The 144,179-nt window shown below is 38.7% G+C and overlaps 4 protein-coding genes and 2 long non-coding RNA genes across 13 annotated transcripts in view; 1 reads left to right on the forward strand and 5 right to left on the reverse strand.

Moving 5' to 3' along the window:
• Positions 1-12,372: 12,372 nt before the first annotated feature.
• Positions 12,373-61,753, reverse strand: zgc:113232 (uncharacterized protein LOC541546 homolog). Of its 5 annotated transcripts, none has more exons than XM_055163479.1 (18): positions 61,677-61,753; positions 61,291-61,344; positions 58,204-58,257; positions 57,820-57,873; positions 57,381-57,434; positions 56,979-57,023; positions 35,707-35,760; positions 34,778-34,831; positions 25,068-25,121; positions 23,500-23,571; positions 22,840-22,875; positions 22,483-22,527; positions 22,340-22,372; positions 21,432-21,578; positions 19,366-19,542; positions 18,240-18,330; positions 18,087-18,164; positions 12,373-13,420 (listed from the first exon to the last, which is right to left on the reverse strand). In XM_055163479.1, the coding sequence occupies exons 2-18, from the start codon at positions 61,330-61,332 to the stop codon at positions 13,215-13,217; spliced, it is 1,296 nt and encodes a 431-aa protein (XP_055019454.1). In that variant the 5' UTR covers positions 61,333-61,344; positions 61,677-61,753; the 3' UTR covers positions 12,373-13,214. The 5 variants fall into 5 exon arrangements, with proteins under 5 accessions (XP_055019454.1, XP_055019453.1, XP_055019455.1 ...); XM_055163478.1 differs by having other exon boundaries at positions 61,618-61,751; XM_055163480.1 differs by having other exon boundaries at positions 61,291-61,343; positions 61,621-61,750.
• A 2,333-nt stretch (positions 61,754-64,086) lies between these two features.
• LOC129411751 (uncharacterized) lies at positions 64,087-65,022 on the reverse strand. The gene is made up of 3 exons (XR_008633435.1): positions 64,888-65,022; positions 64,225-64,278; positions 64,087-64,141 (listed from the first exon to the last, which is right to left on the reverse strand). It is a non-coding gene; the product is annotated as an uncharacterized LOC129411751 (long non-coding RNA).
• Positions 65,023-82,743: 17,721 nt separating this feature from the next.
• LOC129411873 (uncharacterized) lies at positions 82,744-84,094 on the reverse strand. 2 transcript variants are annotated; one of them, XR_008633477.1, is made up of 3 exons: positions 83,877-84,094; positions 83,528-83,642; positions 82,744-83,158 (listed from the first exon to the last, which is right to left on the reverse strand). It is a non-coding gene; the product is annotated as an uncharacterized LOC129411873 (long non-coding RNA). The 2 variants fall into 2 exon arrangements; XR_008633478.1 differs by lacking the exon at positions 82,744-83,158 and adding an exon at positions 83,329-83,381.
• Positions 84,095-88,218: 4,124 nt separating this feature from the next.
• On the reverse strand, positions 88,219-95,058 carry snrnp48 (small nuclear ribonucleoprotein 48 (U11/U12)). Of its 3 annotated transcripts, none has more exons than XM_055163793.1 (8): positions 94,778-95,058; positions 94,235-94,345; positions 93,099-93,159; positions 92,609-92,689; positions 91,741-91,926; positions 90,371-90,492; positions 89,512-89,912; positions 88,219-88,446 (listed from the first exon to the last, which is right to left on the reverse strand). In XM_055163793.1, the coding sequence occupies exons 1-8, from the start codon at positions 94,934-94,936 to the stop codon at positions 88,350-88,352; spliced, it is 1,218 nt and encodes a 405-aa protein (XP_055019768.1). In that variant the 5' UTR covers positions 94,937-95,058; the 3' UTR covers positions 88,219-88,349. The 3 variants fall into 3 exon arrangements, with proteins under 3 accessions (XP_055019768.1, XP_055019769.1, XP_055019767.1); XM_055163794.1 differs by having other exon boundaries at positions 88,220-88,446; positions 93,099-93,153; positions 94,235-94,348; XM_055163792.1 differs by having other exon boundaries at positions 88,221-88,446; positions 94,235-94,348.
• A 1,903-nt stretch (positions 95,059-96,961) lies between these two features.
• On the reverse strand, positions 96,962-112,115 carry sri (sorcin). Its single transcript, XM_020940711.2, has 8 exons — positions 111,854-112,115; positions 108,588-108,632; positions 108,440-108,509; positions 104,721-104,764; positions 104,086-104,233; positions 102,449-102,562; positions 97,784-97,842; positions 96,962-97,695 (listed from the first exon to the last, which is right to left on the reverse strand). Exons 1-8 carry the CDS (start codon positions 111,899-111,901, stop codon positions 97,669-97,671), a joined length of 555 nt encoding a protein of 184 aa, XP_020796370.1. The 5' UTR covers positions 111,902-112,115; the 3' UTR covers positions 96,962-97,668.
• Positions 112,116-134,989: 22,874 nt separating this feature from the next.
• The window catches only part of LOC110168007 (uncharacterized), an 11,480-nt gene continuing 2,290 nt past the window's right edge, over positions 134,990-144,179 (forward strand). The window contains exons 1-6 of the mRNA XM_020933421.2: positions 134,990-135,115; positions 135,974-136,112; positions 136,883-136,972; positions 137,350-137,448; positions 139,911-139,974; positions 141,338-141,542. Of these exons, the coding sequence (XP_020789080.2) occupies positions 135,979-136,112; positions 136,883-136,972; positions 137,350-137,448; positions 139,911-139,974; positions 141,338-141,542 (592 nt within the window). The 5' untranslated portion in view covers positions 134,990-135,115; positions 135,974-135,978. The remainder of the gene's footprint in view (positions 135,116-135,973; positions 136,113-136,882; positions 136,973-137,349; positions 137,449-139,910; positions 139,975-141,337; positions 141,543-144,179) is intronic.

Consider the following 144,179-nt stretch of genomic DNA (forward strand, 5'->3'; position numbering starts at 1 on the left):
AGTTACTGCTCGGACACTGCCGTCTCGTGCGCCGCGTGTGGACCGTGTTTTCTCGCGTAAACCTCCTCCTGTGCGCCTCTAAACCAGAACTAACACCAGGACTAAACCAGGACTAATCCAGGACTAAACCAGGACTAAACCAGGACTGAACCAGGTTTAAACTAGGACTAAACCACGACTAAACCAGAACTAAAGACCTGATCTAGACCTGGTCTAGACCTGGTCTAAACCAGGTCTAAACCAGGTCTAAAATCAGGAGTAAACCAGGACTAAACCAAGTCTAAACAACATGACACCTAACAGTAGGTTGACATAATTTAAGGTGATCTCATATAAATAATAATTTCTCTATCAATAATATTTTTTAATATGGTTCATGAAAGGCTTATCTTGTTACTGTCTTTTAACAGACAAAACCTCTTGTATTAAGATATCGTGGTCTTTGTTTCTCTACAGCAAACAGTTGCTTATTCATGGAGACTTGGGCTCAGACAATTTGAAGACAACAAACAAGAATTTTCAGGATGTGGTTGCTACATTCATGTCGTTTAAAAAAAACATGACAATATCAAGTAATCCAAAGTAATCAGATTATGTTACTCACTTTAAGTAATTTAATGGATTACGTTACAAACTACATTTTGGGATGTGTAATCTGTAATCTGTAGGGGATTACATTTTAAAAGTAACCTTCCCAACACTGTATATATATATAAAATTTCAGCATAAAATAAATAAACCAGGACTAATCTTGGCCTCGAGAGATAGAGACCGAGTCCCGACACTCAGTCCTGGTTCAGTTCTGGTTTAGTCCTGTTTTAGACCTGCCTTAGACCTGCTTTAGTCCTATGACATATCATGTTAAGAGGCAGAATAACAATAAATGTTGCCTAAATAAACCCAGTTTAAAATCCACAAGAGCCAAACCTAAGTTTTTTTTAAATAATTCAAGATTTACAGTGAATTTTTACATCACTAAATATATCGGCAATAATATCGGCTATCGGCAGCTCCAACTCCTATTATATCGGTTTCATGTCAGCCACAACAAAATCCATATCGGTTGGGCTCTAATCTGAAGTATTGCACCATATTGCACAAATAATAATAACACAGTTTTGACTTGGATCTAAACTAGAAGTGCAGAGTTAGATCTTTGAACACTTAAGAGTCTCAAAGTGGCTGGTTTTACAGGAAAAAAGCTGATGCGCTGATGTGTCCGAGTCTGACCCGAGTCCGAACATAAGTTCTAAAGATTTGTCCAAACCCGTTGGCCAGACTTGGTCAGGTTTCCATGCTCTAGTAGAGGTGGTGAGGCCGGGGAGAGCGAAGGGAATGATGAGACTTTCACATTAGAAAATTGTGGCACCATCGCAACAAACATTTAGATCTAGAAAAACTTTACTGATCCACAAGGGAAATGATTTGGACACAGTAGTTCACACATCACAATAATATAATTAACAAAGAGCAAAAATATAAATGGTAACAATACATTTTAAATAAGTAGCAAAAAATAGCAAGCCTACATTACTACACAGCATCAGACAGGGTGCTCCCCAGTCGCACATACTGAGGCCTGCCTGACATGTAATCACTAATCCAGGAGACAGTGGGGAGCTGACACCCTGAGATGCAAAAAGCACCTCTGATTGATGGCTGCCGATCAAGCTTTTGTATCAAAATGACTGCACAATGCTGCTGAGTCCTACATGTATCACCAATTATGAAAGGTGTACAGAGCACACACTCCTGTTGTGAGCTTTGTATGAGATTCAATCACACAGTGTGAGTTTTGGAATAATTTGGAACGTCCTGAAATTGTACAGTGTAAGCCTGCACAGTGTAAGCCCTGCTTTATCGCCAGAGTTAGCCAAGAGACTAAACACACTTACAAATACTTCATATTTATTTGCTCTCCTTTAGCTGTGGAAACACAGCTACTCTTCCTGGAGTCATAGTGCAGGGTAGACTACTCATTTCACTAAAACTGTTAACATCATTAGATTTAAGATTTTATTAAAAATCTTGTCTCTTTTTTTGTTGTTGTCAAGATTACCTTTATCTTGTAAAATGTAAAAAAAAAAAAAAAGATGATGATGTTGATTACATAAGTAGAGTGATTTAGTTTTAGAACTCTGCATTACTTGTCTTTTTGTGCTTTTTTCCTCACCTTTTTTCCACAAACTGCTACTTAACTGCATACCAAACCAAGTCCGAATTGGAAGAACATGAAAACAAACAATTTAAGGAACTGTCTTAGTCTGTCATTGGTGGTTCTATGTTATGATGATCTAATTTTTCACTAAAAAAGTAGCTGTGGTTATGGAGAAAGTTTTTTTAATACATGTTTGTCACAGCTGAGATGAATGACCGCTACATTTATATAATTAAAGATCCTGTATTACAAAAAATGTACTGTCTACATCTCCACAGCTCAAATTCTCTGTTCCACTTTGTGATTTCATGTAGTCAGATATTTGTTGCCTTTAGTTTAGTAGAGACTGGCAATTCTAGGGCTGAAATCATCCAAATGATCCTAGTGAATGTGTACGGAGTTTAAAACACAGTGGAACACTTATATTACCACATGACATCACAAGGTGGAACAGAGTGTGTTGTGTTTGGGATTAAAAGTCTAAATATGCAGCGTTTGTGTGTTTAACATTTAACGTTAATGAAAAAAAAAACCACAACTCCAGGCCTGGTTTTAATGAGGAAAAAGCATTATAACAGAAAACAGCTTCATATCCTTTAAGTACTTAAGTATAACACTCACTTCTCACAAATGTCCTGTGTCCGCAGTCTCTGGCTCGGGTGACTGGAGACCATGCTGAAGTTCTCTGGCCATTTTTCTATGACAAAGACCAAGGCACCATGCAGATCCGGGAGACTATTAACTTCACTCACCGGAGCCTCTGTGAGCTGCAGGTGAGTACAGGGTCAAAGCAGACGCAAAAAGAGAGGTGGGCAATATTTTCAATTATTGATTAATATTGTCAGAGTTATTCTGAATATATTCATAATTTGAATATGCATACACATTCATGACCAGTCAAAAGTTTGGACACACTTTTCCATGTCTGTTTCTTCTTTACAGTGTAAATAATTATGGAAATAGATTCTCACTGAAGCATAAAAAACTATGAATGACACATGTGGAATGTAGAAAACAAAAAATACACTCAAAATAACTTCAAACTTGTTTTATATTTAACATTTTTAAAAACTCCTTTTATCCTTTGCTTCAGTTACTGTTTTACACTTTTGGCATTTCTCGACTCTGATGTGGCACAGCTGTGAAGTGAAAATCATTTCAGGGACTTCATCATGAAGTGCACTGAGAAAAATTGAATATTATGTCTTATTCCACTTTTGTTCATTACTGCATAATTCCATATATCTTAATTATTCATATATCATATATCATTTTTGATGTCTTCTGTTTGTACATAAAATGAGAAAGTATAGTAAAGATATGGATTATATTTTACAGCACGTGACTCTAACCACAGCTAATAATGCTGACTACATTTCAGTTGAGCTGAGTGACATTTAAAAAAATTGCAATTAGGATTGAAATAATGGATTTGTGATTTTTGTTTAAATGACAAGAAGACTCTTGTAGGCCGATGAGACTAATACAAAAATTACATTTCAGGACAATGTTTATACAGGTACAGAGTTAGCTGTTTGTATGCAGAATAAGACAGCAGATTTTGTTGTTTGAAGAGGAAAGCATGTGATTAAAAAATGGAAGCCTTTTGATTTGCTGATTGTCCATTGTGATTTTAATTTGATTACAATGCATCTTGCAGCTCAAATTTTTTGTCGATTTTTGTAAATATTACCCACCCCTAAGTGAGCTTTATTATAATTTGACTGACCATTATTGAATTTTGCATGATATGAATTAAAAGATAATTTGACATGTTGGTTTCTGACAGGATAATATGGAGAAAGAGGAAATTACTAACTATCAACACTCTCTCAACACATGCTCCAAGCAAAACGGTGCCTCTGCTATTCAGGGTAAGTGTTCTCCTGGCGTACTGTGGCACAGTGGTTATCCTGTCTCCTTCTCTCAGTAAGGAGGATGTGGGCTCAACTCTACTCTCTAAGTAGAGTGTGTATGTTCTCCCTGCGTTACTGTGACAGCTGTAAGTCTTGTACAGAGATTTAAAGGGGTAATTCTAACTTAAGGCAAGACTCACGTGGCCCTTGTGACCTTTGACTAGAAGAAAAGTTCAACAAAGAAACCAAAAATGATCTAAAGTTATGTGATATAAAGTTGTTATTTGAAGTCCTGGGTACAAGCTGATAAGAGGAGGTGCTCTGTCTCTTTGCCCTCTTTGGTCAAAGGTTGGAATGGAACTCCTGGGGTTAGAAGATAGCCGTTATTTTCTGTTAAAAGACCACCCTTTTACAGATAGCAAGAGAATTAACCAATGAACTGATTGTAGGGGAGGGGGGTGTCAACACAGCAGCCTGAGATGTCCGTCTGTAGCCTAGGGCTGCTCATTGCGCGGCTCGTGAGCCACATGTGGCTCGACAAGATTTAATTGGTAGTTTGCAAGCTTATACCAAAAATAGTAACACAGTCAAGATATTTTTTCAAATGTGCTAGATAAACATATAGCGAACACTGCAACACAAACGTCTGCATTACACTAAGTATAAATCAAGGCTTCATTAATGGTGTTTTCCAAAGGGGGTGCTGTGACACCTGCAACAGAGTCCTGCACGGGTCCATTTTTGGAGAACTGCACCCACCTGCACCCGAGCAGTTCAACACCGCACCCGCCTGTGAACTCATGGTTATAACAAAGTTAAACCTGCACCCGCCTGAACCAGTTAACATTCCACCCGTTACCCGCCAGTGCCCATGATAAATCACACACAAATTAAAAGCATTCTAACTGAAGCATCCATCAGAATACGATTTGAAAAGTTACGACTTCAAGAATTACAATCACGAAATTAGAAGAAATCAAATGGTTACGCTTTCATGACTATGAATACAAATTCACAGACACGACTTTACTGTCAAAAATACGTCATCACTTCAGATATTTACTGAACAGAAGAAACATTGATCGAGATGCCGGACTTTTGCGCTGCACACGCCACAGACAGACCCACGACTAACCCAGGACTGATTCTAGGACTGATTCTAGGACTGACTCTAGGACTGACTCTAGGACTGACTCTAGGACTGACTCTAGGACTGACTCTAGGACTGACTCTAGGACTGACTCTAGGACTGATTCTAGGACTGATTCTAGGATTAAACCAGAACTGAACCAGGACTCACTGTTGGGACAGGTCTGGAGGTGTGCCTGTGTAGTCTGTTGAGTGACCGCAGGCGAAAAGACCAGAGCAGAGCTACACGCCGCACGGAGGCTTTGCGGACACTAGAGCCCGACCGATATGGATTTTGTTGTGACTGATATGGTACCGATATAATGGGAGTTGGCGCTGCTGATAGCTGATATAATCGCTGATATATTTAGTGATGTAAAAATTCACTGTAAATCTTGAATTGTTTAAAAAAACTTAGGTTTGATTCTAGTGGTTTTTAAACTACTAAACTAAGTTGAGTTTATTTATGCAGATTAGTAACAGTAATAATAATGATGATATTTTAATATAAAAATCATGATTTTTTAAAATAACATTTTTAAAATGTTTAAATTATATTAAATTTTATAATTAAATTTATCATTTTGTATAACTTTTTTATTAATATAAAAAAGGTGACGTGGTGTGTTGGCATATGTTGGGTATAAGAGGCTCTTCCTCTTGATTTTGCTCTTTCAATGTGGCTCTCTTGTGAAAAAAATAGTATCACTGCTGTAGCCCAAAACTACTTTAGTTTGTTGAACTTTTCTGACTTAAAGTTCCGTTACCGTGGCAGCATTGGTCAGAATAGGGACACTACATTATCTTGTCTCCTCTCTCTCTTTAGGACCTCTCGCTGTGCTGCTGATCATGACTCTGGTGTGTGTGATGTTCCATTTGAAGCTGTGACACGCATCTTGAATTCATCTGCACTTTCTTCATTCGCCTCCAGCTTCTAAACTTTTTACGCACTTTAGAATAGAATTATGCATTTTAGAATAAAACTATGCACTTTAAAATAGAACTATGCTTTAGAATAGAACTATGCTTTGTTAGTATGTCCTAAGAATTTCTGGTATATTCATGGAATGCTTATTGAGCAACAACTAAGTCAGATTTGAGTGTAGCCAGCAAGCAAAAAAATAGGAAACAAAGAAACAGTCAGTCACTTTTATTAAAATTGTAAAACATAGAATAAACAACCTATTAAAATTCAAATCACTTAAAATAAAGACTACCTAATTATATGTATATGTACAGTCAAGCCCAAAATTATTTATACCCCTGACAAATTTTGAAGTTACTTTTATTCAACCAGCAAGTTTTTTCTTGATTGGAAATGACAGGTGTCTCTCAGAAGATAATAAGACGATGTACAAGAAAAGAAAAAAATAAATAAAAATTCTCAGCTTTTATTTATATTCGAACAAAAAGTGGCATGTCCAGAATTATTCATACTCTTCTCAATAATCAATAGAAAAGCCTTTATTGGCTATTACAGTAATCCAATGCCTCCTATAATTGCTAACCAGTTTTTTGCAAGACTCCACTGGTATTTTTGCCCAGTCATCTTTAGCGGTGAGCTCCAATGCTTTCAGATTGGAGGGTCTTCTGGCCATCACCCTGATCTTTAGCTCCCTCCACAGATTCTCAGTTGGATTCAAGTCAGGACTCTGGCTGGGCAACTGCAAAACAGTAATGTTGCTGTCTAATATCCATTTCTTCACCACTTTTGCACTGTGCTTTGGGTCATTGTTGTGCTGAAATGTCCACTGGTGCCCAAGTCCAAGTTCCTCTGCAGGCGGCTTGATGTTGTTGAGAATCTTGATCTGTTGCTCTTTGTTCATGGTGTTGTTTACTGTGATTAGACTCCCTGGTCCATTGGCTGAAAAAACATCTCCAAAGCATTAGCTTCCCACCATCATGTTTGACAGTGGGGATGGTGTTCTGAGGGTTGAAGGCTTCTCATTTTTTACGCCAAATTATCAATACATCATTGTGGCCAAACAATTCAATTGTCTGACCATAAAACAAAAGACCAAAAGTCTCCTTCTTTGTCCAGATGAGCATTCACAAAGGCTAAACAGACTTTTGTGTGCCTTATCTGGAGAAGTGGCGTCCTCCTTGGTCTACGTCCGTTGAACCCAGCAGTATGTAGTGTCTGTTGGATTGTCTGTCTTGAGATGTTCCACCAGCAAAGCCCAGATTCACCTGGATGTCCTTGGTGATGATCTGTGGATTCTTTTTCACCTCTCCCACTATCCTCCTCACCAGCACAGGTGTCACCTTTGGTTTCCGACCACATCCTCTGAGATTTTCCACAGTGTGGAACGTCTTATATTTTTAAATAATTCTTTGCACTATAGCCCCTGAAATTTGAAAACATTTAGATATGACCTTATAGCCCTTTCCTGACTTGTGAACAGCCATAATACGCAGCCGTAGATCCTCAGAGAGCTCCTTTGTCTTAGCCATGACTGTTCACAAACCAAATGCAAACACCTGCTGTTTTTCACCTGTTGAGTTGCTTAAAACAGCTCTTCCCAATGAATCAGGGAAATCAAGAAGTTTTAGAACAACTTGTGCTGTTTGGAATGGTATAGAACTTTGGATTTTTCCATAGACTTTGACAGTTTACAAAGGGGATGAATAATTCTGGACAGGCCACTTTTTGTTCAAATGTAAATAAAAGCTGAGAAATATTATTTTTCTTGTACATTCTTTTATTATCTTCTGGGAGAAGCCTGTGTCATTTCCAATCAGGAAAAAACTTGCTGGTTGAATAAAAGTAACTTTAAGTCAAAATTTGTCAGGGGTATGAATAACTTTGGTCTTGACTGTAGATTACATCAGTATTATAATATTTGTTATGCCTCAAAATTAGCATTAGTCTTGGCATTGAGAAACAAATATCTCTTTAAACACAGAAGTGTTCTCTGCTCAAGTATTAATTTTATTTGTATACTTTTTAACCTAGCCACAGCTCCCTGTTCACTGCCTTATCTAATCTTAAATATTTACCGTATTTTCCGCACTATAAGGCGCTCTGGATTAGAAGGCGCATTAAACAAAACACAACAGTTAGATAAGTCAGTCAAACTTTGTTCAACTGTAACATGTAAAAAAAATACTGTCTGAGACGCTAAATTGTCCGTGTATTCACAATAAGTCATAATAGTTCAAACAGTTGGGTGATTCCGGCGTCCACACGTCCACATCTGTCATGATCCGAGTCAGTGTGGTTACTGTTCCCTGGAGTTCAGTTCAGTGATGATTCTGGTCTTGGTGAAAGCTCGGACCACAGTTGATACTGATCCTTAGTCCGGGCGTCCACGATCCATTGGCAGATTGTGGTGTAAGTGGCTCGGCGCTGTCTCTCTGTCTTGGTGAATGTGTGTTCTCCTTCTCTCATCCACTGCTCCCACGCAGCTAAACGCACTTTCACTTTATAACAGCCTTGAGTTTAACGTGGGTGTTGTGAGCGTGTCTCTGAACAGGTGCATTTTGATATTAAAAGGAATCACAGTATGTATTACTCCTGATGCTCCTGACTACGGGAGCCGTAATGCTGCAAGTGGTGCGGCTTTGTACTTTACTAAAGTCGTACTAAGACACCCCAATAAATTCATATATAAGGCGCTCTGGATTATAAGACGCACACTCGTTTTTTGATTAAATTAAAGGCTTTTAAGTGCACCCTATAGTGTGGAAAATACGGTATTAATTTTAGCACAACTCAGCGATTAAAAATGGACAGAAAATTGTGATGCCAACTGTGAGGAGAGCCTGAGAATGATGTTTTTAAAGCACACACAGTGCCTGCCAAGTTCAACCTCAAACTTCAGTATAACGCTTTAAGAGGTCTTATGGTGCTTTCCTATTTACTGGAGTATTTCCCTCTGACAACCTCATACTCAAGAACTAGGAGTTGGTGGAGGGACATATGGAATAAGATGTCAATAAACTGTGATTTACTAGCACATTATGACTTGTTACAGTCAGGTTGTTTAGGTTGGACCTTATAACATTCCTTTATTCCTCCAAATTGTCTCCTATGAACTTTTAGTCATGTTTTATGCTGTTACCTCAAAAAACAGACCTGTGTTGTGTATTTGTTGCACGTTTGAGTAACCTTATTTTTCAAGTGAACAGCTCCTAGTCGGGGTGTATGGAGTTTAAAAACACAGTGGAGCACTTCCTGTATTCCCACATAACATCACAAGATGGAACAGAGTGTTTTCTGTTTGATAGAAGAACTCAGCTTAAACAAAATACAACTCCAGGTATGTTTGTGATGAGAAAACGACATTAGAACAGAGCAGACAGTGTAATATGGGCCTTTAAAAAAAAAAAAATGTATTAATTAATAATCCCCCTCCCATAACCTTTACGTTTACTGCCAGTGTCCAACCTCATGTTTACAAAGTGGTGCTGTGTACTGTTACTGTTGCACTAGTTTCATCATATTGATGAAAAAATACATTTAGAAAAACTAATTTAATGAATAACACTCAACAATAAGTGAAAATAATTATTATAGTGACTGCTATAGTGATCAGTGTATGAAAGCTGGAACAATGTATTTTGGAGCTCAATTTATTGTGTGTACAATTTCTTTAGTGGGGAGATTTTTGTTTTTGTGCTGTAACAGGAAAAGATTGTATTGGTTCATTCTGATATTTGTTGCCGCTGATGCCTTCATCCATTATACTGTCTGTTTAAATTATTATGAATTATAATTGAAAATACTTTTAAAATGTTTTTTGAATGGAAGGTTAAAGCAGAAAAGAGCATCCAAGGAAACGGAATCAAATTTCTTTTTATTTAATGATCTGAGCTGGTCTAAACTTTGTTAAGCAAAGTTAAGAATGTTAAGAACCCAGTGGCGGACAGGCGTTCTGTATGCTCTGGAAAAGTCTCGGTTTCAACTGTGTGATGTGCAGCTATCCATAAGAGGGGCCCAGAGCATGCAGCGCTTTGTTGTCATGACAATTACAGCTACGTCAGCTCTCATTGGAATCCCCGTTTTCAAACACACCATCATTTTCTATCTGGAGTCCATAGATTATAACTATAGAGCAGACGTGGCAAAATAGGTCTGCTTTAAGAACGCATGTATGATCGAGTATAGGCCACATTTTTAGTAATTCCAGAAGCATTTACAATTGAGAGAAGACTGAAATCTGAACTTTAAACTAATCCAAGAATCCTTTGCATTTCAGAACAACTACAAGGTTAACACACACAATAAAGGACACATAATTTTATTTATTGAACTGAATAAAGACATGCACTTTTGGTCTTTTCTGCTTAAACCAAAGCAAGCTGAAAATTTCATTTTGACTTTCTGTGCCATATGGTTAATCCACCAATAGCTGCATCTACTTGGGACTAAACTTGGAACTTAAACATTTCCGACAATTATATTTCATGTTGGTTCAAATGGAACAAGTCATTTTTTTGTCCACTGTTGATGACAGGTTATTTGGTAAAGCTATCCAAATAACCATATGTTTAATTTATTGTAATTTATGAATATGTTTATTTTAAAAATACACGAACATATAAATCTTGTATTTGCGCAGTCTTTTTTTTTTTTTTTCTAAACAAAACCTAGAACAGACCACACTGTAGCTCGGTGTGAGATATTTTAATGCCAATTCGTGGGACATTGCTTGCAAAGCTACAACATCTCCATGGGGTAGGGTTAGACAAGTACTTGGACAAATGAAGCTATTGGTGGGTTGAAAATAACAGTGTTGAGAAAGAACAAATGCAGTAAAAGAATGTAGTAAAAACAGTGACACTTTCAGCTCCCATGTGTGAATGAACACCCTGAATGTATTTGTGCTTTATAAATGTCTGTATGTGAAATACACAGGAGTTGTTTTATATATATATACATTTTGTTTTATTTTGTGCTGATTAAAAAAGCCAACAGTTTTTCACTGAGTCACTCTCATCGTTTAGTGTAAAATCAAACTCCTAAACAGGACCTTGAACGTTCGGACTAAACACAGGCCCCTGAAAATGTGCTCTTTAAATCCATTTAGCACTTTTCAGAATTTTGTCAGTGATCGCAGCTGAACATTCCACCATAGAGATACATGTAGAACACATCCAAGCACGATGCTATTGCAAAGTATCAATGGGTTCACATGACGTCAACTGAGCTGGAGACAGGTGATGACTCTCAGGTGGAGTTCTGTGTGGAACTGTCAGATGCAGATGTGTTCACCTGGTCTATGGCTCTGTAATTCCTGGGCCTATCCACATGAAAGTTCAGCATCTTCTCTGTCAGAAGAAATAAACTAAAGTTAAATGATTTTTTTTTCACAATGGCTTCAGAACGTGGAGCCATTATTCAACCCCAAAGATTGTTTCAGTTGAACTTCAACATCTTACAACTTTAAGTCATAAGATTTAAAGTTTGTGGATCTGATCCCAAACAAAGAATGAAAAGGACAAACATTTGTGGATCAGAGGTTTGGAGATTTCTTTCTAAAACAGTAAATCTCCCACAGAGTTATATAGACCTACATCCATCAGAAACTATGACATCAATCGATTCTCCAAAGTGAAAGCAGCCTATTAGACTAAAAGCATGAGCAAGCCCGTTTCCGTACCATCACTAACCATGTTTCCTGGACAAGTGTGTAATGACCACATTACCGACTTACAGTTAATGCTATTCCACTGAAAGGAAGGCTGGACAAATTAGGATTTTTCCATTCTCTCGTCTTATTAAAAATGACTTCAAATTGATTTCCTAAAAATAAACAGTACAGACTCTGTAGGAATAATATTGGACTGTTTTTGTGTCAAATGTTCCTGATCCAAAGTCTGAATTGTGCTTTCGTTTCAGAGCTATAGTAAAATGAGACGTCTAAAAGATTTCATAGGCATGAATCCTCTTTATCTATTAATAAAATAAATGCATTAGTCTTATGTAGCTGTGCGTCATTGTGGCACCTGGTATTTCCAGAAGTCTCTCAGTCAAGTCCTAATCAGGCCCAGACCTGGGACCAGACGAGGTCTGGTAACCTGCGTCACCGGCTCTTCAGAGAGCATGATTTAAATCATGTGAATGAACTTTAAGTGTACAGTGTAAACACAGAGGACTTTCCACTGACGTCTGCACCCTGTCATTTTACCACTGCTGTAAATAATAATTACACATAGAATAAAAATTATAATCATTTTACTTGTCCAGTATTTGGACATCTTGGTTAAAAAAAAGCTTTGAGGCAATTTACAAAATATTTACAAATGTTTATTCTTTTTCCTTTATTTAACAACAAAAAACATGAAGCCTAAAACCAACAAATGTGATCTCATAATTGATCCTGTACCAAGTATTGTGGACAGTTACAATATTTACTCCCAAACTGTGGAGTTTCCCAGAGTTCTGTAACATAAGCAAACCAAGTTTAAACCAAGTTTACACCAGGTCTAAACCAGGTCTAAACCAGGTCTAAACCCAGGTCTAAACCAAGTCTAAACCAGGTCTAAACCAGGTCCCATGAGAATTAAATGGTTTCTACACCACGACTAATCTAAGTCTATGCCAGGACTATACTGGGTCCAAACTAGATTTAGGACAGAACTAAATACAAGGACTAAACTCTCTAGAGAACATCTGAAATCAGTAAGTCTAAATGTTTTGTCATATTTTGGAAACTGACAAACTTTCAGTTGTTATATACAGTATTTATAGTGTCTACAAGTAATTATAACCACACATTTTACAGTAATCCAGTAACAAAAAAGAAATGTCTAAAATGAACAGAGCCAGGACTAAAATCCACATCTAAACCAGAACTACAGCAGGACTTCATCAGGACTCAACCAGATCTGAACCAGTTCTGAACCTGGTCAAAACCCGGTCTGAAATTTGGACTCTATCGAAACCAGTTCTAAACCTGGTCTTAACTCGGTCTAAACTAGTTCTAATCCCAGTGTAAACCTGGTCTAACCCTGGTCTAAACCAGGTCTGAACCGGGTCTAAACCAATTTTAACCCCAGTCTAAACTTGGTCTGATCTCAGTCTAAAGTCTAACCCTGGTCTAAACCTGGTCTAAGTGTAAACCGGGTCAGATCTTGGCAGCCGTGTGGGACTTGACCAGCCCCTGCTCCTTGCTCATCACTGGGGCGTAGATGGTGCAGTCTCGGGCCTCGCAGAAACCAGGGACTCCGGTGACTCCCAGGGCCCCGATCAGACCCACCGGGCCTGGGTGACCTCTGGGACCGCGGGGGCCCTCCATACCTTCCTTTGGCTCTGCTGCATAGCCTGGGTCACCTGAGGAAGAGGAGGAGCAGCTTTGAAACAGGTAAGGATCAGCAAATAATATCTATCTTTAGGTTAATAGCAAAAGAAAATATAATGTTGTCAAGAGTGAAGACGCTTTGATGACAGAATTGAATATTTCCCTCCTGGGACTACATAGACATGTTTTTAGGTTGTATGACTTTATGGGTGTAGTCAATGTGTTTTAATGATCAGTATAACAACACAGAGGGAGTATTACACTTGTGTGAGGTATTCACTGTTAACATGTCACAGATTTACATCACTATGTTGATTTTACAGTTTTGAAAATACTATATTTGCTGAAAACAATGCATTAACATTTCATTTTTGGTGCATTCGTTTCTGAGTCTCCCCTCTCTTTGCTCCCCACACTAAGTCACTCCCCCTTCAGAGTGCTGTCACAACACAATCAGCACACATCACAGTTTGTCCGGTTCTTGTGTACAGTGTTGTATCATGTTTTTGTATATTTCCAGAGAATTGTCGCGTGAGGCTTGTGGGCGGAGCCTTGTACAGAATCATAGCCTGTATAGACCCTTTCAAATCTTATGACATCAGAATGTTCAAGTTCAAAATGCTGGAATGGAGGCAAAATAAAGCTAACGTAATATATTTACAGTGATTAACAGATCTAAGTACTAATGACATAATAAAAAATAAGCAAGGCTGGGCAAAAATGAAAAGTATTAATCACATGAGTTTGAGTGATTTATCGCGACTGATTGCATGTTATACACAAAACTAATTAATGAATTAAAAAGTAGTGTATAGAGCATGTGAAATGTAAATGAAAGAGCCAAACATTTGTTGTGCAAACAGCATTTCTTTCAGAGTTGAACCCTCAGAGCCTTCAAGGATTTCTGAAGGCTCAAGAAAAAATACTGAATTAATTTTTGTACTACTAATATATTTTTTCAATGTTTTTTATTCAGTGAGTAATAAACACTTGGACTGATATACACGCATCAAGAATCTCAGACTTCATTTCTGCAATTTATACTGGGAAGGATTTTCTGAAAAAGTGAACATCAAACCTCCATGTTTGTTTTCCCAGTGGGATGTGTCTATTGACAAAGTTGATCTTTTCAAGTCTTTTGAACCATATCACTTTTGTTTCTGGTTCTGATATTGTCATATTTTAGTTTTGGGATTCGGACATCGTAATTGTGTGGTTGTTGGATCCTAACAGCGGAAAACAACTCTGTTTGTTTCCAAACTCCATAAATGCAAAAGTGAATCAGATGTGTGTGACTGTAAACCTCTAATCAAACTGTTTCTCTTCCCAACGGAATTAAAAAATAGTGAAAGGCAAAGGCGATGGGCAGGATTGATCCACGGGAAGGACAAAAAATGAAACATTTGTCTGCCTAAATCATCCCGAGTTTGCAGTGAATATTTTGTATGTGGAGCACCAACAAAGCAGGATCCCATTTGTTAATGGAGAGGAGCAGAAGACAAACAGACTGAGCTGCACTTTCTTCTTGTGGTTTACAGCAACATCACGTCTTGGTCTCTTTGCAGTGGAAGGTGTTTCTTGGTGAACAGTTGGTGCCTTTTGCTGTAACCAAGACTGAGTGAGGGATCGGGGTTTTGCTTTGTTGTCGCGCCACATACAAAATGTTCTCTGTAAACTCGGGATGATTTAGGCAGCCAAAGGTTTCCTTTTTCGTTCTTCCTGTGGATCAATCCTGCCCATCGCCTTCACCTTTCACTATTTTTCAATTCCGTTGGAAAGAGAAACAGTTTGAACAGAGGTTTGAGTCACACACATCTGATTCACTTTTGCATCTATGGAGTTTGCAAACACATTTCTCAAGCCGTTTTCCACTGTTAGGATCCAACAACCACACAATTACGATGTCCAAATCCCAAAACTAAAATATGACAATATCATAACCAGTAACAAAAGTGATATGATTCAAAAGACTTGAAAAGATCAACTTTGTCAATAGACACATCCCACTGGGAAAACAAACATGGAGGTTTGATGTTCACTTTTTCAGAAAATCCTTCCCAGTGTGAATTGCACAATGACCAGAAGTCTGAGATTCTTGACGCGTGTATTTCTTGGGAAACAAAGAGTTAATATAATGGAATGGAAATGGACCAATCATAGTTTTTCTTCCAGTGGTATCTGGGTAAATCAGTGACTCCCCCTGCAGCAGTGCACTAAACAAACACCTGCAGGACGTTTGGTGACTGCAGTGAAGGCTCGTGCAATTCAAGTCAATGTGGGGATGATTTAGAGTTTGACAGTTGTGTTAGCCAATCAGATTTCACTGAGTTACTTTTTCAAAATAAAAGACAGTGAGCAACAGACGTTTAAGGTTGTATGGAGGATTTTTTTTGTTTCAAGTTGTCAATGATAGCATTATAGAGGTGCAGTAGCCTTGTAATTATGATGACCAAAAAAAAGAGAATAAAAATTCATCAATTTGCCAATAGATAATGACACTGCCTCGTTATCTGTGAGCTGACAGGCTGTCAATCAAACTCCCTACGTTTCTAGCGTAACTGACTTGCCTGCGCGCCGCCGGTACGTGGTTTACGTACGCCTGTCATGCAGTCCACAGACGCAAGACGCACAGACGCTGTTTACTCCACCAACGCAACAGTTCTTAGCGGCTTTTTTTGACCTATATCTTCCTCGCAGTTAGCACAAAGTTTGTTGCAATGGCGACAAGAATCCAGGAGCAGTTAGCCACAAAAGAAAGTCCGTTTTTGAGGTCACTGAAAGAAGAAGACAAGGGGAAAAGCAGCGAAGCCAAACTAAGGTGATCCTTGAAGATTCATTCCAGCGATGGCGCAACTGAAGCAGACGCAGGGTCTAAAGACTGACGCATTGGTCCACAAATTACTCCTGGACAGGAAACTTCTGCTTATTATGAAAACGTACTTTATTTCCAAGAGCTGGACAAACGTTTTTCAGGACATGAAAGCGATATCCTATGTCTGAAAACGTCATTTTCAAGGCAAAGAAAGAGTCCGCTTGCTGCTGCGTGTTGTAGCTAGTTCATTCGCACTGAATCTCCGCGCAACCTTCTCTGCTCCCCTTTCCTGCTCCTGTCCCCGCTGCCCGATCCGCTCTTCTCCCTGCTCCTCACTTCTCCGGGCACGGAATCTCCGCGCACCGCTCCCCTCTCCCTCTCCCCTCTCCTCTCTCCTCTCCCTGCTCTCGCCTGCTCCGCTCTTCTCCCTGCTCCTCACTTCTCGTCCGCGCGAACGAAATGTCCGCACACCCGCTCCCCCCGCTCCTCACTTCTCCGTCTTGCCTAACCAACACTGTAGTTAGTTGTTTACAAGTCATGTGCAGCGCATCGGCTGTAAACAAACCTGTTTGTGGCGTAAGGAGGAGGCGGGAGGAGGCGTTTCTACGTAGGAGCTGTAGGGGAGGGGGGGTGGTTTCACGCATGCGCAACATTTGAAAAAGGACAAACAGTCGCTGGATTTCTTGTTCCTTGGAAAATCCTCTATACAACCTTTTACAATAAAAATAAATAAATAAGAACTGCGTTAATGACATTAAATTAATTGTCAGCGATAATGAATTAATTAGTTAACGCCAAATTAATGCATTAAAGTGCCCGGCCCTAGTTAAGAAGAATGGAAAAATACAGTTTTCTAACTGTAAAATTGTATTTGGGTTTCACTAAAAAGAATAATTTATGATGAAATGTGTAATAAATCTGTAGATGAAGTGAAGAACTGTCGTGGGCTCAACATTTCTGTAAGGATCTGTCCAGTAAAAACTCAATGTGGATTTTGCCTTTGTAAAAATACGTAGTGTCTATTAGGGATGTAACGATATCCAAATCTCTCGGTTCGATATTATCATGATATGCATCTCACGGTACGATATTTATTGTGATATTTTGGAGAGGCTTTTATAATTGTAGATAGGACACGTTTCTGCTTTTAAAATACTCCGACAAGTTTTGATGTGAATTATTTCCATCATAATCCCAAGAATTCAAGTAAAAAACATAACTTCATGTTGTCTGAGCTGAAATGAATCATGGGATATGTAGTTTTTGATGTTTATTAGCTGTTGCTACTATAAAATCATGCATTTAATCAAAAGAACTTGTGATTCGATATATTGTGAAGCCTCATGATATTATTGTGAGACATTGAAGATATGATATCATGACATTTCAGTTATTGTTACATCTCAAATAAACAAATAATGTAAACACAATTGTAAGTGTTTTTTAACTGGGCTCTGATATTATTCACATGTGTTTGAGTGGTTTTCATTTTCATAATTTGCGATATTCTGAAGTTAATCCTCATTATCCCATGAAAGTTGCATTATGTTTAACTTCACTTTTGCCTCCATTCCGGAATTTAGAATGCTTTTGGTTACAATTTTTCTATAAAGAAGTAGAGTAAAAGGAAAAATTTGGGGCTGAGTTTCATAATTTGGAATTTGGAAATTTGGAAAATCATAGCAACCAGAACGCCCTCTCTGGGAAAGAACACGCCTCATCTGTCTGTTAGTAATGTTCTTAGACTAGATTACCACAAACATTTTATTACCAAAGTGCAGCAGTTACAGAGAGAGAGAGACAGACAGACAGTGTTTTTTCAATATAGCTGCACACTTCCTATTCGGAATGCTGTGTCCATTTATTCTGCCAGTGCCTGCAGTTACCTCTGACTCCCTGGGGTCCGTCTAGTCCGGGGAGGCCTGTTCCTGGTTCACCGGCTGCTCCTTTGGCTCCTTTTTGACCTGAGCACAGAATATGTCCTCTGTAAACTGACCACTCTCACTTTGAACCTGTCTGAGCTGCGGTGCATTTTTTACCTGTCTCTCCATCTGCTCCCTTCGTTCCTTCCAGTCCTCTGTCGCCCTGAACTCCTCTGGCTCCTTTGGCTCCAGCTTTACCAGGTTTACCCTGAAAACACACAAATAATGATTATGCAAGCTTTATTTATATGTAAGTCTTATAATCCAGTTGGCAACAGCACAACCTCTCACTGCATAAAGCAGTAAAATCACCTTTTATTTAAAAAGATTATCTTTATTTAGACTTTTCCTAGAACAACTGACTTTTTGAAGACATCTCTAACATCCCATTTTGAGCTCATTAAAAAAAAAAAATTAATAATTTGTATACCATCTGCATCTAAACATAAAGTGTTTTATTGACAACCAGCCAGGAAGTAAGGCAGGTGTTCTATTAGTATGCTAGTTGTTGTGGCATCATGTTACGGCCCCAGGCCTCAGTTCTAATGAGTTTTGTGTGATTTTGCTGTGCTCTCGGGAGCCCTGGCCCGTGATTGGTGGGGCAGGTCTATGCCCACCTCCCTGCAGCCACCTCAACCTACTTAAGGAGATGACCTGCACCTGTTCGGGGCTGCTGGCCTTGGTGGCCAGTCTGCCATTTTGTGTTTGTGTGTTTAGTTTAGTTCTGTTTTATGCCTTTTTTGATTTGGTCACTCGATTCTGTTTGTGGGCTTATGTGCTTTAATTTGGGGAACTTGTGTTTTGGTTTTGTGTGTGTCCCTTAATTTTACCACTCTTTTTGTGTAAGCCTGCGTGAGCCCTTTTGTGGCACAAAACTGTTTATTCTGTTGTTCTGTTTCTTAGTTTAGGTTGTTTTCTGTATATTTTTAGTATTTTGTTAATTTACCTTTTACCTTTCTGTTAAACATTATTTAATTTATTCCATTTCACATCTTGGTTTTATTTTTGTTACTTCCCTCACCCCAACGAGCTGGGTCGTAACACATCAGCATTCTGGTCTGACAGTTGTGAAACGGTTATACGGAAGTTCAGTGAGGAGGAAGTCTGAACCAAAAAAACTGACAAAAAACTAATTCTGCTTTTCATGTTTTTTAAGATGGTAAAAAGATCAGGTACAGTGCCTTTAATTTCTACAGCAGTGGTGTTAATCCATTGACGGGACAGAAAGGTTAAGTTGCATTACCTGTTTGCCGATGCTACCCGGGGGTCCAGTGACTCCTGGGGGCCCCATCAGTGTGCGGTTGTTGATGGGACAGCCCTGAGAGCACTTTGCCCGAATCGATGCAGCGTACTGGGATATCTGCGCCTCCACCACCCCCCGACAGAGCTGGAGGACCTGCTCGTCTGTCAAACCAGGGCCCTGGAGACAAAAAACAGGATAGAACTAGGACTAGACCAGGACTGAACCAGACTAGACCAGGACTGAACCAGAACTAGACCAGGACTGAACTAGGACTAGGCCCGGGCTTAACCAGGGCAGAACCAGAGGCCTGTACTCTGAAGCTGGATTTGAGGGTTAGTGAGGTAACTTCAGGGTTGACTTTCGCTCTATGAAGCCAGATCACTTTCTTCCGGGCCGGATCTCTATGGTAACACACCCTGAGCGTTTAACCTGCTCCAGATCAGGTTATGTTTTCAATAAGATGAGAAAAAGAGAGATGTGAGGAGAAGGATATGGCGCCTGTACTTTTATTTCAGTCTGCACAGACTTACAGAGAGGAATGAACTGAAACACATTCAGTGTCTGCAGGTTCTGCCTGGAGTGTTAAATCATACTGTGTTACACTGTTACGACTCATGGCTCAAGAGTCACAAAGTACCACAGAGATGTGGGTTACTGGGCTGGTGTCCTTCAGGGAGGAGTGGGATTAGAACCTGGATGATGGCTCCAGTTACATGGAGTCAGGGATGCCGGGCCCAGGTGTCTCTGATACCGAAACCCCACCCCACAGCGGGATGGTGGGGGTCACAACACTAAACAGTCTATTCTGATCTGTGAAGGTTTGAAAATGAGGCGTGAGTCTTTCTGCGGGGCTTGAAACAATGGAGGTGTAATAAGATCTGGAAGATGAACCTGAGATGGTATTGTGTTGTTTTCAATGGTCTGTGCTCATTGACGTGAAGTGCCAAAACTGTTTTTTTTTTTCTGCATTACTTCCTGAATACTTACCTAGCCCCACCCACCGGGTGACATCAGAAATGTGCAGTTCTGACAAATCAGAGTGATAGCTGCTATAGTGGCGCTATTACAGGCTCACAGCAGGATGAGGCTAGCCTTTTTAGGCGCTTTGAGAATACGTTTCTTTTTTTTCAGTTCTGGTTGTGAAAATACAGAATAATTCCTGCAAACTCCTCCCTTTGTGAAAGCTGTGGACGCCCTGTCAGCTGAACACGGGCAGTTTAAGTTCCCAATAATCCACAGTGCTCTATGGTCAGGTAGAGAGTGTAATAAAGGGTTAGTCAGGTACAGACGGATTATTAGTTTCTGAACACAGCGGAGAATCTGCAGCCTGAGTGCAGAAAGCACCACTGTCTGTACATGAAGTTGCAACACTAGCCAGCGCTGTTGTCAGCACTAAAACAGTTTATCAGCATGTGATAAAATAAGTTCTGATGCTAAATGAACATTAGTGAGTGGGATACGTCTTAATGACCTGTACGTGTTTAAATGCAGGTGAGGCAGGTGATGCAGGTCTGGACCAGAGCTCCCAGGAGCTGCAGTACCTGGAACAGCCACTAGTTGAGCTCCCATGGGGACGGAGGGGAAAAATGTATGTTATAGGTGCCATTCACTCAGTCCACGGCGCTGCATGATGATGTCATAATCTGCTTCATGACTTAAGCGCACTGATGGTTCTTCTGTATCAGTGAGTGATATTCAAAGGCTCTACTTTCTGTGTGGCGTAACACGTGGGCGTGATTGGTCACTAAGTGTTGACTTCACATGAACACAGGGACCACGTTTTCTGCAACTTGTTCTTTATTATTTAAATTCATTGTATAATTTGTGATTTGGATTGGCCTTGTGCATGACTCCGCCCCCTGCTCTGTGACTCTGCTTCATTCAGAACTCCTTGACAGAGTTGTGAACCTGCTTCGTAGTATGACTCGTCTAGAGATGGCCAGGTCTGGGTTTGTTTATCCGGGTAAGAGGAACTTAAAAAGTTCAGCCAGCTTCAGGTCTCAGAACTAAGCCAGGACTAAACCCGGACATACTTGCAGTATGTAGATAATAATGTAGTTACTCACCGGAGCTCCGAGGACTCCCTTGGGCCCTGGTTTGCCTGATGAACCTGAGTCTCCGCTGGGCCCTCGCTTTCCTCTGGACCCTGGGATTCCTGGAGGTCCGACCGGTCCTGCGGATCCGTCTGGTCCAACAGCTCCTTTAGGCCCGCGCTGAGATGGAGGGAAAACCGTAAAAATGTCAAAATAAAATCACAAAGCTGAAACTACGTGGACGACTGAGAGCTTCCACAGACTTCTGATTCTTGTTTGGGATCAGCTCCACAAACTCGTCATATTAAACTTATGTATTAAAGTCCTTTTGACTGACAACAATCACGTCTTTGGGGTTGAATAACGGCCCCACTTTCTGAATCATTTGACTTTAGTTTATTTCTCGTGACAGAGAAGATGCTGAACTTTGTGCCAGTGTTTGTTTCACGTGGATAGACCCAAGAACGACACAGACATGAACGAACAAATCTGCATCTAACAATTCCACAGCAAACTCCACCTGAGAACCTGTGTCCAGCTCAGGTTCAGCTCTGGACAGTGCTGTGCTTGTGTCTTTCTTCTGCATTTTGGATCAATAAAAAACTTTATTATTAGATCCAGACAGTTCGAAGCTCTGGGGTTTTAGTCAGTAAGTGCTTTTACACTGTACTATTTGGGGAAAGTACTATATGTAGCCCACACCAATATGCTGGAAATACTTGTACTGAAAACTTTGAGCTTAAGAGATGTAGACAGACTAATAATAATGAAACAAAACACAAGTCCAGGGATTGTTTCTGATGACGTAACAGCTTTTATTTCCAGGGCTGTTCCTGGAATAGTCCTGTATTTTATTACTACTCCAGTAAAGCCTTTGTTGTTCCTGGTTGTGGGGCAGATAAACCAGTTAAACCTTTAGAATTATAGTAATAAGATCTCACCTGTCCTTTGTCTCCACGGTCACCTCTTCCTCCCTGAAAACCGATCACAAGTGAGAACGTGTGTCATGTCATCCAAACAAGAAGTTTATATTTGAAACAGTGATGATATTATGATTATAATTTAGATTATTTGTTTATCTAACCTTTTGTCCTTTGGCACCTTTGACTCCTTTCTTCCCGGTAGCTCCCTGTAAAAACATAAAAGCTCTAATAACTGTTTATTATTGATCCTTAAGACAAAGGAGGGGATACACAGACAGGTGGAACAGGAAGAGAACAGACTTCCTTTATTGCTGCTGATGGGAAATACCTACACAAAAAAAGCAACTGAAAATTGCGTCTTTGTTAAAGAGGTCTTTGTTCATTGATGGCGGTTTGACTGCAGTGTAAATAGTAGGTGTAGGCGCTCTGTAATAATCACTTAAAGTCTTCAACTCTTATAGATTTCAAAACTAAAATAGATTTTCAACAAAGCTATTTTGTCATAAATAAAGTCTTACCTTCTCTCCATCAGGTCCCACTTCACCTTTTGCCCCCTAAAAACAACAGAACATTTGACATTTTACAAAACTGCTCTGATCTGGTCTAATCCATTGCTGAACCTATAAATAAATATATATATATATAAACCAGGTCTAAACCAGGTCTAAACCAGGACTAGAACTAGCCAAGAACTAAACCAGGACTAGCCAGGCTGGCGCCACCTAGTGCCTCCACTCAAGTTCATTCCTCTCCAGCTCTACATCAGGAATCAGAATACACTAGACGATTTGCAAAAACCCTGGAAGTGCGAGTTCAGGCACCAGCCAATCAGCGAAGAGCCAAGCATTCTATGTTGACAATAATTCTCGAGATTGAGGATTTCAAGTCAGAACAAAGAGAATGTTTGGTGAATTTTATCAAGAGGAAAGACGTTATTGTCCTTCTTCCTACTGGATTTGGCAAAAGCTTAATATACCAGTTAACCTCATTAGTGGTACATTACATACATCACGACGATCACAACGAATCTTAATGCTGCAAGGTCAGATGGTTTCCACGAAGTGAAACCGACTGATGAATCAGGCCAGACCAGGACTAGACCAGGACTGAACCAAGTCTAAACCAGGACTAGACCAGGTCTTTTTACCGTCTGCTCTGGATGTTTGGGCCTCACTCACCACTGAGCCCTGCAGTCCTTTGGAGCCTGGTTTTCCGTGAACTCCTGCGTCTCCTGGAGCTCCTCCCTCGCCCTAAAAAATACACAAAATATCAATTAGCAAATAACACATCCATACCGTCATTCGTTTTTGACATTTATTTCAGGATCTACTGTATCTCAAATAGGTGATGCTACCAGGTCCAAGTTACAAGTCAGATCTGTGGAGAGGTGACTTCACTCAGTTAGAATGCATGTTTGTGAATGTATTTCTGAGCAAAACACACTGAAAAAACACATACAGCAAACATCTTCAGTGAAATGAATCCAAGATAGACGTGTTTAATGCCATGAAGCTTTCCAGGCAAAGACGAGCATCAGACAGTTTCATAGTGCACTTTTACGCTGATTATCTGATTAATTTAACTTTTAAAAATAACATTACAGTTCTTCATAGTGGTGCTGTGGGTAAGTCTAGAAGTCATAAAAGTATGATGTGTTTTTCCCTTTGTTAGTGGGTGTTCCCCTTAATGTCATGTGTGAAGGTTAATATGACCTTATCTTTATTTACTGTGAATTTACTGAAGTCATTCTAACCTTTAAAAGTCACTGTGCTCTTTAAAAACATCAACATGGACTTTCAGAATAAGAGCCTGAGGTTAACCTGATAACCTAGCTGCTTTTATGACCTGGTCCCTGAAGGGTTGACCAGGTTTTGTATTCACCCTGTGTGTGTGTGTGTGTGTCTGTCCACCCGTGATAATTCCGCCATTTATGGACCGATGGTCACCAAATTTGGTACGTGGGTCAAGCCCTTGAGCTTGATGCCCTAAAAAAAGTTTGGTGACAATCTGAGGTCATTTGAGGTCACATGGGTCAATTGAAAGGTCACGTCATTATAAAGGATTTGGCAATTTCTGCAAATTCTGAACCATCTGCAACCTAAAATATTCACCCAATTATCACACAAAGTTGGCACAAACATAACCGGGCACACTGGACGTTACAGGTTGAAACTGGTCAAGGTCAGTTGAAGGTCAAGGCAACCAAGGTCAAATATGTGTTTTTGGTCATAACTCCGCGAAGGAAAGAGCTCGAGCAACAGGAGAGTCTCAAAATCTCAGAAAAATGATGATCTATTTATAATTCTATGCATTTGTAGAGTCAAATATGAATAGTTTTCCAGATAATCACTAATTCTAACAGTTTCTTTCTCTTTCAGTGTAGCCGTTAAAATTCTAATTGGAACAAAAATCATTTCCATTTCTTGTTTTTCTGGTGAAACACAACACACTGATCTACAGTCACACAACTAACATACACACAACTCATGAAAAATGACATTTTGTTCCACACTAGTGTAAACAGACATTCTCATGTGTGACCAACATCACACTAATGTTCATGGGCCTGTACACATACACACATTACATTGTGGATATAATGATCATGTCATATGGGCTGGACTCCTCATAATCTGCTTCTGTGCTGATGATCTGAACCCACCGACGCCTCATTTGACATTGTTGCTACCTCTGATTGCGCTTGTTTCCCTTTTTTCTCTGTTTTGAAATTGAAACTGTAACTCACCACAGCTCCAACTCTTCCTCTTCGTCCCCTCACGCCACGGTCTCCTTTAGCTCCCTAAAAAAACAGACATTACATTTATTAACATTTAAAATGAAAATTACACTAAATATGATCTGGATTCTAACCCACAACCTCGTAAATGAGATGCAGAAGATATCTAGTACATCATTTTACATCGTGTTCATTGTAAATCACAATTCAGAATTTGAATAATCACAAGTGTAAGTTCAGAGCAGTGGGCGGAGATAGGAGGTAGGTGAAAACAGGACAATACAGGATTCCTCAAACATGTGAGAAGCAAAGAGAGAGTGAAGAGCCCTGCGTCCCGAGTCACAGTAGTTTCATAATTCATGTCTATAATATTTAGGCCATGGTAAATAAATCAAGTGTTAAGTTGGAGTATTCATATAGAGCACTCTAGAGCAGTTTAGGACCTAGTGTGGCACTACCACATAATGTATATTACAGAATCCATAAATATAACCACACTTCAGCCAAATGGAACACATTCAAATGCACTAGAAAACAGCTAAAATGTCTATAATATTCACTCCCTCTCTTTGATAATCAGAAAAGTATTCTTGTGTATTTGTTGTGACTATTGGTATTCTCGGCCTCTGTACATGTCTTAGCTGCATGTGTGCTGTGAGTATTACAGATACATGTATCTTCATGTACCAGGTGTAGATGGTGTGAAGATCATTACTGCCATGTAGCAGAGGGAGGTGTGGATCAGGCCAAACAGTTAAACCACTTCTTCAGAAGATTTGGTTGTGCTGTCACATCCTCCACTGGGGCCACTGCTCCTCTATCATCCCACAACAACAGTGACACCGCTCATTCTTTTGCTTTGGTATCCTCACGTGACTGTCCCACAGAGAGCATCACAGAGAGCATCACAGAGAGCATCACAGAGAGCATCACAGAGAGCATCACAGCGAGTCATCTAAGAAGAATCTGTGTCAGTAAAGCAGCAGGGCCAGATGGAATATCTTCAAGACTCCTGAAGGCTTGTGCTGCTGAGCTGGGGAGCATCTGCAGGGTATACATGACCGGTCAAAAGTTTTAGAACTCCACACTTTTTCCATTTTTTTTATCGTTTCCTGTTGATCAAAACATATTCTAAACTTTTGACTGATGTGTGTGTTGACCTTTGGCAGATAGAACAGCTGAACACACTCGTGGCTCGTTCTTTTTACAATAGAAATCAAATATTGTTGAGAAAGTTCTTTCCAGGTCTGTTGCAGAAGTTCCATAAATGTGTGACACTTGTAGGTTGCTTCACTCTTCTGTCCAGTTCATCTCAAACCAGCTCGATGGGGTTTAAGTCTGGACACTGTGCAGCTGGACACTCCAGGTTTTCAAGCTTTACCATCTTGTTCTTTTTTCCTGAGGTCGTTTTGGTAGAGCTTGGACTTATGTTTTGTTCTTTTATCTTTTTTTTTTTAACCTCTGTCTGTTCAGTTCGTACCATTTCAAGCGACTCATTGTACTGGCACCACTTCAATTGCAATAAATAACTGTAAAAATTAGGATGTTCTAAAACTTTTGACTGGTAGTGTATTTAACATGAGTCTGAGTCTGGGGAGGGTCCCTACTTAATGGAAGATATTCTGTATTGTCCCCGTCCTCAAAAAGCCTCATCCCAAGGAGCTGAATGACAACAGTCCAGTGATGAAGACAATGGAGCGACTGGTTCTCCACCACCAGCACAGACCCCAGATCAGCCACGCCCTCCTCCCTCTGCAGTTTATCGGGAGAAAGTTGGGGTAGATGATGCTGAGCTCTACCTGCTCCATAGGTCCCTCTCTCATCTCGACAAAGGTAGTTGTGCTGTGAGGATGACCTTTTTGACATTTAACACCATTCATCCTCTGTTGCTCAGAAACAAACTAATCGAGATGGAAGTGGATTCTTCTCTGGTTAGCTGGATTACAGATGACCTCACTGGGAGACCTCAGTATGTCCAACTGGGGGACAGCATCTCTGACAGGATCTCTGACACTGTTGTCTGCAACACTGGATCTCCACAGGGACTGTACTGTCACCAGTTGTGTTTACGCCTGTACATACCGGACTTTAGATATGACTCAGAGCTGTGTCACCCGCAGAAGGACTCTGTCACTGTTATACACCCCACAATGTCTGTGTCATCAAAGGGGAGTACAGGCAGCTCATTGAGGACTGTGTGGTTTGGTGCAGAGATAACCACCTTCAACTGAACACCGCAAAGACCAAAGAGATGATGGTGGACTTTAGGAGAGCAGGACACAGTTGCTTATAGAGAGTTATATACTGGACTGGTCAGAGAATACAGATCTGCTCTAGAAAATGGGACAGAGCAGTCTGTACTTCTTCAGAAAGCTGAAATCCTTTAACATCTGCTAAAAGCTCCTGCCATGTTCTACCAGACAGTCATCTCCAGTGTCCTCTTCAGTGTTGATCTCTGCTCTGATAAATATTTGGATAGTGTTTAAAGAATGTGTCTAAAGGGCATTAGTGACACAGTTCAGTTTCTGTTTGACTCAGGAATGCCACATATAGTAAGCAGAGGCGTGGGTGAGAAGTGAACATGTTAAAGTGCAATAGATTAAAGTGTCACCATTCTTAGTGGGGGGTTTCTAACTGCTTCTTTCTGTGGCTCCCAATGAGCTCTATTCATGTTTACGTCACAAAACTGGCAGACATTTGGAAACATGAGGATGACAACTTCCTCAGTGTCATGGATCTATAATAAGAACTTTTATTACGGTTCTATGGTTGGTTTTAGTGACTGACAAAATCTGAAGACAAAAACTGACCCGGTTTTCTTCATCTGGATGTCACTGTATTCTTTCTTTTTTCCTTTTATGAACTGCCTCTTAATTTGTGTATTATAATTTGTCTAACGTAATAAAATATATATGTCACTGTAGGGTTCTGTCATGTTCGGCAGATCAACAGTTCCAACCAGCTGCCTGTGAGGGGCATTGAGTCCCGTCCCTCATGGAAAGCTCTGGCAGATTGTGAAGACGCTGCTGCTGAATCCACCATTTTATCACACACCCAGTACATAGACTGTATATATATAAATATTTTTATCTGGTCCAGTATCGGTAACTACACGGGCAGTTGTCATCTGCATGTTTCCAAACGTCTTCTGGTAAGCATGATTACATGATAAGCATATATATTTTTAGCAATAAAAACACAGGCAAATGAGTGACTGGAAGTAGTGGAGTTTATCTTACATTGCAAAACCAGATAATATTATGTCTCTGCAGAGGATATTTAAGAAATGTTACCTGTTACCTTATCAAAACAGGTATTACCACATGACATCAGAAGGTGGATCAGTGTTTTCAGTTTGAGTGAAGAACTAAATGTGCAGGGTTGGTATGTTAAATATGTGAATGAAACAAAACACAGCTCCAGGTCTGTTTGTGATGAAGAAATGACATTACACAGATCAGAAAATAGTGTCATATGGTTGGTTGAAATTTCACAGATTTTTTTTTTTTGTATATTCATCCATTCATTTAGACTGTAGAGAACAGTGAGGCCAGTCTGTAAATATTTCACTTCTCTACAACACAAGCTGAGTGCATCCGGTTTGCCAGTATTCATAGTCACGGTTTCTACCACAGTGTCTATACTTAAGCCTTTTTCTGTTTCATCTGAAATGTCAGCTCTTGCCTGTCACGATAATTTCTATATGCTATACTATATACAGTTATTTTTGGGATGAATATTTGTCGTGGGTACTTTTTCTTTGCACTAGTAGGGGAGTTTTTGTTCTTTTTCTGTACTATGATTAGTAGAGGGTTGAATAAATATTACTAATATGACTATAACATCATTATAGATGTATCTAATGAAACCATTTCATTCTGCTATTTATTTTTTGCAGCTAATTCTTTTGTAACAATATTGTACTTTTAGAATATTTTCTTGGGATTCTCCTGCTTTTTGATTATTCGTCTATATTTTCTTCAGCAATATATCGTGAAAGGTTTACTTACAAGACAAGCCTATGTAATATAAACCCTTATTTGTCCCACAATGTCCTCAGAAATTAAGATAAATGTCTACTGCACACAAATCAAGAAAGAAAGACCTGCGGAACTCCTCCTTCACACAGCGAGGTTCAGACAATCTCCCATCTGAGCCTATTGTTTTAAAGGGCCCATCTCATGTAAAATAACTCTTTTCACATTCTATCTTCTGCACATAAACAAGCACAATTTGGGTTTTGGAACATCAATTACCCAATAGTTATGAAATCTTACTGATTTCTTGGAGACCAGGAACTATGAAAGACTGACTATCACTCATCCCCCCGCCCGTCCTGAGAAAGCACAGGCTCCGCCCTCCAAACGTGACGTAGACTCTGAGTGAGCCGCCCTTCCTCCGCCCATCTCAGGGAGGGAGGAGGCCGTTGTAAAGCGCCTTCTGCTTCATCAAATGTGTCATAGTTGTCGCTGCTGCGTCATCGTTGTAGCAGCTTTAGTTCGTTGTCACGTGTGAGGGCGACAAATACAAGACCCACACATCACTCTGAGAAGGTAGAAAACTCTGAAAAGTTGATTTTGCATGAGATGGGCCCTTTAAGCTATTTATACTCTGCAGCTGATGTCAACACCATGCCCAACATTAGACTTTTATCTGAGCTTTAATCTGAGTTTTAACCATAGACTGTATAAAGAAGTGAACTAAGCGAGTGTGACGTCACCCACAGCGTTCAGCTCCATGCAAATGAAGCTCGTGATGCTCACAGTCACAGGGTGAATCTGGAGGTGGGCTCTAAGGATTTTTTTGGTGGGCTAAATAACGAAAGAAAAACATCAGGACCATGTGGACCGGGTTCATATCAACATTTTAAGTCCAAAATAACAAAGCTCACAGCAGTAGGTACAGAGAGACGGACAGCAATATTTCAGTGGAAGTCAATGGGAGCCAGGGCAGAAGGAGCCGAAAGAGCCGCATGGAGACTCCCTATTTGGCGCATTAGTCCAAGTATCCATGTATAGAGTATAGAGTCTATGTACCAACCCATCAGCACATTTAGATCTGAGACGTGTAGAGTCAGTGTTGATTGTGTAAACCTTCACTTGTTTTATCTGACATAATAATGAACATGTAAAAATGGCATCTGAGCCACTTTCAGTGAGATTCTGAACTTGTGTGGCTCTGGTGACACTAAAGCTCCTCTGTTAAATGAGAATGTGGAGAGAGCAGAGGCATGACAAATACCATGAAATAAACCTTTTACTTTAATAACCTTTTACAGACTTTAATGTGGGGGTTGACTTTATTTATCTGGGAGGGAGTGTTCAAATGAACTCTGGGAAATGTAGCAACAAGCAATGATGAATGTGTAGGAGTAAACTCCCACTGTACACTATCAGTGTACTGTGCAGGAAACACCAGTGTGTGTACTTTATTGTTTTCAAAGTACTTACTGTAAGTAAGGTCATATCCTCTTACATACAAGGAACTAGTCATGCACCTGTGGTTTCAGGTATAGGCCTATTTGCTCTGATCCAGAACAAAATCCCTGAACCATAAACTGTATAAATGGACAGAGCTAACACACTGACAACCATGATGCAAGAAGCGAGCATGGGCCACTCCCGCCTCCGTTCATTCCAAATCACTTTCTTTTCAAAAAACATCATCACTCTCTTTACTTGATGCTGTGAGCCTTGTCATTTTGGTCTTAAAATGTTCATATTAACCTGCTCTACATGATCATGGAGTTTTTATTTCAATATCTGAACAATAATAGCAGCGATAATGTTAGAAACAGGTTTGACAATGTTTCTAAGTGCCCGTTACCTGTTGTACCAGCAGTGCGACCTGGAAAGAGCATTGCCTCCAACAGCCAGTATCCTCTGTCCTGCACGTACTTGAAGAATTATTAACAGTACAAGGCTAGACAGTTCATGAAATTTGAATCAAAATCAAGACTGAGTCATTATAATGTTCAATGATCGACCTGGAAGTTTTTAAGGGAGAGGTCTACAGTCAGTCCTCTGTCAGTAACACTGTGGTTTGGAACAGACACAAAACTGGAGGAGGAAATGTGGCTATTTTCTGAGTTAAACGGCAACGATTAAAAGTCTACCTTGTTTATGTTCATTAATTCATTCATAAAAATCGATATTAATTAATATATCACATCTGGATCCATTTTGTTCATCATTTAAAGAAAGAAATGTTTTTTCCTGTCTGGGCACTGCTATCAGATGTCAGTTTCAGCAGAAACTAAAACCTAAGAATCTATATCTGGGCTCGGTCAAGCAGAAGTAAACAACAAGGCCAAAAATTTAAGTTAATGCATCTGATATAAAAATGTATTGAACAGATACATATGTACTCTAGTTTATGAAACTGTTGACCTTTTTTCTGTACCATTTTTGGTTCTAAAGTTCCATATGTTTTAAACAGACCATGTATGAAACATGGAACAAAAATGATTTCCCAAATTTCAAAGACCTGCAAATCATGTAAATAAATGGATGTATTTCATCATATCTTGTGTTATTCCATCTTTGAACTGTTGATGAAAAAAAAATGTATTTAAAATGATAAAAATTTGCTTGGAAGGACTGCCATATTTTATAGAAATAGTTTCCTTTCATTTTGAAGTAATATTAAAGTATTCGAAAGAAAAAAGTTGACAAATGATGTAAAATCCTGCACCTTCTACTTGTTTGCACAATTTTCCCTCCATTACTTTTCCCTCCGTTACCATGACTTTTCTTAATAAAAAATCTCATGAGTCAAAAAGTAAGAGGTTTTTCAACCTAATCTTGTACCATATGGTAGAAAACTATATGAAGCAAATATTCAAACCAGTTTGTTAAGGATATGTAAGTGTTACATGCAGGCATTTGTTTTGTTTTTGTACTGCTCTGTCCTCTGCCCTGTGTGTTCAGGTGCTGTGGGTGTGACCGGAACTGGAGCTGATTGGCCAGCTAGCTGCCAATCAGAGTGGAGAGGGCTGTTTAAAAGGAGCTGTGTGCTGCCTCTCTCTCTCTCCGTGTATATGGCTGCTAGCCCAGGTTTGTTTGGTTGGGAGGATTGGTTAGGTATGTTTGGGGATCACTGTACATTTCACACCACGTAGATTTTTGTTGTTAGACACACTAGTTATCAGTTGTTGCCACCCTTGTTGTTTTGAGTTTTCCAAATTCTCTTTGTTAGACCAGGTAGGCTAGGCTTTTGATTTCTTTCCTTTTTGTAGCCTAGTTTTCAGTTAGGGCCTGTTTTGTTATACCTTTTTGTTTGTTGATTTGGCACAACTGGCCCATGCCTCCTCCCACCAACCTTTTGTTCATTTTTTGTGCACTTTAATGAATGTTTGGCTGTCAAACAAAAAGTTTGCCAAACCGACTTTGCCTCAAGGGTTGATTTATACACGTTGTGTCCCTTGTTGGACATAGGGGACATAACAGTAAGTGAGAACCAAGAGTTATCACTGTTTGGATTTATTGCCCAAAAAGTGCTGCATATTTCATTCCCTCCGTTACCGACATGAGTTTTTAAATTTTTTGTCAACAACTTGAAAGAATCTCACAGGTTTAACTTGACCCTGTTGGAGTGTAACTCTTTCCTACATTCTGATACTTTACTTATTTCAATAGTCCCTCTAGTTTCTGAATAAGAGACATTTGAATGTCAAAAATCTGCCTCTGTTTCCCTCCGTTACCGCTTGACCGGACCCACCTGTATCAGTATCTGTATCTGAGAAACTGAACTGAGAACTGAGAAAGCCAGACCAGTGCATCTCTAGTCTGCAAGGTATGAAAACCTGTCTGTGTCGCTTAAAGAACACATACTGTAAAAGATATAGATACGTTTTAAGGACAAATGACGTCCTCCTCTGTGAATGCCACGCTAACAGAGCCATGCCTTGCACTTAATACAGTTTGAGTCCAGAATTTGACCAGCAATGATGATCAGTCCCCATCTTCAGCTCCTATCCCTAACCCTAACCCACTGTGACATACATACTTCATTCTCCTTTATTTTCTTAATGGGTGATACATGTAGGATTGAGCAGCGCTGTGTCGTCATTTTGGTCTAAATATAAAAAAATAGCTGTGCTTTAGTGGGATGTGCAGGAGGGGCCCTCAGCATGCGGCGCTTTGTTGTCATGACCTTAACGGCCAATTCAGCTCCCACTGGGCACCACAGTTTTGTAAAGTCAGCACACTTGTTTCTTTTATTACGTTGTTTTAATTCATATTGTAATTCTAAATGTCCAGATGATAACAGAATGATCCACGGGTGTCACACACAAACACAACAGCTCTGCTTTAAGTTGTATTCTCACATTTACAGCATTCATACACATTTATAATATATTTATTTTGTCTCCACTTTACAGGTTTCCTTGGACAAGCAGGCTATGATTATCTGTTTATGTTTTGGATACACTATAAAGCTGCTATTGACGTAAAGAATGATCTGATCTTTTTGTATGATGACAAACAGCATTATCAGGACGAGGAGGAATGTCTGAGGCACACAGGACATGACACACACACACACACACACACACACACACACACACACACACACACACACACACACACACACACACACACACACACACACACACACACACACACACACACACACACACACACACACACACACACACACGACTCTAAACTAACTAAACTAAACTAGACTAAAATGGCACCAAAAGGTTGAACATCACTCAGCTCCAACAAAGCATCACAGAGCAAACAGCAGGAGGCTACAAACCTCTGAAGTGCCCGTCCAAAAGCCCCTGTCTTTATGAACACACCACCGCTGTCTCCCTAATGCACACACTACATACACACATGACACCACACATTTACAGTCAAATGAAAAGTGATACTGAAGTGTGTATTTCAACAGAACACACACTTCTTTTAAAAATTGCTTTCACTTTTTTTCCTTCTTGCTTTCTCTTTCTCTCTTAGTCTCTCTCTCACACACACACGCACAGACAGGCACACACACATTAATTCCCAATCATCTACATTGTGCTAATTCTGCCCCCCCATTCTTCCCTCTCTCCATTTTTTGTTTGCACACGTCAGATTCACCTCAGTGTTTATTTTTGCACAGATGTTCTACAGTTGCATAGATTTCAGCAGCTCACCTGTCAAAGTCTGCACCTGTCTCTCCTGTACTGTATTATCGTGGAGTGTTGGCTCTCATTGTTGTCATAAATCTGATAACACACACTACACAACTTCATGTGCATTTCCTCTGTCTTCTACATTGGACTCATGTTTTTCATTTACAGATAAATCTTAAACTGGAATCTCTGGTGTCACCTGATAAGTTGAAGAAAATTGTAAAGAGTGTGGTGACCGAGACGTGAGTTTTTCTTGAGAGACACAAGATGCATGGTTTTATATTGTGATACTTTGTGATTTGATTGTTTTGTATAGATTGTGTTGTTGCTGCCTTGGCCATTTCTCTCTTGAAAAAGAGATTCTGAATCTCAATGGGACCTCCTGGTTAAACAAAGGTGAAATAAAACAAAAGGCCCTGTTTGATAGATTCAGTTCTCACAGGAGCAGGATTGTTCTGTGTCTCCTTTAGCGTCAGAGAGACTGTGGGGATTTGGCTTGTAGTTATTTGGTTACCATGGCAGCAGACACTTGTTAAATGAGGCGCTCATTGTCATTATAGTTTGTGAAGCAGAGTGTTTGCGTTCTTACCTTTGGTCCGAAGGGTCCTGGCTCTCCCATGAGCCCCGGGACTCCAATGGGGCCCTGAACATGACACAAACATGTATATAATACATAAAAGACACAAACGTCACAGTACAATATTACACTGAATTTAAAGAAGGTCTAAGTGACATCAAATGACTTGAATGTCAGAGGTGAGAGCTGCCTCTGAGATCAAACTGTGTGAGTGTCTGGAGTCTTGAGTCCTGCTCTTACTGCATCTGCAATCATCTTTGTGAGCAACACAAAACACGAGCTCACCTCAGTCACACAAGAGCTCCACCTCTCCCCTTTAACTTTTCACTCACCCACTTATACAAACACAGAAACACCACTAGCCTCAGTATGTACTGTATTGTAATTATGGAGGCGCACAGAGCCTGGAGCCTGATATTCACTCCACGACTATCATTTCAACTCCTCACGCCCTGTAGTGTGACAAACAGTGTCATCAGACTAAAATACATGGTGGAGTGAAGAGCAGCTTTAGTCTGGGTTCGTTTGTCAGTATAATTATATCCACAGAATGTGCAGAAGTTATTTCACCTACTATTACTTCTGACTGGTTTCACTACATTTTTATTTCAATTCAAATGATTTGCCAGTGCAGAGTTTTTTTTTAACTTCATTTTACTTACAGGCAAATTTATACAGACAGAAATGTCAAATCCAGTCATAATGAGTCAATTCTAGTTTAATATTCATTGAGAATACAATGAGCTCTAGTAAATCTCTGTTGTTTTTGTTTTGTCTTGTACTAAGTAGCTATTAAGTTTGTTAATATCTAATAATAATCTGACTCCCTCTACACGTCTTATAACAACAAAATGACAACAACAAGCGTCAGTCCTGTCCCGTCACTGGCATTTCAATGTGCAATAAATAAATAAATAAATAAATAATGCAGTTCTACTCACGTCCTCTCCTGGGTCTCCGTCGCTGCCTGGTAATCCATCATTACCCCTGCTGCCCTGGAGGAAAAACAACACCAAGGTGAGACAGATGAGCTAAACTGAACCTGCAGCATGACCACAGCCCAGTCCCTCTGTGCACTGTCTCAAAAAGAGATATAAAGTCTAAAGCTGCACGCTGGCTTCAGAAAGTGGTTCTGTATTGTACTTGAGTAAAACATGTAGGTATCTGAACTTTACTTAAGTACAAGTGGATACTTTTGACTTTTCCTTCATTACGTTTGAGTGCAGGACTAAAATATTTTTGTTATTATTGTTTGAGCCCTGCACAAAAGGCTGAGGGTTTATTTTTAATACGTTCAAAATTTCAACAAACAAAAATTACACAACAAATAAAAAACAGCTAGAATTAAAAGATCCATTTCATTGTTTTTGTTGAAAAAATTCTGCACAAATCTTGATTAAAATCCCTACATTTGAAACTTTATTAGATCTCATCTGTGCAACATACTTTTACTTTTTGTTCTTTAAGTATGTTTTTAAACAGGCACTTTAACACTTTTACTTTAGTCATTTGTTTCATTTGATAATTTTACTTGAGTATTTCTTTACTCTGGTATTTGTACTTTTACTTAACTAACTCAATTAAGTAGGCTCAAACAAACCCACTTTGTGTTCTGCCTCAGTGCCCGTCAGCTGCCATACTGAGGGACATTTCTCTAAACAAATCAAGTGAATAGTTGCATAACGTCTTCTGCTCTGAGTACCGTATTTTCCGGACTACAGGGCGCACTCTTAAGCCTCCAACCGCATCAAAAAACGACTGCGCGCCCCACAATCCAGAGCGCCCTATACACCAATCCACTCGGGTGTCCCAGCACGAATTCAGTAAACTACAAAGCTGCAGCGCACGCAAACACACAAACACAAACAAGCAGACAGCAACCGCACAGCGACAAACACCCACAGACACACTCATCACTCCACGCCGACGAGGAACGGAACGGAGGAACGAACCGAAAAAAGCGAGTGCAATGTGCCACTTATAGACACAACTGAACAACTGAGTCACTGCGAACACACCGACAATCCGTTGGTCCCAGACAGCACCCTCCCTACACGCCACAACTGAACAAAGCCCAGAGTCACCGTGAACGCCACAAACAAACAAAAACCACTCAGTGTTGGGGAGTAACAGATTACATGTACCAGCTGTTACGTAATCAGAGTACAAATTAACTGATACAGAGTAACTGTATTCAGTTACAGTTACTGTTTCAATGAGTGATAATTGGATTACAGTTACTTTGTTGAAATAAATGGATTACATAGTGGTATTTTCCTGTTTTCACATTTTGGGCTAAACCAGGCCTAAAACCAGGTCTAAACCAGGACTGAACCAGGTCTAAACCAGGACTGAACCAGGTCTTAACAGTATGACACCTAACAGTAGGTGGACATAATTGAAGGCAGCACTGATCTCATATAAAAATAATTTCTTTATCAATAATATTTTTAATTTGGTTAAGGAAAGTCTGAGCTTTTTATTTTCTTTTAGCACATAAAACATCTCATGTTAAGATTCTAGTCTTTGCTACTTTACAGCAAACAAAAGCCTCTTCATGGAGACTTGGGCTCAGCCAATTTGAAGAAAACAAACAAGAATTTTCAGGATGTGGTTGGTACATTCATGTAGTTTTAAAAAAGCATGACAATACAAGTAATCCAAAGTATTCAGATTACGTTACTCACTTTAAGTAATTTAATGGATTACATTACAAACTACATTTTGAGGTATGTAATCTGTAATCTGTAGGGGAATACATTTTAAAAGTCACCTTCCCAACACTGGTCCCACTGACCCATCCAACTGTTGTGTTTTGTTTAAAGTCCAGTGCGGTTTATTTGTGAAAAAAGTTTGAAAATAGACCATTTAATGACAGTAATCCAGAGCTCCTAATAGTGCAGAAAACACGGTACACTTCAGCCTGACACATTCACAAAAAATGAAAAAGCTGTGTTCCTGAATGCTGCTAAACCTGTTCTGTGCATTCAAAAGGAACAGAGCTGCAAAGTCCTGCACAATAACTCCAAACAAGACTGAAAAGTCAACTACAGCTCCAGTAGTCGTCATTTAAAACAGCAGAACGACTTAAAATTAAGGCTGCACAATATATTGTAAACATATCGATATGACAATGCTGGCATATGCAATAACCGATATCGCAAGTAAAATCATCAAAAAGGCAGATTTTATTCATGATTTTCAACATCAGACTCAGGTTGGTTTGTTTTGGTCTTTGATTTGTCCCAGTTTGAGAAACACTGTGCATTTTTGTGTTAAACTGACTAAACTGAATTAGACTAAAAGTATTAAAGGTTCTTGTTACTGCTGTCTCCTCTGCTCTGTGTGAAGGCGCTGTGGGCGGGACCTGGTTAGAAATTCCTGATTGGCAAACTGACAACCAATCAGAGCATGGAGAGGACCTTTCAAACAGTGTTATTTGCCTGGTCACTTTGGTTGGGAGGTTGGTTTAGGTGAGTGTGTCTCCTGTACACTTTACATCATGTAGGATTATGTTTGTTTATTCACACCAGGTTTAGCAGTTGTTGCCACCCTTGTTGTTTAATAGTGTTAGGATAAATAACTAGGCTTAGGTGGTGTATAACTACTGCTATGATGTAACTGATGTGCTGCTGTACAGTTATTGATGTACTGCTAGATTTTATTATTGTTCTATTATAATTCACTATACAATGACCCAGAAAACAGGGACTAGATTACAGATAAAGGGTGCTGAGATAGTTTCAGATCATGTAGGATAGGGAAAATAGGACAAGGACTTATTGAAATAAAATTAAATAGGACAAGGACTTATTATATGCTGACTCACAACTCATTATCCTGATCAGACCAGCAAGATGCTCCTGTAAGAGGAGTGAGATGAATCCGGGGGATCCTTGCAGTGTTGTGCATGAACGACTTCAAAATGAACGCGTTCATTGAACACGTTCATTTTTCAGTGAACTTTGAACTGAACACAACACTTTTGTAAATCAAGAACTTGAACGAGAATTTGTTCAAATTATGTGAGATGAACGACGTACGTCACTGTTGGGTTCAATTAAACGTCGGAATTTTTTTCACCTGATGAGTGACGATCTGCTCGCACTTAACCTCGCGAAACCACAGCCACGTGTCAACACGAAGGCGCCTCCACCGGCAGCTCAAGCGGAACGTACTGACTCTTGTGTCTCTCAATGGGAAAGCTGCTCAAACTTGACAGGGCACGTTTAGCCGCTTGTATTTACCTTCTGTACAGGCTGACCATGGCAAACACAAGGATTTCAAAAGTAAATTTCAAAGCACTAATTAACAGTCTATGTGGATCTGGGCTCTTTAACACAATACAGAACTGCCCAGGGAGCACAATGTGCTGATGGTAAATGCACAAATACGATAATAGATCCATGCTCTCTGTGGATTTTGACGGGGATATGCACCTATGTTCACGTAGAGCGTCAAAAAAATAGAATAGATCCTGTTTTCTGAAATCTACGTGCGCAGGACGAGCTGCTCCAAGTGCATCTTGCCCAAGCAGAGGAGCTGCCCTCATTCACTTTCAGTACATTCTTCAAATTATGCGTCTAAAAGTTGCAGTGGCATCCCTCTGCCACAGAAAGAACACGTGTAGTCGTGTGCTTTAGTTCGATAGAAGCTGACGCAGCACACAAGGAAAAAAAATGCCTTTTTCCAGCGTTTACAGTTTATGCAAATTAGCCATGCAGTTTTAACAAATGTGGCAAAGCTGAATTAAACACATGATAATCTCAAACGAGCTGATGTGGCTCTAGAATGGCTATGGTTAATATCTTGTAAAGTTGTTGTAAACTGGAAGTCAGTTTGAAAAATAAGTGCAGAACCCTAACCCTAAAAATAAAAGGAACTAAACTTTGAACTAGTTCGATATTAAAATTGTGAACTATGAATGTGAAATATTCACTTTGAACATGTGTGAACTGAACTTTGAACTAGTTCATGAAAAGCGTGAACTTGCACAACACTGGATCCTTGTCACAATCGGATAAGATTGTGCAACGTGCCAAGAGGCCTAGCTGGCCTGTGCACCAACGAAGAGGCACTAAGTCTAAACCATGGTCGCCTCCCACTATAGTTTATGTATAAAAATCATTGTATAGGTGTAAATATTCAGTCTCTACATGGGAATGTCAGCACAGACTCCTTGTACAAGTATTACCTGTTACTGCTTTGATTGAGTAAATTCTTCTCTGAAGTGTATCTTGGTTTCAAGGGTATTTTTGTCTTAGCAGAAACTAACAAACACGCGAGGTAAAGGGTCATTTTCCTCAACAATAGTATCAAAGCTTTCTATTTTTTTAATATTTTTTTTTTAGATCAGTTAGATAGACTTTTGATTTGTTTAATTTCTTAGTCTGGGTTTCAGTTAGGCCCAGTCTCATTATACTTTTTGTATTGAGTTTGTTCTTTTGGCACAACTGGCACACGCCTCCTCCCATCATTTTATGTAAACTCTTTTGAATGTTTTGGGTCCAAAATAAAATATCTGTTGACTCCCTGTCTCATTATGATTGTTTTATATTAGTACTGTATTTTTCAGACTGTAAGATACACTTAACATCCTTTGACAGTGCACCTTATGTATTAATTCTGCTTGTGTTTACTGACCTCAAACTGATTTTATACACGGCGCTCAAAAACCTGTCAAAATGTCATTACTTGGTGTATATTTGAGTCGTCCTCGTATAAATAAAAAAACAAACTTAAATGATCCACCCACATTCACATTCATAAAACACATTCACCAAGACAGAAAGACAACACCGGACAAGTTACACCATGATCTGACAATGGATGGTGGACGCCTGGACTAAAGGATCAGTCTCAAGTGTCGTCTGTTTGTTTCTCTTAATGCTCCTTATAATTCTGTGCACCTTACGTATGAAACTAGACGAGAGAATTCAACATTATTGATATTGCTCCTTATAATCCGAAAAATACGACATGTCTTTAAGTGAATGAAGGGCATAACAGTCCTTTATTACACAAAACTGACTCTTGTGAGGTCATGTACCAGAATATGTTGTGATTTGTTTCATTCACATGATTGAGTAACTCTTTATTATTAGTCTGTCTACATCTCCAAAGATCTAAACGCTCTGTTCCACCTTGTGATGTCATGAAGCGGCAGTTTTTAAATTAACAGCTACAGACTGGGAACTCCAGGGCCGAAATGATCCAAATGAGTTTAGTGAAGGTGTGCGGAGGTTAAATACACAGTGGATCACCTTCTGTATCACCACATGACATCACAAGGTGGAAAAGAGCATTTTGAGCTTTGGAGATGTAGACAGACTAATAATTAAGAGTTACTCAAACATGTGTGAATGAAACAAAACACAACTCTAGGTGTGGTTTTGAGGAGATAACCACATATACACGCTTTAACGCTCACACGAGTCACTTATGTGTATTAATGGACTGTTACGTGAGTGTTTTCAGTCTGAGAGTACAGGGTGTGTGAGTGAAACCTTCACCGACAAAAACATTCGTGACTTGATCAAATGCTTTAAAAAGATCAACGTCACTAAACAGATTTTCATCATAAAAGAATGTCAAATACAATCACAATCACACAGTTGAATAATGTCACATCACACTTAAGAAAATAAATTGTATGAGAGCGAAACTGAATTATACGAAAAGTATTAAAGGTCCTATATTACACAAAAGTGACTCTTGTGAGCTTTAAGTCATGTTAGAATGTTGTTCCCTCTTCAAAAACAGACCTGGACTTGTGTTTGAGGAGGTCTATGTTTTACAGAAACAAAACTTAAAACTGCATCAAAAAAACAAACAAAAAAAAAGCTCTCTATTGTGCTGCTGATGCGGTTCAATTTCTGTCGGACTAAAGGACAGGACTCAGTGGAATATGAGTGTTCTCTCTGTGACAGAGGGGTGTTCTGCTGATGGTGAGTCTGTGCCGTGTCTCTGTCGTGTTGGAGATGGTTCATGTGAAACTTTTCAGAGCTTATACGTCTGCAGGTCGTACACACAGACACATGTTTATATGAATGGACAGATATTCTAGTCTCTTAGTGTTTTGTTGGTGAATGACTTGGCGGTGCACAGACCTACATCAGAGTATCAGTGTTTTCAGGCGTCCACACAGTGCCGGATCAGATCTGTACTCAGATGAATTCGTGGGAGCTGGTGGCACCAGATCGTTCCATCTCTGGAGCTCAGAGGCTTATTATACTCACATTTAGTTGAATTCAGTCTTAAAATATATTCTATGGCTCTCACTGAAATAAATGTCCAAATATTTAGCTTTCATGGCTCTTTAAGTCAAAAAGGTTCCCGACCCCTGGCCTAAACTCTTGATCCAAAGTGATACGAGCTAACTTAACAACAAGCAGGAAATGGTGCATTGAAGCGATCTGATTGGCCTAATCAAAACCTCATCTCTTTAATTTCTGAAATGTAAACTCCGCCCCAGGAAACAGGAAACAGGAAACAGCAAACAACCTTTGAATTTTGACTGTTGAGTTTGACTGAATTTGAGGGCTTAAAGGCTGAAGTCTAGGGCTGAATATTTAAAAGGTGAAATAAACCAAAGATGTTCATTTTGTCTTTTTAAGTACTTAACAAGAAGTTCAAAGGTGAAATGTTTATTCTGAATTTGAAACTTATTGAAAAAGTACACTTCAAATTTCAACAGCTCAAATTGGCAACAGCAACAGAATAAAAATAATTCAAACATTTTTTTCAGAGTTAGAAAATTCAGAATGAGTAATTCAGCTGTATTTAAAATTCTAAATCTAATGGAGCAAATGATCTTCCATAAACGCACTGGATCTCGTCGTGGATAGTAAAAGTTCGGAGATTTCATGACACAGTGCAATGTTCTAAATAGAGAAAACTGACTCCTGCCCCCGTCTGGGAGTATGACATCATCACATTCTAATCTGATAAATCACCAAGACATTTCAGAACATGTTTAAACAGATCTCAAATACAGGGTTAGAAGTTTTTTATGCACAGTAAGAATGGAGATTACGTTTGTGGAGGAAATTATAGGACTTCAAAATGGCTGGGTTAATTTAAAGGTGTAACTTTTTGTTTGGGAGTCCGTCACCTTCTTGTTTCTATGGAGATGTCATTGCTCTGCCTGAAATGTTCCACAGTTTAACATCCCTTACATTTATTCAAAAGGTGCTTTTATAGCTCGGAAATTCAGCCTCTCCACAGATCTGACCTGTAACTTGGTCTGGTTTGGTCTCCATGAAGATAGAAAGGTTTAATGCCATAAACAGAGTGAAAATTTGGATTCAAAAAAAATTTGAAAAAAACGTATAAAAAATGTTGGTCTCATCAAATGTCAACAAAATTAGATCAAATCAGCCACAACAAAGCAAGAACTCTGCTTTCAGCTGCAGCTCTTTAATATAATGTCCTAGCTGAGAGTGATATGCCCTTGTGTGTTGTGAAATCCCCTACTTACTGCTCTTATCTCTGAGCAATAAGTTCTATTTCATGAATGCAACTTTGGACCAATAAAAAAAACTGTTGGCGCACGCAATGTCCATATCAGCTAATCTATCATATCAGCTAACCAACTATCAGCTAAGACTTATCACTGAAGAGTTGATTAGTGTGGGAAAACTATACTCTCTCTGTAATAACTGCACTGTTCACATGAAACGAAAACTAAGCACAAAATTCAACGTCTTCTCTGCAGTTTAAAGGTGCATTGTGTAACTTTTCTGATGGAGGGTTCGTCAGATGCTTTTTTCCATGGAGATGTTATTGGTATATAGTCTTAAACCTTTCTATCTTCAGTCAGAATGTCTGTTTTTCTAGGTATTTTTAGGTTATAAAAACACCTGTAATTGAATAAATGTGAAGTAGAGTTGTTTAATGTCACACTGTGGAACATTCCAGGCAGGGCAATGACATCTCCATAGAAACAAGCAGGTGACCCCCATCACCAAAAAGTTTCACAGTGCATTGACTCTTATGAGCTTCAAGCCATGTTCTAATGTTGTTACCGCCTCAAAAACAGACCTGGAGTTTGAGTAACTCGTTATTATTAGTCTGTCTGCATCTCCAAAGCTCTAAATGCTCTGGTACACCTTGTGAAGTGAACAGCTCCTTTTACCTTTTGTTCAGTAGAGACTGGCAATTCCAGGGCTGACATTATTCAAATGATTCTAGTGAAGGTGTGTGGGGTTTAAAAACACAGTGGAGCACCTTCTCATATACATCACAGAGAAGAACTCAGGATTTGTGAGTTAAACATGTGTGAATGAAACAAAACACAACGCCAGGTCTGTTTGTGATGAGATTTAAACATTCTAAGTGTAATGTTATAATATGGGCCATTTAAAGGGATACTTTGGGTTTTTTGACATAAATCTGTATGGCATCCCCGTCAGCAGAGTGGTGCATCCACACTGACTTTACCCTCGACAGTGTCAGGTGAACCGAGATCCTGGCCGGTTTTGCTGCTGATGAAAGTAGTCTGGCAAGTAGACTGGGGACATTATAATAAAGTGTTTTTCTTCTCAAAACAATATGTGTTCAAAAGAGTGACACATTTGCATCACAAAACCTTTGTCCTCGAAAAAGTCAGACTTCATAATCGCTTGGCGCTATTTTCTCTCCGTACGTATCATCCATCCGTACAGATCCATCACTTTCTTCAGTTGTTTGGCAGTGTTTACTTGTTCAGACCGGTGACCGCCGGGACGCTTCTTCCAGTTAATTTTGGGAATGTGGAAAAAGGTCTGCCAGACACCAACATTCAGGATTGCACAAAAGTCGTTATGATTTGTGATGCAGACAGAAGCTGGCACGACGGCCTCCTCATCAATAACAAGGTCTTGCATCCGTGGCATGATGAGATCCCAGTCGTGGCAGCAGCAGCTCTCCACCTCTGTCGGCATTACTGCACATTTAAAACAAGTACACCACCATTTGTCAGTCACCCGGTATCTAACAGCTGTGGCTCCAGCTTCAAATTGTGCCACTTCTTTGTCCCTCTTCTGTCTCTCTGCCCGTTCTAACTCTCTCTGGTGAATTTCAGCATCAGTATATTTGGGTTCATAAAGATATCCCATTGGTTCTGTGGTAAAGTCAGTTTCTTCATCATTGGGGTCGTAGTCAGACATGTTGTGGCTAACATTCCGAACAGTTAATAAAGTGAAACAGGTGTCGGATGCACCACACTGCTGACGGGGATGCCATACACATTCATGTCAAAAAACCCAAACTATCCCTTTAACCCAAAAAAGAACAAAACAATTCTAAGAGTTTACGAGATTGAAACTAATCCTCAAACTGCAGACTTCTCATTGAAGTGAACTATAATAGCACAAAGTTCATGAGAGCTGTAGGGTGCTGTACTTTTGAAGTGAAGGATCTGTCATCTGCTTGTCATGGTGATGTCATTGTTTTGCCTGTAATGTTCCACAGTGTGGCATTAAACCTATTCCATATATCTCCAAGACAAAGTCACAGGTCAGATCAGCGGAGAGGCGACCCCACTCCCAGAAAGAATGCAAGGTAATTTTTAGCAATAAACCTTTGTACTTTAATAAATACGAGATCTATAGTTTAATGCAGTAGAGTGGAACATTAGGACAAATCATCAGTATTGGTATTAAATTTACTGAACAGTTTGACATGCTCTAAATTTCCAGTGATCTGTTTCTTAAGCTGCTAATAGGTTCTATATCATAACACAGATAACACAAACACTGGAGCATTTCTCCTGCCCTCCATCTGAAATTATACAATGCACAAAAATTGTGAGCTGAAAGTTCATGAGAGTTGAAGGTGCCTTTGAGGAAATCTGAACCTCAAGAAAATCTTACACTCAGCAGATCTGATGCTTCCCTCATCCTGTGCGTGAGTTGACTCAGCCCTAAGAGCTTAAAACTTGCTGAACTTGGCTTTAGTATTTCAGCAGACTCACAGTAACTAGGTCATTGAACTTGAACTGCCCTGATTAAATATGATTAAATGTGATTATAATTATTTCTCCAATCAAACACTTTACAGCTGATGTCATCAACATTTACTGGGGGTGTGATCCTAACAGTTGGCACTGCCCTGTCTGAAACTCAGTTTTAGACTTTTATCTGAGTGTTGTTTAAAAGCTGACCATAAAGAACTGACTTGACTGGAGCTACAGTGCTGCTCTGTGGAAAAATGTTGAATCTGTGCTGACAGTTGAACTAAGAAAATGTATCTTGAGTACAGTATTTTCCGGGCTACAGGTCGCGCTCTTAAGCTGCCAACTCCATCAAAAAACAACTGCGCGCATCACAATCCAGAGCGCACTATACACGAATCCACTCGGGTGTCCCAGCACGACTTCAACTACAAACCACACCACCCACAGAACACACAAACACACACGGAGCAGACAGCGACCACACAGACAAACACACCCACAGACACACTCATCACTCCACACCTGACGAGGAACGGAGCGGAGGAACGAAGCAAAAAAGCGAGTGCAATGTGCCACTTCTAGACACAACTGAACAACTGAGTCACTGCAACCAATCCGTTGGTCCCAGACACACCCTCCCTACACGCCACAACTGAAGAAACCACTGTGAATGAACAAACAAACAAAACCACTCACCCATCACACTGTTGGGTTTCCTTTAAAGTCCAGTGTAGTTTATTTGTGTAAAAAGTTTGAAAATAGACCATTTAATGACGGTATGTCAGAGCTACACTCACAATAATGTGGCTATACATATATATACTATATATATATATATATATATATATATATATATATATATATATATATATATATATATATATATATATATATATATATATATATATATATATATATATATATATATATATATATATATATATATATATATATATATATATATATATATATATATATATATATATATATCGCCCAAGATCCTGTGGGACTTCCAGATACAGACTGACAGAATGGTGATGGCGAACCAACCAGACATAGTGGTGGTGGATAAGAAACAGAGCAGAGCCGTGGTGGTTGACATCGCAATACCAAGCGATGGTAATATCAGGAAAAAGGAACACGAGAAGCTAGAGAAATACCAGGGGCTCAAGGAAGAGCTGGAGAGAGCCTGGAAAGTAAAGGCATCAGTGGTGCCTGTGGTGATCGGACACTCGGGGCTGTAACCCCCCAAACTGGAAGAGTGGCTACAACAGATACCGGGAAAAACAATGGACATCTCAGTCCAGAAAAGTGCAGTACTGGGAACAGCAAAGATACTGCGCAGAACTCTCAAGCTCCCAGGCCTCTGGTAGACGACCCGAGCTCAATGAGGGTGAGAGAGACCTACCACCGTGGAAGGTGAGAAACACACATTTTTATTTTATTTTTTTATATATATATATATATATATATATATATATATATATATATATATATATATATATATATATATATATATATATATATATATATATATATATGCATCAGTGGTGCCTGTGGTGATTGGAGCACTCGGGGCTGTAACTCTCAAGCTCCCAGGCCTCTGGTAGACGACCCGAGCTGAATGAGGGTGAGAGACCAACCACCGTGGAAGGTGAGAAACACATTTATTTTTTTTAAAATATATATATATATATATATATATATATATATATATATATATATATATATATATATATATATATATATATATATATATATATATATATATATATATATACACATACATATGTGTGTGTCTGTGTGGGACTATAATATATAATTGTGAAAACATTTAACTGAATTGAATTATTTATCTATCACAACTATCACCACTGATTTGACCTTTGACCTCTGAGTGTACAGTTAAAATACAGAAAATGATGTGCTCTGAGAAAACATGTTTGGAGAAATCTTTTACTGGCAAAAACTTTCAGTATTGTAGTTTGTGTGTTGAATAAGACATTTGGGAAAGTTTCAAGTCTGTATTTTGTCCCATTTCTGAATTGGATCTAAAAGCATGCAGCAGTATCTGAGTCATGTGCAGCTCTCCACAACAGGACAGAGCAGTGTCTGGACTTGAATTCTTCAATTAGAACATTCACTGCTGCCGTTACACTTTTCCTTCCTGACGAAGTCCAGAGTTTCACATTCAGAGTTCTGAAATCCAGAGTTGAGTCATGAAACTGAGTCTTGTAATGAAGAAGTTCAGCTTTTACTTTTACTGTGTTTTTCCTTTGTAAGGCAACACAGGTGAGCTGTTTTTGTACTGAGAAAAAAAAAAAAAGTCCCTCTCAAAAGTCATGTAGGTCACAAGGTCGTGTTGAGGCGGCTGCCAACTGATGGAAGTCAGTTTGCTTGTTCTTTGATTCATAAATTGTTTTCATTTTGTATTGTACTTGCATATGTCTTCATTTCTTTTCTTCATTTCAGTAATGTGATATGTTTTTGTGTTTTATATTGCTTATTTCAATAAGCAATCATAAGGTGTTACCTCAGAATGGTAAATCTGGTGTAAGTCTTTGTAAAAGCTGAAATAGCATGCTGTACAGTAGCATTAGGTAACAGTTTTCAGTGTGTCACTCTCACCTTTTATTGTAAAATCAAACTCTTAAACAGGACCATGAACGCTCAGACTGATCACAGGCTCCTGAAAATGTGCTCTTTAAATCCATGGTAAATACTGAAAATTCCACCATAGAGATACATACAGAACACCCCCAGCATGATACCACCGCAAACAGTGTTGGGGAGTAACAGATTACATGTACTGGAGTTACGTAATCAGAGTACAAATTATGAGTAACTGTATTCAGTTACAGTTACTGTTTCAATAAATGGTAAATGGATTACAGTTACTTTGTTGAAATATATGGATTACACGGTGGTATTTTCCTGTTTTCACATTTTGGGCTAAACCAGGACTAAAACCAGGTCTAAACCAGGACTAAACCAGGACTAAACCAGGTCTAAACCAGGCTTTTCATTGTCTTTTATCAGACAAAACATCTTAGGTGAAGATTTCCTCGTCTTTGCTTCTCTACAGCAAGTCAAGTAATCCAAAGTATTCAGATTACGTTACTCACTTTACATAATTTAATGGATTACGTTACAAACTACATTTTGGTGTGTGTAATCTCTAATCTGTAGGGGAATATATTTTAAAAGTCAGCTTCCCAACACTGACCGCAAAGTATTGATTGGTGCTTTTCAGATTCTACACTGTGATAAAGTTAAACTCTCACATGGTGTCAGAGGCACTTTTACATCACACTGGACTTTACCACGAACTCTCCAAAAGGTAAAAACACAAATGCAGAACCTGATCATTTCTGTTAGTGACTAAAGCCATGAACTCACTGCACAAATCTACACTTAAGCAAGATTCCTTTTAAGACATTCTATTTCATTAAGTTTTGTTTTTGGTGTCATGCTCGGGGTGTTCTACATGAATGTCTATGGTGGAATGTCCAGCAGTTACCATGGTGACAAGATGCACATGTAGCAAACACTGATAAAAATACAAACTGGATTTAGAGAGAGTATTTTCAGGAGCCTGTGATCAGTCTGAGCGTTCAGGGTCCTGTTTAGTTGTTAGTTGTTACTGCTGTTTAATGCTGGGTGACTGTAATTTTGTGTGAGGGATTTGTTTAACACTACAAATCATCTCACCTGTTGTAGTTCCAGTAAAACCAACTCTCTCTAGGCAGACTACTGTATGTTAAAACAAAACTCAGATTAAAGTCTAACAAGCCTCAGATAAAGCAGTGCAACAAGTACCACTAATGCTACTGTATCTTTGGTCTTTATTTGACCAAGACAGGCTCAGAACTCACAACAGAAGTTTATTTTCACAAAAGGCTAGACATATTATATCTAATGTATTTGCAGGGATGGCTCAATAATATTATTAAAACTGATCTCCAACAACTCAAACTTATAATTTGATTGGACGCAAATGGCAAATCACAAAGGCTGCAGTTTTTAAAATACAATTTCCTCAAAAATTCTTTATTTATTTATCATATTTTTCAGACTATGAGACACAGTTAAAATCCTCTAATTTTCTCAAAAATCGACAGTGCGCCTTATAATCCAGTCTGCCTTTTGTATTAATTTTAGTTTGTGTACTCAAAAACATTTTACAATGTTTTTTTCAGTTTATGGAAATGAGTCTTGTGGTTTAAGTTTCATTTCTGGGTTAAACACGTTATTACTCAATGAATATTTGAGTCATCGTCGTAGGAAATAAAAAACAAACTTAAAAGATCCACCAACATTCACCAAGACAGAGAAACAACACCGGGCAAATTACACCACGATCTGCTGATGGATCATGGACGCCTGGACTAAAGGATCAGTCTCAAGTGTCGTCTGTTTGTTTCACTTAATGCGTCTTATAATCTGGTGTATCTTATGTATGAAAATATACAAGAGAATTCAACATTATTGATATTGTGCCTTATAATAAATATAATCCGATGCGCCTTATAATCCAAAAAATACAGTATTTATGTTTATTTTGTTTATTTGACCTTTATGTGACCAGGACAGTCCCGCTGAGATGAAGAAACTCTTTTTCAGGGGGGTCCTGACCCCACAGGGGGCCCAGTTGTATATGTTTTAGTGGTAGGGGAACCTGGAGAACCTGGAGGAAACCTACACAGGCACAGGGAGCACATGAAAAGAAAGGCCCCGCTCCACCCCAGAATCAAACCCAGGAGCTTCTTGCTGTGAGGCGAGAGCTCTAACTGCTTTGCCACCATCTTGAGTGTGGAGTGACCGAATAATGAACTGTAAAGCGCTTTGGGGATCTTGAAAGGTGCTATATAAATGCTATCAATCAATCAATCTTATTCAGCACACAAACTGCTAACTCTGTAGTGTAGACCTGTGCAAACATGTTCTGAAGTGATTCTTGTATTAGTAATAGTAATAGCAATAGGAAGAATAGTAAGAAAGTTCCATTGACAGGACAGAGCAGAACCTTCCCTGAATATCTTTATAGTCAGGGGGGAATTCATGAAAATCGTGCACTTCTGGAAGAGTTTTAGATTTTTGGCAGGGTGTTAGGTTTAGGCCTAAGGTTTTCAAAAATCCATGGATAAAAGTTGGGATGCCCCCCAAGTGGCCGTTGTACATAAAATCCAAAATGCCCCGCCCCCCAAAACAAGAAAAGGTTCTATCTCCACTTCCTTTAGTTTTAAATTGTTGTATAAAGCAATTTTGCTACTTTGTTTGATACAAGGAATCCAATTTTGATACATTCTTCTTATTTTTAGTCTATTTTTATGTTAACTCTATTATCATAGCTATATTTAACTAAAATAAACTGTCGATATCTCTGAAAAAGTCACATTTAAATATGACTTGCTTGGGTAAACAATTTCTGCACTGTATTTGACTTGATTTCAGAAATAGATGGTAACATGTTCAGTATTATTGTATGTTCAGTAGTATGGAACATATGGGGTTTAGAGGCCTGAATCATCTTTATACAGTATGTTATTTCATTTCAGAGATATGGACCGTTTTTCAAGCAAAAAGTGACCATGACAATAAATTTGGCTTGAAAAAGGCCTTAACATAGGAAGATAGTATTAAAATCACATTTCTTTTGTCAAATCAAGTAGAAAAAGTGTCATTATACAACAATTAAGGACAAAAGGAGGGTGAAATACAACTTTTTTCTCTTTTCGCCGGGGACCATTTTGGATTTTATGTACACCGGCCACTAGGGGCACTCTAGCAGCAGTAGTAGTAGTAGTAGTAGTAGTAGTAGTAGTAGTAGTAGTGGTAGTAGAAGTAGTAGTAGTGGTAATAGTTATAGTTATAATAGCCGTATTAGTATTAGTATTAGTATTAGTATTAGTATTAGTAGTAGTAGTAGCAGTAGTAGCAGTAGTAGTAGCAGTAGTAGTAGTAGTAGTAGTAGTAGTAGTAGCAGTAGTGATAATAGTTATAATCGCAGTACATAATCTACCTAGAGAGAGTTGGTTTAACTGGGGCGCCCCAACTTGTATCCATGGAGTTGTGAAAACCTTAGGTCCAACCCTAACACCCTGCTAAAAAACAAAAACTTTTCAAGAAGTGCACAATCCTCATGAAGTTTCACAATTTTGCTCCCAACTATTAGAATGATGTTGATCTGGATCAGAACAAGTAGAAGAGCACATAGTCTACTCTATATACACACATGAACCAACATGAACCTACTGCACCACTGATCATTACACACATGGGAATAGAAAAGAAAGTACTACTATTTAATGTGGAAAATCACATTTGAGTTTTGAGTCTACTCCTTAGTATCAAAATCCTGTAGAATTGTTACAACACCAGTAAAGTCTGACTAGAATATTGTTTTTTTTTCTTACATAAGGTTTCACTTATATAACTCATTTCATTCATTTTCATTTCATAATAAATGTTTTGGAGATCTCTGAGTACTTTCCTCCACCCATTCCGCAGAGGCCAAACCCTGTGGCTCAGGTGGAGTCACGGCCTGGTGTAACCTCACAGGACTATTTTAATTTCATATGGTCCACCCTCCGAGAAAAGGAAACTGAAGCAACTGCTGCGATATTAAGGGAAAGCTGAAACTTACAAACTTATTTTCAGTCAAGTCAACCTTTCTGAGAAGAATATGGACCATAAATTGTATATAAATGGACATAACCCGCTAGCTGCTGCGTTTCAAACAGGAAGTGAACATGGGGAAGCATCTGGCTCCATCAGCTCTGGCTCCAATTCACTTTGGATTAAAAAAAACAAAAAAAACCTTGCCCCTGTCTCTGTAACTGCTGCTGTCAGCCTACTACTACTACTACTACTACTACTACTACTACTACTACTACAACCATTACTACTACTACAACCCTTACCACTACTACTACTACTACTACTACTACTACTACAACCCTTACCACTACTACTACCACTACTACTACTACAACCCTTACCACTACTACCACTACTACTACCACTACTACAATCCCTACTACTACCAGTACTACAACCTTTACCACTACTACAACCACTACTACAAACCTTACCACTACTACTACCACTACTACAATCCCTACCACTACTACTACCACTACTACAATCTCTACCACTACTACTACCACTACTACAATCTCTACCACTACTACAATCCCTACCACTACTACTACCACTACTACAATCTCTACCACTACTACTACCATTACTACAATTCCTACCACTACTACAACCACTACTACAACCCTTACCACTACTACTACCACTACCATTTCTACTACCAATACTACAATCCCTACCACTACTACTACCAGTACTACATCCTTTACCACTACTACCACAGTGACTTTTGCTTTGAGCCGCACATTAAGTCGGTGACTAAATCTGTTTTTTATCAAATTTAAATATTGTCATAATCAGACCATTTCTCTCTCCAGCCAGTGCAGAGACTGTAATACAGGTTTTTATTACAAACCGTGCTCTCCTTTCTGGATTTCCAAAGAAAAATACTGTACTTTAGTAACATCTCCATAGTCCGCAGCACAAAGCTGACAAGAACCAGACAGACAGCACATCACCCCAGTACTGAAGTCTCTGCACTGGCACGTGAGCAACAAGATAGACTCCTTTTACTGGTACTTTTAATGGTACTTTTATTGGTTTATACAACTCTCTCTCAACTGTCTTTGTCCTATTTATTTATCTGATCTGCTTTTATTATATGAGCCCTTCGGACCTCAGAATGTCATCTTTAAACTGTCCCAAGAGAGGTGAGGTGACGTTCAGTTTTCACAGCCCCGTCTATGGAACAGTCCACCTGAGGTCCTGAGGTCCACTGCCAGTGTTCATATTTTTAAAAAGAAAGTACTTCTACTACTACCATATTACACTGTGCCTCTTCCTCTTTGCATAAGACATTCATTTGTTTGTTTTGTGAGAACTTTGTTTACTGCGTTCTCTGGTACTCCCCTTTTGCATGAGCCAAACCCTGTGGCTCTGGCGGTTATTCAAACATTTATATTATGATCAGTATGCACTTTAATATTCATCACAAGCAAACGTTTAAACACGTATTCAGCCATGAGCCATTTGGGCTTTGTGCATTTTTCACTTATTTTTGCTACTAAAAACACTACAATAAGCACACACCACAGACACGAGGAGAATCTTATAAGACTTAAAATCTCTAATTGCAAAAACTGCAGTGGGATCTGTCTGTAGACCACAGGGTATAAAGTTGTGAGCGCGATGTCATCTGCTGTTTCCTCCCTGAGTAAAACAACTCACTTTGAGACACTTAAGTGTTCAAAGATCAGAGCTCTGCACTTCTAGTTTAGATACAAGTCAAGTTATTTTTATTAGTGAAATGTGGTGCAATACTTCAGATACATAATAAAAGCTTGGAGATAAAGTTCAGAGTCACTACAGCTAATCTGCAGCTTCAGCTCGATCTGTGCACTGTGTGGATGTAAACAGACACATAAGAGGAAATACTCTCACCTTTTTACTTTCAAAGAACATCTCAGATGGGATTAATAGGAGGGGACTGGATGTCATTATTTGTGGAGGACAATTTGTATTGATAATGTGGATGAGATGCTGAAGTTTAAATTTACAATGTTAAAAGAGGTGAGGAATAAACCTTCTCATTATTTTCTCTATATCCTGAGTTTGTATGTTGCGTCTCTGTGTCCATCTCTCCTCTGCCCCTGACGGTTAGTTTTATTGGCTGTTACTGTAGCATGATGTTTGGTGATTATGATCTGACAGAGCAGCTCAGAGTCAAACTCACACCACAAACATGATGAGCACACACACATACACAAAAGGAGCACAGCGGCTTCAAAATCGCACATTAAGACAAAAAGTTCGGTCACACCTCGAGGAGAAGCAAATCTCAAAATTGAGCAAATTCTCCTGTAGTGTGTGGCAGCCTTTAATCTAACTGTGTCTAATCTAAGCTGCCTTGGTGACATCACACAGACAGGTGTTTCTGATACAAACACCTGTCTGCAGGGGTGGGGTGTGACTTGTGGATCTCTGTTAGACCAATCACATGGTCCCTTATATCTCCAGATCCTAGGGCCTGACGCACTTGAAAGCCAATAAGAGGCTTGCGGTGTTTGCAGTGTCGCGCACATGTCCTGCACCTCGGCTAAAAACTTACTGCGCATCGAACTTCTGCCAAACGCAAGAGCTGTGATTGGTTAAACCATCATGAACAGCTGATTAAAAGAGCTTGGAACAGCTAAAGTATAGCACAGAAATGTCTGCTTATGAACCTAATGGGATTGTTTATTGCCAGAGTAAAGAAAATTAAATAGTTTGAATTCCCACAATGCACCTGCACCCTGATGAGCTCTGCAGAAGTTTGTGTGGTTCAGGTCTGTGTCAGGACGTCAGCACTAAGCTCAGCAGGACACGACATGGAACTGTAAACCAGCCTTCAGCCTCCTACACCTCACTCTCCCCTTTAGTCCTCCAGACCCAGAATCCAAAAATCAGTAAAGGTGAACTGTGTAACTTTTTGAGTGAGGTCGAAGAAAGTGAAAGTCTTCTTGGCTGACAGGTTCGCTGACACAGACCAGTGGATTGTAAAGTGATAAATCTCTTTGGAAATTTCTCAACACTCATACTGAAAAGTAAAAGTGAAATTCATGCTATGCAATGAGATAACACTTCTGTAATGTCACATGGAGATCAGGTAAATGATCTCCATGTGACAAAAAGTATGCTGCTTACACCATAACATGTTTCTACATCCTTCTTCACCAGAGTCATAGAGATGTTACGGTCATGTGTCTTGTGATGTGTCTTTTCATAAAGACTGAATGAGAACCGGAGCAGACATAAGATGTGCATGTTTTCAATTAGTTTACTATGAGATTAACAATGGAGCATCACATTTGGACATAATATGAACTCAGTGTTTGTTTTGCTATAAAAAAATAAATAATTAAATAAAAAACATACAGTACAGCTTTAACTTTCTTTTTTAAAGATGATGCAGTAAAAGATGCATTTATTTTGTTGACATGTAAACGTCGACCTGAGGATATGAGGTCCTCAGCGAGTGTTCATATTTTTAAAAGTAAACTCAAAACTTCTTTTCAATTTAACTTTTAATTGAAACTTTTATGTATATTTTTTATTATACTATTATTAATATTGTTGTTGTTGTTGTTGCTATAACCTTTAGGAGCTTTATGTTTGTCTAAACTGCTGTGTATATGGATGAGACACTGGGGTGAGGGGGGCGCTGTTGTTTTGAATCATTCTCATTTTTCTATTACAGGTGAAGCACTTTGTGCTACATTTCAAATGTATGAAAAGTGCTACACAAATAAAGTTTGATTGATTGATTCCTGACTCACTTGTGGGTCACAGGGACTTCTGTAGGTGCATTTTTTGTCTTACGGTCAACACAGCTTTCTGTATTTTTAAAACACAAATGACAATATATTTCTCCCTTTACTGTTGGCAGATATCAAAATGGTCAAAAATAGGGACACCTGGGACATTTCTGTGTAAAACTGGGACAAATCAGTGGTTTTGTATAAATCTGCTGGGACAGAGGATACAGAGCTCAACCCTGAGACTGTCCCGGGTCAATAGGACGACTGGTCACAGTGTACTGTGGAAGGTCCATCTGAGGACAATGATGTGGCAGAAATGCTGGACTGTAGTCAACACGAGCTCAGACATCACATGGGTTTTTTAAGGTGCAAGGCCAGAGAGGATGGAGACACATTTAAACTATTGCAGAGAGTTTCAACAGTTACAGGTTTTGTTTTGCTCAGTCACTACAGAGTCATGCCTGGTTTTGGTCTGAGTCATGCAAATAGCTGCTTCTTTCACACTGTTGCACCATATACTGTACATTTTATATTTTGACATTTTATTTATATCCAAATCCTGCTGTAATTACTATTTTACAATATATTTTACTCATTAACATTATATAATATTATATAATATCTAATTTACTACTGTTTTTTAAAGGCTCACTATAAGGAAGTTCACCACCTGCTTCTTTCTTTTCATGAACAGAGCTGAGCAGTAAACAGATGTTGATTAATTACTTAAGAGTTTAATAAGTGCTATTTATCATCTGACTCATTTATGCAGGGGTTTACCAGCACTATGAGTAGTATCGTAAATATTAAAATACACGCTGTAATTATTGTGCATGTAACAACGAAGTCGAGTCATTACATATATGTTTTTTACACGTACCTGTTCCCCAGTCTCCCCTCGACCTCCGGGTTCACCTGGATACCCCTGAACACGAGAAAAGAAGTAAACCATCAGAAATGAACTTGAACTGATGTAACAAGAGTTGTGGTCACAGCAGCAGCAGCAGTAGTATATAGTAGTAGTAATAGTAGTAGTAGTATTAGCAGCAGTAATAGTAGTAGTTGTAGTATTAGCAGTAGTAATTGTAGTAATAGTAGTAGCAGCAACAATAGTACTAGTCGTAGTATTAGTAGTAGTTATTGTTAGTAGTACTGCAATCCGACACTTCTAGTTGTAGTATTTGGACAAATACAGCACTACATTTATCTTAATATAAGACGGGTTTAGAGGAAATAACTTGTGTGGTGTTTTTATTTAAAAGGAGTCAAATCAGTTGCTCACGTTGTATCCTCTGTCGCCGATGTCACCTTTGAACCCCGGAGCTCCACTTTGACCCTGCAAAACAAAACCAAAGAAAGTAATTCACTGTTAACACAAAACATCATTTTTCCAAAACATGTCAAGGTCTGCGTTAAAAAGAACCTGTATTTGGAGACACTACGTTATAATGTTGTTTCCTCATCACAAACAATTCAAGATAAAAGGAGCTGTTCACTTGAAAACTCCCACTTCATGACATCACAGGGTGGAAAAGAGCATTTTGAGCTTTGAAGATGTAGACAGACTAATAATAAAGAGTTACTCAAACGTGTGAATGAAACAAAACACAACTCCAGGTGTGTTTTTGAGGAGGGAACAGTATTATAACGTAGGTTAAAGCTGAAGAATCCACTTGGTGTTATATAGGACCTTTAAATATGAAATAAATATTAGATCTCACCTTTTGTCCTTCTTTGCCCTGTGGACCCTGCTCTCCCTCGTTTCCATCAGAACCCTGAAAGAATAACGAGAAGTTCATTTGGGTTTAAAAAAAAAAAAAATCACAGAAGAATGTTTATATTTAACAGATCTTGTTCATTGTAAACAGTTTGCAGTGGTCCAAAGTTCTTCTTCACTTACCTTATGCATTATCCTATTTACTCACCAAGATGAGTTTATAAGCACTTTTTACAACTTTTTGGTCATTATATTAAAAACAACAAGCATGTAGTAGAACAACTCTGCCTCCGTGACGACAAAGACTGGTGTAGCAGCATGAATCTCACTAAAGTCAAACCACAACTAAATGAGAGATTCCGTGTTTAAAATCCATCATTTCTTTTACCTTGACACCTTTGGGCCCCTTTGGTCCTGAGCTTCCTGCGTCTCCTGCTCCGCCCTGAAACAAGACGAGATCATCACCAGAACAAAGCACCAGAAGTTAGTACTGTATTTAACCTGAGTTCTAGTGTTGTTCTTAGTGTTTTACTTGTAAATGGTTTAACAGGACAGTCACTAAGATAAAGATTCTCTTTTTAAGGGAAGAGCCTATTGTTCATGATAATCACCTACCCAGGCACAGGTAGAACATGCAAACTCCAGACAGAAAGACCCTGCACCGCCCAAGAATCCAAGCCTGGACCTTCTTGAGGCAAGAGAGCTAACTGTCCAATGAGGTTCATTTGGTCTTCCAATAATGTATGCTGTTAGGTTCTTTTTCAGACCAAGAGTTAGTTTTCATACTTGACAGTTCGGACTGTGCACTAGTGGTGGAAGTCTGTCTCCACCAGTAAGAAGACAGCACCAAAACCCGTTTAAATCAGCTGACTGGACACGTCACAGTAACATCATGTGACCACTCTGAGGAAGAGCGCAGTGAAGCACCAGCATAGCTGTGGGACAGAGCGCCTCAGGAAGACCGCAGGGAGCAGTCAGGTCAGGTATGAAAACAAATTCTAAAAAAAGAACCTAATAACATAAACAAAAAAGCGCTAATCGCTGCGCCACTGTGGACTAAACCAGAACTAAACCAGGACTATGCCGGGACCTAGTCACAGAGTATAAACTGCATGAGTCAAACTGAGTCATTATATCTGCTTCACAGCAGTGTTTAGGTTTCTTCATGAGAAACAAGGAGTTTGCTCTTTACCAGGAGCTGTAGCAGTAAACCTGCTTTAGTCCTGCTTTAGTCCTAGTTTACACCTGGTTTACACCTGGCTTACACCTGGTTTAGACCTGGTTTAGTCCTGGTTTAGACCTGGTTTAGTCTGGGTTTAGACCTGGTTTGGTCCTGGTTTACACCTGGTTTAGTCCTGGTTTACACCTGGTTTAGTCCTGGTTTAGACCTGGTTTAGACCTGGTTTGGTCCTGGTTTGGTCCTGGTTTAGTCTCTTGTTCTTGGGGATGTAGAAGAAACTTCTCAGACGCAAAAGAAAAAAATCAGTTCTGTCACTGGACAAAAGTTTTAGAGTGAAGCAGTTTCATGATGAAGTCTCCTGAAATGGTTTTCACTTCACACCTGTTCCTCAGGGTCAAGAAATGCCAAAAGTGCAAAACTGTGATCAAAGCAAAAATCTAAAAATAACTTTGGAGTTATTTGGAGTGTTTTTTTTTTCACATGTGACATTCATAGTTTGAGGCTTCAGTGAGGATCGACAGTGTAAATAATCAAGGAAATAAAGAGAAAATAGACATGAAAAAGTGTGTCGAAACTGGTGGTGTGAATTATAATAACTGAAATAGAGACTTTGAAAATGACAGGTGTGGGACAGAGCGTCTCAGAGGAGCCTCGGGTTCAGACAGATGCACCCTGATCTTAAATCTCAAAGATCTAAAATCACAACAGATGTAATGACTCTGCTTGAGTCATTTTACCCTGTAATACCCTGTAATCAGTGTGTGTGTGTGTGTGTGTGTGTGTGTGTGTGTGTGTCTGTGTGTGTGATGTGGTGATGGTGGTCTGGGGAATTCCAAACCAAACCATCCAAACTATGACTTGCAGGGCATAATCCAGGACTAAATCAGGATATGAGTGAGTGTGTGTGCGGAAGAGGGATGGAGAAGTTTCTTTTCATCCATTCTCACGTGTGATGTGGTGATGGGGGTGTGGGGGACTTCCAGACACTTGGATCCCTTTATGTGAACCAAGTTTTGTCTGGAACACTGGTTTAAAAAGGCCATTACACCTGAACCTGCAGCATCTGTCACACACTGAGGACACATAGTTCAGTCACAACAGCACATTTTGAAGTGTGAACAAATATGTACGATAAACAATAACATATACATAATATTAAAAGTACCTCATGGCACTAGCACAATAACTCTAAAGCAAGATTAAGATTGTAATAGAAAAACTATTACAAACATATTATAAAATATTACAAACTGGTTCTAGTCGTAGGATCTGGCAACCCAAAGTGAGGAGCTCATTCTGCTTTCTGATTGGATAAGCAGCTTAATAACCAAACTTTAAATGCTCAGTGTTTTTGTAATTGTGAATAAATCAACATTTTCATAAGAGTCGTATTTAGTCAAATTCATATTTGATTTGACAAAAACAAGGTCTACATCAGGACTAAACCAGGACTAAACCAGGACTGAACCAGGACTGAACCAGGACTAAACCAGGACTAAACCAGGACTAAACCAGGACTGAACCAGGACTAATGCTAATACTACTACTACAACTACTACTACTACTAATAATGCATCAGTTTTATATATGGCTTTTCTGGACACTCAAAGACACATTTCAGAGCATTCACGCCATTATTTCACTCCACACTCAGTAGTGGTAAACTGGGGCAGACTGATGGAGGTGAGGCTGCCAATCACCACAACCATCACTCACACACACTCCACTTTCATACTAGAGTGAAGGACACAATGACAGTTTATGTGACTGGCGCCCCCCTGTGGCACCTGATTTTCCCAGTGTCACCCATCCAAGTACCAACCAGACCCGGTCCTGCTGAGCTTCTGAGATCTGATGGGATCAGGCGTTGACAAACCAGTATGGCCCTGACTAAACCGGGACTAAACTAGGACTTGAACCAGAACTAAACTAAACCAAACCAGAACTAAAACAGGTCTAAACTGGCTCTTTGTGGTGTAATATCTGACTCAGTGTGTGCGTGTCAAGTTTTGTAAGACTTGTGAAATTTAGAAATTTCGGATGTGGTCTAATTCTGTTTGACTTTCATTTGCATTTTCATACATTTCTTAATAATGAAAATTTATTCTCAAATATTTTATCTATTCTCAAACATTCTCTCTCTCTATATATGTGTGTGTGTGTGTATATTATAAATATATATATATATATATATATATATATATATATTTAATATTTATATTTATATATTTATTTATATTAAATGAAATGCTTAATTTTTTTTTTCTCTTCAGATTTTCAGATTTAGCTTCTCACCGTTTCTCCTCGAGATCCCACTCCTCCACGAGGTCCTTCCATTCCCAAGTCTCCCTGAAATGTAAAATATAATGTAAGTGAAAAAGGCCAAATACAATGTAGAGCAAGTAATAGTTTTAGAAGAATGCTCATTTTGCTCTAAAATATCCCAGATGCCCCAGTGCTAGAACTACTGTCATTACAGGGAGTATTACACGTCTGTGGAGTATTAACTGTAACACAGGTCACATATTTAAATCACCATGTTCCTTTGATTCTTTTGTTCTTTATTCACCCAAAACAACATGTTAACTTAAGTTAATAACAATAAGTAATAATAAGAGTCACTTTCATTTCTGACGCTCTGATTCTCCCCTCCCTTTGCTCTCCAAGTTAAGTTACTCCACCTTCAGACCACTATTACAACACAATCAGCGTTGCTCCCACTAATGAAACTCTCGCACATCACATCAGGTTTGTCTAGTGGCTGTGTAGTTTTGTATCATGTGTTTGTATATTTATGGAGAAGTGTCATGTGGGAGCATGAGTGATGTAGGTTTGTGGGTGGAGCCTTGTACAGAATCTTATATCTAACCATAAGGAGGGTTTGAATAGAGCCCGGGAGAGATCACTAGATTACTCAAACATAATACAATAAGGATTGGTTAATTACATCTGGTACAGGGCCTTTCATTTACCTTTACTCCCAGCACTCCTTGTTCACCTGGATCTCCCTGGAGGCCTGGTTCTCCCTAAAATAAAGTCAAATCAAAAGAATTACAGTATTTCTAAATATTCCAGTTTTGTGACATCATTGTTGTAGTTTAAATCTCACCATTCCTCCAGTGAATCCAGAGCCCCCCTCCTCCCCCTCCAGACCTGGGTCGCCCTGGAAACAAACAACAAACATATTAGTATGATCACTACACATTCATTAAAGTCATCACAGAAATGACTGTAACAGAGCACCTAACGACATCACAAAGTGCAAATGAGTGTGTTGAGTTAAATATGAAGTGGGAGCCTAACAAATATATCATACATGAAATAAGAGCTGAAAAACCTGTCACATTTTATACCGTGGTCAGAGAGAATTCTCATTATTTTTGAATAACTGAACATTAGGCTGGTTCATCGAACATGGTCAAAAAAAAAGTTTCAGATCACCTCGATTAGAACTCTGCATTAGGTTTCAGCATCCAAAAGATGATTTAGGAAGAAATTTGGAAGAAAAAGGAGATGTTGTCGAGGCTGCTCAAGCAGTATAAAGTCTGCTGGAAATTTATTAATTTTGTGTTTTCAAGTAACTTGTTTCTAAGCAACTTTTATAGACTTTCTAAGTATTTTTAAGCAAGTTTCAGTTTGTGTTTGCAGAATTATTCAAATACGCCTTATTTATTTGTTTCTGTATTATAGTATAGACCCTACAGGGCAATTTTCAAGTGTCTTGAGCAACCTCTAAAGATTCAATCATTTGGATAACATTTGGACCCAAATATTTTGGAATCAAATGCAGGGTTCTATTCTAAAAAAAAAAAAAAAAAAAAAAAAAAAAAAAAAATTGGACCACCCTACTGCACATGTAGTTCCGGCAGGAGTTCTGTATCACTACACTATGAGCATCACCAAAGAAACAGGTAAACAAATGAACTGCTGTTGGGAGGTACTAGCTTCAACTAAAACAGAAATAACTAATGCTTCAAACATCCACAGACAAACAAAAAGTTCAGGTTTTCAGTTGGTGGGAGCCAGACCCTGGTATAGGCAGATTAAACAACTCTGAGCAGTGTTAGTCGGCATGGAGCTGTTCTAGACCACAGAAAAAAAGATGATAATAAAAGCATCTTTTTTCACTTTGGTTGTGTTTATTGGCTGAAAAACATGCCCATGCCATACTGCGAATGGGCTCGCATCTCCACAAACCTGACTCTTATATGAACTGGCCTGGATGAGGGCCTTCTTCTGCTTGTTTCTAATGTTGTTTCTTTGTCTTTAATGTTCCACATGTCCGTGGAGAATGTATGACTTCAACTTTCTATTTCTGTGCACTGAAGACTTTCCAGACTGGCACACCAAGACTTTGGGTTTGTTTAGACTAAGACTTAACTTTACTGATCCAGAAGGGAAATGAAAAAAAAAAAAATACATATAATAAATAATAAAATAATACATTCAAAATAAGGGTGAGTTGTTGTGCAGGTGTAGGGAGTATTATCTGTTCCATAAGGGTTAGTTGTGCAGTTGTAGGGAGTATTATCTGTTCCATAAGGGTTAGTTGTGCAGTTGTGGGGAGTATTATCTGTTCCATAAGGGTTAGTTGTGCAGTTGTGGGGAGTATTATCTGTTACATAAGGGAGAGTTATACAGTTGTAGGGAGTATTATCTATTCCATAAGGGTGAGTTCTTGTGCAGTTGCAGGGAGTATTATCTGTTCCATATGGGTGAGTTGTTGTACATTTGTAGGGAGTATTATCTGTTCCATAAGGGTGAGTTCTTGTGTAGTTGTAGGGAGTATTATCTGTTCCATATGGGTGAGTTGTTGTACATTTGTAGGGAGTATTATCTGTTCCATAAGGGTGAGTTCTTGTGTAGTTGTAGGGAGTATTATCTGTTCCATATGGGTGAGTTGTTGTACAGTTGTAGGGAGTATTATCTGTTCCATAAGGGTGAGTTCTTGTGTAGTTGTAGGGAGTATTATCTGTCCCATAAGGCTGAGTTGTTGTGCAGTTTTAGGAGACTGTTTATCCAAAAATTTACATTGTGCATCTTCCAAATTATAATGTGTTTTTCCAAATAAAAGCCTCTTAGTGCCACTCACCACTGGTCCTGGGTCTCCTCTGCGTCCCTGCACTCCTTTGGTCCCTTTATAACCCTAAAAAACAACAAATGGAAAATTAAAGTATTCAAGATTTATGTTTTTTAAAGTTTAAATGTAAATTCAAATTCTTCTCTCACCTCTCGTCCCTGCAGACCGGGCTCTCCAGTTTTACCTTGGAATCCTCTGAAACCCTAAAAGAACAAAACATGTCACTGATAATGAAAATAATACACAAAATTGACTCTTGTCAGCTTTTAGCCAGTTAGAATGTTGTTACCTGCTTAAAAACAGAGCTGGAGTTGTGTTTTGTTTCATTCTCACATGTTTGAGTAACTCTTTATTATGAGTCTGTTTACATCTCCAAAGCTCTAAATGCTCTGTTCCACCTTGTGATGTCATGAAGCAGTAGTTTTCAAGAGCACAGCTCCTTTTACCTTTAGTTCAGTGGAGATTGGGACTTCCAGAGCTGAAATGATCCAAATGATTCTAGTGAAGGTCTGTGGAGTTTTCTTGTATTACCACATGACATCACAAGGTGGAACAGAGTGTTTCTGAACTCAGTCTAAATGTGCAGGTTTATGTGTTAAACATGAATGAAACAAAACACAAATCCAGGTGTGTGTGTGATGAGGAAACGTCATTAGATCAGACATTTGTGTAACATGGGCCCTTCAAACAGAGCGTCCATAAACTTTCTCTGTCGTTTAATTAACTTTATTTATTTTAACCTTAATAATTACCAAGTAAAAACAAACATTTAGAAGGTTGTTTTATGGCAAATGACTGTGGTATACATTTACATCGAATCATTTTGATAAAGATGTGTGAAAAATCCCTCAGTTGTCCTGATAGAATCTATGGCAAAGGAAAAATTCAATTTGTCAACTGGACAAAAGTTTATTTGGTCAAAAACATTTCGTGGCTCATCCAAGCTGCTTCTTCAGTTCTGGTGAGAATGCTGATGGACACTTCTTATATCTGTCTGAAGGGAGGAGCTAACTACCCTGAAAGTCCTCTGAAACAAACAAACCTACCTGTTGACAGTTTCTGTTTGTTATTTAGGCCTATTCAACTTGCACTGAGTGTGGGCTGTTATTAGCAGAGCCAATCAGGGTCATAATGGAGCTTCCACACGTCTGGACCTGCCCGACTGCCTCTGTTGTTCTCTTGTTTGTTTTGATTTAGGTTTGAGGATGGAGTTGTACATAGGAGATAGATGACATCTGAGTCTCCATTTCTGTTTAGAGAAGGATTCTCTTTCTTAACAAAAACAACCTCTTTAACTCTCCTCTCAAACCAATTCTTTTCTCTGGCTCAGATCTGTACCTCACTGTTCTCAAAAGAGACGCGCGACAAATAGAATTTCTCCTTTGCCATTTTGATAAAGACAACAATAACAAAAGACTTGTACTGTAAAGAGTTGTGGTGTTATAGCGCCCTCTACAGGTCTGTAAATGCATTCTTAACATCACAAACAGTTAAAAATAAACCAAGACACCTCACTCCTTCAGGAGGACATCTGTTACAAATACATGCTACTGCTGTGAAACTGGTGAAGTGAATCAAGATTTAGGGGTGTAACTGTGTAAATCAGTCAATTATATTAAATTAATCAGTTATTAACAAAATTGAAATTCTGATAAAATTCTATTACGTGTTTAGAAAATAGCATCTAGTGAAAATCGTTCAAATGGTTGAGAAACGAATCATATTTAAATGACACATTTAGTTATTGTTTTTAGGATTGTGCTGCTGAGTTTTACTTGGAATTTCTTGATTTCTTAAATGTGTTAAATGAATGTAATCACCAAATTTTCATAGATGGGAGCAGCTAAAGTGAATATTGATACATACGTTTTTTTCTCCTTCCCACTCATTTTTGAGAAATGTGCTTTTCTGTTTTTCATAATGTATATGCAGAATGTATGATTATTGTTTCTCTCTTGGCACAAACTCAAAGTAAAAATGAATCCATCAATCAACACTTTGCAGTGACATTACGCTGGGGGTGTTCTACATGTATGTGAATGGCAGAATGTTCAGCAGGTGACACAATGCACACATAAGGAAACAAAGATGATCAAGTTTTTAGAAAAAATCAAAACAAACAAAATGGATTTAAAGAGCAAATTTTCAACAGTCTGTGATCAGTGTGAGTGTTCATGGTCCCGTTTAGAAGTTTGATTTTCAACACAAAGGTGAGAGTCAGATCACCTGATGTAGTTCCAGCTAAATTTTTGACCGCAATTGACAGCCAGAGCACGATCAAAGCTCCGCAGGACTGTCTCAGGGACGTACAGACCTGGCTGAGCACAAATTGAACTGAATCTAAATCATAAAAAAACGAGATTGTGGTGTTTGGACAAACTAACCCACTGCTTGGGCAGAACAGTGTGATTGTTCCTCTGTCCTGTTGTCTCCTGCAGTGAAGAATCTTGGGGTGATTGTGGACTCCATGTTCAAACTGGACAAGAACATTAGCTCTGTGATTAAGTCCAGTTTCTTTCAGTTGAGGCTCCTCACTAAAGTAAAGCCCGACCTCCCACGGGCAGAGTTTATAAGAATGATCCATGCTCTCGTAACATCACCTGGACTATTGCAGTTCTTTGTATGTGGGGTTAGATCAGGGCTCCTGCAGCGTTTACAACACGTCCAGAACGCTGCAGCTGCACATCACACCTGTGCTCTGTGACCTGCACTGACTCCTGTCTCATGTCGGGTGCAAATAAATTAAAATGCTATTAATTGTTTTCAAATGTTTGCACTCTATGGGTCCAGTCTGTTTGAGGGAGTTACTGCAGCCCTGTCCTCCACCCAGAGCCCTGACATCAGACCAGCTCCTGTTGGTCGAGCCCAAAACTAATCTCAAGACGAGAGGAGACAGAGGCTTTTCTGTGGCAGCGCCCAGACTGTGGAGCAACCTTCCTCTTCCTGTCAGATCCTCTCAGTCTGGAACGCAGTTTAAGATGAGACTAAAAACTCACCTCTTCTCCCTGGTGTTTAGTACAAGCGAGTCTGGTTATCTTGGTGTTTTTATTGTAGTTTTCACTTGTTTTCTGTATATATGTTTATGTAAGTGTTTCTTCTATTATGTTGACTTGTATGTGAAGCACTTTGATCAGCTGAAGTTGTTTTAAATGTGCTATAGAAATAACCCTCTCCAGGCAGGTGTTGCAGATTTGCAACAGTTAAATGCCATTTATGTACTTACTCCATATTCATATATTATGAGCCTTTTTTAACTCAGGAGCCTTTTTTCCCATCCATGCTGATCAACCTGAACAATGCAGACTGTGCAAGAATGACTACACACAAACAGCCTACCAGAAGTGCAAAGTACTTTTGTTGTTTACAAAGGATAAAAACTGTTTCTTGGAGCACCACGTGAAAAAGTGATATTGTTCTGCCACTGTAAAGCTGTTACACTGTGCTTTATGTTTTCATTGTTAATTGAAAAGTGGTTTACACATAAAGTTAGCGTTCATATCATTTTCAGTCTTCAGTGTTAATTTACCACACCGAGCCAATACTGCAAATCTGCAACATCCCAGAACACATTGGATGTGAAGGTCTCTCAAAAAAAGTCAGGATTGTATATTACTATTCCATATGATCATTTTCCCCAAATATCAGATTTTTCATGATACTAAAAATTAATTTGAGCCTGAGAGGGATAAACTTGAAATGAATTGAAAAAAATCTGTTGTTAATGGTCAGTCTGTGTTGAAATAAAATCTGATTAAAGCCTAAACAGAGCCTCAGATAGAGCAGTGCCTACAGTCAGCATCACACCCCAGAGAATGTTGATGACATCAGATGCACAGTAAGAAGTTCAGATGCAGATTTGTGTTGTAATACAGTGAGTCACTAATAGAAATGATCAGGTTCAACATTTGTGCATTTACTTTTTAGATATTTCAACAAAAACTACAATGTAATCCACAGGGAAGTGACTCTGGTCCCCTCATCATCACATCAAACTTTGATGGCCGTGACTCTTGGGCCTCATGTTGGAAAATATTTAGTTTTTAAAATATGTTCCATGTTTTTTAAATCTTACTTTTGGTCCATTGAATCCAGCGAATCCCGGCTCTCCGTTCTCACAGTCACACTCTGTAGGCCCCTCCTCCACGTTTCCAGACTGCTCCTCTGAAGAGTCCAGCTCCACCTGCAGGACACCACAGGGATTACACTCTGCTCTAAACCATCACACACAACATAGATGCAACCACTGAAATAAAAGTAATGAGTTTTAGTAATGAGTTTTAGCCTGTTTCACCACTTTTCCACCTTATCATTGCCTGATCTCGTCTCTTACTCAGAACTAAACATCACCAGGCCTGGACTTGGACGGGCGACCGCTCGGAAAATCAGGTGCTATAGTGGGGCAGGAGAGGCTCTGGTTCAAACTGTTGTGTCCTTAAGCAAGACACTTCACCCACATTGCCTACTATGAAAGTGGTGTGTGAATGTTGGTGTTTGTCGACGGTGCAGATTGGCAGCCTCTCTTCTGTCAGTCTGCACCGGGGCAGCTGTGACTGTGAGTGTAGAGTGAATGAATAACACTCTGTAAAGCACTTTGGATGTCTTGAAAGCAAGTACTTAAATTTCAGCCACTTGTGTTCACACTTGTCCAGTTTAGTTCTGGTTTGATGTTGGTTTAGTCCTGATTTAGACTTTGTTTGGTCCTGTTACAGTCCTGGTTTAGTCACTGTTTAGTCCAGGATTAGTTCTAGTTTTAGTCCCGGTTTAGTCAGAGTTTAGAAGTATGAACACAGCCTCAGTCACTTTTGGAGTTACATTCACAAAAATGTAATTGTCAGTTCAAAATGAATAAGGTACATACTGAAGACACACTGTTAAATAGAACTTTAGTTTTGGGGCTGCAGATGAATGGATGTAAATTCATGTGTTTCAGCTCCCAATTTACTGTATTTTCCGCACTATAGGGTGCACTCATAAGCCTCCAACCCCATCAAAAAAAAAAACGATTGCGCTCCACAGTCCAGAGTGCCCTATACACCATTCCAGTCGGGTGTCCCAGCACGACTTCAGTAAACTACAAAGCCGCAGCGCCCGCAGAACACACAAACACACACGGAGCAGACAGCGACCGCACAGCAGAGATGCACAGATTGTGGTTACAGCCGCGGCGACCGTAGTTAAACCACGAGTTGGGTGAATGACGTGATGAAAACTAATATTTTAATTAAATTCTTGCGGGTGGCTGTTTAACTACTCAAAAAAAAAAAAAAAAAAAAAAAAAAAAATATATAATATATATTATATATATATGTGTGTGTGTGTGTGTGTGTGTGTGTGTATATATATATATATATATATATATATATATATATATATATATATATATATATATATATTATTTATTTATTTTTTTTTTTTTTTTGAGTAGTTAAACAGCCACCCGCAAGAATTTAATTAAAATATTAGTTTTCATCACGTCATTCACCCAACTCGTGGTTTAACTACGGTATATATATATCAGTATTGCACGTGGATCTATGTCTGCGGGTGTAAACAAACACACGTGACTCTGTGGTGTGTTCAGGGACAGTAGGACACACACACTGACAAATGACTCCGCAGATAAATACTGATGTGGAGCCACATATTTGGACATTTATCTGTCTGTAAATTGGATTAAATGAACAGAATGTAGAGAGTCTAAGATTTATAAAGAGGTATAACATGCCCACGGGAAATATGGGCCCATATCAGCAAACATATCAGCCGATAGCCAATATGCTTCCAGGTGCTCATATCGGCCGATATATCGGTCGGGCTCTAGTTTAAACCTCTACAAATGTACATGTTCTGAACTACATGGGATTCTTGGTGTAGTTTAAAGTTCAGATTTTAGTCTCAAATGTGAATATTAAACTTCTGAACAGGTTTAAACATACGGTGTAAAGCACAGGTGTCAAACATGCGGCCCGGGGGCCAGATCCGGCCCTCCAAGACCTTTAATGTGGCCCTTGGGTGATTTTCAACTAAAATATTTTAATTCTATTTTTTTATTAAAATATTGTTAATTTTCTGTGGTGTTTATCACAGCAGCGTCTCCAGCGTCTCTGTACGTGGCCCCTCCCACCAGAGCAGCACAAATGAAGACTTGTCTCTTTCCAAACGCTCTTAAAGGACGATCGTTTTGACTGTTGACCGTGACACCCTCATCAGAAAAATGTCCAACATGAGAAAAGTGGAGCCGAGTGCAGGATTTTACAACAAAAATTGACTTATTCCTGTTTACATACAAGTTATTGTTAAAACATTGTGTTGAAATTGAATTTTTCTTCAAGTTTCAGGTTGTTCATAATATTATATTATTATAATAAGAAAGAGTTCATCAATTAAAAAAGATTTCTGTAATAGATTTGTGTTTCTCTGCACAAATATTTGACGTTATTGTTATTTTTGGGGTTTATATGACATGAGTTTTCTGATCCTGCCCCTTTGGGATCAAAGTCGGTTGGATACGGACCCCGGACCAAAATGAATTTGACACCCCTGGTGTAAAGTGTAAAAGTGAGCACCTGCATGGTCTCCTGGTCTCGTTTGGCTTGGTGGGCCTCTGCCGTCGTAGCAAAGGGGAAGACTTCCTCTGTTATCATGGTAACGCGTGTGGGGCGGGGGCCAAAGCGCTCAAACTTTCGTGGCGGTGGGGTCGGCTCAGGGGGGTACTCTGCAAAAAGAGCAGACAGGAACTGAACTCATAACCTCTTTACTTTAGCGGAGGAGACAGGATAACCACTCTGCCACAGTACACTGCAAACTTCTCTGATCTGGCCAAGATTTTCAAACTTTATATCAGGTATTTCATCTTGTTTTCAGATTTATTTTCTACTTACTACTTCTGAGATGCTTCATTCTTGTCTAGAAGTCGTTTATTTGAAGAGAACTTGTAGTGAAATGATCTTGCTGCATGAACACATCATTTCAACACTTTTAAGTCATTCTTTTTTCTTTTTTTTAAGCCTTTTTTTGTATGTGTTTGAAAATTGTAATACATTTATAGAACAAAACAAAACAAAAGTGCAGACCACAACAAAACCAAATAAAATTAAATTCAGAGCATCTAGAGTAATCAATAATTATCTATCTTGACAGTATTAACATATCGAAGTCAAATGATCGGCCCATTTCCTCCAATACCTATTACATTTAGCAGTAGAAAGTCTCAATGAAAATGTCTCTCCATGTCATAAATTTCGTTGACTACTTTGATCCAGTCAGTCCAGGTGCATCTTTACACAACCATTTCCTGGTAACGGCTGTCTTTGCTCCAGCCAACAGTATTGACAAAAGATATTTGTCTGATTTCTGTATTCCACATGCAATATTACAAAAAAAGACTTCAGTAAATCCCAGTGATATTGACAGGTCTAATCTGAATATACTTTGAATAGCTTTTATCACCATCGTCAAGTAGGATGCGATCTTAACACAGTCCCAAAATATGTGAAAATGCCATGCTCTGACATCACCACAGTCTCCTCAACACCGAGCCATCTCTGGGTCATTACTCTGCTTACTCTTAATATAGGGTGTAACAAAAAACATACAGTAGTTTTCCATGTAAATTCCCTCCAAAGACCCGAGCTGGAGGTGGTCATTGCAGTTCTGCACATATTATACCAGTCAACCTCAGATATTGTAATATTAGAGTCTTTTTCCCATGCTTCTTTAATATATATGCTAAAAATGTTCTTTGATGCTTGTAGACATTTGTAAGCAATGGTTATTTGTTTCTTAGGAGCGTTACCTTTGCATGCTTCTAGAAAATAATTTACCAGATCTCCCTCTTCTGCAGGAAATTTAATTTTTCTTTTGAAATAATGTCTCAACTGGAAGTATCTAAAAAGGTCATGTTTTTCCAAATTGTACTTGTCTGAGAGTTTCAAAAAGCTTTTCAGCACGCCTTTCAGTGATATAGACCAATAACCAGTAATACCATTTTGAGACCATTGTTGAAATCTATTTTCTGTTTTTGCTGGTAGAAATTTTGAATGAAATGCTGGCCAAAGTATTATTTTGGCCTTTTGTTCAGTATTCTTGTTTTTAAGTATTTTACTCCAGATATTAATTGGTGTGTTTATCCATAGTGGCAATAGTTGTGAATCTAAATGTATTTTTATTAAAGGTCGATCACCAAGCATAGATTGTAATGGGACATCAAAGTACGACTGGTCAATTTCTTTCCATTTAGCGTCACAACTTTGGTCACACCAATTTATCAAGCTGCTTTATAGTAACTCTCTAGACAAGGTATAGCTAACCCATCTTCCTTCTTTCGTAATTGTAGAGTCATTCTTGATAGATTTAAGTGTTTCTAGCTTACATTTTGGCAAAGACTTTTTACAGTGTAACACAATGAGACATGCACACTCCACTCAAGGACTAAACCAGCACTAAACCAGGTCTAAACCAGGAGTCTAACCCACAGTCTCCTTATGGTTTTACCTGGATGAGGAGCAACCAAACTGTCTATTGCAGAGCCTTCATAACTGAGGTCTTCTCCTGTAGAAGAGAATAGCATTATAAAAAGGTTGTATACATCATTGTTTCAGACTTTTTGACCATCTTATCATAGTTTCTTCTCAATGACCTTCTAGAGTTGTATTCAGAGTGATTTGTTCATGTTTGAGTCATCTTTAATTGCTTATTTTCAAGATGCTTTTTGCCGATCTCCCCGTTTTCAGCTCCCCGGTACACGCCCACTGTGACGTACATGCTTCATTCTCCAGTTAGATTTTCTTAATGGGTGATACATGCAGGATTCAGCAGAGTCACAAAGTCATTTTAGACCAAATGTTAAAAAACACTCTGCTCTAGTGTGATGAGCAGGTATCCATACTGTCCTACAAATGCACGCTGTAACATCAGGTCTGGTCAAAAATGAGTTCATGTTTGTATGTGAGACTTCTTTATCATGGGAATAAATATCCTGAAAAAAATGTAGCTCAAAATTGACCTTTGACCTTATTTGTCTGTTCCTGTATCTGTCTTTGTATCATGAGCCAAAAATAAGGAGTCGTGTAAAGACAAAAGGCAGAAACTGTGTATGTTTTGTTTGTGATTTTAGTTCACAAATATATTTTATTTTCAAATCCAACCTCTCCCCTCCTTCTTTTTGTTCTGGTCTTGGCTCACGCTCTTAACACATTCAATAAATAAACCTTTGTATTTAGTTATACTTCAGTGATCTTTAAAGTGAAAGTATTTCATGTATTTATTCATGCACATACTGTACTAAAGTAAATAATGATCATGTCAGTTTCTGCCTTTTGTCTTTGCATGACTCCTTATTTTTGGATCATGATTCAAACACAGAGAACAGGAACTGACAAATAAGGTCAAAGGTCTCTGGCCGTACCGACTTGTAAAAGCCTGAACCTGTCAGATCTCAGGAGCTCAGCCGGGCCTGGTCAGGACTTGGATGGGAGACACTGGGAAAATCAGGAGCCACAGGGGGGCGCCAGTTACAAAAACTGTTGTTGTATCCTTAGGCAAGACACTTCACCCACATTGCCTAGTATAAGTGTTGTGTGTGTGTGATGGTTGTGGTCAGAGGGACTGATGATGCCGATTGGCATAGCAGTCGTGCTTTTGTCAGTCTGCCCCAGGGCAGCTGTGGCTACAGTAGTAGTTTATCACGACTAGGTGGCGTGACTGAATAATGCTCTGTAAAGCATCTTTGTGACAAATGCCTTTGAAAATATAACAAATATAACAAAACAGAAACTTAGAAGAGTTTTACACTCTGGAGAGTTAAGCTCTTTTGCCTTTGTAGAGCAGAATAGGAGGAGCTCACAGCATGAGGCGCTCTGTTGACATTTACAGCGATATCACTGGGCACCACAGTTTTCTAATGCAGAAGTCAGTGGACTTGTTTCATTTTAGATCAATATTGTGATTCAAAATGTTTCACTGTTTAGAGCACACACTTGTACATTATATCTTCTTTAACATGTAAACCACATTCAAATGCAGTTGTGTGTCAGACCTGAGTGGTTTCCTGAGTTCTGGTCCTGGCAGAGAGAAGACGAGACACAGAGGAGCAGGAGCAGCCAATACACAAGCCTCATCTGAAACACACACAACACACAACATGTGAACATCTTTTACAACCACATCTGACCCATCTGGACAATCACTGTGCATATACAAAAGACAAAAACACTGAGCTGGACTTTGCATTAAATTCCACAGACCTGACTGTGTGACCCTGTGACGCACTTTAAAGAGAATATATTTTATGTATTTTCTGATCTTATAATCTTATAATCTAGTTTCCTCTTCACAAACAGACCTGGAGTTGTGGAATAAACCAGGACTAAACCCGGGCTGAACCAGGGTCATACAGAGACAGAGTTTCAGTTTGGACAGTGGTTATATTACAGTGTTTGTCTATATGTCAGTCGTCTGTGATCTGAGTCCAGCTCAGAGCAGTGCTGTTGTATCATTAGTATCTTTAGGTGAGTGTGTGAATGTGGAGTGTGAGTGGTGTTCAGAGGGGCTGATGGCACATATCAGATGCCTCTCTTTCATCAGTGTGCCCAGGGCAGCTGTGGCTACAGGAGTTTACTACAGTAGAGTGTAAACCCATGTGAAGCATGCTCAAAACTCACTTTCAAAATGTAATGCCTTATTATTATTATTTCAGACAACAGAGCTGCAGTCACCAGACAGAAGATGACATCACATCATAAGTACCAGGCAAACATCTGAACAATGTGACATATTTCAGTTTCTACAGCCCAGTACTGGCTCCCAGAAACCAGAACACACAGAAAGAGCAGACAGACAGCTTCAAAGTGTGTTCGATTACAGTGTGTCAGAACAGTGTGAACTTTGACAGTGTGTTCAGGTGTTTCAAATGGTTCATGTGTTCTTCAGTGAAAGTGTGCATCAGTTTTCCACATTTCACAGTGTGTTTGTTTCAGTGTGTTCAGTGTGTTCAGTGTGAACTCAGTGTGTTCATGTGTGCACTCAGTGTGTTCAGTGTTTCAGTGTGTTCTCAGTGTGTCAGTGTGTTTCAGTGTGTTCTTCAGTGTGTGTGTGTTCAGTGTGTTCTCTCAGTGTGTTCAGTGTGTCAGTGTGTTCAGTGTGTTCTCAGTGTGTTCAGTGTGTTCTCAGTGTGTTCAGTGTGTTCAGTGTGTTCAGTGTGTTCTCAGTGTGTTCAGTGTGTTCTCAGTGTGTTCTCAGTGTGTTCAGTGTGTTCTCAGTGTGTTCAGTGTGTTTCTCAGTGTGTTCAGTGTGTTCAGTGTGTTCTCAGTGTGTTCAGTGTGTTCTCAGTGTGTTCAGTGTGTTCTCAGTGTGTTCAGTGTGTTCTCAGTGTGTTCAGTGTGTTCAGTGTGTTCAGTGTGTTCAGTGTGTTCAGTGTGTTCTCAGTGTGTTCAGTGTGTTCAGTGTGTTCTCAGTGTGTTCAGTGTGTTCTCAGTGTGTTCAGTGTGTTCAGTGTGTTCTCAGTGTGTTCAGTGTGTTCAGTGTGTTCAGTGTGTTCAGTGTGTTCAGTGTGTGTTCAGTGTGTTCTCAGTGTGTTCAGTGTGTTCAGTGTGTTCAGTGTGTTCTCAGTGTGTTCAGTGTGTGTTCAGTGTGTTCTCAGTGTGTTCAGTGTGTCTCAGTGTGTTCAGTGTGTTCAGTGTGTTCAGTGTGTTCTCAGTGTGTTCAGTGTGTTCTCAGTGTGTTCAGTGTGTTCAGTGTGTTTCAGTGTGTTTCAGTGTGTTCAGTGTGTTCAGTGTGTTCAGTGTGTGTGTTCAGTGTGTGTTCAGTGTGTTCAGTGTGTTCAGTGTGTGTTCAGTGTGTTCTCAGTGTGTTCAGTGTGTTCAGTGTGTTCAGTGTGTTCAGTGTGTTCTCAGTGTGTTCAGTGTGTTCAGTGTGTTCAGTGTGTTCAGTGTGTTCAGTGTGTTCAGTGTGTTCGTTCGTGTGTTCAGTGTGTGTGTTCAGTGTGTTCAGTGTGTTCAGTGTGTTCAGTGTGTTCAGTGTGTTCAGTGTGTTCAGTGTGTTCTCAGTGTGTTCAGTGTGTGTTCAGTGTGTTCTCAGTGTGTTCAGTGTGTGTGTTTCAGTGTGTTCAGTGTGTTCTCAGTGTGTTCAGTCAGTGTGTTCAGTGTGTTCAGTGTGTTCAGTGTGTTCTCAGTGTGTTCAGTGTGTTCTCAGTGTGTTCAGTGTGTTCAGTGTGTTCTCAGTGTGTTCAGTGTGTTCTCAGTGTGTTCAGTGTGTTCTCAGTGTATTCAGTGTGTTCTCAGTGTATTCAGTGTGCTCTGAGTGCGTACACATGCACATCAATAACCTGGTTATGATCGGGTTTTTTGAGTATCCCGGTTTCTTAATGGTGCATGTATAAGCAGTACTCTGGTTTCAGTATTAGAAACCGGGTTACTGTAGCTGGTTTATTCCGATAGTAACCGGGATACTTGTGGCATGTAAACGCAGTACCCCGGTCACTGCAACATAAAGTTGAGTGCGCATGCGTCCAAAAGACACTTTCCAGCAACAGTAGTGACATAAATAAATTGACCAACAAATAAAGTGACCTGTAAAAAAGAGCTGCGCTAAACCTGCACATGTGCAATCTGCACTTGTACGACCTGCACTCGTGTGATCGCGGAAAAACTAAAACATGAACTATCTCCTATACAACACACGCACAGAACAGACTCACCATCATTAGCACCTCTGCTGTCACAAAAGAACACACATAATCCACAGAGTCGTGTCATTTAGTCCAAAAGAAGCTGAACCACATCAGCGGCACAAGGAGCAGTTGTTTTTATCGCCGCTAACAGTTTATGCTAATTAGCGATGTGGTCTTAAGTTTCGTTTCTGTAAAACGTAAACAAATGTGATCAGAGCTGAATGATCTGATCAAACGGGCTGATGTGTCTCTACAGTGGTTCTGGTTTATATGTTGTAAAGTTGAGTTTATTTATGCAGAAGATTTGAATGAAGAATCTGTTGGTTTGATGTGTGCAGTGGATTGTGGGAGATCTCGTAGCTCCTTAGCTTCTTATGCTAAAGGAGCTCACGGTTTGTATTTTTCCTGGTTTATGAAATTGATTTAAATTCATTTTTGCGCTTCTGCATTTGTAAGATTATGTCAAGAAACCGAGATACTCCATTTGATCATGTACACGCGGATATGAGTGTCCTGGTTTCTCAGTGCTCATGTAAACACAGTAACCTGAATACTGACAGAACCGGGATATGACGAATAACCGGGTTACTGATGTGCATGTATACACACTGTGTTCAGTATGTTCAGTGCGTTCAGTGTGTTCAGTGTGTGTTCAGTGTGTGTTCAGTGTGTTCTCAGTATGTTCAGTGTGTTCAGTGTGTTCTCAGTGTGTTCAGTGTATGTTCAGTGTGTGTTCAGTGTTCTCAGTGTGTGTTCAGTGTGTTCAGTGTGTTCAGTGTGTTCTCAGTGTGTGTTCAGTGTGTTCTCAGTGTGTGTTCAGTGTGTTCAGTATGTTCAGTGTGTGTTCAGTGTGTGTTCAGTGTGTTCAGTATGTTCAGTGTGTGTTCAGTGTGTGTTCAGTGTGTTCAGTGTATGTTCAGTGTGTGTTCAGTGTGTGTGTTCAGTGTGTTCAGTGTGTTCAGTGTGTGTTCAGTGTGTTCAGTGTATGTTCAGTGTGTGTTCAGTGTGTTCAGTATGTTCAGTGTGTGTTCAGTGTGTGTGTTCAGTGTGTTCTCAGTGTGTGTTCAGTGTGTTCAGTGTGTTCAGTGTGTGTTCAGTATGTTCAGTGTGTTCTCAGTGTGTTCTCAGTGTGTGTTCAGTGTGTTTTCAGTGTGTGTTCAGTGTGTGTTCAGTATGTTCAGTGTGTGTTCAGTGTATGTTCAGTGTGTGTTCAGTGTATGTTCAGTGTGATGTTCAGTGTGTGTTCAGTGTGTTTCAGCGTGTGTTCAGTATGTTCAGTGTGTTCTCAGTGTGTTCAGTGTGTTTTCAGTGTGTGTTCAGTGTGTGTTCAGTGTGTGTTCAGTGTGTGTTCAGTGTGTTTTCAGTGTGTGTTCAGTGTGTGTTCAGTGTGTTCTCAGTGTTCTCCGTGTGTGTGTGCAGACTTCTTCTCTGCTCTGCTGAGCCTGTGGAGTCGGTCTGTTTAAATAAAACCAAAGTGGAGTTTAAGTGTGAAAAACAGAAACCTGCTGCGGCCCAAAGGAGCTCCAGGACTCTGTGGTAAAGCTGCACCTTTGATTCACTTTTATTTAAAGCCACACTATGTCACTTTTTTGCAAATATAGACTAACATCAAAACATGTTTACATTATGAAGATGTTCATTGTTCACCTATGAAAAAACATAAGAATATGATCCATACTGTGGGTGGGCTTGCATCTTCACAAACCTGACTCATATCTGACCTGTTTCTGTTTGTTTCCATGGAAATGTTGTTTTTTTGGCTATAATATTCCACAGTATGACATTAAAGGATCTACCTCTGTGGAGAATGTTCCAAAAGTGACGTACTGTTGCTTTCATTAAATATCAAAATACAATCTGAGCCACTTTTAAATGTTCTTTTATTGTTTGAATCAATCTACGTGAAACTGAATTACTTTGAATGGGAAATTAGGGGAACAGTTTTTTTTGTTTTGTTTTTGTTTTAATATACACACCAATATTGTCCTAAAACATGCACCATAGGTCAAATGCTCCAGCTTAGATAGTCCTGATGAAGATCTGGAGATGGTCCCACTGCTCCTGACACGTTTAACCCAGAGACACTGAAGGACGGATCAAAAGCAGAGGACACATTTTCCTACGGGGACAAAACCACTGTATGTACAAGTGTTAGTGGAGGTGGAAAGTCAACTGCAAGATTCCATGGAAATAAAAAGCTAAAACCAGACTTTACAACATTCTCCATGGAGGAGCTTTCTGCCTTACTGTGGAATATTATAGCCATGGAAGTCTGCATGTTTTTCTGTTTTCCTTTGCAACTCAAAAAAACTCAACAATACTGAAAAAAACATGCTTTTGTTTTAGTCAGTTTTTTAGGCAAAAGAGTTCCATTGTGGAGCTTTATTTATTGTTCGGAGTTTGTTATAGTTCACCTCGAGTCACATAAATCTTAAAAGCTGCAGTTCTTAATTCAGTGTCCAGTGTTCTGATATGTTTAGGATTCTTTTGTTAGTTTAAAGTTCAGATTTCAGTCTTCTCTCAAATGTAAATGCTCCTGGACTGGTTTAAAATGCACACTCTGCCCTACTAATCTCAGTTACACATTTTCTTAAATCCTTCTGGACATTCAGTGAAGTTGGTCCTACCTTTAGTCAAGGCTGAAATCCAAAAACAAAAAAGAGAAAGGGTCAAAGCAGGAGGGATTATCCTGAGTCCTCTTCAGCACATCATTCCAAATTTAATCCACTTTTTGCATATTTAATCCAGAAATGAACCAGGACTAAACCAGGTCTAAACCCAGGTCCAAACCAGAACTAAACTAGGTCTACAACAGGTCCAAAATATAGATGGAAACCAGGGGAAAAAAGCAGGACCAAGTCAAATGTAAACCAGGACTAAATCAAATCTTGGTCAGAACTAAACCAGGACTAAACCAGGACTAAATAAAGTTTAACCCAGGACCAAACCAGGACTAAACCAGGTCTGTGGAGGTTCCCAGGTTTAGGAGGATGGGCCTTGCTTTTCTGTCCATTTTTCCACATTTTCTCATCCTCTTGTGAAATTCCGGAGTGGAGCTTTAGTCCAGATCTGAATGAGATCTGGTCCAGTCTGAAACAACAGCTCATTGTTTCAGCCGGGGCTTCTCAACAGGCGGCTTGGGGGCCAAAACCGGGTCACAAAATGATTTTCACTGTACCAGGGAATGTACATTACAAATTTTGTTGTTTAGTTGTGATTATGAATAGATCTGGCATTTTAAAGACTTCAGAAGATTCCCAAAAAGACTGAAATCTGAACTGACAAACTAATCTGAGAACAGGGTGAATTTCAAAATCAAAAACTGGGACATTCTGGGTTTGGAGAGGTTGGTAAGAATAAAATTGTGAGTGCGTCATTAAAGAAAATTGTTACACACTTGGTAATAAGTCTGCGATTAATCAAATTTTGATCACAATTTAAATTTGTGTGTCAAACAATCTCCAAACTCATATAATCAAGTTGAAACGATAAAGCTTAACAAAGTTTATTTTAGGATATTTTCTATATAAATAAGTATAATTATTATTATTATTTTTTTTAATATAGAGATTGTAGAACAGATGAAAATATAGTTAATTTAACTTGATATATAAATAATTTCCCTTGTGGATCAATTAAGTTTGTCTAAAGTTAATTTTGGATACACTTATGTTTTTCTGCCTTATTTATTTATGTTCAAAATGTATTTTTTATTCATTTTATGTTTTCTACATCGCAAAACTGCTCTAAGGTTCATATTTGTAGCCTATATTTATTTTCAATTTGAAAGTTTTCTGTAAATTATCAGTAACAGTGTTTTTTTTGAGAGAGAAATGCAGAATAAATGCATCGTGTAACTGAAAAATAATCGTCTGAATAATTGTAATTTCAATATTAACCAAAAATAATCGTGATAATGATTTTTTCCATAATCGAGCAGCTCTACTTGGTGAGTCAGTTTAGTCACATTTTCTTTATGTTTTGGTCATTTTTAAGCAGCTTTTCTGTATTTTATCGAAACAAATGTCTCTCTTTACTGTTGACAGGGATCAGATTGGTCACAAATAGGGACACCAGGAACATTTTTGGTATAAAACTGGGACAAATCACTGGTTTTGTATAAATCTGCTGGGACAGGGGACACAGGCTCAAAACTGGGACTGTCCCGGATAAAAAGGGACGTTTGCTCACACTAAACAAGAATTACATTTCAGAACATGTTTGTACAGATCAAAACTACACGGTTAGAAGTTTGTACACAGAATAAAACAGGAGATGTTGCTGTTTGTGGAGGAAATTATGGAACTTCTTCGCGATCTGCTAATGCATACTTTCCAGTGACATCATGCTAGGGGTGTTTTACGTGTCTCTCTATGGTGAAATATTCAGCATTTACTGTGGTGTCACAATGCACACATATTAAACACTGTCAAAAAACATGCTAATGCTAACAACACGTACCACGCAGATGACGCACGGGAAATCAAACTGTTGGAATTTCAGACCAAGTTATTCTAATAATTCTCATCCAAATCTTATGGCTAAAAACGACAACTTATGTTTAACTCTTGCAAAACAAAACGGCAATATTTATGGGATACATCTAAAATAGACTAAATTACCTTAAAGTTTGAAAAACTGATGAGAGTATAAATTATTAATAAAGTATTTTTAAACTGATAAAGGATTACATTTATACCGGGGATGTATTTAAGTCAGTTTATGAAGAAAGACGTCTCTGCTTTGAGAAAAGATGGTTTATTAAACAATCAAAGGAATTTCTGTAAATACTTTATCATAATGTGAATAGTCAAACATTAAACCCATTACACACACACACACACACGCGTGCGCACGCGCACACACACACACACACACACACAGACAGACACATACACACACACACACACACACACACTGCATTAATAGGTGAGGACAAACAGCTGTATGTCAGTGTACTCTCAAAGAGTTGTTCCCATTTTCCTGAAGCAGAAAAAAAATACTGCAATATATGATCAGGTGGAATACCACTGCATAACTGCAGTACAATAGTACATTCTTATAGTACATGTAACTAGTTACTTTCAAAAGAGACAGCAAGTAAATGGCACATTTCATCATGAATCAAACATCAGTACAGACTGAAAAACATTCAGAAAAACTTATTATGAGCAACTTCTATGACTCTAGTTTTGTCTCATACATTTGTTAAGGTCATATAAGGCCACATTTATCATGGGACACTTCCTCAGTGATAAAGCTGTTTAGGTGCTCTTCAGCTAAGAATCTTTATGGACACATCACTATTAGCACACATGAGGAACAGCAGCAGACAGAATGTGCAGGAGGGAGGCCTGATGCAACCAGAGGCCCCACAGGTCTGCAGCAGTCTGGACCTGCTCCTCCTCCTCCTCCTCTGTGAGTCTGGACATGGACAGTGGAGACATGACCCAGTGGACTAGGCCACTCAGTCTGATGTATCTCTCGTCTTCTGGAGGAGGAAGAGCAGAATGGGCCTTACATCTGACTGGTTGAAAGTTATGTCCTGCAGAGTGAAAACCTGTAATGACACACTGTTAGAATAATTGTACATGTTATCCCATATTTTCTATGTATTGTTTTTGTGTGAAATAATGTTTGTGCTTATAACTATGCAGTGACTTGTCGCCCACTCTGCACACCGCTAAAACAATGACTTAGTCAGCTCTTTGCTGAGAAAGAGGACGGCTCTCAATGATGGCAGAAAGAAGGGGACGTGCTGGAGGGGACGTGCTGTTCCTAAAGATGCTACAACAACAAAGATGCTACAACAATGATGCTACACCTTATCGGCCACCTGCTGCTGAATATACATATTTGCACAATGAAATCATGTCTGATGTTTCTATTGTTTTTTGCTGTTTTCAACCCCTCCCCTTAGAGAAACACCCATTGTAACTAGGGACTCCCTTATGACAATAAAAAGAGGAGACACAGGGAGTGCATGAGGGCGGGTGGAGTCTGCTGTAACTGATCGCACTCTCTGTCCGTCCTCCTCGCGAGTAAACGATATTAATCTCTTGTCTTTCTTCTTACTTTTACAATGTTTAGGTGGGCTTAAACCTGACACACACACATTAAGAAAACTATTACATAAATCCAAACAGCTAAATCCCACACATTTGAGAAATGTGCATTTTCACAAATTAAATAATGATTTCAACATGAGCCTGATTCATTTGCAGCTCTTATTATTATTGGAGTTTTCAATGTAACATGTCCCAGACCTAAACAGAGACAGAAGTCTGGGTCAGCACCTCCTGCTCAGTGTTGGCTTTACTTTGTCATCTGCATTTGACCCATTTCATGAATCATGAGCGTCTCATCAGCCAACTGTTCTGTGGCCCCAGCAGTGTGTTGTGTTCTCATACAGGAAGCTGCAGACGAGAAAAGAACATGAATATCAAACTGTTTACTCACTGTTCTGATATTAGATGTGAAAGGCCAAACAGACACAGGTGTGTCTAGTATCTACAACAGTGTCTGCAAAATCTGTTCAATGAGCCTCATGTCCACCTTATATCTGACGTGTCCAGGCAGGATTCTTTACTCTTCACTTTACAAACATGCATGGATTGTTAAAAGCAGATCATGTATTCCCTGAATGAAATGCACACGTTGGAGGTTTATGTTACATGATTTACAAGTAAATATAAGCTTTGACATGTTTAATGTTTTATGCATTAAACATAAAAAACTGTGTCTTTTATGTTTAATGCATGAAATAATGCATGTTTTTATCTTACCGCACTTACACTTATACTGGCCAAGTGTTTACAAGTTTAACCCAGTCACTGTGCGTGAAAACGCAGCGTTTTCTCCTCGTAGCTTCATTAAATCACTCCGTGGGCTTCTTTACCCCTAACAGTAAAAACATGATTAGTGTTTGATGGAAATCTGTCCAAATATGAAAGTTTGAGCTGACTTTTCATCGCGTTATCTTATCTGATTACTAATCAAACTTTTAACTCAAATCTCCGAGGTTCACACAGTTAAAAATAAACTTATTTGACAGTTTTGTGGGAGTTATGGCTGTATTTTACATTTACAGTTGTGTTAGTAATGATTTCCTAAAGTTAAAAGCGTGTTACTCACATGTTTTCTCTGTCTTCCAGATGGTCGTTTTGCTCCATGTTTATATGTGGGAACAAACTCCATAACGTAAAAACAATCTTATTTAATAAACATTTATTTGCAGTCAAAATAAATTGTTTCGTCGCCTTATAGGTTTACATTAAAGTAGAGATGACGTCTTCGGTGGAGGTCATGTGTTTCCGGTCTAGCCTCTTGGAGCATTGAGCACCTGGAGATTTTAAAGTTCCTCTCGTACCGGAGCCAGAACATGAACAACTTACTTGTTTTAAGGAGGAGATTGAGAAGGAGAAGGACGAGGTTTTTGACCGTGGCGTTTTGTGGGACAGTCCGCTGAAAAGAACATGTGAATGTGGAGACGGAGCCAAGAGTGGTGAGTGGTGATGTGCTTCACTTCAGTGATACAGAGTTCATTAACAATTTTCACCTACTTCAGTGCAGAATAGTGACGTTTGTGTCTTGTTGATGACGTGTAGGTGGATGAATGCACTTTAGCCGTTCAGATTGAAGTCACATGTTAAAAGATCAGATATGTATCAGTTTCAGGAGCACATATCCAAGTGTCCTGGGTCACATTTGAAAAAATCGGATCTGCGTCGTTCAGTCTGTCATTAAAAGATCAGATACAGGAACATAGAGGCCAAAAAATCGGATTTGGGTCACTTCAGGCTGCAGTCTGAACGCAGCCATAGAGACACCTGGGACATTTCTTGTATAAAACTGGGACTGTCTGGGTAAAAAGGGACGTCTGGTCACCCGAAACAAGAATCACATTTCAGAACACATTTGTACAGATCAAAACTACACGGTTAGAAGTTTGTACACAGAATAAAACAGGAGATGTTGTTTGTGGGGGAAATTATGAAACTTCCAAAATGACAGTCTTGGCGATCTGCTAAAGGAAACTTTGCAGGGACAGCTTGCTAGGGGTGTTCTACATGTACCTCTATGGTGAAATGTTCAGCAGTTACCGTGGTGTCACAATGCTCACATACCAAACACTGACAAAAAACATTTAGGATCATCTGAAAACTCAAGAAAAACTACAAAATGGATTTAAAGAGTGCATTTTTATGGAAGATCATTTGTTTCATCAGATTTTGAATTTTTAATGCCACTGAATTACTCACTTTGATTTTTTTTTTACTCTGAAAAGACATGTTTGAATTACTTTTATTCTAAATGGAAGCTGATGAAATTTTAAGTGTGCATTTTCAGTTTTTTAAAATCCAATATAAAAAAATCACCTTTTTAATATTCAGCAGAAATACTTTCAAGAGCTCAAATTCAACAGTGTAAAATTTGTGATAGTTCCGATCTAATTTTGTAACAAGCGGGAAATTTTACACAAAAATTTCAAAGTGAGAAATTCACTTTGGATAAGTTCTTTAGGTCTTGGCATCTTGGATCTTTCCCGCAATTTTTTTTTTTTTACACTGTATATTTAAAGAAGTGATTTTTTTTTTTATATTGAATTTGAAAACATTTGAATCTACACTTAAAATTTCAACAAATGCCATTCAGAATAAAAATAATTCAAACATGTTAAAAAATTCAAAGTGAGAAATTCAACAGCATTGCAAATTCAAAATCTGTTGAAACAAATCATCTTTCATACATTTTCAGAAGCCTGTGATCAGTGTGAGTGTTCATTGTTTATTGTTTATTAATTTATTTATTTCATTCATAAAGTATAAAAAGACATCGACAGTGTCACAACATCAAACACACAAGAAATGAATGAAAAGGAGCAGAAAGACGAAGAGTCGTCTTATGTTCTCTGCCCATTTTTCCATTTTCAAGAAAAAACATCTACGGTGATGCTTACTAAACTTTACATATCAATACATTTCAGTTCAGGCACAATTATTAATCAATTGTAAACAGAAATCTTCACTTTTATGCATAACAACTTAGTTTTCTTTTTCATACATACACATTGTATTTGAGTTTATGTATTTTTAAATGCTGGTGGGTCCAGTCAAGTGGTAACGGAGGGAAACAGGGGCAGATTTTTGACATTCAAATGTCTCTTATTCAGAAACTAGAGGGACTATTGAAATAAGTAAAGTATCAGAATGTAGGAAAGAGTTACACTCCAACAGGGTCAAGTTAAACCTGTGATATTCTTTCAAGTTGTTGACAAAAAATTTAAAAACTCATGTTGGTAACGGAGGGAATGAAATATGCAGCACTTTTTGGGCAATAAATCCAAACAGTGATAACTCTTGGTTCTCACTTCCATATCCTTAACAAACTGGTTTGAATATTTGCTTCATATAGTTTTCTACCATATGGTACAAGATTAGGTTGAAAAACCTCTTACTTTTTGACTCATGAGATTTTTTATTAAGAAAGGTCATGGTAACGGAGGGAAAAGTAACGGATGGAAAATTGTTCAAGCAAGTAAAAGGTGCAGGATTTTACATCATTTGTCAACTTTTTTCTTCCGAATACTAATAACTATTTCTATAAAATATGTCAGTCCTTCCAAGCTAATTTTTATCATTTTAAATACTTTTTTTTTAAAAATCATGTACCTTCATCAACAGTTCAAAGATGGAATAACACAAGATATGATGAAATACATTATTGACATGATTTGCAGGTCTTTGAAATTTGGGAAATAATTTTTGTTCCATGTTTCATACATGGTCTGTTTAAAACATATGGAACTTTAGAACCAAAAATGGTACAGAAAAAAGGTCAACAGTTTCATAAACTAGAGTACATATGTATCTGTTCAATACATTTTATATCAGATGCATTAACTTGAATTTTTGGCCTTGCTGTTTACTTCTGCTTGACCGAGCTCTGGTATTGTTCCTCTGTCACTTTCATAGGTGTGTTTTTTCTTTGTGTGGGTTTTTCTTTTGTTTGGTGTGGGCCAATGGCCATTATAATTGACAGTTGGGGGGCGGTGCCTACATAAACCCTGTAGACCTTTTCCCTCTCTCTCTCACACCTGGTTGTTGTTTGTTCAGGTTGGTACAAAGCAGCTCACTCTAACTACATGGCACTTAGAGGATGCACTATAGCACAGGTGTCAAACATAAGGCCCTGGGGCCAGATCCGGCCCTCCAAGACTTTTAATCTGGCCCTCGGCTGATTTTCTACTAAAATATTATAATTATATTTTCTATAAAAATCTTGTTAATTTTCTGTGGTGTTTATCACAGCAGCGTCTTCAGCGTCTCTGTTGACCGTGACACCCTCATCAGAAAAATGTCCCACATGAGAAAAGTGGAGCCGAGTGCAGGATTTTACAAGAAAAAATAACTTCTTCCTATTTGCGTATTTTTGTTAAAGTTTCAGGTTGTTCATAATATTATAATATTTAGTAAAAAAAAAAGAGTTCATCAATTAAAAAAGATTTCTGTAATAGATTTGTGTTTCTCTGCACAAATATTTGAACTTATTGTTATTTTTGGGGTTTATATGACATGAGTTTTCTGATCCGGCCTCTTTGGATCAAAGTCGGTTAAATATGGCCCCCGGACCAAAATGAGTTCGACACCCCTGCACTATAGGGTTAAGGTGAAATTGTTTTTTAACTTGTTTCATGTTTTAATTGCTCTCTCTCACACCTGGGTGTCTGTTCAGGAGGTCTTGGGCAGTCTGAAGACTCATCGGCCGCTCCGTGGGGCACGCTGGGGCCAACCACCACACCAGCTGTGCCAGCCGTCACTTACCGGCCATGAGTAACGTTAGCTGACTGAAAGCCAGGACCTCTGGACTAGCTCTAATTTTTTAACCTTTTTATGAACTCAATGGACTTCTCCCACTCCTGTGACCTGTTTCATCTTTTTTAAACTAAAACTCTGCAGATTATTGTAATAAAATCCTTAAAACTGAAGTTGGCTGTCCATAGTTCTCTGGTGATCCATCATACCTGTTGCGCGGGGCGGCCAAGTCCTTTGGGCTTTGAAAGTTCATTTGGTCAACATATTTTTAAAAACAGGTCTGATGAAATGTGAGCAAATCTCTGTGACCTTTGACCTTTTGACCAAACTTTGACACGGTCACACCACATTTCTCACAGTCATTAGCTCCTAAGAGAAAATGAGGGAGAGAGGACTAAACCAGGATCAAATCAGGACTGAAACAGGACCTAACTAGTCCGAACAAATCAAGACTAAACAGGACTAAACAGGAGTAACCAAGTAACCAGAAATGTCACCTATTCATGGTCAAAATATTGTAATTTTACAAAAGTCCAAAGTAAACCTTCATATTAAACACTTTGTCACTAACTCTCCTTGTGTTAATGACTCAAAAGGAAAGTTTAAAAAAAAAAAAAAAAAAAAAAAAAAAAAAAAAGGACAGCTTATATTAGAGAAATGTTTTATTTCACATTTTAGGATCATTTTACAAAAGAATAAATTTACCCCCCCCACCCACACACAAACTGTATCACCGTTTGTTTGACATGAAGATTGGATGTCTCCTCTAACAACATGTGCTCTGTTGTATGGCTCACTTGTCTTCTTTTTCCTCCCTCTCTCTCTCCTCCCTTTTTCCCTTCTTTTTCTTCTTCTTGTGTTTGTGATGGTCGTCTGGGGAACGTGAATCTCTGGGAAAAAAATAAAATACATAAATAAATCACTTTTGAAATAGTTGCACTTTGCCTGATATCAAAACAACATTTAAACATATGGACTATGGCAAACTCCAGAAACATAACATCGCAAGACCCAGACTTTAGATCCTCAAAGCTCGAACAAACTGTGACCACCTCAGTGACTTCAGCCTGATGGTCTAGTCCAGGCGTGTCCAAACTTTTTTCATCAAGGGCCACATATCTAAACACAAACGAATCAGAGGGCTGATCGAGGGCCATAGACTGGTGCTCAATACAGGGAATAATTGAAATATGTGCATGTTTAACACGTTAGAATGAGCCATCAGTATTTATTCACACTAAGATCCTTAAAATCACACACTAAATGATAAATATTAGCTTTATCAAGGTAGATTTTCAAAAAACTTCTAATAAAAAGTTTATTTTTCATTGATGCAAGGTATTTGGGCCAATTCTTCTGGAAGACTGATTTGGCTCATGGGCCATAGTTTGGACATGTCTGGCCTAGTCCTTCCAAGTCCTCAGTCTCTGCTTCCTCAGAAGACATGACAGTGAGACTGAGGAGATCCTCAAGCATTCTTTTTCTTGCTCCAACTCAACACCAGAAAATGTTCTACAGCTCTGCCCTACTCTTCGAAATGGATCACTGTTCTCCGGCCTGTCTGTCCTGGAGCCTCATGCACTGACGAACTCTTGTGCCTGAACATGGTGTTTGTTATGGACAAACTGTGACAGAAGCACAGAAATCCAATAACAGAACCAGTCGGGTTCAAATCAGAGGTCACTCCTCCTGATCACTCTTCTCCACGTGTCACTGATGGAGTCACCGGTCGGTGACAAAACTGTCACTGGGGTGTCACCAAAGGGTCACCAGGGTGAATTTCAACAGGTGGACCTGAGGTGTGGGCTTAAAAGCTCACGCCAGCCCCTCCGATCCCCGCGGGCAACACCAGAGAAGAGACAGTCCAGCCCCTCTCAAAGAAATCACTGACAAGTTCCAGACAAACAAGTATTTATTTATTTTTCTGTGAAACTCCTCTTGTAACTGCTCCTCACCTTTGGCGTTTCTTCTTTTTTTTCTTGGGTTCTCCATCGCGATGTCTGCTCCTGTCAGACCCCTCCTCTCTCCACTCCCTGCTCCTGTCAGACCCCTCCTCTCTCCACTCCCTGCTCCTGTCAGACCCCTCCTCTCTCCACTCCCTGCTCCTGTCCGGCCCTTCTTGTCTGCTCCTGTCAGATCTCTCCTCTTTCCCCTGTCTGCCCCTGTCTGGCCCCTCTTCTCTCCACTCTCTGCTCCTGTCAGACCCCTCTCGTTTGCTCCTGTCGGGCCCTTCATCTCTCCCCTGTCTGCTCCTGTCAGACCCCTCCCCTCTCCCCCGTCTACTCCTGTCGATCCCTTCATCTCTCCACTGTCGGCTCAGCTCCTCCGAGTGCACATTTATCACCTCCCGAATCACCTGGACAAAAACAAACTGTGTTTAACACAAATGAAGAAAACACAGAAACACAGATCTCATCATTGTGCTGCAGAGGCCAAGGAATATCCCAAATCTACATCTACAATCTGTGATAAAACCTGGATTAGACACCCCCCCGTCCTGACACGAGCTCACTTAGTGGCCACTCCAGGTACTGCAGCTGCGGCCCACAAACAACAATCCCATAGTACATTTTTTGTGAAATCAAACTGCCAGTGGTGAGCTAGATGATAATCTGGATTTAAAAGTAGAACAGTTAAAGGTGGAATCTAACATGTGCAGATTTTTGCCCACAGAATTGTGACCTGTGTGGACCTGGTGTATTTGAATATTGTTCTGTCACATGAACTCAGCTTGGTGTTATGTTGTTACATGTCAGAGTTTTCAGTTAGCCTCATCATGTCAGTGGGATTGTACTGTGTGGTGCATGTTCATACCTCTGTGTAGGATTTCTTGGTGATGTGCACGTTCTTGGCTCTGTACGACTGCCTGCGTCTCTTGTAGTCCCTCATCTCAGCCATGAGCTCCAGGTGAGTCTTGGGCTCCTTCTGCTCCTCGTCTAAAAACACAAACTATGTTTAAAGAGGCTGTCCCTAATTTTCCATGTAATAAGAAATTTTTTTTTTCCACAACACAGATAGATTGTAAATGCAGCTCAAAGGGTCAAAATGAGACTGCTGTGATATTATTTCTCTTTGTTATTATATGATATTATATTGTGTGAGTTTTTATTTTTCCTAAACATTTTTTGACAAAATACAGGGTGACTACTTTGAGAATTTGAATATAAATTATTTAAATTTTTTCCTTTGCTACATTAGACTGATGCAATTCGGGGCTGCCAATCTCCTCCATCCTCCCACCACAACCACTCACTCCAATCCCACTTTCACACAAGGAGAGGTTCACAAACAGAGACACTGCACCACTAAAGCTATTTGGAAGACATTAGGGATGGGCATGATTAGTCAATTAATCGATAATTGATCATTAAGAATTTCATCGATTACATTCATTTTAATCGACAAACTGAATGTAAGTCGCTATGTGTAGCGTAGGGAGACCAAACAGGTGTGTACATGTGTCTCTGCATCAGAAGGAGCGAGACACAAACAGTGGGTCAGTCTGCAACGTGCCGAAGAGCAAATGTGTATTTAACGATGACTTGTACAAGAAATTCCACGCTTTCCGTTGCGTTGGGGACAAGTGTGAGTCCATGTGCACAGAGTATAAAGCAGCACATATGTTTCGGTGTCCAGAGGGAAAAAGCTTTTCCAGGTGAGAGTCGCTCAATGTGGATGACAAGTCCCCACCTCCCTCCCCCCGTACGCTGTCCTGGTTTTGACAAACGCAAATCTGGTCACACTAACCTGTATTCACCTGAGTCATGTCTTTTAATCCGACAGAAGTTCAACCACATCAGTGACACAAGAGCTGGAGTTTTAACTTCGCTTAGTTTATGTAAATTAGTGATGTGGTTTTAAGTTTTGTTTCTGTGAGAGTTGAACAAAACTGAATTAAACACATTATAATGTCAAACAGCTGATGTGGCTCTAGAGTCGTTATGTTTATATGTCGTAAAGTTGAATTTATTTATGCAGATTAGTAGTGCAGATAGTAATAATGATGATCATTTTAATATAAAAACGTTAATGATTAATCGATAATCGATCGTTAATTCTTCCGACGATCGATTAAGAAAATTTCATCGAATGCCCATCCCTAGAAGACATAATTCTACTTTTGTTTGTTTACTCTGACAGAGAAGACGGAGCACAATGTTTGACTCACTTTATTATAGTTTTACCTTTCTGCAGTTTCTTGACCAGATCCACGTACAGGTCCTCGTTACTGGAGGACGGAGCCGCCTCTTCCTGACTGGACAGTTTGCTGGTCACATGATCGTACAGAGCCAATCGGTCGGCCACGGTGAGGTCACACAGCGCCCTCTTATGGTTCTGCGGCACCTCCACAGGTTCTCCGCTGTACTGCCCTGAGAGAGGAACAAAAAATATGAGACAAACTGTCCGACTCTGAGAGGAAAAAGAGGACCAAAACCAAAATGTCTGAAAAACGCAAAAGAAAGCTCATTGTGTTAGATTATGAATAGTAGGGGTGGGATTAAATACGTTTTCTTCTTCCCACTCCTTTTTGGGCAAAATAAAAATAATAATAGAAATTTTTGTTGTTGTTATTTTCATTTCTATTATGATTTCACTTATGTTATATGTTCTATTGTATGTGACTGTAAATATTTACTTGCCCAAAATAAATGCATATAAAACAAAACAAAAAAACCTGAAATGTATAAAAAACTCAAAGAAGCAGATGCAGAGCTAAAAGTGAAGCACTACAACAAACCAAAACAAACGTGGTGACACATACAGACGATCAGCTGATTTTAGCAGAAATAAGCACTATTTAGTTTGTGACATGCAGAGGGAAACACTTTGTAGCATTTGTGAAGGGAAAGATGTCTGAGTTTAACTGGATATAACTCAAGTTTGATTTTACAGTTTGTTTCACAGCTGCCACGCTTCAACCAATCAGATTCAAGTATTCATCATGTTCTGCCTTTTCACTCCAGATAAATGTGTAGAAGTCAATTCAGAGCTGCACATTTCAATCTGCTACGAGCCATATTTGTGGTTTGTGGACGACTGCAGAAGTCTGACCTTGCCAAAAGACGCCCTCCATCTTCATGAGCGGAGCAGCAGAACGAGCCTGAAGAATCACCTGATGCTGGGTCATCTTATCTACAACAGGTAACAAAAAGAGAAAGGAGGGTTGATTTATGTTTTAATCCAATTCTATGATATTGATCTGATACTGATACCAATGAGTCTATTCTATCTCGGAATATACAAGTCATCACAATTTCTTCCTCCACCTTACAGTAAATGAATACTAAGCAATATCTGATATGAAATTCACTGGGTGTAGATGAAGAAAATACAGAAAGTGCCCAGGTAAACGAACTGGACTAAGCACAAACATATTTCAGTGACCAACAATCTGATCAGTGTGATTTGGGTTATGCTCCAAGGACAGGGTGTAGTAATAGTAGTAATGTTACTTTATATTGCCATAACAGTTTATCCATTTGATTTGATCTTTGGTGAAAAACACTGTGAATAAATAAAAAGACAGAGATTAGTGTCTCACCCATGACAAAGGTCCTGACATTTGTGTTCTTGTAACAGAAGGACGTGTCAGGCATCTGCTCCTGTCAAACAAAAAACATGAATGAATCAAGAGTTTGAAGTTGGCTAAAACCAGCAGAGTAAAGTAGGACTGATTATGTTATCATAATATTATCACCACATAAGAGAAGAAAAAAAAAGACCTCTCCTAAACTTCATCTAACCGGCCATGCCCTTCATCACAGTGTCTTCTGTCAGGGCCTTGGCGCCAAAGAGACTCATTCAATAAAACATCTAATACTTCCTCTTTGTGTGTGAGTCTCTACAGGTTGAACTCTGAATTGAGTTTTACCGATTTAAAGTGCAAAGAGTTTCCCTCCACACCATTTTCACAAACTAGAAAGTCTGGATTTCTACTCAAATGTTAGAAGTTCTTCTGTCAGCGTCCCCATGTTTACTTCACCTGATATGTGGCCAAAGCCTGATCCTCTCAGATCTCAGGAGCTCACAGGACTGGGCCTGGTTAGTACTTGAATGGGAGACACTGTGAAAATTAGGTCTTACAGGGGGGCGCAGTCATTGTGTCCTTAGGCAAGGCACTTCACCCACATTGCCTAGTATGAAAGTGATGTATGTGTGAGTGATGATGGTTGTCAAAGGGGCCAATAAGGGGGCCTTGCTTCCACCATTCTGCCACAGGGCAGCTGTGGCTGCAGTAGTAGCTCTACCACTGAGTGGAATGAATGAACAATGATCTGTAAAGTGCTTTGAGTGTCTTGAACGGTGCTGCATAAATGCAATGATTGATTGACCTTTGCTCCTGTGATTGGCCTGAACCACTGTTTAAACGAACAATCGCGACAGTGGGAGATTTGTGAACTGACAAATATCACAAGAATTCATCTCACTGACCAGAATAGTGCTTTACTGCAAAAAAACAAAAAAAACAAATGACCTGTTGGCACCAGATATTTGTCGCCATGAAGATGGATACATTTAAAGACACTGTGGAACATTCTAGGCAAAGCAATTACATCTTGAGGTAGACCCTTCATAGTACACCTTTAATACAAACAGAATGGGATCTTCTTCATTTGGTCGTGTGTGGAGTTGTGGATATATCGCTCTGAGTTCCAGCCTGGAGAGTGTCTTGCTCACCTGTTCCTCTGAGGAGTAGTTCATCTTTTTAAGGTGACACGATTCTTTGTGCTTCTCCAGACTTCTGCGAGGAACTCTGTGACCAGGATCAAACGGGCACTGCACCAGCTCCTCCTTAAATCAAACCACAACCAATCTAAGTTCTTAGATCAGGGGATTTCAGTCTATTACTCCCAGACAACTGTAGATCTTCTTTTTAAACTCTGTCCCGTCAATCCCCTTCAACCCCTCTCCTCTTGCTTCTTCTTCCTCTCCTACCCCTCCACTCCCTCCCTCTCTCACTTCCTACTCCTCTCCTTTTCTCTCTCTCCTCCTCCTTCACCCCCTTCTCACTTCCCCTCCCTCCTTATCCCCTTCCTTGGTTTCTCCACCCTGTTCCATCTGGGTCCCCTCCAAACACAGGTTTAAGCTGGCTCCATCACACTTCCTACTCTCCCTACCCCCTCCTCCTCCTCCTCTCCATCCCTCCCTCTCTCCTTTTCTCTCTTCTCACCCCTCCTCCCCATCTCTCCCCATCTCTCCTCCTCTCCCTCTCTCTCTTACCTCCAGGTCAGATTCAGTCTGAGGTTCACACGGGGGTCTCCACTGCAGTTCTGTGAACACATGTTCCAGATGTTTTCTGCAGGTTTCCGTGAACTCCTGGAGCTCTGTGACGCGCTGCAGCCGCGCCTCCGCCGTGTCCACGTCCACGCACGCCAACATTCTGTCTCAACTTGAATTTCACGTAGATATTTGACACTAAACTCGCTCCGTGCTTTGGTTTTGCTCTCGTACAGCGGCCATGTTTGAGTCTGTTGATACGGAAGCGGAAGAGGCGGTGCGAAAGAGCAGTGCACGCTGGGAGATGGAGTTCGAAAATACAACCAAAACGATGGCGGTTAGCTTGGGGATATATATATATATATATATATATATATATATATATATATATATATATATATATATATATATATATTTTTTTATTTTTTTTTTTTTTTTTTCTTTTAAAGATGAGAATGTTTTTTTGTGTGGAAAAAAGTTTGAAGAAATTTATTACCCAATTAAAGTAAAACATGAGGATTATAAAATGATACTGGCAAAAAGAATAGTGTACTCATGACCAGATGTTCCTATTTACCTGGGACACTTTTCGAGCCCTGTGTTCCTGCAAATCTCTCCAAAACCAGGGATTTGTCCCAGTTTTATATAAGTAATTCCCCAGGTGTCCCTATTTGTGACCAATGTGATCCCTGCCAACAATAAAGAGAGGCAGACATTGTCATTTCTTAGGGTAAAATACAGAAAAGTTGCCCAAAACACATTTTATTATTACAACCACCAAAAAAAAGGGGATGTCCCAGTTTTTTTTTATTTTTTGTAGTCACCCTATATCTATGGGTGGACTTCTAAAGAATAGATACTAATTAAGCATGTCCACACCTTTATAAAGCCTATAACAAACAGAAAACGTGAACTTCTAAAGTGACAAATAAACTGAATAGGCCTATGAAGAGGCATGAAGCACTTACCTGTAATGAAAATATTGTCTAGTGATGCAGAAATGAAGTCTGAGTGAAAATGAAAGAAAACTAAACTTAAAATGTCACTTACTTCTTTAAAGCAAGATGTTTCCCCCTGGTGGATTAAGACTGAATTTACAGAAATGTGAAGGAACTTTTTTCCCCTAGAATTGCCCATCTCTACTCAACTAATGGTAACTGCTAACGTGAAAACTACCACTTCATGACATCACAAGGTAGAAAAGAGCACTTTGACCTTTGGAGATGTAGACAGACTAATAATAAAAGACTCAAACATGTGTGAATGAAACAAAACACAACTCCAGGTCTGATTTTGAGGAGGTAACAACATTATTAACAACTCTTAAAGCTCACAAGACAAAATTTTGTGTAATATCTATAGTAAAACCTTTAAACAAAAATTTCCAATATACTTTTTTTTTTTTTTTTAGAAAGTTACCACCTAGTACAGAACCATATAAAACACACACTATTTTAATTAATGCATTATAGAGGATTTAATGAGCACAGAAGATTGTAAAACACATTCGTTTTATAGTTTACCATGGAATTCACCATCATAAAAGTATGGCACACATTATGCACTTTGTTCTCTACATTTTTCTCTTTAGTGTGCAGAGTTGTATGTACGACTGTGCGTGCTCAATTATACTGACACTTTCTGAGGAACCACATCATGTGAAGAGGAAGTACTCAGTAACAATTCAGTGATAATTATAATCATAATCATTTACTCAGTTACATTTACATGAGAATTTTTTTTTAAGAAATTGCACTTTTTTGAGCAGCATACTTTTACTCCTACTTGAGTAATATTTATTGAAGTAACAGTACTCTTTACTCTTGAGTAAAAATTGTGCTTTCTCTTCCCACTGTGAGTGAGTCTAAAGTGACAAAAGCTTTACGTGACAATCTGAAATAATTTGAACGTTTGTGTTTCTTGCAACTCCTTCACATCTGATTTAGTTTGTCTCATTTTTGGGTCTGTCCTCTGAAAACACCAGATTTTGTGACTCATATTTCCACTTTCAAATTACATTACCTTCAATTTATAAATCAGATGTTACTATTTAAGTTACTCTTACTCTTTACTAGTTTTCCCAGAGTAAGCAAGTTCTCAAATCACTTCTTTGTACATGAGTAATATTATTTTGAAGTAACGTTACTCTACCTCCTCTGCATGTCAGTGATAAAAATTACAAACACATTACATTGTTCCAGTATTTATTGTTACAGTTTTGAATATGTTTCACTAAAATAGTTCAAGCTGCAGTGTTAGTCAGGCACAGGAATGGTTTAGTTCACACTGATAGGAAATAAAATTGTGCAAATGCCCTAAAATGGAATGTGACGATGAACAGTGCTCTAGAAAAAAGAACTATGGAACTTTTCTAGCAGAGGGTCTGTCACCTGCTTGTCTTTTATCTCTAAGGATGCAAATAGATGACAGTTCTAGGTCAAGCTACAGGTCAGATCTGTGGAGAGGCAACAGTGCTCACTTGTAAGAATGCATGTTTATCGAGGTATTTTTGAGCCTGTAACTGAATAAATGCAAGATACAGTGGATATGTTTAATGCTGAAACTTTTTTTCCCCCCTCTTCCAGAAAAGTTACAGAGCAAATTTCAAATGGAATGTGACAATGACATAACAGTATGGAGTGTTGTCAAGATACTAAAATGTACATAGACTCGATACTCAATACCGATTCTGATACCACAATGAGAATAAAAAACACTCTGTGATTTTCTACATTATTTCTTTTCTATTCCCATGTGTTCTTATATGTGTGAAATCTCTCAGTTTTAGTATGGATTAGTATCTGACTTTTGATTCTTCTGACAATAATGTAAAGACAACATTGTTTATATAGTGGTAATATAAAATAAACAGTAAAAGTGATTTCACATCTTCTTTAGAGGCTCATTGTGACTTGGATAAACTGCAATGAAACAGAAAAAGATTACATTTAAATTGTAAATAAGCACATTTTTATATAATATTTTCCTTTTTTTTTTGAATAAACTCACATCGTCATAGCCAAAGTTGGCATGTCCATTTTGAGACGTGTCCCTCCTCCTGAAATGATCTGCAAAAAAAAAGAAAAGAGCTAAAATGTGTGTGTGTGTTAGGACTGTAAGCCTTTAGTCATTCAGATTTATCGGTTGAGTCTTAGTTTGGGATGCACCAATCCAGCTTTTTCAGTTCTAGTACTTTTGGTATTTGCTGGTACCAGGATGTAGGGATAGAAAAGTTAAATGAAAATAAAAGTTTAAAGATTATGAGACATTATCAGCATGTAAAAAGTCTTATTATATCCAATTATACATCCAACAAGGATATCGGCTTAACCCACGACTCGTCAAACTAAGGCCCGCGGGCAGACTCTGGCCCGTCACTCCCCTCTGACCGGCCCCCCGGCCCCTCTGACCCCCACCAGAGTTCTGTAGTGCAGTTAAAGACAGCAAAAAGGTGAGTACAAAACTTGATGGAAAGTTCTGGGTTTTTGAAGAACAGTGGACGACCAATTACTTCGTGTTCAGAACCAGAGAAGAACCATGCAGTTTGTCTGATATGTAAAGAAAGTGTGGCGGTTTTCAAAGAATATAATCTGTGTTGTCAGGGTCCCGACTCGACCTCGACCCCCATTGTAGTCAAGAGTGATAATGCGGCCCCCAGAGAAAAAAGTTTGAGGACTCCTGGCTTCACCTTAAACTATGTTCATCCCACAGTCACCAACCTTTATGTCACCTTAGACAGTGATTTTAAATTTGACTCTTCAAGTTTTTATCATTTGCGGCTTTTATCTAAAGTTAAACCTTTTTTATCTTTTAAACTTTTTCAACAAGTTGTGCACACTTTTATTTCATCACACCTGGACGACTGTAACACACTTTATTCCAGCATTGCACAAAACGCACTTTACAGACTACAGTGAGTCTAAAACTCTGCAGCGCGACTTCTAACAGGAACAAAAAGGAGAGAACACATGAACCCAATCCTTGTGTCTTTGCACTTCCGCTTGCGCTTCCTGATCATTTTAGAGTTGATTTTAAGATTTTATTGTTGGTCGGACCTCCTCCAGATTTATGCCCCCACGCACTCTGAGTAAGTAAGTCCCCATTTATATAGCGCTTTTCACATACATTTTTTTGTCACAAAGACGCTTTACAGAGCATTACATTCAGCATATATTATTCATTCACTCTATACCTGGTGATGGTAAGCTACTGTTGTAGCCACAGCTGCCCTGGGGCAGACTGACAGAGGCACGGCTGCCATGCCAATCGGCGCTAACGGTCCCTCTGACCACCACCATCACTCACACACACACACCACTTTCATACTAGGCAATGTGGGTGAAGTGTGCCACTAGCACCAGTGCCCTGGACAGGTTCATTGATTGATTGTATTTTTAATTGACCTTGACTATCAACTGTTCTTGGAGACCTATGTAGCATGTTTTGGGTTGATGGTCTGATGAGGTCTGAGGTCCAGCTCCAGCTCTTGGTGCCTAAGACAAGACTTAAAACCAGGAGGACAGGAGCTTCTCTGTGGTCGGCCATAAACTCTGGAACACTCTGCCCCCCCACGTCCCAACAGCCCCCACACTGGAGAGTTTTAAGCCTTGTCTTAAGACCCACTTTTATTCTCTGCCTTTTAAGACTGCGTGAGTTGTGTGCTCCTCTGTGTCTTTTATTTATTTTTTATGTGTATTTATTAGTTTTATTGATTTAATTTATTTATTGGTTTGATTTATTTATTGCTATTCTATGGTTTTGATTTTATTTTATTTTACTGGTTTTATTATTTTAAGACTAGTATGATTATTTTAGTAGTTTATTTTATCATTATATTATTGTTATTATGATGTATTTGTGCAGCACTTTGGAAACTGTTTGTGAAATGTGTGACAGAAATAAAGTGGATTGGATTGGAATAACCAATATCATGGAATAGATATCCAGTTTTTCAGTATTTCAAATAATAAGGGCTTATATGCGACCACAACAGAATGGAGAAGTGTGTAAGTGAGCTGAAGATTGGTATTTTTTTTGTATTTCTCTGTAAAAAGTCTGATTAAACTTGAGTATGTATACATACATTCGAGTGTCCTGGTAATGATCAGGTTATTTTAAGTATCCTGGTTTTGTGAGTGTCCAGGTAGACGCAGTATCCTAATTTCAGTCTCCTGGATATAGCAGTATGCCGGTTATGAGAAATCAGACTCTCACTGGGTTTTTCTGAGAGTATCCAGGATACTGTGACCTGTAGATGCAGTAAACAGGAGCAGTACTGAGCCTGAGCAAACTCGAGTAACAAAACTCTTGAACTAAACTGACTCTGTGACACTGTGTTGTATTTTTCAACTATTAAAAACGTCTTTTACTGAAGCTGTGACAGAACCTCCAAAGTCTTGTGTTCTTACTTGAATGTATATCTTCTTTTTTGTTGTTAGAAACCTGTTAAAAAGCCTGAAGTTACCAAAGTTACTACATGTTTATCTCAGGGTATCCCCAGGTTTGACTCCCCCAAATTTAAGACTTTTTAAAGACCTTTTTAAAACCACTTCAATGAAAATTAAGACCAACATCTCACCCATTATGTGGAAGAAAAACACCAGATCCAATTCTAATAATGATCGTTACTCACTGCTTTAAATAACAAAAAATACCTTTATTATAAATTCTCATTCAGAACTCATTTTTAGTTGTATGCATTGTGTGTAAAATGGCCAAAAAACTCATTTATAACATTCTAACAAGACAAACCAACTAGGGATGGGCATGATTAGTCGATTAATCGATAATTGATCATTAAGAATTTCATCGATTACGTTAATTTTAATTGACAAACCAAATGTAGGTTGCTGTGTGTAGCGTAGGGAGATCAAACAGGTCTGTACATGTGTCTCTGCATCAGAAGGGGCGAGACACAAACAGTGGGTCAGTCTGTAACGTACCAAAGCACAAATGTGTATTTAACGATGACTTGTACAAGAAATTCCACGCTTTCCGTTGCGTTCGGGACAAGTGTGAGTCCATGTGCACAGTGTACAAAGCAGCACATATGTTTTTGTGTCCAGTGGGAAAAAGTTTTACCAGGTGAGAGTCGCGCAGTGTCGATGACGAGTCCCCACCTCCCTCCCCCCGTACGCTGTCCTGGTTTTAACAAACGCAAATCTGGTTCACACTAACCTGTATTCACCTGAGTCATGTCTTTTAATCCGACAGAAGTTGCACCACATCAGCGACACAAGAGCTGGAGTTTTATCTTCACTTAGTTTATGTAAATTAGTGATGTGGTTTTAAGTTTCGTTTCTGTGAGAGTTGAACAAATCTGATTTAAACACATTATAATGTCAAACGGATTGATGTGGCTCTAGAGTCGTTACGGTTAATATCTCGTTAAATTGAATTTATTTATGCCGATTAGTAGTGCAGATAGTAATAATAATGATGATCATTTTAATATAAAAACATTAATGATTAATCGATAATCGATCGTTAATTCTTCCGACGATCGATTAAGAAAATTTCATCGAATGCCCATCCCTAAAACCAACCTTTCACATTGTCTTGTCTCATGTTGTCTTTCAAAGTGCTTCAACCATTTAACATTTTCAACAACAACAAACTGTTGTTCACTGTACTGTTTTTTTACTCACTCCTGCCAGCGCCAGAAACCAAAGTCTTGTTTGAGCATATATGCACACAAGTTAGATGTTCATTCACATTACATGATTTGTTGTTGTTTTTTTCCTCCCTCCATTTAACATTGCACTATAGCCCAGTTGAGTAAACAAAAAATAGGCGAATGGAATTTAAGACCTTTGTGAAAAAAATAAGACCTGGACAACATAATTTAAGACTTTTTAAGGCCTTCATTTAGGAACATGAAATTTAAGACCTTTCAAGACTTTTAATACCCCGCGGCTGTCCTGTATCTCCTTGCCATATCTGTACCATAGTTACCATAGCAACCAGTGTAAATATCCAGGATACTCTTATGGCGCATGTACACAGGGACATGAGTATTCTGGTTTCACTGAGAGCATGCAAACGCCATATCCAGAATACTGTCAGAACCGGGATACTGATGCACATGTAAACTCATCATTCACAAGTTGAATCTCTCTTTATATAAATACATTGCTTCTTTGTCCTTTTTTCTGCATAAATAGAGGTTTTTGCATGAACTCCCCCTGCAGGTGTAGTGTTGTGAGTGCAGTTTGAGTCAACTACATATAAACAAACAGAATAGTTTGGAGGGCTTTGCCGTGGTCTCTTTTTAATCGTCTAATTGATCTGTGTTTTTATCTCCATTAGCCATTCTGTATTGAACAAAAGCCTTTCTCATCATTACTCAACCATTTCATCTCCTGTTTCCTCAAAAGCTCAAACCACAGTAACTCATTTATCTCCCTCCTCTGTACCAGATATTCAAGAAGGTTTCAGGCTTGATTCCCGGGTTGCATGTGTGTGGACTCTGTATGTTCTCCCTCTGTCTGGGTGGAGTTTGTCTATCCTGTCTGCTCCTCTGGCTCTGCTCCTGTCAGGTTTTTTGATACTCAAGCTTACATAAGAAAACAAATACGTATATTCTTGGTTACCACATTACATGAGACAAAATATTTATGTTTGGGTTTGGTTTTTTTTGCCACTTCTTGTGCAGGTTACAGGAGTTTTCCTCACCTGTCAGAGCTCGTAATTTGACACAACAGCCAACAAAGTCGTCAAAGCCGACACGTCCGTGGTGACTGTAGCGCTTCAGGATGCAGTTCAGAGCCTGAGAACTCAGATTGTAGCCTGCAAAAGACACAAAAGACTTCAGATGGAGCAGGGGCCTGTATAACTCTATGAGAGAGTCACAGTTTTTGAAAAAAAATCTCCACAAATGTCTCTCCTTCTCATTTGGGATCATCTTTACAAACTTGTCATATTAATCTTATGTCTTAATCTAAAAGTCCTTTAGGTTGAAACACTCTGGTCTTTGGGGTGGAATAATGGCTCCACTTTCTGAAGCTGTTGTGAAAAAATCATTTCAGATGCTGAACTTTGAGCCAGTTTTTATTTCATGTGGATAGGACCAGGAATTACAGAGACCAGGTCAACAAATCTGCACCTAACAGTTCCACAGCAAACTCCACCTGACTCTCTCACCTGTCTCCAGCTCAGGTTCAACTGTACAGACTCTACAGTGTGCTGATGCCACATGAACGCACCCTAATCTAAGAACAACTCGAAAAGCACTCAGAGAGCGCAGACCTCCGCCAAGGACTACAGTCCCCCTCATATTAATTGTGTTTTCCATAAATATTTGTCTCGTATCTTTCAATTTGGAATATGAAAGAGGATCCCATTGTCCATCCCTGAGTCAAATTTCATGGGGTTTGGTCAATAATTAACCGAGATATTGAGAAACTAAATTTTTGGCCCCATTTACCACAATGTTAACTAAAATTTCAAAGTGATCCAGAATCCAGGATTTCTTCCGGATCACCCCCAAAATGAAATCAGTTCTTCCTTTTCACATTTCCAACAAATACTGAAAATCGGTCCATAACTTTTTGAGTTATGTTGCTAACAGACAAACAAACAAACAAACAGACAAACGCCGGCAAAAACATAACCTCCTTGGCGGAGGTAAAAATTGTGAAAATTTAAGAAGATGAAGTCATTTCCACTTCTACATCTACATGTCAAGTGTAAATGATATTACTTTGTTCATTTTTTTCATTCAAAGAGTTTGATTTCAAAAAGCCAACTGCATACTAACTAGATGAATCATAATGTAATTAACATTGTGAATCATGGCAAATGAAAGGTTTCACTGCGGTTTGGTCATGGCTGCTCTGTTCATTTGCTGCACTGCACATGACTCTACATTACACTGTTTTATTGTATTTTTGTGCTACTTATACAGCGTTAGATTTACAGACCAAAAACAGAGACAGATGTCAACACTGGCCAAAATGTTACTGTTCGTGTGCGTCTCTGCTGGACATGTTTACAAAAGACAGAGCACATCACCTCTACCAACGCTCGGATTGACTTTCTACTTAGAGAAGAGGAGGAGAGGGCAGAAGAGCAGAGGAGAGGGCTGAGGAACAGAAGATGAACTTAGGAGAGAATGGAGGAGAGGGCAGAGGAGTGGAAGAGAGGGCAGAGGAGTGGAAGAGAGGGCAGAGGAGTGGAAGAGAGGGGAGAGGAGAGGAGGATGAGCGGAGGAGAAGAGGACAGTTCTGTTTGGTCAGATTGTGTTAAAAAAGCTCAGATTCAGTGAGCGTGCTGATGACATGAGCTGATGTATTGTAGCAGTAGTTGGATACCCATGCTGCTCAGAGCCTGGTGCAGTTCTTGTGGATCCACTGTTCCGCTGCGGTCTCGGTCGTAGCCCATGAACGTGGTCTTCCACTGGTTCAGAACCCCCCACAGCTCCTTAAACTCATTGAAGCCCATCGAGCCTGAATAATCCCTCTGAGGAAAACTGTGAAGGAACCAACCAACATTCACCAAGTGTGACAGGACAAGCAAATATGTTTGAAATATAATATGTACTCTTTAAACACAACCAGGAGCTGGAATATTCAAGACAGGACTGAATTCTCAACTGTAACCTAATCCAACACAATCTGTGTAATGTTGTTGATCTGAACTACAGGGTTGGCAGCTTTTACACACAATAGGATCAGATGGAGAGACAGGGAGGGCATCTGACACACTGGGGCATTTCAGAACATGTTTGAGAGATTGAAACTACAGGGTTAGCACAGAATAAGAGTTCACAGACACACAAGGACATTTACAATTTAGAAAGTGTTTTGATTAAATTATGATTGCTCTACTACTACTACTACTACTACTACTACTACTACTACTACTACAGGTGCAAGTTTGAACATGTCTTTGAAATTCTTCATTTATAGAGTAATACATTGTTTAATACACCGTTGCCAAAGGATACGTCCAACATGCTGATCATGAGTCTGCACGTCTCCAGGCTGAACGCTATAAAAAACACACACATAATAATTAGGTTAAACATAAACAACTTCATTAGACTTTAATATATTTAAAGGCACACTATGTAACTTTTCAGGTGGAGAGTCTGCCACCTGTTTGTCTTCATGGAACCATTACTGCTTTGCAGCGTGTCACCATACTCAAATTTCATTTTGATTTTGATACTAAGGAAAAGATTCAATACTTAATACCAACTCTGATGATAATGAACCATAAAATGTGATTTTCAACATAAAAAATTGAAGTACTTTTTTTTTATCTTATCATGCAATTATTATAAGTGTGTAATCCCTCAGTGGTCCACGTAGGTTCCATAGTGTCCATGGGCGTATACTGTATTTTTCAGACTATAAGTTGAACTTTTTTTTCATGGTTTGGGCGTTTCCTGCGACTTATATATTAAAATGTTCACACTGAAGCGTGGAGAGGTTCTAGTCTTGTGTGTGAGTATCTGCTGCTCCTGTTCCTCCTGTACCACTGTCACTTCACTCTACTGCACATGTCTCCTGCAGAAAGAGCCTCTGTTCTGTCTGTATCATGTCAGTGATCGCATCATTACTTCTGCACCACTGAACAATTTACATTTAAACAAACTTATAAAGACGACTGAGAAGACTGAACACAAATGCCCCCAAAAACAAAATCATATCTTGCAGATTACAAACTGCAAGTCGTGAAATCTGCAGCTGAAAACAATAATCAAGCAGCAGAAAGAAAGTTTGAACTGAGAGAGAAACTTGTGACACTGGGAGGATGCACCATGAAACTTTCCTGAAGTCACTGGATGGACGGACAAAGTCTGGACTTCAGTGACACTGAAACCATCCTGTCGGGATTCAGAAAGACCCGAATAATTCTAACTGGAACTGATGCTGAGTCTGACGACAGCGACACAGAAGAGGAAGCGGTGCTCTGTTTACCTCTGGAGGTGAGGAGAATTTAATATATTTAGTGATTTGGAGTGAGATGGAGAGTTTGATAAACTTGTTCTGTTCTGTTGTTTATGTTATAGTTTATCTGAAGAACTGTTCATATGTGACGTTAACAGTCTGTTGTTCTCTCTTCTATTGTTATTATTACTCTTACTAACTTCCCTTTCAACATGAAATATCAGTTTCTGGTCTCTGATTTATAAAATAAATTTCCCCCAAAAAGTGCAACCTATACTCTGGTGTGATTTATATTCTGACAAATATGGTACTAGTCCATGTGCACTTATACTGGTTCTGATAGAGCTCAAGATCACTCTAAAGGCATTTAGGAAAAATTAATTTCTGTCCTCAATGGGACTTTTTTAGTATTAATACCTGCAGAAAATGAGTATGTAATTACTGCTCGGAATGTTCCACAGTATGATATTAAATGTAATTATCTCCATACAAGCAGACAAGCAGGTGAACCAGAGAAGTTACATAATGCACCTTTAAATATTCCTCAAACTACTTTACGATGTGTCTTCATCAGATAAACTGTAGAGAATGTTGCTTCACTGGATTCATGAAATGCAAAACAGATTTAAACCTGTCCTTTGTTCTGTTATATTTCACTCATTAGCACTTAAATGACTCACCTCATCACACACACACCTGGAGTTGTGTTTTGTTTCATTCACAAATCTTTAAACACACAAACCCTGCATATTTAGACTGAGTTCTTCTCTCAAACAGAAAATGGTCTGTTCCACCTTCCACTGTGTTTTTAAACTCCATACACCCTCACTAGAATCATTTGGATCATTCCAGCCCTGGGATTGCCAATCTTTCCTGAACTACATACAAAGAGATGTTAACTTGGAAAACTATCACTGCACGACAACGTTCCACAAGGTCAAAGCATTTTGAGTTGTGGCTAATAATAAAGAGTTACTCGAACATGTGTGAATGAAACAAAACACAACTCCACGTCTGTTTTTGGTGAGGTAACAACATTATGACCTGACTTAAAGCTCACAAGAGTCCATTTTGTGTAAACACAGTTTTTCCTCCAAAGTTTTGCTTCTGCTTCAAACCATATGCTTTTACTGACAGACGAGTGGCTGTAAACCTCTCCATTAAAGAAACGTCATGTAGTCTACTGTTTTAAAAAGTACCACAGTCACAACAACCTTTCTCATTCTCACTATACGGCTAAACCATGTCTCATTCTGGAGGTTCTGAACTGCAGAGGCGGCACTAGCACTGACTCAGGACTGGTGCAGGTGCTGGGGTTTAGGTGGAGACCGTTCAGATCAGAGAGAAGACTTTTAGGCTTAAAATAACTAGATTTCAGCATTCAAACTGACAACCCACATGAGAGAGTCACGTGAGGCTCATTCTGCTTTCTGATTGGATAACTGTCTTGAACCAAATAAATAGGCCATCTTATTCAATATTTTTGTAATTAAGAATAAATCAGCATTAAAAGTTATATTTGATTTGAATTTGTTTACTTCATATCTGGAGACTGAGATAGGTCCAGTTCATAAAAATTTAAACTTAAACTCAGCACTTTTAACAAACCCAGGTTAATCACTGATCATTAAAATAACCAAATCTCTGAGTAGATTCCGTCCTATCATCAGGTACAATAAAAAGGTTCCATCAGATTAGAGTTCATGAGCACAGGGTAAAGGTGAGAGCGCTCTAATCTCACAGGCAGCAGGTGAACACACTCTTCAGGTTAACTCACGGGGGGATCAGTGGAAATAAGGTTTTGGTGTCTGCCTGGGTTAGTCCTGGTCACTGTTGGGCAAGTGACTTTAAAACTGTAATGTGTTATTTATGACTTGTTACTGTCATTTCAAAGTAATTTGTTACATTACAATATTACTGTATTTAAAATGTTAAACATTACATGACTATTGCAGCACTTTTGAGTTACTCTCACCAAAATAACTGTGAAAATGCTGAACTTTTGCGCCGTATATGGACTGAACCAGGACTCAACCAGAACTGAACCAGGACTAAATCACGACTGAATCAGGACTAAACTAGGACTACATCAGAGCTAAACCAGGACTGAACCAGGATTGAACCAGGTCTAAACCAGAACTAAACCAGGTCTAAGCCAGAACTGAACCAGGTCTAAACCAGGACTAATCTTGGACTAGAACTTCAGCTGCGGTTTGCCCCGTGGAGCGTGGAGTTCTGCACCGGTCCTTTCCTGGGCGGTCTACACAGGCATGTCTCCGGGGTTTCACCACTGCTGATATGGTGACGATTTTAGCAAATTTGTATGAAGAAAAACGAAAAACCCACCACTTGAATCCAGGTTAAAAAAACAGTGTAATGTGCGTGACTGACATTTGTACCGAGTAAAATATTAACACTTTTTTTACCTGTAATGCCACATTACTGCTACAGCAAAAAGCAATGCATTACGTTACTTTTATAATGCGTTACTCCCAACACTGGTCCTGGTTGAGTCCTGGTTGAGTCCTGGTTGAGTCCTGGTTGAGTCCTGGTTGAGTCCTGGTTGAGTCCTGGTTGAGTCCTGGTTGAGTCCTACCTAAAACCTAGTTCAGAATCTCAACTAGAGCCCTACTGGTTTCATTTGTTTTGACCCCACCATCACTAAATGCATAAAGATTAGATTTAAGTTCATTACTGAAGTAGACTAATTAAATATACAATGCTTAGATGTCAATAGAATTATAAAAGTCTATAAAATCAAAGGTCTTACGGCTGTAGGAGCCAGAGATGCCTGAACTGGTGAGACAGCGCTGGAGCTCGTCTGAAGAGATCTGTCCATCCTGAAATACACAAATCAGACATTAATAAACAGATTTTTTACAGATGTTATAGTTATTATTATATTATTATGGCATTACCTGCCCGGCAACAGAGGCGAAGTATCCGTACAAAGGGTCCTGTTGCTGAAATGAAATAAATAAAAAGAAATTATTCCTTTCATGCATATTTTTGACAACGCATTTTTGTCTATAGGGTCAGTCCATATGAAATCAGCCAATTTCAAGGAATCTCCCCTGTGAGCCATCTCAGATTTGGCTGAAAAAATGTGTTAACAGTTGAATTTTCTTAAAAGATTAATGACACTTTTCCGAGCAATGTACCACAAATAATCTCCAATTGTCTTCCCTTATAACAAGCAAATAGTGTTTAAGTCTATTAAAGGTAAGTGAATCTTTCTATCAGGTAGACAAGTCCCTAAGCTCCACCAAAAACGACCCATGAGAGCTCATTTTCAAAAATTCCGTTTGAAATTTAGGAAGTTAATAGTAGATCCTTTTATTACTTTAAACTAATCAGAATATGCCAAAGTTTCTCTGGTAAAATATGTATCAACATCTAACTGTGCCACATGGGGAACCGAGGCTCCAAAGAAGGGGCCAAAAAGGTCACATTTGGGCTGTGACCATATTTGGGACTCTACATCATCCACATGAAAGCTCAGAAAAGTGTGAGATTGTTGTCAGAAATGTTCATTCTCTCCAATATTCAGGTTCAACAGTTAGTTTGTAAATATCTGCTTGGATTAAATAGATCTTGGACCTCAAAAATGGAAAAAAAAATTGAGCGGCAACCAAATGTGAGATTTGCACCACCCATAACAAAAATACCCAATATCTGACAACCGATTCAGAATCTATGACCAAGAATCTACAATAATACAATTTTCAGCTTTTTTTGAAGTTCTGGTCTCTCAAACATGCTTATAAATTAAGGCTTCCGAAAAAGTCCAAATTTGGCCCCAAAATTTCAACGGGCCATAACTCAGGAACGATTCCAGGGATTGAACTAAAATTTTAGATTCTTGCATTTGGTGATTTTAGAAATGTTTTGAATTTTTTTCAGCCTTTTTTTCAGCCAAATCTGAGATGGCTTGTAGGGGAGGGCAGCTGATTTCATATGGACTGACCCTATAGGAAAACAGACAGAAGAGCTTTAGGAACCACGAGCAGCACTCAAAAGTTCTTAGGACACAACATTTTTTTACAGTTACAATTTATATTGAAATTTATTGAAAACTGTTCTTTGTTTGTGAAAACTGAGCTTTTTGTGGAGTCCCCCAGGGTTCAATTCTTGCTCCCGCTCTTTCTGTACCTCCTCCCACTGAGGCAAATCTTTAAAAAATATAACATTCAATATCACTTCTACACAGATGATTGCCAAATTTACTTGTCACTTAAAAAAACTTGCTCCTGCCCCCTGACACCTCTCCTCCAGTGTCTTAACAGTGACAGGGATTTTTAATTTGACAAACAAGTAAATGTGGTTGTAAAATCTGGCTTTTATCAATTGCGTCTTTTATTTAAAATTAAACCTTGTATTTCTTTTTAAATCGTTTGAACAGGTCACGCACACTTTTATCTCCTCTTGTTTAAATGACTGTAAAGCACTTCTCTCTGGCATCAGCCTCCTGAACTTTCTCACTTACAGTTGCTCCAAAACTCTGCTGCGCACCTTTAACTGGAACCAAAAAATGTGAGCGCATTACCTCAATTTTAGTGTTGTTGCACCAGCTTCCAGTTTGATTTTAAGATTTATTGTTTGTTTTTAAAGATTTGAATGGACTGGCCCCACGTTACGTCTTGGACCTCATCCACATTTACTCCTCAGCGAGCTCTGAGGTCCGAGGTCCAGCTCCAGCTCGTGTGGCATAAGATGAGACTTAAAACCAGGAGGACAGGACCTTCTCTGTGACCAACTACAAAATCTGGAATGTTCTGTCCCCCCATGTCCCAAAAGGCCCTACAGTAGAGAGTTTTAAGTCTCGTCTTAAAATTCACTTTTATTCTGTGGCTTTTATCACGGTGTGAGTTGTGTGCTCCTCTGTGTCTTTTATTTATTTTACTATTTACTGCTATTTTATGATTTTTTTTTCCCTTTTAATTTGATTTAGCTGGTTTTAGGACTGGTGTGACCAAATTTTAGCAATTTATCTTTTTGTTGTCTTCATTTTAGGATCTCTGTGCAGCACTTTGGAAAATGCTTTGTTTGTAAAATGTGCTCTAGAAATAAAGTGGGTTTGGAAAATACCTGACAGGTTAAGAAATCAGATAAAAGAGTGAACATGACACTACTACTACTGGTGCTGCTGCTGCTTCTGCTGCTACTACTACTACTACTACCACTAATGCTACTACTACTGCTACTACAAGTACTACAGCTACTACTGCTGCTACTGCCACTAACTCTGAATATTTTTTATACTTTAGATTGAAATCCTCAGAGTCTCCACCCTTTGCTTCGTCAACAGTGCTGTAAAACCTTTGTCCTTCTTTCAATGAGCTTCATGATGAAGTCTCCTGAAATGGTTTTCATTTCACAGCTGTGCCTCAAGGTCAAGAAATGCAAAAAAAAAAAAAAAAAAAGTGCAAAGTGCAATGATCAAAGCAAAGGGTAAAGGGATTTTTAACAAATCTAAAGCATTATTGGAGTTCTTTTCAGTTTATTTCTTGTTTTCTCCATTCCACATGTGTCATTCAGAGTTTTGATGCTTCAGTGAGACCCTCAAATGTAAATAATCATGGGAATAAACAAAAATGAAAAGCGTGTCCAAACTTTTAACTGGTTGTGGATATCTGATGCCAATAAAAAAAAAAAGAAAAAAAAAAGAAGGATAAGTAAGTCATAGAAAATTAGAAATTCAATTCTGTCATCTGAACAGAACTGAAGAAGCATCTTGGATGAGCTGTGAAACATCTTTGATCAAAAACTTTTGTCCAGTGACAGAAGTGAATTTCTCCTCGCTATGGATCCTGGACAGAGGGATTACAAACACATGTAAGTAGGGCAGACAATAGGAATGTTTTTATTACTATATTACAGACAAGGTGTGGCTTTTATTACGCCTTCTATTATTACTGAATGAAATCTACGTGCTACTCGCAGAAGTAAAGTTGTAAACATGTGCATTTCCAATTTTTAAGCACGTTTTAATGGCAACTTCTGTCATAACAAGTGTGGAGCAGTTTAAAGACCCGGGACACTCGGTTTTGGGCGTAAACCTTCATTTCCTGCCAATTTCCGGGATTATTACACCGGTGATTAAAATGAAACTACAAACACGAGCTGAATCTTTTATACTGAACGCACTTTCAGAAGATTATTCACAGTTTGGGAGTTTTCTTACCGCGCCTGGAAATCCACCTGGAGCTGCTCCGAATCCCGGATACGCCATTTTCACAGTCCAATAAAAATGCCTTCACCGCAACCGGACAAAAAGACGATTTGAGGAGATAAAGCGGAGGAATAACTCGGATTAAAAGTGCTACAGGGTGTCCGAATGTTTTTATGAGTTTCTGTTTGCAGGTGCAGGAGAAAAGCTGCAGAAAAGACACTAAAAGTGCCACTACCCCGCGGTGCAGTGTGGGATGTGAAGTGTTTACTGCAGAGCCACGCCTCTCCTGTCTCCTGATTGGTCCAACGGAGCATGTGACTGTCAACCACCAATCAGCAACAAGGAGGAATTATACTCAAATATCAAACGTTCCCACAATTTGGTTCAGTTTTTTTATTTCTTATGTGGATTGAAGGTATTTGTGTCACGTACAGTGCAGTTTTCAGACGGTGTAATCTTTTGTAAAAATAAATAACACTGGAGATTTTATCAGTCACATTATATTATATAGGAATAGGGGTGGGTTCATATAAGTTTTTCTTCTTCCCAATCCTTTTCGAGAAATGTGCTTTTCTGTTGTTTACAATGTGTATGTAGAATATATGATTATTTCTCTCTTGGCACAAACTCGAAATAAAAACGAATCAATCAATCAATCAATCAATATGGAAAGCGACATGAATTCAGTACAAAAAACAAACTTTATCCAACTTTATTTTATTATTCTGAACTTTTCTAAACAATGTGGCAGTGTGTAAATGGCTTTGCCTGATGAGCCAGTCCCTTCTACAAAATGTGTGGTTCTGGCTGGCCAGGTAATAAACGGCTCATACTGCAGACAGGCTATATACTATACATACAACAAGTACATACAACAAGTTTTTAAAAAAATAAATAAAAAACTTGTTGTACTTTTTGTCTTGGAGAAAGATATTGCTACAAAAAATATATATGTGCTGAACTTACTAATATCAATACTTACAAATCCTGTGATAGAAATTTAGATGGAAAGATTTCTTTCAATCTGTCTATGTGTAAATGAATGTGATTTCTACCTGAAACCCAGACCTTGTTGTCCTCAACTATGTTAATTTAGCACAGCCTCTGAAACCAAAGTCTCTCTGCTTTGATATGTGTATAACTTGTATTTCTGTATGAATACTCAGAGCTCAAATGTTCTGGGGAAGATACGGGATAGATACGGGGCAGATACTGGAGGGGGACTCTGGAAGAATGGAGTAGAGACATGCTGCTGCTGAGGGAGAGGCTGTTGGGCTTTGGCCAGGCCAGGACTAGGCCCTGTCCATATCTGCTGTAACAAGAATAAACCTTGGTCTATATTCCAAAAACTCATCAAGCTTCGCAAATGGATTCATTATTTATCTTCAAGAGATATATCATTTTTGCCACAACAATCCTATCAAAATTTCATATCCATTGCTGTAAATTTCATCGTCCAAAACCCAAATTTGTTGTATTTATGTCCCTTTTGTCTCTTTCTTTCTTTCTTTCTTTCTTTCTTTTCTTTCCCTAATTATTGCACAAATCCCAAAGCCAAGGAAACAAAAGCATTTTGTATGGAATTTGAAATATAAAATGTGAATGTATTTATTTATTATTTTTCTACATTTGTAACATTTGTATAATGCAGATATTACACATGCTGAGCTGTGAATTCTTAAGCCTCCAGCAGTTACAGTTTATACTGTGGTATATTCCATTGTATATTTTAAATAAATAAATTCATGAATAATAATAACACAAATGTGATTAGCATATTTTTGTGTGTTAACTCCACCCATTGCACTTTTTACTCTGGTAGATGGTTTCATTTTTGTTGTGGAAAGTTATCAACTCCTAATGTATCATGTCTCTAGTTGTGTAAAGAGGTCAGTTAGTTGTGCAGACTGTGGACTGCAGGCTGTGTGTAGATTTAACTTATGAAATAAAGTGTGTTCACTGATAAGATGTCGACACTGTGAGATTTCTGAATGTGGAAGGAAATGATGTAAAATTATTCTGCAACTTTATCTACAACAACCTGGTTAAATGAATTTAAGGAAGAAAAGGTGGCATTTGAAATGGACAATAAGACTGCACAATTTAAGATAAATATTTCATTGTGATTTTCCTGACATTGTGATTGATTAGATTTGTAATTCAAGTTTTTTAATAATAAGATTCTGGAGAATTCACAAAAGAGTCAAACATAAACTGACAAACTAATACAAGAATCACATTTGTGTGTGCAGGTCTAAACTACAGTTTGTTTGCACAATAAGACAGGAGATTGTGTTTGTAGAGGAAATGGTGGGACTTCAAAAACTGCAGTATTTGTGATTTGTTAATTACGTCCATTCAAATAGTGATTTTGATTTGGTTTTGATTATCTGAGTGGCCTTAATCAACAAGTAAGTTTGGTAATAACAATTAGTTGTTTTTTAATGTCTCAGGGGACTCATTTTGAGCTGTAAACCTTAATTTCTTCAATTCTTAATGTTTTGATTGAGTAACTAACACTCATATCTCCAAACTGAGAATATAAATATGATAAGTGGATTTACAACAGGCCCCAGTCAGGGCTGCCGGTCTGAACTTTCTGATTATGACCATGAGTCATTATAAATAATCAGGAAAAACATTTGTGGAGAGTTCTTATGTAAACCAGGAGGACGTCGTGCTTCATCTGAGAGAGCCATCACCTTCTACTGTCTGCAGACTCAACTCTGGATCTGTCACAGGTCAAATGTCTCATTCTGACAACAAGAAAAGTTCCCCTGGTCCAACATCCACAGTCTCCCGACAGTCTCTTCACAGAACAAACCATGTGACCACTAGAGCTGGAGCATAGACTGTATATACACTGCTCAAAAGAATCAAAGGAACACTTTGAAAACATCAGATTTCACTGTGAAAAAAAAAAAAAATGGATATATGCAACCTGGCGGCATCTCATGGACCAATCACTTCATCCTCCAGGTTCTGGCTGCAGACTCTTGCCACATGAGGCTGGACATTATCATGCATCAGGAGGAACCCAGGACCTACTGCACCAGTGTAGAGTCTGACACTGGGTTCAAGGATTTCATCCTGATACATAATGGCATCAGACTGACATTTTCTAGCCAGTAGAGATCTGTGTGTCCTTCCATGGATCTGCCTCCACAGAACATCACTGAGCCACCACCAAACTGTTCATGCTGAACCATGTTGCAGCAGTGTTCTTCTCATCTTCTCCAGACTCTTTCACTCTTTTAATAAAGAAAATCTGATTTCAGATGGATAGAAATAACGACCACAAAATCTAAATCTAATTGGATGTATTGTAAAATTTGCACTTATAGTTTTTTCTTTACTGTTTCAGGATTCCTCCACCAATGCCTGAAGTCCAGTCTGTGTGGACAAGAGTGAGGCTGCATCGTGTCATCACTCATCAAATATTTATAATAAATCTTTTTAACCCCTCGACTTCCCTTATTACAACTGTCTCTTTTGTCTCATTTTATTGTCACATGGAATTTCTGTCACACTACCCCTTATCCTTAAAAAAGGCAAACAAGTTCACATGTAGTGTAAAAACTGAGATATTTACACACACACACACACACACACACACACACACACACACACACACACACACACACACACACACACACACACACACACACACACACACACACACACACACACACACACACACACACACACACACACACACACACACACACACACACACACACACACACACACACACACACAGACACCACACACACACACACACACACACACACACACACACACACACACACACACCCCACACAGACACACACACACACACAGACACACACACACACAGACACACACACACACACTCACACACACACTCACACACACACACACACACACACACACACACACACACACACACACAGCACACACACACACACACACACACACACACACACACACACACACACACACACACACACACACACACACACTCTATCAGTGATGTTTCGTCGAGAGTGGGACGTGTCCAAGGAAGCTTCAAGTTTGTCTGAAATTTGAAGTTTGTGTCAAGTTTGAAGTTTGTGTCAAGTTTGTGTCATCTTTGGCTCAGGACCCTAAGAACATAAATGTCCACTTACAAAAACAGCTGTAAAATCATCATAGAGTCACTGTTTTTCAATACTTTTTTGCAACTAAATTCAAAGATTTATCCCTAACCAAATATATTTAGAAAAATCAATCCAGGCCTTTAACCTGGGAGAAGTCAGTGTGGATGTTCAGAGGTTTGTGGAGCTGGGGGTCTCTTCTGTCACCACGTTGAGAGTGAAGCAGGACATTCTTCTTGTCAAATGTGATCATAGAAAGAGCAGCTCATACACTGTGTTGATCCAACTTTACTCTGTAAATCAGAGACTAAGTTTAGCTCGAATCTGGTACAGAACATCTCTGTTTGTCCCTTCAGATAAAGACTCAACTAAACTCAACATGTTGGGCTACACTTGACCACATCTTCTTCTGCTAAAGTAAAGGAGAGTCCATTTGAAAAGATGAAAAATCCTCTTTTCCTTGTTTTATGAGTGAATTTAAAGTGTACTACAGCTCTGAGATAACAATGAAACATTAGAAGAGAGCTCGATCCTCCTCCCACCTCATTCTCTTTCTGTTGTTTTGATTTTCTTGTAATTGTGCCAGTTTATTTTGTATTTAACTCTTATCTTGCTACGCCCCCTAGAGTTTAGACTCGGTAAGACTTGTTCTCTACGAGTGTCTGGAACCAGAGCAAATCATATTAAGAACACATCTTAATCCTTACTATTACTATTACTATTTACAATTTCTATTACTATTACTATTACTATTACTATTTACAATTTCTATTACTATTTCTATAACTATTACTTATGTAACCTTTGATTTATTTTGATGCATATTATTCCATTTGTTATTATTAATTTGTGTGATTATTATTTTATATATTGTTTGGATAATGAATTTATATTATTTTGCATTTATTTTATTGACAGTTCATTGTTGCATTGTGTTGGGTTCTGTTATGTTGTTTAGTTGTTTCAGTGGAGCGTGTTTGGGCAGCGCACCGGGGAGGAGATAGAAGAGAACGCGCACTGGGCGCGCAGAAGAGTAGAGAGGGAGGTGTTGCTCAATAAAACATATTGTACACTGTCCTGCCGTGTTGGTTTTAGTGAGCAAGGAAAACTGCAAGAACCTACAATCCTAACATCTAAGTGTAACCCGACATACCCACAGCCTTAAGAGTCCAGACTGTCCAGCACCAATCAGCACAGAGGAGGAACGATCTACTGGCGCATCAAAGAAAACAAACATCCTAAAATCAAACACGTTTTTAGGACAATCCAACCCTTTTGTTCTGAAGTGCAACACTGGATACGTTGCAGATTTTCTTCCTTAAAAGTCTTGTTAAGTAGAGATGTTATCATTTTTGGTGTACTACTTCAAAATAAAAAAAGTAAATTTAATATCATGTCTTTCCAAATTTTCTATCCACAAATGTAAAATTCAGAAGTGTCCCTCTAACTTTACTCGTTTTAAAAATGAATTCAAATTCTACATATATTTTCTGAAATATATGAATGGACCAAAAGCTCAAAAAGTGAATTCCTGCATGTGTGAAATTTCCCTGGACTCAGACTGAATGAACTCTACTCCCCCCGCTAACATCTTTTTTTCTTAACTATGCAAATGCACTTTATTTATTTATTTATTTTTTATTGTATTGTATTATTGTTATTATATAATATGTTGTGTTACTGTTTCCTCATCCTGACACGTGACTGCTGACGACACACAGCCAGGTTTATTCTATCACGTTTACGCACCCAGTTGTGTGTAAAAAAAAAAAAAAAATAAAAATAAAATAAATAAATAAATAAACAAGCGCATCTTTTGATTTAAGATTTGGTATTTGTGTCAAGAAGTAAAAAAAAAGTGGAAGTAGGAAAGAGATTTATTTATTTAATCCCATTGTCCCACAGAGGCGACATTTCAGACGTTTTATTTATTTATTTATTTATTTCCTCAAACAAAAGGTAAAACGTACTTTATATGTATTGTATTTGTAATTTTTGTTGATATTTGAGTTTTAAATCTCGTTGGCTTTGACTCCACCCACAAACCCAGCACCACCTCTTCTGTTCTGTTCACTTTTAGTTTCATTTTTCCACACGAACTCGCAAAAGAAGAAAAAAGGTAAACATCTTTTATTTACAGTCACAGTTTTATTGCAGATCGAAGCTTCTAAATTTGCCCTTATTACAGTACACTGCTGTGTGTCATACACTGCTGTAACATTCAAACGAGTGTTAAAGAGTGTGTGTTGTGTTGTTACGCACTGTCTTTTGAGTGTTTAAAGTGCAGCTCTGCCTCTGAAAAGCCCGAGGATCTATTCAAAACCTGATCCTCAAGATTGTGAACATGACATTACCACAGCAGTTGTTGTTCCAGCCTCATACTGAGACTATAAAGACACTGATGTTGTCCCTGTAGGGAAACTTCTGTATTTGTCTCATCCTCCTCCAGTGTCTCCGGGTTAAACCTGTCAGGAGCAGTGAGACCGTCTCCAGGTCTTCAGTTAGACTGGCCAGGACCAGAGGTGCGAAAAAAGTACTGAAAAACTGTAAATAAGTATCTTTATTTTGCTTAATTCCTAGTCAAGTAAAAGTCAAAGTAACCATCTAAAAATCTACTTGAGTAAAAGTAAAAAAGTACCTCATTTAAAATATAAATTGAGTAAAAGTTACTTAGCTCTTGTGCAGCCTTTTAAAATAATCACACCTGTGGCCCTTTGTGACAAAAATGTACACTGGAAAAAAATACACAATATTTTTATGCAAAACGGATATTTGTCTTCATGTACTTCCTGCCCTAATCATTCATACCAAATACTGTATAACATTTGGTGCCATTTTTGACAGCCAAAGTCACAAATTATGTGCATGAAAAAAAAAAGTTATGCAAAAAAAAAAAAAAAAAAAAAGTTGAGATGCACAAAAATGTACCCAGGGGTGCAGGAGGGTTCATTACTTCCAATTATTTGATGTGAAAAAGGATGAGTCATAAATCGAATCCAGCACAAGTTGTTTTTATCAACTTTCAGGTGACACAGACAAACTTTGTACATTTTAAACACACCTGAGCTAAACACTCACCAACACTGAGCTCTTCCTTCTTTTTATAGAACTTTATAGAACTTACAACTTTAACTGCAGAACAAATTAAACAAATTAACAATTTAACAAATTCTGAATGATCTGGTCCAACTCACAACACTACAGTAAAAAAGAAAGAAAATTAAACCAAAATCAAAGTATGTAAAATGAAAACATTGCACACACTGCACACTGACGCTGACAGAAGAAATGAAAACGTGTCATGTCCTCCAGAATATTCTGCCCACTGGACAATACCACATCAGCAGTGTTGGGAAGGTGACTTTTAAAATGTAATCCCCTACAGATTACAGATTACAGACCCTAAAATGTAGTTTGTAACATAATCCATTAAATTACTTAAAGTGAGTAATGTAATCTGAATACTTTGGATTACTTGATTTGCTGTAGAGAAACAAAGACGAGGAAAACTTCACATAAGAAGTTTTGTCTGATAAAAGAAAATGAAAAGTCCAGACTATTGATAGAAGAAGAGGAAACACAGTCCACGCAGCATGGTTTAGTCCTGTTAAATCCTGGTTTAGTCCTGATTTAGTCCTGGTTTAGACCTGGTTTAGTCCTGGTTTAGACCTAGTTTAGACCTGGTTTAGTCCTGTTAAATCCTGTTTTAATCCTGTTTTAGTCCTGGTTTAGACCTGTTTTAGTCCTGTTAAATCATGTTTTAGTCCTGGTTTAGTCCTGTTTTAGTCCTGGTTTAGACCTGGTTTAGTCCTGGTTTAGACCTGGTTTAGACCTGGTTTAGAACTGGTTTAGACCTGGTTTAGACCTGGTTTAGTCTTATTTAAGTCCTGGTTTAGACCTGGTTTAGTCCTGGTTTAGTCCTGGTTTAGTCCTGGTTTAGACCTGGTTTAGTCCTGGTTTAGTCCTGGTTTAGTCCTGGTTTAGACCTGGTTTAGACCTGGTTTAGTCCTGTTAAATCCTGTTTTAGTGTTTTAGTTTAGAGTAGGAGTTGATTTTCAGAGTTTGTAGTTCTTTCACTCTGAACAACAAACCTCCTGTTGTTTCTCCATCAGTCTGATTTGACTCAGTAACCTATTTCAAAAACTACTTCAAAAATTACAAATTACTCATAAAAACTACTCAATTACATTAACATGAGTAAATGTAATTCATTACTTTCCATCCTGGTCAGGACTACTTTAGCTGGAGGATGTGACCTTTGTTTTTACAGTAGGTGAGTCCAAACCGAACAGCTTCACATTTATTGTTTTATATTATTTCTTGATGCTGTGGAGCACCTTTGTCTTATGTCTGTATTTATTTAGTCACTTATGCAGGTTTTGTTTTGAAGTCAACTCCAACTGCAAAAACATCACCTGAACCTGTCATTATTTAGATTTTAAGAAGAAAAAACAAAAACACCAAAATGTGGATTTTTCTTATTTCACCTGGCCACTTCCACAGCAGCTGTCTAGAGACTATATTAAAGTTAGGGTTAGGGTTAGGGTTAGTCCTGGGTTATTCCTGGTTTAGTTTTTTGCAGCTCAATGTAAATGTTGTTTAGACCTCGGTTTTGTCCTGGTTTAGACCTGGTTTAGTCTTGGTTTAGTCTTGGTTTAGACCTGGTTTAGTCCTGGTTTAGTCTTGGTTTAGACCTGGTTTAGTCCTGATTTAGTCTTGGTTTAGACCTGGTTTAGTCCTAGTTTAGTCTTGGTTTAGATCTGGTTTAGTCCTGATTTAGTCCTGGTTTACTGAAGCCACTGAAGAAATATAAATGATTTTCTGTGTTAAAGCTGCAGTTTGTAGAGTGACTTCCTGGTCAGACTGACCTGCTCCTCCCAAAGCAGCGTTACTCACCTGCTGCTCTGTGATCTGAACAAGACCGAAACAAGACTGTACAATAGGCCTTTATTATTATTATTGTTATATAGTGGAATTTTGGAATGAGTCGACTAGTCAAACAATTTGTAGACATTTATATGTATAATCATTTATTTATAAAGTCACAGTTGTTCGTGGAGTCTTGTGTTGAGCTGTTTACCAACTCATCCTTCTAACTTAAATGTGTACATTGTTGTGGTAAAGACAACAACGTCTGCGATTGAACAAAGGAGGAAAATCATCTACTCAAATAATCAACTTGTATTCTTAATGCTTTTATTTGAGCTACTAAAATAAAGATGTGGGCATATTTACTGTGTATTTATTCATTTATTGGATGGAATGGGACATGCACATTCAGAAACATTTCTGCAAATGCATCAGTATTAACTAGAGTTCTACAGCTAGTGTCCTACTGGCTCCAGACATGATGTGAAATGCAGCATAAAAAACAACATCTGCATTATGTTAAAAAAGCTTAGTAAGAAGATATAAAAGTTAAGAAGCCACATAGAAGCAGATTATGGGTGAAAAAAACCCACAAAGACATAAACCTGCAATGGAATTCACCAAAGGACATTATTAAAGGTCCTGTATTACACATTTGTGACTCCTGTGAGCTTCTGGTCATGTTATAATGCTGTCACTTCCTCAAAAACATACCATAACAGAATACTGCCCCCTGCTGTTCATCTGAAAGAGAGACACATTCTACTGTCTGAAAACATTCAGCTCAGCTCTGGTTGTGTTACAGGTCAAAATGTCTGATCCTGACAAGAAATGCTCAGATCCTCCTGCTCCAACGTCCAGACCACAGACAACAGACACAACACAGTAAGTCACAAAACAAATAACCCAGAGTCGCCCACTGACCCAGACTGAGAGAGACACCAAATTTTAGTGTTCATCATAATCATTAAAAATCAAGGAATAATAATAATAATATGTATATATGTATATATATATATATTCGGTTCATTTCATGAGCACATTTTCATTTATTAGTTGAACTCTATATAATTCTTTCATTGTCTAAGTTTCTGTGTGATCACATTCTACAGCCTAGTCATTTCTGTACCTTCTCAAGGCCTTTGTTTTTTATTGACAAATGTTTGTTTCAGGTCCATGTCTAGTGTGTTCCACAGCCTTAGCCCAGTTATATCATAGATCTGTTAATGAATCAATCAATAGCATCCATCACATCCAAAATATGTATTGACTAATTATATAATGGGAGATATAAGGTCAGATTTAGGGTCATCAGAAGCTTTGAAAATAAGATAATTGATACTAAAACTAGTATCCAAACTAGGATTTTTGTGCAGGAGACATGCACAGTAGAGAGTGAAGTGACAGTGGTACAGTCGCAGCAGATTCTGGCACACAAGCCTAGAGCGCCCTCTCGTGGCTGTCAGTGTGAACATTTTAATATTTAAATCACACTGAACTATAAGTCGCAGGGCCACCCAAACCATGAAAAAAACCACATATAAAAACACCTGGGAATAGAAAAGAAAGTACTACCATTTAATGTGGAAAATCACAGTATATTGTCTTTATTACTACTGTAGTATCAGAGTCAGTATTTAGTATCAAGTCTGTTCCTTTACTATCAAAATTGAGTTTGACATTTTAGTATTATGACAACACTACTTATCACATAAATTGCAAAAATCTCCCCACTTTTGCAAAGAAAATGTACACGTGATATTGAGCTCCTAAATATCCAGTGTTGGGGAGTAACAGATTACATGTACCGCCGTTACGTAATCAGAGTACAAATTATGAGTAACTGTATTCCGTTACAGTTACTGTTTCAGTGAGTGGTAATTGGATTACAGTTACTTTGCTGAATAAGTGGATTACAAGGCGGTATTTTCCTGTTTTCACATTTTGTGCTACATCCCATTTATTTATTTTTTTATTTCGGTAATTCCACTCATTGCCAGAAACCCAAACAGAACGCGCGCAATAAGAGCGATGGAAACGTCATGTTAAAGTTGGCGGTGTCAGTCACACAGTGGAAGCAGCAGTGCATTGGTAAAAACGCATTTGTGTCTTGGAAATTCTTCTCCCGATGTGAGATAAATATAAAAAAAAAAAACAAATATAAAATCACCTACAACTTAAATGTGAAACAGGAGCTACTGGCACTGGTGAAAACAACCTGCATAGACTCATAATATCTGCACTACTGTCCTATAGTGACCTGCCACATGAGTGGACGTGCACACAAACACACACAAACACACACCTTCATCATCGTCATCAACCTGAGAACCCGCGGACCACGCCTCCTTCCGTTTTCTCACGTAAACTGCGCTTCCTCCTGTGCGCCTCTAAACCAGAACTAACACCAGGACTAAACCAGGACTAATCCAGGACTAAACCAGGACTAAAGACCTGGTCTAGACCAGGTCTAAAATCAGGAGTAAACCAGGTCTAAAAATCAGGACTAAACCAGGACTAAACCAGGACTAAACCAGGTCTAAACAACATGACACCTAACAGTAGGTTGACATAATTAAAGGTGATGTCATATAAAAAATAATTTCTCTATCAATAATATTTTTTAATCTGGTGAAGGAAAGACTGATCTTGTTTCTGTCTTTTAACAGACAAAACCTCTTGTATTAAGATCTCGTGGTCTTTGTTTCTCTACAGCAAACAGTTGCTTATTCATAGAGACTTGGGCTCAGACAATTTGAAGACAACAAAAACAAGAATTTCAGGATGTGGTTGCTACATTCATGTCGTTTAAAAAAACATGACAATATCAAGTAATCCAAAGTAATCAGATTACGTTACTCACTTTAAGTAATTTAATGGATTACGTTACAAACTACATTTTGGGATGTGTAATCTGTAATCTGTAGGGGATTACATTTTAAAAGTAACCTTCCCAACACTGTAAATATCTTTGATTTATTGTACGATAAGAGGATGTAGTAATTACCATGTCTGGCCTAATGACTGGTGACTTTTTATACTTTTTATGTTCAGGACTCTTGCAACAATACCTGAGACACAGCAGATGGTTGAGTTCACCAGGTTACAAACTGCTGCTCCTCCCAGTCGAGAGTCCAGACAACAGGTGGTTTCAGGGTAAGATAAACTAAACACTGCATTTGCACTTGTATTTAAAGGCCTTTTCTGATTTGAATGTATTCTTGTCAGGATACATGCATTTACAGGCATAGTTTGGTAAACTTTGCTCAATGAAAAAAACAAGTGTACAGTATTCTATGGGTCTTCAATGTTTTTCAGGCTGGGAACCCTCAAACTGATGGAGAACTGGAGCAGGGACCCCTACTATATATATGACATACAATTGTGTTTTATATTGAAATGGGCCTAGTGTCGTGTTATTGTACATTCAGTACTAGAGGGGTTTTCCATCGAAGACACTTAACAAGTCCAGACTTATCCTAAACTCCTGAGCTAAAACTAGCTCCACTGCCAGTTTAAGCCTCAGTGTGTTAAGCCTGAGTCTGACCAAAGCTAATTCAGACCTGAAGTTTAAATTGCACTTTGTACTCACAGTGACTCTGAAGAAAATGGGCTCAAAGTGTGACTTTTTAATGATTGGATTTAACGAGAGAGGAACCATAGTGCACGGACAAGAGTTGGGACACGGAACTTTTCCAGTCATTCTGATCTGAAGAGTGAGAGAAAAGACATGACTCCCCCTCCTCTCCTGATCACTCTGTGGACAAATAGGAGTTGGGCTGTGGAGTGCAGACTCGGAGCCTGGTTAATACTCCTGGGTAATGAAGTTACCTGACCCATTCCTGATGCGTAGTAGTACGTGTAGAACTTAAGTTCAGCTGTGTGCAAAAGTGAAGCTGTATCTGAACTCTTCACATGAACCTAACAAGAAACAATAAAATCCGGGTTGACGTGTTTGCATTTTTTTTTTTTGTGTGTGCATGTTTGAGTAATTTACATGCACGATTTTAGCGATCTCCTCTGGGCCCTATTCAAACCCTCCTTATAACTGGCAGAAAGATTCTGTCCAATACTTCACCCACAAGCTTACATCACCCATGCTTCCACAATTCTCCATAAATGTACACTTAACATGATACAAAAATGTACACAGCACCATGACAAATCTCATGCTATGTGCAAGAGTTTCATTAGTAGGATGCACACTGTTTGTGTTGCGATAGTGCTCTGAAGAGAGAGTGACTTAGTATGGAGAGCAAAGAGAGGGGAGTGAAACTCGTAAAACATGTTAATGCATTGTTTTCAGCGAATATAGCATTTTCAAAACAATAAAAGGAACGTGATGATCTAAATATGTGATGTGCTGGAACTTAATACCATACAGATGTAAAAGACTCCTCTACAATATTCATGTTTTCAGGCTAAAAATGAACAAGTTGCAAGTAACAAATTACAATAAAATGGCCCTCTGCTGTTTCAGATCAGAACCTGCACCTCGAGACCATCAAAAACTAGAGACAAAACGCTCAATGGATTCTCCAATGACTTTTAAGAATGAGGATTCAATGTAAGTCAAAGCAAATGTGTTCACAAAGATGACTGTTTATGGTTTCAGGTAAAGCTGTCATATTCATAGAGACAAGAGGAGGTGAACACTACATTGAATGACAGTTTGTAGTTTTCTTTTCCCTATTAATGAACATTTTGTTTTACTCCTGCAGTGATCAACCTCCACCAGAGTTGAGACAGGAGTCCACGGAGACTGGAGACCCTTCAGCCCCACAGTGAGTCTCCACTGCACATAACATGACAACTCTGCTCTGTTGTGAGGAAGAAAAAAAAATGCTGGGGAGGTCTAAAAATCACTGCTACATTGTCTTCAGTGTATCATAATTTCATATCACATTTGGGAGTAATAATCAAAACCACCTCTACATTTCTGTGTCAAACATCTCTCACTTTTCATCACTGGTCATTTGTTGTGATTAAACTTGTGACTGAGTGTAAAATGTTAGCTGGTAGATAGAGACATACACATACAGTACAAGTTCCATATGTGTGCTGGATCCAAAGACAAAACTTGTACAAAAGTAAAAACAGACACACACTGCAATTTTAATGACACCACAATGTGACATTTCAGGGACAAGCCCCTCTTCAGTTGAAGGATTCAGTTTTACACTTGTTATACTTCGGCCCATGTAGTCACATGTGATGAATACCAATGACAGCTTGAGATTACAATAGTTCAGTGGAATTGTATGAAAGATAGTATAAACAGGTGTTTTTAAGTGTTGTATTAAGTTTGACACATCCATATGTATCTACCTTATGTACAATAGATATACAAATACTAGTATAAAAACAGAGGAACACAATATTAGTATCAGCACTGCAGAGATGGAAGTATTACACATACAAAAAACAAAGTGATGATGTGAACATTTAGGAGAGTCACACAACATGCCTCAGGTCAGTCTTCACTGAGGCCTTTAGGAGCCAGAGTCCCCAGAGTATAAATCTAGAATGGCTCTTTTTTTTTTAAAGAATGGATTTCTCCACCTCGACAGGGTAGTTTTATTTGTTCAGCGCCCACGTATCTGAGGGAGCTTACATTGTGTTTTGAATGCTCTAGTTGTTTTACCAGTGTATGCCAAACCACAGGGACATGTGGAAACATATAGAAAACATTGTTGGTGTTGCAGGTAACTCCTTCGATTTTGTAAGCTTTACCAGTATCGGGATGATTGAACGTTTGTGCTTTATGAGTAAACCGGTAGTTGCCGTCTTATAGCTGATTCGAGGTGTTGATGTGAAGCTATTCAAAGATGGATCTGAGTGTTTTTCAATGATTTGCACCATTTCTCTGCTGATTGGTGAATACTGGAGTATTCACTGGATCCTTGAATCATTTTGTTGACTCTGGTGCGCTGGAGGCACTCAGCCTGTATTAGACCATTGAGACAACTTTGGGCACTCTCAGTTCACTCTTGTTTGTGTTTTCATTGTTCAACCCATTTCTAGAGATCATCAGCTTGTGTTTGGAAGTCTAACTCATTGATAAGCTTTTAAGTGAAGCTGAATGGAAGGTGCCATGGAGAATGGAATTTCTGTCTGTGCTCTTGTGGTATACATTTGTGGAGAGCTTGTCTGTACACAAGAATGTCTAGAATTCACTCCATTGTGAATGTCAGGTTATACTTGTTGGAGTAGTTGGGGAATTGCTGTAGGAGTGACTCTCCATACAAAGTGGATCAGTATATCTCCTCCAGTTTGAGACATGGGGCAGATAAACGACAGAGGCATTTGAGATGATCTCATGTTCAAAGAGTCCACAGTAGAGAGACACAAATCTTGTACCATCTTGAATCCCACACTTGTGCCTGACACCTGTGGAGAAAATTCTGAGCCAAACATGCAAAAAGCTGAAGTAATAACAGTGTCAATAAAATGATGCATTTTGTGCTGGGTAGTTTGGTCTCTGGAGCCCATAATCCTCCTTCAAATGGCACATTAGTGTATAAAGATTCAATGTCCATTGTAATTAACAAACATTCTTCTGGAACTGAGATGGATTGAATCATCTTGATAAATTCCATAGAGTCTTTAACATATGACCAGAGGCTTAAGATGGTCATCAACATAAAATGACATTTTTTTCAGTGAGTGAACCAGTGGCTGATATGACATCAGTGTATTGCCAGTGAATCTCTCTTTCATACGACGAGTGTTCGAGGGTAACTATAACACCACCTTATCAGCACTTTTAATCACTGCTGATGTTGTTTGTTAATGAATTGAGCTCCATCCATTGTGCTTTTATCAGGTTATTTTTAATTCTACATTCATTTTTTGTCCAGAAGCACAGAAATGTCCCTCTTATTAGGGGGAGTAAATGTGCTTTTACCTTTGTCTGTGGTTTATTGTTGATCTGTGCTCGTTTGTTCCAGATTCTCAGTGAACTCTAGTTCTTGCTGGACTTCAGGTCCTTGAATCATAGGAACAAAGGAATTACTGCCATTAGCCCATTGTTAGTGTTCTTTTTGTTTTATTATGTGAAAAAAGTGTGAATTTCAACACTGGTTTTCATAATGTGTGGTAGGAACAAAAGGTTTGCTTAAGGTTGGTTTGAGGCTTCCAGGCAGGTGTCAGACAAAGTTTGAGTGGATACATTAGTCACATTCTGTACCTGCTGTTGTGTCTGACAAGGTTCTCTCGAGAGTCGTTTCAGTGTTTAGTGTTTAGACTTTGACCTGAGGCCCTTTGTGTGACTCTGAATGTTGACATCATCACTCTGGTCTGTGGCTGTGGGTGCCTCTCCAATAATACTTTCATTGTGTTCCTCTGTTTTTTTTTTTTTTATACTAATACATCTAAAAAAATTTGAATATCATGAAAACGTTAAATATTGTTTGTCACTCATTTCAGAAAGTCAAAGCCATATATTATCTATCTATCTATCTATCTATCTATCTATCTATCTATCTATCTATCTATATATATATATATATATATATATATATATATATATATATATATATATATATATATATATATTATATATATATATATATATATATATATAATATATGTGGCTGGCTTTGACACAGAGTGAAGCTTGAAGTCATGAATATATGGCTTTGAGACAAAAATAGGCCATTGCACTTTTTCATGATATTCCGTTTTTTGAGATGGTCTGTAATACACACAGGTGTAGCTCCAGCCAAATATTAACACCATGTGCTTATCTAAATAAATTATATTGGAATTATATATAACAACACTTTTCAGTAGACATTTAAAACAGCCTCTCAAATATATATTCTAAGAAGAAAAAGCTGGTTATGCTAAAAATCCTATGAAGTTAATTTGATTTTCCACTATAAATGGAGTTCATATGATTGATTGAGTATACCACAACTCACCTCAACAACACCTCTAATTACCCAGAAGCCTTTTTGTACCATCCCACCCTCCCATCCTCTCTGTTGTTTGTCTTGTCTGTCTTGAACTCTAAGAAGATGGAGTCCCCATCCTGAGTCTCAACCTCATTTCATTTCATCATTCATCATTAAATATCTTCATGGCAAACTGTGTGTGGCGTGGTCCTAGCTAATGAATCAAACCCCTGTAAAAATAATGTTGGTATCGTACTCATACTTGGAAAAAGTGGTATTGGTGTATCTCTATTCCTGCGTTATTAGTCTGTCTGCATCTCCAAAGAGAGAAGAGCTCAGCCTAAATGTGCAGGTTTTTACAAAACACAACTCCAGGTGTGTTTGTGACGAGGGAACTACATTAGAACACAGATCAGAAAATAGTGTAATAACGACTCTAGACTTTGGTAGTAGGATCATAAAATTGAAATGTACACATTTGAAACTTGATTTTTGCCATGTCCAATGTGTTAAAAGTCCCAGTGGCTAAATTACACCACCTGGATCTCACTACTCCTTTTCTAATCACTGTATTAACCCTCAGAAAATCACTCAGCTTTAAAGACACAATGCAAATAAGTCTGACTACACTCAAAAAGATCACATAGCTTTAAAACCACAATGCATGTTCAAAAATATCATTTACTACACTCAAAAAGATCATTTCTTCAATAACACAAGGTAAATATCTTACTACACTCAAAAATTATCGTTTAACTTCGATAACACAAGGTCAATATTTGACTACACTCAAAAAGATCACTTAACTTTAAGAAACACCATACAGGTAACTTTAACAACTCTTAAAGTATCACCTGGGGAACACTTACAACTTCACTTAGCTTTAGAAACCACTCTATGAAATGCTCTACACTCGATCTGACAACATTTGTCCAAAACACATTTTTAACAGTGCCTCAAAGAATTTAACCAGATTTAGTTTTATACCAAAAACATTGCAAATATTAATTTATCCTTAGCAGTGCCTCAAAACCTTTAACCAAATTTAGCTTTGCATCAAAAAACATTGCATTTTTGTAATGTAACTCACCTAGGATGACTTGACTTGCTCGTAGTATAATATATATATATATATATATATATAATAATTGAGGGAAAGACTCAACAAAAGATTCCAACAAGTGATTTGTCTTTGTCTTATTTCATCTGCTTTTTATTGTATTTTTACCAGAAAGCTCATACAAAAATAATTAGGACAAATCACCTTGCAAGTACCTTTTGGAGAAATTACCCTGTGACCAGGAAAGCTATAAAGCACAGCCTAGTCCGAATTAGAGATTCTGATCTCCTAAGCCGATTACAGCCGGAGGGTCAATGCCAACCAAAAATCAGGATCTGAATCATTATGGGAATTTTCAATATTTATATAAGGTCACAGAACTCCACCCAGGTACATGCAAAGTGATCAGTAGGTCACAGATAGCACACATTTTTCAAGTACAGGCAACACTTTCTTAGAAACCACAATCTTCACCATTCTAGCCCCCTACGCCTCTGCCCCAGCCAGATGTGAAGTAAAGGCCACCTCGCTTCGTCGAAGGAGCAGGAAGCTTCGCATCCGCATTGCATACAGGCCCCCCCACACGCCGCATAACATATAGGTTTCGTACATCAATGTCAAATAAAGGTCAACTGTCAAAAGAACAGAAGGTCCTTATCTTTCCTGCACACAAACATAACGGTTACAGAAATTATTGCAAAATAACCTAAACTTAAAAATTAAATTGAAAGAATTAAGCAAATCAATATAAAGGAAACAAATCAGATTAAATCAAAGCAAAACAAGTAACTCATGGTAATATGGGTCACAAAAACACTTCTAATATCTAAATCAAACACTCTTAATCTCTAATGCTCTTACAGTTATTCAATTATCAAAATAAAGCATCATGAACATCTTCATCTGAACTCAGGAGCCCTTTTAGTGGGGCTTACGCCAAAACCTTCATCTTTTTACCCCACCCAAGTGAGCTCTCCTGTGGCCGAGGGGGGGTTCACGACACAATGTCAGAGGAAGAATGCAGTTAACTTTTTGTATCAGAGGAGTGGCTTTTCTCCAGATTTGCAGATTTGAACTACCAGTGATTGTTTTTAAATTTTATATAAAAGAATTCTGTAGGTCCACATTTTGGTGACTCCTTCATGACACATTTTAAATCACAAACATGGATTAAAAATGGAACTAAAAAATCTCTGTCAATGTTGTGTTTTCAGATCCGCACCCTATCAATCATCCTGTGTCATTTCATAGGAGCAAGATTGTACAAAGTTCTACTGTGTGTTTTAAGTTTTGTAAGTATGAAAAAACTAGAGTTGTTTAGGAAATATTTTGAATAGTAATTTTGCAGTCATTTGAATAAATCGTTATTTATTCATGTAATAGGTTGGATTTAGTGATGCCGGCTCTTTTGAACAATGTTTATGCATTTTTATCCTGTTAAACCCTGAACCAACACAAGACTCAGCTCAGAAGCAGAGCAGGCAACACGAGAGAGAACATTGTGCACAAAAAAACAAAAACTAAACACGTCTGGCCCTTGTCATTTCTCTCTGTGATTAGTTTGTAGATAAAATTCCTTCTCATATTGGCTTCTGTCATATAAATAAATAGTAAAAGAGTCAGTCTTTTGAAGGGCCAAAATTCCCATCACTAGTTGAGTTACAGTTTTAGATGTAGAAGAGAGAGAGGCTGGTGTTACTGTTGTACAAACACCTCTTTAAACAGAACACTATTTAAGTGTAACTCTTCAGTGATCATTTTCAGTGATTATCCCAACGACAACATTTAGATATATTTTTGCAATCCAGAGATGTTCTTTAATGTGTCTGTATGAAATGTCTTGGTTGAAGTATCGCACAACATGTCAACAAATATCACTGTGTGGAAAGAACCAACTGTTTCTGTACTTTTTATTGTTACTCGGGTTTTGCAGCTTTTCTTTGTGATTGTTATTGCAGACAATACTATTGTACATTTGCAAATCAATATTGTAATTTGTATGTTTTTGCTTTATGTGGATAGGCCCAATAATTACAGAGATACAATAATCCAGGTCAACAAATCTGTGTTTGAATCTTTAGCAGCAAAATGTATGGAATTCTGCGCTGCTCTCCATTTGCTATTCTTGGTTAAGAAATTGTAAAATAAAAAAATTCTTAAACGGGGCATTCTGCAGTTTTTTTTTCCATGTTATAACGTTGTTCCCTCATCAGAAACCTGCCTGGAGAAGTTTTAGAGTCATTCCATACATGTTTGAGTATTTTAGTGATCTCTCCTGGGCCCTATTCAAACCCTCTTTATGGTTAGCAGTACGAGTCTCCGCCCACAAACCTACATCCCCCACATGACAATTCTCCATCAATATACAAAAACATGATACAAAACTGTGCACAGCAACTGGACAAACCTGATGTGATGTGCAGGAGTTTTATTCATTCAACAGGATGCACGCTGATTGTGTTCTGACAGTGCTCTGAATGGGTAGTAACTTAGCTCAGAGAGCAGAGGGAGGGGAGACTGAGCTTCAACAACTAAAATGAAAGTTATAAAACATGTTAATACACAGTTTTCGTAAAATATGGCATTTTCAAACAACAAAAGGTAAAATGCTGAAAAGTTCTGTTCTGTTCTGTGCTGTTAATACAAATGCACCCTCTTTATGGTCTAAAGTCTTGTGACACACATTAGTCATGTTTTGAAACAAATTCTTATTTCAAAACAGGGATGAACTGGATTGTGGTGAACTGTGAACTTAGATTGCATTTGCACCACTTTTCTTTTTCTTGTTTATGAGGTCCTCTGTTTTCTGCAGGTTTAAATCTCCAGCTCTGATACGGACACGTGCAGTACTGCACTTTTATATTTAACCTCTAAGGGGCGGTGCACTGCATTACTCTTTAAACCACAGGTGTCAAACATAAGGCCCGGGGGCCAGATCCGGCCCTCCAAGACCTTTAATGTGGCCCTTGGGTGATTTTCTACTCAAATATTTTAATTATATTTTCTATTAAAATCTTGTTAATTTTCTGTGGTGTTTATCACAGCAGCGTCTCCAGCGTCTCTGTACGTGGCCCCTCCCACCAGAGCAGCACAAATGAAGACTTGTCTCTTTCCAAACGCTCTTAAAGGACGATCGTTTTGACTGTTGACCGTGACACCCTCATCAGAAAAATGTCCAACATGAGAAAAGTGGAGCCGAGTGCAGGATTTTACAAGAAAAAGTTACTTATTCCTGTTTGCATTGAAGTTAATGTTAAAACATTGTGTTGAAATTGAATTGTTCTTAAAGTTTCAGGTTGTTCATAATATTTCAATAAGAAAGAGTTCATCAATTAAAAAAGATTTCTGTAATAGATTTGCATTTCTTTGCACAAATATTTGAACTTATTGTTATTTTTGGGGTTTATATGACATGATCCGGCCCCTTTGGGATCAAAGTCGGTTGGATACGGCCCCCGAACCAAAATGAGTTCGACACCCCTGCTTTAAACCTTCATTTAGACTACATCGCCTGAGTTGGCACTTTTAACTGAAACGAAGGGAAGTGAACTTGTTAAGGTGGGGGACGAGGGACCCAAAAGCAGAATCAGAACACAGTCAAGTTTAAGCAGTTTATTGTACAAACGAAGGCAGGCTGAGGAGGCAGGAGGCCAACTTCTCCGGAGGCAACGGCAGACGACCAGGAGACACCTGGGAGAAAACAGGAGTAGGTAAATCCAGGGCAAACAATAAGCAAGACGGGAATAAATCCAAGAGCCTGGTGACGCTACCGAACAGGACGGAATTATCTGGCAAAGTGGTGATGAGAAGACCAGGGCTAAATACTGAGGTAGATGAAGGGATTGATTGCAGGTGTGTCTCATCTGCTCTGGAAAAAGCCAGCCACGCCCCCTGCCACACTCAAGCTCTGAAACAGAAAAGGGAGGGGGAGAGAACAAAAACAAATCCTAACAGAACTCGGCCAGACTGACAGCGTAATGAAGTTGGCTCAACGTTTGACGTTCGCTTGATATTCGGGGTTTAACTTTCCCACAGTAAGACCCAAACATGCATTTTGCCTAAATAACTTGAACTAGGTTAAACAAAGTGCAACCTGATAATGTCTTATATAACAAAACAACAGCATAAATAGTACCTATCGATTATAGGCAAAAAATCTACTCAAGCTGCTCCAACCTTCGTTCTGTGGTTACCGTCTATGTTAGGGACCGTCAACAAATCGTCACCACATTGTTGGAGGGAGTCACTTTGACATTAGTGGAGCCGGTGTACACAATAACTACTTGAACAAAAAATTCACCAAAAATCAACAAAAACACTTTTTCTAAATCTGTGGGGTGTAGTAGATCCCAAATAAATGTGTCTATTTACTACAGGTCACAATTGGCCCCTAGGTCACATTACTGTGAAGAGAGACACAAAAAATACTTGAAAAAATTCACCAAAAATCAACCAAAATACTTTTTCCAAATCTGTGTGGTGTAGTAGTTCCCAAATAAATGTGTTTATTTACTACAGGTTACAATTGAACCCGAGGTCACATTACTGTGAAGCGGGACACAATAATTACACTAAAAAATTCACCAAAAATTAACCTAAACACTTTTTCCAAATCTGTGGGGCGTAGTAGATCCCCAATAAATGTGTCTACTTACTCCAGGTCACAATTGCCCCTAGGTCGCATTACTGTGAAAAAAGACACAAAAAATACTTGAAAAAATTCACCAAAAATGAACCAAAACACTTTTTTCTAAAATCTGTGGGGCGTAGTAGTTCCCAAATAAATGTGTTTATTTACTACAGGTCACAATTGGCCCCTAGGTCACATTACTGTGAAGCGGGACACAATAATGTGTGTAATTATTGTGTCCCGCTTCACAGTAATGTGACCTAGGGTCCAGTTGTGACCTGTAGTAAGTAGACACATTTATTTGGGAACTACTATGCCCCACAGATTTGGAAAAAGTGTTTTGGTTGATTTTTTGTGAATTTTTTCAAGTATTTTTTGTGTCTTTCTTCACAGTAATGTGACCTAGGGTCCAATTGTGACCTGTAGTTAATAAACACATTTATTTGGGAACTACTACGCCCCACAGATTTGGAAAAAGTGTTTTGGTTGATTTTTGGTGAATTTTTTCATGTATTTAATGTGTAACCTTGCTCCAATAATGTAAAGTGACTCCCTCCAATACTGTGGTGACTATTTGTTGACGGTCCCTAACGAATATCAAGCGAACGTCAAACGTTGAGCCAACTTCAATACGCTCTGACAGCAAGGTTCCGCCTCTTCTCTTTTTTCACCCTTTTTACTTTGACTGAGGAATCCCCAAAGGTAACCTGCATGTGCACGTTTATCTCTTATTATTAAAATAATACATCTGTTCCTATTGGCCTATTTATTTGGCCTATTAAACATCCTAATGTTGTCTTGTTATGTCGCTTATCTGCGCATTTTGGATGAGGCAGACCGTAGAGCCTTTGTTTGCTTTTCTCGTGACTGTTAAATACGGTGGAGTATTAGTTTCACTTCCCATCTCTTTCACCTGGTGTCACGTTTACGTTTAGATATAGACTATTTCATAAAGAGGAGAAACAGGCTCACGAAAACAACGTATTCACATTTTTATTTGAACAGTTTTATGAGTTTCACTTCCGTTTTGACAGAGAGCTAGCTAAATTATTCAAATACATGGACAACATAAGCTATAATACCTTTGCAGTCATGTTTTTGATGACAGAACAACTTTATATCATGGTCGAAAGCAAAACTAACTGGTTTTACATAATATCCCACCCCATCCTTAAAAAGTCTGGACATAATATCTGATTTATAATTCAAATGGAAATGACATGGACACAGTAGCTCACACATCACTATATATTACACTAACTGAGTAAAAAAAAAAAAAAAAAAAAAAAAAAATATATATATATATATATATATAAAGGTAACACACTTCTACAGAAGTAACAAAAAAAATAGCTAGAGAGTGGTATCAATAAGACAAATTATTGCATATAAATGTATTTACAGTAAGTAAAAAACAAATATTGTACTATAAATATCAAATAAACCAGCTCAACAGGTCTGTGCACTGACTGCAAACCTAATCCTCAAGCTCAGTGAAGCATTCCGTAAACATGAGCCAAGAGCAGAGCAGAAAAAGTTTGGTTTTACTTTCTGCTGCAGGAGCCATGTCTCAGCCTGAGGAAGACGAGCAGAACCCCTTAAATCCTGGTCCAGACCTAGACCGACCCAGATCCGGGTCTCCAGCCCTGTCCCAGATGTCATACCACTCCATGGACTCACCTATGACCTTCAGCTCAGAGTAAGACCTTTACAGCTTTGGGTTTGTAAGAAAATTCTCAAACCATAGATGGATTTGTGAGCGACGTCACAGACAAGCTGCACAGACAGAGACACAGACAGAGACACAGACAGAGACACAGACAGAGACACAGACAGAGACACAGACAGAGACACAGACACAGACACAGAGACAGAGACACAGAGACAGAGACACAGAGACACAGAGACAGAGACAGAGACACAGAGACACAGAGACAGAGACAGAGGCACAGAGACAGAGGCACAGAGACAGAGGCACAGAGACAGAGGCACAGAGACAGAGCACAGAGACAGAGACACAGAGACAGACAGAGGGGGGAGTGTGGTGCAGACTGGCAGCCTCACTACAGGACGAGTGTATTATAAAACATACATTAAACACACTGCAGTTAATTGAAATGGGATCATATATCCAGTTAACTCACCAGCAGTAACTAGTTAGAAAGTAAGGGATTACTGTAATCCACTATGGAGTGTTTGACTGTGTTTGACTGTGTGTAAATGTGTGTAATTCATAGGACAGTGTCTAAAACAGTAATAAAACAGGAACACAAGAGGACACTCACACTGATCACCTGTGACACAAAACAATACAAATACTGATTTATGGACGACTGTGCACATCATCTGTGTGTAATTACATTCTATAACAGAAAATGTTCTTAGTGTGAAGAATTTATGTTTGTTTTAAGTTTGATCCTGAGCTTTATGGTAAACAGAGTAATCAGTTCTTTTACTTTACTGTTCCAGACTGAAGCCAGAGAAAACAAACTCCTCCACACAAACCCCGAGACCACAGAGACATTCACAACGAGCTCGGAGGAAAAGCTCTGTTTCTGAGTAAGTTTAAGGAATGGTGCAGTATTGTGTTTTTGTTTAACACTTAAAATTATATTAGTTCATCACAAAGTAGAATGTTGCGCTCGTCTCTCAGATACAACAGTTGGGATTCTGTGTCATTCTCCTGTATTTTCATCAGAAATCTCACAAAGTCATATCCACAAATATTTTCCCTTATCATTTCTGTGACAAGGTCCATTCTCCTGCTGGATTTATCCAAACACACTGTTACCTAGAAACATTTGACTTGCCCCCAACTCAGTCTAACGTCTGACGTTTGGGAGAAAGGAGGACGGGCGGGTCTCTGAGACACAAATTTGAAGCTGAAAATAAAGTTGAAATTTAAAATGATGTTACTTCTCTGTTTTGTTTTGAAGGAGGGACGCTGAGAGATCCTCTGCTCCAGACGCTGCTTCCATGAGTGATAGTGTGTTCTCAAAGGGTATTATAGTGAATTTAAAAAAAGAAGATTTACCGTAAGTTAATTAAAATTTAAAGTTTATATGTCCCTGAAAAAACTAAACAAAACTAAATTCAAGAGTACTCAGGCTTAAGGACTATATAGGTGTTAGCTCAGATAGTGATGGCTGCCCTGGAGAGCTGGTCAGGAAACAAGAGACAGGATGCAGATGAGAAGTTTTAGATGGCTTTAATGAAGCTCAGACAGCATCATATACATTACATTAGTATTTTTGATATTAGCTTCCGAGTGCCCTTAACCCTCTCAGGCTCAAATTAATCTTTAGCATCAGGAAAAATCTGATGTTTGGGGAAAATGATCATATGGGGTAGTAATATACAATCCTGACTTTTTTTTGAGAGAGACCTTCACATCCAGTGTGTTCTGGGATGTTGCAGATTTGCAGCATTGGTCTGGTGTGGTAAATTAACACTGAAGACTGAAAATGATATGAACTTCATGTGTTCACCACTTTTCATAACAATGAAAACCTAAAGCACAGTGTAACAACTTTACAGTGGCAGAACAACATCACTTTTTCGTGTGGTGCTCCAAGAAACAATTTTTATCCTTTGTAAACAACAAAAGTACTTTGCACTTCTGGCAGGCTGTTTGTGTGTAGCCGTTCTTGCACAGTCTGCATCGTCACGTTTATCAGCATGGATGGGAGAAAAGGCTCCTGAGTAAAATAAGATCATAAAATACAAATTTGGAGTAAGTAGGTAATTGGCAGTTATCTGCAACGCCTGCCTGGAGAGGGTTAACTGCACAAATAAACAAATATTATTTTAAGAACATGAGCAACACATCTAAACAAGCATAAAATAATAACAAAGGACTTATCAAATGTTCATACAGTCGTAAATGTCATAGACTTACATTTTTGTAAGTAATTTTTGTAACTTGAGCTGGTGAGAGATGACTACATGCCCGGTGTTCTGTTGAAATGAGCTCCCTGCAGCCTAAATCAACAGTGATGTCTATCAAATTACGCTGAACCATCGAGAATAAGCACCCTTAGATTTTCCCGTTTACCTCCCCAGTTTTACAACATATTTCTTTGGATTAGAGACAGTGGGTTTGATGCTGTTTGCAAATTTCAACTTATATGAATATGTGTAGGTAGTTCATTTGGACAGTCGTATTCTGCTCAAATAGGGCTCCGACTAAAGGGAACACATATTGACAGGACAATTTAGCCATCGAATAATGCTTCCCACTGTAGAATCAACATTATTCACTCGTGTAGATGAATTTTGGTTAAGGAAGTCATGTCCACAGGCCCATATTTTCAAAATAAATAATAATAAATATCAAATAAGGCTCCCACTATAGAAGAGAAAGAATTGACTGGAAACACTGAAATCAAAATAAAGTAGGATGTAATGAAAACGATAAAATCAAATATTAAATCCAAACTATTCAGTCATCTAACATAGGTATTCTGCCGCAAATGTAACACACATGTCGATGTTTAACTGGTCCAAACAAACAATAAAACCAATACACTTTTAAAATGTGACTTGTTACTCCAGTTCTGCGTCAGGAGCTCAGATCGACACATTTAAACTGTTACAGTGCTTGAGGATCGTGCATATGTGCAGTAGCTCTAGGAGCTCAAATCGACAGGACAGCAGGCCTCATAAACTCATTAAGGCAGCGTACTCTGAACTAAAAGGTGCATTAATGCCCCAGCACTACTAGTGTGTACTTCATACTCCCCGACTGCCATTCCAACAAAATCTTCTTAGAAAATTGGAATAGTTTAACTTAGTATTATCGATTCTTTTAGTCAGACAAGAGAGTTTGTTTATCTTCTTGTATCGTCCTCAAAAGTGTCATGATGGTGATGGTGTAGTGACATGTCTGTAGGCTGCTTTACTTGGTTTTGTTAGACAGTAAGGGAAGTTTTCACCCCTACTCTCTAACGGCTTCTCCTGAACTGCATCCCGTGTGTGTGATAAGGTGTATGCTCCCTTGACACCATTCATGCTCCTTTGACCTATGCTTGTGGATCTTGATCTGTGTTTACAAAGGTATGTCTTTGTGTGTGGTGCTAATGCTCATTTCGGACCTTAATAAATATTTAAATAATCCCACAGATTGAAATAATCTACCCGATAGAAAAGCAGATCATCTTTGCTACAAATAAAATTTTGTTATGTTACGTTTTAATAAACATTAGCATTCCCGTTGAGTCACAAAGATGTACTCTTCTAAAAGCTGAAGTATTTTCTGGTGAAATTTTCCCCTCATCTGTGAAGTGTTTAACTTGTCAGTGACTTTCACCTGTAGCTCACTGTCCACTGCCTGAGCTCAAGACTGAGTGATTTTTGTGCGATTCAGCAAAAGCCTCATAGATTTTACATTAGAGCGGAAATGGCTTCACTGACCCTCCCTCTGACTGGAAGTAACCAGCTGCCGTTGTGCACAGAGCCAATTGTTGTGCTGTTTTTTTTTTTTTTATATATTTTGCAGTGATCTCCAGAAGCTTACAGAAGGCTCCGGTGATGAAGAAATTGATACTGCGTCTATATTTGAGGTGGGATTATGTTACTTTTAAGAGATTCTTGCTAGGGCTGGGTGATATGGAGCAACAACTATATCTGGATATATTTTGTCAATATTTGATATATATATCTCGATATCTGTAGAGGAAAAATGCCCCCCCCTCCCCAAAACTACTGCAAAAACATATATTCCAAAGTCCACAAGGTCTTTTTTTAATGACGTGCAAAGAGGCAGTTCATGAAGGAACAAAATGCTTCTGCGACATAAAAAAAAAAAAAAAATCCCTGTATACTAAAATAATAATTTAACTGTAATAAGTAAGAAATAAAACATATTGTCTTCTTTTCATTCAAAACTAAAACAACTCAACTCTAGCTCATCTTTGTATTAACTTAATAATTGTACGATAACCAGAACCATGAGCTCCTTTAGCAGAAGAAGCTCAGGAGGTTCCTTATTTTATTTTAATAGATCCATGTTTCTCACCAGCGTCAGGAGCTCTGAGGTTTCCCACAATCCACTGCAGATCAAACCCAACGTTTCCAAACACTATTGTACAAGTGACACTGCAACAGATTATTTATTTAAATTTTCTACATACATAAAATTTACATGAGTAAACTTTACATAAACCATAACGACTCTAGAGCCACGTCAGCCCGTTTGAGATTATCATGTGTTTAATGCAGCTTTGCCACATGTGTTTACGTTTTACAGAAACGAAACTTAAAAGTGCATGACTCATTTGCATAAACTATAAGCTCTGATAAAAACAGTTCTTTCCTTGTGTCTGATGTGGTTCAGCTTCTGTCAGACTAAAGGACATGACTCAGTGGAATATGAGAGTTCTCTCTGTGATAGAGGATGTGCTGCTGATGGTCTTGTCTGTAAATGGTGGAAAAGTTTCGTGGTGCCAGAAGTGTTTGGTTGAGTGTATGAGGCAGCACGTGAGAGGAGGGGTAACAAAATCAAGGAGATGGGGGTGCGCGGGGGCGAGTTATTGCATATATATATAAGTGTTATATTGATGTATATGATATGTCAGAATCCATTACGTGTATCGAGATATACTTGAAATATTGAGATATCGTCCACCCCTAAATTTTGCTTTCTTGCTTTACAGTTTTAGGGATAACTCAATGACTCTATGAAGTGATTTGTTATTGATGTTCTTATCTTGATTTGCAGACACAAGTTAAAAAAAAAAAATGATGTAGAGTGGGACAAAACAAACATTTTAAGAGCAAAGACTGCAGCAGTTACAGAGAGAGGGGTGACAATTTGTTTAAAAGAAAGTGAATTGTATTCAGAGTTGATGGAGTCATATTACACCCAGCGGGCTAGCTCTGTCCATTTGTACAGTCCATGGTCTAACCCTGATAAATGTCTTTCAGCGGCTTGAAAATATGATTCATAAGTTGGTGAGTTCTGAACTGAGGAGGTTCCAGAGAGCTGTGAGTGCAGACTGTTTTAAGGATTGCAGCTCTGATGGAGAAGATTCTGACAAGAGGAGCAAACCCAGAGGAGCACTTCTGGACCTGACTTTACACTTACTGAAGGAAATGAACCAGGAGCAACTGGCCGATTCACTCAAAAGCAGTAAGAACTCAGCTGAATGTCTAATCTCTTGTCTGTTGTGTATCTGTGAACTGTCCCTGAGTCATATTTTGCATACTTATTAAAGCCCCAGTTTGCTAATAAGTGATTGGGCATGTAAAAATAGGACTCAGACACTTCTCACTTAGTGTAGTTTAACAGATAAAACTAACAACAGATCTCCAGCCTTTTTTCTCCGGTGAGATAACTGAAAAATGAAAATGCCAGAGAACTACTCATTGTAACAGTAACAGTAAACATAAGAGCCACAGTGAGACTTACTGTTGGAGCCATATTGCGCCTCTCTACCTCCTGCCACTGTGAGGCGCTATTTGTAATTTATGCAAGTACCTGCCCTATAAAAGGGGAGAAAATTGTGCACACAGGTGTTGCACTGTGAAGGTATACAGTCTTTTGAATGTCGTCGTCATCGTCGTGAACTATCAAGTGCTGAATCTGTGTATTTTTGGATGGCTATAAGGTACACCAATAAATGCTGAGGAACACAGTATTTGGACTCTGTTTTTATGGAAGACACGCGTCCGAGACACCACACACGCTGCAGCCATAGCGGACCTTGCACAGGGCAAGGTTTGGCCGCTACAGTTACACTAGGTACAGTTAGATTCTTATAAAACATAAATGATCCATTATCCATTTATTAACTAACGCAAATTAAACATCAGCCTGATACATTTAAGCCATATTCATACATACAATGTGACACTGCTCTTCTCCAGACATTTTCCTGCCGTCCGTTTGTGTGAATGTGTGCACCAACTGTGTCCTCTCCAGACTTTAAATGGAGTTTCAACTCTGGTGTGCAGCAGGTGTGTGTGTCGATGCAATACACATCAACAAATAGACAAAGGCAACCAAGAAGACTCCTGACCGAGAAGTGACAGGTCCCCACACTGGAACTGATAGTGCTGCTGATTCGGAACTATCTGTCTGTCAGGGAATTTACCCTAAGACATCAAATTACATTAAATAAGACACACCAAAATGAGACAGTTAAAAGTAATACTTGCGCAAGGAGAGAGAGCTGTCAGAGCCTGTCAATACCACTGGCTGAGCCTCTCTACTCTGCCAGCTCTCCTCCCAACAGCAGGTTTCACAGATAACAGTACAGTACATTATGTTATATCACACAATGGTTACAATGATCACATGCTAACAATCTTTAGGCTAAACCACCCTCCCATTTCACACTTGATTACAGGCTCCAGGTGATAAACAATTAGGTCAGTTTTCTCCCAAAAAATTATACTAACCACATGAGGGAAAAAACCCTTAGCTGTCTTCTCATGGGCGACTCAGTAGATGAGCTTAATGAGTCAGGAGTTCTTGTACTAGGACATATGACATACATATGGAAAAACCCCAAAACACAATTGTTGATAACTTTAATCACACACACAAATGATTATGATTTTAAATGATTCATAATATTTAAAATAACACAGAAATTCTTTCACACTGTCCATCTGATCTATTGAACTGTGCATACGAGAACGTGTGAGATTCACATAATTTATTTGTTTTGATATTTATTTGTTATTATTGAACCTGTTTTATAGGCTCCTTAAAGTTGTAACCAATTTATTTTTGTTGCACTGCCATGACAAATTAAAAAATATATATATTTGAGGCCAATTAAGTCAAAAGGCTATTGGCTACAAAAATGCGAATATTAAAATTTGAAAAATGTGAAAACTTTGCTTTTGGTCAGATCAGAAAAACACATCAAAATACAAGCAGAAATTAGGAAGAGAGAACTGGTTATGTCTCGGGCGCTGTCGTTGTTAGTCTCTGCTGCAAAACTCTCTCTTACTTTTACGACCGCCACAATTTGGACAATATGGACATGCTATACCTCTTTTAAAAGCCCACTTTAGTTTGTCACAGAAAGTCACAATGCAAGAACAGGCAAAGAATCACCCTCACTGCTTTAGCCACATTAGGATGTTACTATCTAAACACAAGCACTGCGCTGATGTCCTTTGAACTGTAAAAACCTTTAACAAGTCTGAATATTTATATTAAGTACATGTGACAGTTACATATGATTAAAACTGAGCTTAATGTGCAGAAATTATTAATATTAGGGTGACCAGATGAGATTGGCTGAAATTTGGAACAGGCTGGAAAAAAAAAAAAAAAACTTCCAAACCTTTCCTTAATATTTCTGCTACAAGAGAACAACATAAAAATCATGAACTCAAATTGTCATTATGTAAAAATAACAATGCACAACATGTCGGCCTGTGACCATCACTGCTGTCTGCTGCTCTGCCTGCACATTCACTGTCCTCGACCTCCACCTCGCGGCTGCTGCAACTTGCTCTCTCTTTGCCTACTCTATAAAACAAAGGGAACAGAAATGTCTTATTGTTTCTATACATATATTAGATACATTAATAGAAACAACTTTCAGTTCAGTTAATACTATAGCCTACCTAGGAGGCACTATATTTCACAGAGCTTTTCACTGCTGTCAGTGCCTGCACTCCCTTCTTTCCCACTATTTATTTATTCATTTTAGCTTTGATTTCACTGCGGACCAGGTTAAATGAGCATCTTTAAATTACTGCTAAACTACTACTAAATTTGTTTAGTAAGGTGTCAGTGAAAGCATGT

This window comes from Boleophthalmus pectinirostris, unplaced genomic scaffold, assembly GCF_026225935.1.
Source record: "Boleophthalmus pectinirostris isolate CB_2022bp ecotype Guang Dong unplaced genomic scaffold, ASM2622593v1 HiC_scaffold_6, whole genome shotgun sequence".
In the NCBI taxonomy this organism is placed as follows: Eukaryota; Metazoa; Chordata; class Actinopteri; order Gobiiformes; family Gobiidae; genus Boleophthalmus; species Boleophthalmus pectinirostris.

Bases quoted from the DNA above. Each gene is read 5' to 3' on its own strand.
- zgc:113232 (XM_055163476.1), bottom strand. From the start codon at position 61,422: ATGAGCATTCTTCTAAAACTATTACTTGCTCTACATTGTATTTGGCCT. The intron at 35,761-56,978 runs GTACGTGTAAAA...TTTTTCCTCCAG, and splicing joins GAGGGGAGACTGGGGAACAG to GGCAGCAGGGGTAATGATGG. The intron at 18,165-18,239 runs GTAAAAAATGCA...TTCTGTGCTCAG, and splicing joins GGGAGCAGATGGAGAGACAG to GTCAAAAAGGAGCCAAAGGA.
- snrnp48 (XM_055163792.1), bottom strand. From the start codon at position 94,936: ATGTTGGCGTGCGTGGACGTGGACACGGCGGAGGCGCGGCTGCAGCGC. The intron at 92,690-93,098 runs GTGAGACACTAA...TACCTGTTGTAG, and splicing joins TGTCAGGACCTTTGTCATGG to ATAAGATGACCCAGCATCAG. The intron at 90,493-91,740 runs GTAAAACTATAA...TTGTGTTTTTAG, and splicing joins GGTCAAGAAACTGCAGAAAG to ACGAGGAGCAGAAGGAGCCC.
- sri (XM_020940711.2), bottom strand. From the start codon at position 111,901: ATGGCGTATCCGGGATTCGGAGCAGCTCCAGGTGGATTTCCAGGCGCG. The intron at 108,510-108,587 runs GTAATGCCATAA...TGTGTATTTCAG, and splicing joins TCGCCTCTGTTGCCGGGCAG to GATGGACAGATCTCTTCAGA. The intron at 104,765-108,439 runs GTAAGACCTTTG...TGTTTTTTATAG, and splicing joins CATCTCTGGCTCCTACAGCC to CGTTCAGCCTGGAGACGTGC.